This window comes from Pyrus communis, chromosome 15 (genome assembly GCF_963583255.1).
Source record: "Pyrus communis chromosome 15, drPyrComm1.1, whole genome shotgun sequence".
Taxonomy (NCBI): Eukaryota; Viridiplantae; Streptophyta; class Magnoliopsida; order Rosales; family Rosaceae; genus Pyrus; species Pyrus communis.
The window spans coordinates 20,997,743-21,141,921 of record NC_084817.1 but is presented as its reverse complement, the minus strand read 5'-3'; the positions used below and the strand labels follow the sequence as shown (position 1 = coordinate 21,141,921).

Below are 144,179 nucleotides of genomic sequence, written 5' to 3'. Positions count from 1 at the left end.
TGGATGCTCGTGGGCGATGTTCCTTGGGAGTAAGTTCTCATTCATCTGCACATTTGTTTTTCTACTAAGTTCATTTTGTTACGTACATAATTGACTTGCCAGTGATACAAAAAAGCTTAAATCTCAAAAACTGCCCCTTTACAACTTAACTTTTGCATAGGCTGGCAATGGAGTTCCATTTTGTATTAAGTAGCACGGATTTACATTACTTTTTTGGTAAGGGTTACGTTAGTTTGGCTATAATTTAAAGGGAGCTGTTATCTGCACTCCGCTCTAGTAAAAAATATAATAGCGGGAGGAGTGCAGGATGAGTATTTTTGAGTGCTAATAACATGCTCAATATAAAATCTGAATTGATTTTGAAATTTTGCAAGTCAATGAACTAGTGAAGGGTTTTTTTTACTTTTTTTTGTTTTTTGTTTTTTTTGAGCAAAATGGTGGACTTTCATGGATAGGTAGGTATCTTCGTCGATTGTTTATACGAGCTTCTATATGCTGCATACAGCATGCACGTAACTTCTATGCGCACATTAAACTTGTTTTATTGGAACCCTAGATTAGGACATCAGTTTGATATAACTTCGGATGGCTTGAACTTGAATAACATGTGCAAAACTTATAAACTATGACTGATGGAGGTGAAATGTGATATTGTAATGTGTAACCCATAGAACTTGATGTTAGTCGTTATTTATGGTCATTGAGGGGGACTCTTGTTAAGCAATGCAATTAAAGTATATCTGAAGAATCATAAAGACGTGAATGTAGATGTAGTTGCATTTACCTTGTCAACCATCAACTTATATAGATGTAGATGCAGTTTACTTCCTTTGTCCGCCATCTATTGAAGTGAATAAGGCAGCGTCACCAAGAATGGCATCGTTGTTATAACTATGAGTTATAAGCCAACATGTCAAGATGTTAGTTTAGATATTCATAGGCATAATTTTCCAAAAATTCAGACAGTCATAATAATTATTTTATTTCTGTAATATATGGAAACTCTTATTTGCATCGTAATGAGAGAGAAAATTAGCTTTATCAACTATTGAAAACAGGTTTTGCATTATAGCGCAAAAAGGAATACAAAGCTCTGCCATGCTATAGTTATCAAGGAACTTCTTAACCATTAATAAGATAGATTGTTTCTTATTCGAAGGAGGTGATCTGTTTTCTTTTGTAGTGCTGACCTCTCATGGTCATAACTAGGTGTGATTGCAATGTTTCAAAATGTGGGCATCATGGTGAGCTTTAATGTGTTGCCATGCATGGACGGTTTATGTTACGATGTGCCGCATCTATTTATTTACCATTTTGCTTTGATGAAGTTAAAATATGTTCAAGTGTAATGTTGATTTTGAATATGTACCAGGGCTTTTTAATATTTTATTGTCTTAAAGTCTGATTCAAAATATGGACTTTTGACAGCATGTTCATTGATACCTGCAAAAGGATGAGGATTATGAAGAGCTCAGATGCCATCGGCCTAGGTGCGCATATTATATTCTATTATATTCCATGGATTATCATTAATCAGGATCACAGAATTAAGACAGCCCTTCACTTTCCCCTACGATTGAGATTTGCACTCTACTGATTTTATTCCAGCTATAATCCCAAAGAAAACGTAGGTTATCCAGGGAGTTTAGTTTTGTCTGTAAATTCGGAACGTTTCCTTGTTAGGATTGCAATGGTCGAACTAATTGGGTGCTGATTTTGGTGTTAGTTTTCATTAGTACATAATTGAAAACAAATAATTAGGATTGAAGTTTCAAATACTACAGGGTAACAGGAAGGAGTACATCCAGTATGCTGTTTTATTTATTCAAGTTTTATTTAGCAGATAAGCACAACAAAGTTTGCTCTCATTTCACCTGTATGTTTCGTAACTTCAGCCTTCTAAGATTTTACACTATCGATCTTAACCACATTTAGATTACAAAAACTAAGTTTCTTTTATAAGAAATTGGGCCATGCTTATTGCTTAATTATGGTTTCTTGTGATATGCTCCGTATTCAACCTTATTCTAGTATGTAGAGGGGTGCAGGGTACATCGGTGAGTTTGAATATAGCATATGCATATTCCACAGTATCCTTGTCGTCTTTGTATTTATTTTTGTTCATTTTATGTACAGCACCAAGGGCCATGGAGAAGTGCAGGAACAGGAACTAGCCAGTAATATACATTGTGATGTCTTCCATCCAACAGTCTGGAATGAAGGCAATGCCTAAAACCACGGCAACCAGATAAATCGGAGTGCAAGGATTTGTAGATCTTTGGGCTGGACGGGACATCACAGGTGGCTGGTCTTACTATCTTAATACTACATCTGTGTTTTTTGTTTACCGTGGATTCATGTTTCCGAGCGTTCTGTTTCTAACTTATTTACGTTATCAAAGCTACCGAAACTCAATCTCTGCAGTTGTATGTGCACAGGTTCCTGTTCCCATACAGGATCCTTAAGTTTGTAAAGTGCCAATTGTTTGTGAACCTTTTGTGATGAATGCGTGTGAGCTAAAACTTCCAAGTTTCTGTCATTCTGCCTCCATGTATTCTATCCCCTCCTATCCCAGGGCATTTATCTGTTTGGCCCCACTCGAATTCCGAGACCGGACGAAGACCGGTGTTCGGCGGCTTTATTATTAAGAACTTTGTAGGGTTTATAGTTTGTGCTTGAATTATTCAGATATTGCCCATATTAGTAGGTAGTGTTTACCGGAAAGGTTGAGGGGGTCATGTTCATGTTGCGGTGTTTGGATTTATATGTGTAGTTTATGGTTGAGAAATTGCAAATGGGGCCAAACGGCCCAAACCCGAACAACTAACCATGAATGCTCCCGGGCAACTTATATCTGGTATTATTTTGGGGTCGTTGGAATTCTATTTTATTTTTTGGTACAACCGATATTGGGGGCATGCGGAATCGAACTCAGGACTTTGTAAAGCCTTGGTTGAAGGACTGATTTGGATAAGATAAGTCCAATTAATTTGATTATAAATCTTGTCTATGGTGGCGTTAAATGTATCATGGATCGTAGGGACGGGCATGGTCCGGTTTGATTTGGTTACTCCTCAAATCATGTATCGAATTGTATAGTATTTTTGGTTTGGTTTGGTTCTTAAAATATAAAAAAATTAAAAATCAAGAAAAACATTGAACTAAACCGGACCGACTCAATTGCGGTTCAGTTTGGTCAGCTTTCGGTCATGGGTTTGATGTGAGCTGAGCGGAGGCGAGGGAGGTGATGAGGGTTGGATCAGAGTCTTAGGAAGTCAACAACCTAACCTTAGACATGGGTTCGAAACCAATCCAATCTAATATCCAAAGCCTAATCCAATTCAATCCAAGCTAGTCCACCAAATACGTTGTGGGTGCAAAGAGTGAATGCTCTGAAGTCTTCAACTAAAGTGAACTAAGTCATGGTTTTGACTTCAAAAAGAGAACTCTAAGTTGTTCCTTTCCTCATGCACAAATATGCAATCATCTTGTAATAATATCGAACGTTTCGATATAATCTTGGCTTCTTAAAATTCGTTTCAGCTGAGTCGAGTGCGTATCTTTGTTTCTCTTTATCTTCTACACCAGTAGCTCATGTATTAATCAGTTTAATCAATTGGTACAACCACCAGAAGCCCACAAATATTCGTCTACGTCGTCATTGGTTTATATACGATTCAATTGATATAATTATATTATAAGTTAAAGTCGTGGATTGTTTTAATAGATTGTGTTGTCATACACATGATTGAACTAGGGACGGAGCTATGAAGGGACTAGAATGGTCCCGGGCTTATCCTAACATTTTTCTACATAGAAAAAACCTAGAGTATCCATATGATTTCTAAAGATTTTTCAGGGTATTAGGGCCTAACTAGATATCCTTCATTGGGTTCAATTTGAGGTTGGTGGCTATTATTTAGCTAACTAGCGTCCCTATGAGTTTTGAGACTCAGGTGATCAGAAGAGGGAGAGAGAGGGGAAGTAGGCGAGAAAACTGATTTTTAATTTGCTTTATTTTTTTATTTTATTTCTTGAAGTCTTTTAATATAATTACTTTTGCTATTTTTTTTCCCCCTTCTATTCCTCTCCTCCTTTCTTCCTTTGTTTAAGGGGTCTTTCATTTGAATCTGAGTCAGGGTACTTGGCGTGGAGGTTGATTGAGGAAGAGAATAACAAGAACGATGTCATACCAAATCCAAATGATGATGATCGGTAGCTTAGGACATATCTAATCTTTATTTTTCTTAAATCAGAAGAGCATTTTAGAGTGAGACTTTGGACTACTTCTGAGCCAAAATTCTAATTCCGTCACTAAATTGAACTGTTAATTAATTGCAGTAATTTATATATATATAAACACAGGATTTTGAATGGAATACTCAAATAAATATACATTAAAAATAAATAAATAAATAAACCTCAATTGTTCTGGTGATAGATATCATATTCATTCACGGCCTATACAATTGATCTAGCCTTATTCTGTCATATTATTACCTGCCTCCAAATCCATATATGCCCATTCCTCCAATTACTAATGCCAAAAAGGAAAACACCCTTTTGAATCTTTGATGCAGGTCCTTTGCCCTCAATTATTTCCATCACAAGCACAACTGATCATGTGCTCGTAATCGTTCAAATACTTTATTTTATTTTATTTGACTTTTATTATTTGTTTGGAAGATTTCCTTCACTTTCCCACACAAGGAATATTTGTTCATTATGCTAAAGTGATGGAGATACTTAACACCTTTTTATCATAGTTAGATGAGTTAGCATCTACAACTAAATAACGAATAGAGACAAATCATAAAATTTAAATTCATCTAAATGTGATAAATAAAATGATAAACATTACCAATACTTAAGGGTAACGAGCAAATACAGACCATACCCAGATTACCTTTCTTAGTGCCATATCTTGGATTAGTTAGCATCTACAAATAACCCAAAAAAATAGTTAAACCTTTTTGAGAAGGAAACGAATGTCAGTCAACAAAGCAAACCATGGAAATTTTGGTCGGTTTGACCACAATTAAACGCACAAAAAGGTTAATTAAAGATTTTAATTCAACTGATCTCATCTGATAAAATTGGCCACTGATTAATTAAACAAACAATTCTGAGATGTAAACATGTGAAGTAGATTAGAGACGATTGATTATCTGCATGCAACAATATTCTTTGGTACTTTCTGTTTATATATAATAATATTACTGGGGAGTTGGAGTGGTTAGCAAATGTTCGTTGGAATTAAATTCAACAAAGTAAGATTGCATTTGAAGATTTTCCGTCTTAATTATTATCATCAATTTTTAATTCCCACCATCAACTTTCATAATTGCTGCTTTAGACTCTCATGCATGATTCTCGTCATCTGATTTTTCCTGTACTTGTTATATGAAAAAAATTATATAACACTACATTCTACAAACAGCCTCTGTATAACACGTTGCATGACTGTATATACTGAATGTTCATTTGAAAAGCATTTTAGTTTTAATTTTTAAGTTTTACTTCTTGTAGTTGAGATATAAAGAACGTTTATAAACGGGAGGGGTGAAGAAGGTTGGTGAGAGGAAAGAAAATAAATGAAGATGAAAACATCTTAAAACGAAAATTAAAAATTGAAAACCAAATAGTTATTTAACAAACCATATATGTGTGTGTGCAATTAAGGTTAGGGAAACCAAATTTGTTAAATCATATAACGTGATTGTTGATGATGAATTATTACTTAAGTGTTGACTAATATGTTTATTATCTATTGGTGAAACATCACATGATTTACAAATTTAATTAGTCTAAAAATTAGGTCTACCTAACATTACCGTGTGTCTAAGTATGTATGGAAAAATGGCAGTGAGTGAGAACAATATTTCGTATGCAGAGAGACATGGTGGTTTTAATTTAGATAGAAAATTAAAGCAGCCTACTGCGTGCATGTTGCTCCTGCATCAATGCCATGATCTTCATAATAATTTATAACCAAATGGTCAGTTGGGTCAATTTTGTGACATGCCACCACAAGCAGCTAGACAAAATTAACAACTCAATTTTGTATTCGAGAATACTCCCGTATATTTCATTATTCTCTGTAGGCAAGTATTTTAATAATTAGAATTTTTATAAGAACGTACTTAAAGACTAACTTAACAAGGAACTCAATAATGGATGGGAAAGAAATTCCCCACAGGCCAGATAATTAGGCTTTCACCGACCCTCGTTCTCAAGTTGGTGCATAAGAGTATTTTTACTTATGTTAAATTGACATGACTAGATCCTAATTCCCCAATCCAACCCAAAACACACCTCCACCTATTTTTGGGTCGCCAAAGCTCATCAGTCATGACTGGTGCTGTGTCAATTTTGAGTAAAAGCCCAAATCCTTGGCGCTTACGTCAGGGAATCCACTTTCTTTTTTTTTCTTTTTTTTATGCACCAGGGGCGTGCGCCACACTCGTCCAACGGGAAGAGTGGCAAAAAAAAAAAATGACGCTTGGGGACCACCATAATAGTCAATTCTGCTTCGAACGGTAACTTGCCAAGTGGACATCTCAAACGTCCATTTCAAATTCTCACTTCAATTTAACGGTTCTTTTTCATTCCGTAGTACTATTTTTAAAGATTGACTCTGCAAAAATTAATTAAAACTAAGGTTGTTTAGTTATTGAACTGTATAAAAACAGATAATAAAATTGGTAAAACCTTACGAACGATCTATGTATTTGCTACAATAAATTAACTAAACGACCTTATTTTTAATTTATTTTTTTGCAAACATGCTATTTGCAAAGTGATTCATAATATGAACAATTCTGATCGTAAGCTCAAAGCTCTGGATTCGAACACGAGGAGTTTTAAGTTAGAGTTCCTACTCATCCTTTAGTAACCAATCATTTTTCTTTATAAAAGTCAAGTTGAGTATGCAAGGCAACTTGAAATTGATAGGAGAGGTCGCAAAACTATGTCCAAGAGGTAGACGAAAATGCATCCCCGGCTACTTAAAGCTTTTTCGAGGCACAAATCAAGAGAAGTGACAAGGAGAAGAAATCTTTTCCGTAATGACGGACCTAGCACCTTGAATCTTAGTGAAGACGAACCTAGCACCACAAAATTTGTTGAAGATTGGCCAAGCACCACAAATTGGTTTGGGAAAGAAAAAAAAAAAAAAAACCTTAAAAAAAAACTAAAAAACGTAACTCAACAAAGCATGAAAAAATAAACATAATCCAAAAAAGCATTAAAAACACGATCTCCGAACCATTTACCGCTTCGCTCTAGCCCTCTAATCTAGAAGAGAGAAACGTAAATCTAATGAGAAGTATGTATATATTTGATCACATAACAGAGATATACATAAATAAAAGAGATACATGCGGCGTTACAAATAACTTTTAACTCTAATCTACCAAAAGAACTTCATCAAAACGAGTTCATGCAAATCTTATTGTTGTCTCTCGTCACATGACAAGCTTCATGAACTCTTGATATTCAATTTTTTTTTTTATCGTAATTCATTTACATGGACGGGCCCCCGGAGTAGGGTCTTGTTGATCGTACGGACGCATGCTATATATGATTGGACGGTGCATGCAGAAAGACCACACACCTTGACATGAATCTTGTGATTAAGGTTGGAGATTCCTTAGCTTAGCTGTTGTAAATATGAGTGTTGCAACTAGTTTCCTCCATACCCCGCGGCAGTACCCAGATGGTCAGATATCAATGTGACCCCATGTTTATTGGAATCTCAATTGCTACATACGTACATTGCTAGGTTGAGGTTGATAAAAGAACACGTTCCTCCCTAAAAAACCACTTCTTTCATCATTTGTGATGATAACTGTGTTGTTAGATTTAGAGACTGAACCAAACAATTGTTCACTTGCATGGCTTCATTTGCGTAATTAACGGCTTCAGTGAGCCTGACAGACTTTAAACTACTACCTCATATGAATAGTTTAGAAAAAATGCTACTGAGATAGCATTTTTTATACATATTTTAGTGTACTATTTGAAGTGGCAAGTAATATATAAATTTTATGTCAATTAATAAGTTTATTTCATTTGAGGTTGGTTATAGATACACAAATGTGGTCGACAGTTATAATTTCTATAGTATTATTCATAATTTAGTATCGTTGGGTGTGTTCCATTAATTAATTTGAGATACTGAAATTTGACTACAACAAAGCATTTAAACTTGTGTGATTGAGTAATTTGGGTTGAGTTGGTGAAGTAAGATATCGAGTAATTTTTTTCCCAATTCAAGGAACGGGAACTGGAGACAATAGTTGATTCATTTTTTAGAAGAAGTGATAGTACATTCTTTAGATACCAATACATTGAACTAGGCAAGTGGCTTTATCACAGTGGTGAAAATGAATTGTGCCTTTACATGACAGTGTGAATTCGAACTTCAATGACCAATCTAACAAGACCTATCGTTTGACAAAAGAAAAATGCATTGATTTAGAGATGATCGCACAAATATGCATAAAAATGAACTCCTAACAGTTAACACAAGAAAGCACCCTTGTACTAGTACAAGCATTCCGGTATAAATCCACCACAAAGATGGCAGATGCAACAAAACCTATACCGAAGCATCCGAAATGTCATTCCCAACAAGCGAGACCATATCACTCACTAGGAGGAAAGATTGGCGCCGACCTCTTGCTCCGGCTTGGGGGAGAGAGAGGACACTACAATATATCCTTTATTGTACTTAATCACTCAACCTTCTGAAATTGAACGTTGAAACAACAATTAATGAACCGTCGACAAAAGTTGATCTTTCACTGTGCATAAATATGATGTAAATGTTTCTAACACAAGAACTGTTAAATCCTACCAAATATTTAATTCCCGCCATCAGTTTTCATAATTGCTGCTTTAGACTCTCATGCATGATTCTTGTCATTTTATTTTTCTTCTATTTTTTTAACAAACGATATTATCTACACTAAGGGGTAGAGAAATGAATCTAAGACCTCTTACTAACAAGTGAAGAGAAATATCATTATACCGTAGTACTAAGTGACTATTTTTCCTCTACTTATTATATGCAAGATTATAACACTACTTATTCTCTATCTATGTAAGGCACGTTGGATGCCTACGTATACTTAGGGCTCATTTGATAACAATTTTAGTTTTAACTCTTAATTTTTTTACTTCTTGTTCTCGAGATATAGAGAAAAGTATATAAATATGAAGGTTGCAGAAGGTTAATGTTAAGAAGACTCTTTCAAACTCACCTTACAATTCAATGTTAATTTTTATACCAACATCATAAAACATTTTGTCAAAAACATGAGACGACAAAGAGTCCATGAAGAATCCAACTTTTAACTCAATCTCCTTACCATTTCTCAAATGGAGAAGAAAACATGAAAGGGAAAACTTCATAAAACGAACTGAAAACAAAATAGTTATTTAACAAATCATATGCGTGTGCATATGTATATATGGAAAGATGGCAGCTGTGAGTGAGAACAATATTTCGTATGTAGAGAAACAAGGTGGTTTGGAATTTTGATGGAAAATTCAAAGAGCCCACTGCGGGCATGTTGCTCCTGCATCAATGTTATGACCTTCATAATAAATTGGGTAAATGACAAAAAATTACTTCAACTATTGATCTCACGACACTTTCATACCTCATTTTTTTAAATGATAATGTCATACCTTATCTTATAAATTTGTGCCAATGTCATACCTCCGTCAGTTATTCTGTTAATTTCTCTGTTAAGTGTTGACGTGGCTAGAGGTGGGGCCCACCCACTAATCCAATTGGATTAACAAATTATTAAATATATTTTTAATAATTAAAAATTAAAAAGAATTTTTTTTATATTAAATCTCTCTCTCTCTCTTTCTCTTGCCTATCTTTCTTCTCTGCATCCCCAAAACCCCTTCCCACCCGTCCCCCCCCCCCCCCAACCTTCCTCCACCACCCTTTCTATAACCTCTCTCTCTCTTTCTCTCTCGCCTCTCTCTCTTCTCTTTCTTTGGGCAAGTATGGGGGATCCACCCCTAACCCACCCCCCAACCCACCCGAAGTCTACTTCCTCCCCACTTCTCTCTCTCACCGTGCCCAGATCCCTCCAAACCCACCTGGATTTTTTTATCCGCCCTCCTTTCTAGGATCTACCTACAAGCTCCGACCCACTTCCCTCCCCCACTCCATTGCCCACCACCGATCCGTCATTGTTGCCGTCTCCGAAGCTATGAAGGAGAAAGGGAGAGAGGGAGAGCTATCAAGGTCGGGGGCGACGAGGCTGCTGTTGCAGCATGAATGGGAGAAAGGGAAAGAGAATACGGGAGGAAAGAGGATGGCGGATGAAAAAACCCAGGTGGGTTTAGGGGGTTTTGGGCACGGCGAGAGAGAGAAGTGGGGAGGAAGGAGACTACGGTGGAGAGTAGAGCGAGAGAGGCGAGAGAGACAGAGAGAGGGTGGTGGAGGAAGGTTGGGGGGACAGGTGGGAAGGGGTTGGGGGGACTGGTGGGAAGGGGTTTTGGGGATGCAGAGAAGAGAGAAGCGAGAGAGAAGGGGGTGGAGAGAGAGAGAGATTTAATATATAAAAAAAAATTTAATTTTTTAATTTTTAATTATTAAAAATATATTTAATAATTTTTTAATCCAGTTGGATTAGTGAGTGAGCCCCGACTCTAGCCACGTCAGCACTTAACAGAGAAATTAACAGAAAAATTGAAGGAGGTATGACATTAGCGCAAATTCATATGATGAGGTATGACATTGTCATTTTAAAAAAATGAGGTATGAAAGTGTCGTAAGATCAATAGTTGAAGTAGTTTTGTGTAATTTACCGTAATAATTTATAACCAAATACTCAGCTGAGTCATTTTGTGGCATGCCACCACAAGCAGCTAGACATAATTAACAACTCAATTTTGTATTCGAGAATACTTCCGTATTCTTCTCTATAGGCAAGTACTAACTTTACAAGGAACTCAATAATGGAATGGAAAGAAATTCCCGGCCGGCCAGATAATTAGGCTTCCACCGACCACCTTTCTCAAGTTGGTGCATAAGAGGCATTTCTACTTATGCTACTGAGATAATATTTTTTAAACATATTTTAGTATACTATTTGAAGTGGCAAATAATATATATTATTGACATAAGTTTATTTCATTTGATGCTGGTTATAGATACACAAATGTGGTTAATTAATTTGAGATACTAAAATTTGACTATTACAAAAGCATTTATACCTGTGTGATTGAGTAATTTGAGTTGAGTTGGTGGAGTATGATATTGAGTAATTATTTTCCCAACTCAAGGCAGGGGAGCTGATCAGGGAAGATGAGTTGATTCCTTTTTTATAAGAAGCGATAGCACATTCTTCAGTCACAAATATATTGTTTTAGAGACAATCGCACAAATATGCATAAAAGTAAACTTCTAACAATTGTCACAAGCAAGCGTCTCCGTACTAGCACAAGTACTCCGGTATAAATCCGCCACAAAGACGGTAGATGCAGCAAATCTATACCAAAGCACACTTAATGTCATCCCCGACAAGAAAGACTACAAAAATCATCGCTGACAAGCGATGCCCCATCACTCGCTAGGTGAGACATCACTGACTAGCTAGGGGGAGAGGCTGGTGCCGATCTCTTGCTCCGGATTGGGGGAGAGAGAGGACAATATATCCTTTATTGTACTTATCCACTCAAGCTTCTGAAATTGAAAGTTGAAACAAAACCATCGACAAGAGTTGATCTTTGACTGTGATATATGAGGTAAATGTTCTAACACAAGAACCGTTAAATCCTACCAAATTAATAATGGATGTTTGGAGGAAAAGAATGTCATTGGAAAATACTTTTTTGTATGTCCTTTGTTGTTCAATCTGAGAAAGGGTGTGCCCCTTCCCCCTGCCAAAGAGTATGTTTGATTTTTTTTTTTTTTTTAAGAAATTTATGCGTAGATGGTTTGGTTCAAGAAATCACCAGATTTTTGTTAATGATGATTAATTACTTGAGGATTGTAACCATTTGAATTAATATTAGGGTTTCTTTTGTTCAAGTTCTCGCAGTGAAACGTCCAAGCGGGGAAAAAGAGTAAGTTGCATAGTCAGTCGCAATTCCAATCCTGATGTATATTTTGTCTCACTTAATTTTCTATGGCTTGAATCAAGTTTTCTCCTGCTCGGTTATAATCATTTTGAAGCATCAATATATTATCAATTTCCACTAAAAAATTATATATAATGAATAGTAATATTGTTATATTTTGTTTATTACATCCGCAATGCTCAAAAACCTCGAGACCCAACCAGCAATAATGTATTCATGGAATTCGTTGGATTGGCTGCTAAACTGGATTAGAATACTAAATAATCATGGTAATGATGAGAGCGGCATGTTATATATAAATATAAGCTTAATTCTTTTTAAGATCAGCAGTCATGTTACTAATTAATTAAAAATATGAATGATACGATATTACATATGGTTGTTAGGGGATTATTGTAATTTTTTTTTTTAACAAATAATATTATCTATACTAAGAGAGGCAAGGTGGACTTAACCTCACAATAGGTTAGCAATTATGTTGTCCAAATTCGTTTTTGACGAAAATCGAACCTAAAACCTCATACTTATAAGTGAAAATAAATATCATTATACCGTAATACTAAGGGAGATTATTGCAATTATTTTATCACGTATGTGATCAGTTGGAACATGTGCCCCAATAATTAATTAATGGTAGCATCTCACAGGCCAATTAGAAGGAGATCCTCACCCAATTATTTATATATTTTTTATCAAATATTTCAGGTCTTCCTCTTAATTAATTGCTTATTGCTTAATTAAAATAGATCCATCACTTAATACATACATCACCCATGTGCCTCTGTAACCTTACCAACCAATTACTATCACTTTGAACTATATATTCCAAAACCAACTGCTAATATCTATTTTAAAAGTCCCTTCAATAAGACAATGCCAACCACCTCTTAATGGTAGTCGCCTATAACATCAAAGTTATGACTTATTCAATAAGGTAGTGCTATCCACATATCCATTTTTATCTTTCATATTTTCATAATTTTTAATCTTCGGATCGAATGAATTGAAGAAGATTTATTCACATACCTCTTTTTCTCTCTCACACGCTCTCGATTTTTGGCCGTCCGATCGAATGAATTGTAGAAGATCAAAGGGCAGTAATTAACAAATGGTGTGTGAGAGAAAAATAAGTGTGGAATAGCACCATCATTTAATATTATAGATAGAGAAATGCTAGCAACTTTCTTACTTCTCTTTATACCACTAGTATTCTAAATTTTTTCTTTCTTTATTAGCATAATTAAAATTTTAGTTTGTCAAGTAAAAATAATCATATTTTTAGTTTTGTGTGTTAATGAAAGATATGTGACCTGAGTAAAAGTGAGAAGGTTGAGTTAGTTGGCAAAATTAGGAATAACTCATCTAAAATGTCATTGTGAATTTATATTTTCACCTTTTATGTTCCTCTTCTTCATTTTGTTTTTTGATACACCTTTGAGTGCGTTACTCGATTCAATGACTAGAAACAAGAGAATTAAGTGTAGAAGGTAGAAATGGAGTGAAGAAATCATTTCTCAAACTCGACAACATAATAATTAATTTGGGATTAGAAGCTAAAATTAATTATTAAATAATCAGCAACCATGCTATATTAATTAGACAGGTTCAGTGGACTAATTCAACAGGTTATGGTGAATGCATTGTGATGGGATCTCTCGATTAACAAGTTGCTGGACAACAAATCCAGAGCTTGGAGTTTGCAAACTGATGGGATATTTTTCCGTATGGGTTGTCCAATATTATCTCATGTGCTATATGAGAGTTTTTCCTAAACTCCAAATTGTTCTTTGTAATATTCTCTTCTCTTGCTCAAGTTGTCTAGTAAATTTGCTACACAGTTTACTTTTATTCATCATCTACATTTTATTTTAAAGTTCTTCTATAAATATAGTAATTTTTACCATGCGGACTGCGAATATACAATTATTTTATTTGCATAATCCCTGATTTTATTGATTTAAATCCAGTGCGATGTTAGTTATGAAGTTAATTAAAATTGATGATTAGGAAACAAGGTCGTAAGACAATTGACTTTATTTTAGGGAACTGTTATTAGCACTCCAACAATCTCATTCTATGCTCCTCACAAGTGTATTTTTTCTTTCCATCTATAGAAAGTTTGGAGTGCCAATGAGATTTTTGGAATGCTAATAACAATTTTCTTATTGTAACGTGAAAAATTAGTAGTATATTAAGAAAATCACTATTTTCCCGTGTGGTAGTATGCATATATACACTCTTGTAGCTAAAATTATAAGTGTGTGATGAGATGCTAGCTAGAATAAATGAAGGTTTCATATTTGCGAACCAATAATCCTCGATTATAATGTAAGACTTGTAAATAACTCATGTAATCTAAGGTTTTGTGGTCATACAAAATCTAGCCATAGATCAATGAAAAGTTTACTAATTAGTTATATATCAATGACTTTTTTTATTTTAGACTTGGTTAATGTAGTATTGTTATTAATTAGGTTTAGATCAATTAAAAATGTCACAAGTATTGCATGCTTATATACATATTAAATTTACCTCTCTGCCCAAATAAAATCCGACAACCCTTTATTCAAAGTACACAAAACAAAACAAAACAAAAAAGAGAGAAAATTTACTGAAAATTGTGAGTTCAAAACCACAACTTGATTTGAACCAAACCACTCGGTCGAGTTCAAGCCACCACCACGCATTTACTGTAAATTTACTGAAAAATAGTGAAAAAAAAAATTCAATTTATCACTGAGACATTTCGTTTAACATTTGATAGGTTTGTTGTTGTTAGTGAAACATGTTGCGCACATCTTAATACATATTGTTATATGTCGAAGCAATCTTTATGAGCGATATCTTGTTGAGTGTTGTCGACGCAACCTATTAAGAATATATGTCTACTATTAGTAAGTACAAAAAAGATTCATATTTAAAAGATCCTTGAAAAATCCTTTCATATATGCTTTCAGAGCTCCGAATAATCTTAGGACCATCTTAATTCCAATGTGCATCAACCCCTTGCAATATTGGGCACCAAATATTATACTTGCTACCATTTTAGAGTAGTGAGCATCACTGCTATTTTAACTATTTTAAACTACTGAGGCAAAAATACACTGTGATTTCCTACTCATGAATATGCGGTCAACAGCTTTGACTGAACCCACTTAGGTTGTGCCATGTGGCGACGGCATAAACAAATTCCAAATGATGGGACAATGGTGACGTGGTATCCCACATAGTATACATGCTAGTGCCACTTGGCTAATATAAGTGGTCCACGCGGGAAGAACTTGGGATAAAGCCACAAAAACTTCGCTGCCTTGGTATTCACAATCATGACTGACATGCATGGATGCATTTACGTGTTGGACCGCAGCATCCGAGAATTTTTTTATTGTACTCGGCACACCGACGCTACATTAATTATCATAATATAGAAGAATTTTTTTTTAAAATTATTAAATTTTTAATACAAGTATCTCATTATTTATATACAAATATGTAATGTATTATTCCGTGTCTTAAAACACTGAAAAATCTCCCGCTACATACCTAGGAACAAAAGATCCCACTACCCGACACCTAGTTGCCTTTGATTTAATTAAGGAAGAAAAAATATATGGTCTAAGTCATCGGAAGAAAATCCTATCTGGATTCAATTTGTGAGAATTTTAGGGATCTTCTAACCGTTAATCAGGTATTATTTGTGTTTAATTTTAAATAGAAAAAGTGAGATAATTTCTGACATAAGATCCCCACAATTTGGATCGGATGGGATCCAAATCCTAATCCACCATGTTTAACTTTGAAGATAATTGGAGTTTGAACATAAAACTAATGCAACTATTATGCATGGTATTTTTATTCTCTCCCTTTATTACCCTTTATTACATAATAATTTTGTTTTGGAATATCATTAATTCTTTTTTTATTTATTCAATCCAATAGTTAGTAGAAAAAAGAAAGCTGGAAGGGACCAAACATTTTTGTTCTTTATTTTTCTGATGAGGAGCAGAAAGAAGTGATTTGAGTGGCAAGCGCCAAAGTTCCACGGTGAATAGTAATATTTAAGTTTTTAACATCCATTTTGGACGTAGAATACTTTTTTGGAAGGAGAACAGTGAGACAAGTTCAACTTGCACGTCTTTCAGAACGTACGATGGATTTTTTCCATTTTAAAACCATTAAAGAGTTAAAAATGGCTTTATGTTGTAAACATTCCTAGTTGAAGTGTGATTATGTAAATCCTATATTAGATTTGATTCTAGTTATCCTTTCCTATTACAACTTGTATTACTTGGGGAAGAAGGAATATATTCTCTCCTTTTACTACTATAAATAAAGGCACAATGTAGGAAGGATAATAACACACATTCCCCTACAATTCTACAAACACATCTCTCTCAATTTCTCTACCCTTGCCGCCAACCCCCTTTAACCTTGTCAGATAAAATAAACCACAACACATTATTAGCACGCTCCTACCACTGCGCTTAGAAATCTGACGTTGAAGAATTTTTCTACATCAAACCAGTTCATCCATATCATCACGCAATTAGGTTATTTCAAAACAACTGTTTTTATCTCGATATTTTTGCAGCCCTGATAGCATGAACATTCACCATAATGCATGACCAAACTTTACGTTTTCCAAATTTTAGATTCTACATAAATTGTGTATGCATCATATTCATAATTATTGAATTATGTGAATTTGATATTTGCCATGAATTGCATCAAATATATGTACATGCATTATATTATTGAATTGCATATGTTTTGAATTGAATTATATATGAATTAAATTGAAAAAAAAAAATTCGATTGGGAAAGCTAGGGTTCTTCGAACCCGTGCCCTGCACTATCCCATCCATGGCGATGGGCCACACCGTGCAAGCCCAGCCCAATATCGATCACTGGCCGCAAGCCTTGAACCGAAATGGTGCACTTGATGCACCACCGTCCCAACCCACAGCCTGAAGCCCAAGTCTCCCATGTCGGTTTTCCAATGAAACACGACCGGCAGTCGTGAAAATTGGACAACACCTATCGTTTTTCATAACGATTTCTCGAAATTCCAGAAGAATTTCGTATTTTTTTTTTCGAATTCAATTGACTTCATTTGGTTCTCTCTCCCTTGATGTTGAGATTTCATCTCCATCGACAAACACTTGGTTTTACGACTAACCATGGCTTGCCTCAACTTGGAAACGTTGTCTGACACGACACCGTCAACTAATTCCGGCGTTCTTCCCCGGCAAAGCACACCCAGCACGCGTTGGGTTGTTCTTTTGGTCCAACAACATAGCCCTTTGGGCTTTGGTTCTTCACAGACCAATCTAAAACCAAAACTTGGTTTTGGGTTTGTATGCCAAAGCCCGCTGCAAACCCTTCTCTCAGGCCCATTGGTTTCCTCTAACCCGAAAAAGAATTTTAAAAAAAAAAAAAATTTGGCCCGCCTGAAGCAGGCCGTGTGCATTTTTTTGAAGGCTTGCTTTCAACGGCCCAACCTCCTCGTGGGCTTGGCAGTCCCACCTGAGACAAAACCCAACCCACCCTAGGGCCTAGGATGCACAACACCATTTTTTAAGCCACCTGTGGGCTTAGTTTTTTCTTTTGGTCCTCGAGTTTTATTTGCCTAATTATTTTAGACCCAATGGGTTTTATATCTTTTTCACCCACACTTTAAATTGGCCCGAAGTCCAAATAATTAATTCAATTATAATTATAGACCTAAAATTATATTTTGCATATTCTTGTTGCAGATTTCTGTATATATATTTATGTTTGCTTGTAGGAATATATGAACTTGAAGTTCATAATTATTTTTGAAACCTGAAGTTTCTTATAAACATGCCTTGTTTGAAAACCTGAAGTTTTCATTTAAAAACATCACCCATGAAAACTCGAAGTTTTTTCATGCAAAATTAAACCAATACATGTCTATTAGATCCTGTATGTTCTACTCCTATGTGAATGGATTGATTTTTTCTCCATTACACTAACCACATCTTGTCCATCTATTTTGTGATAGGAGCATGTCGAATTTGAACAAACTCGACTTCACCGCTTTAGAGGTCTTTGGAAGAAACTACCTCAAGTGGGTCCAAGATGTGAAGCTCCACCTCACTGCAAAGAACTTGCATCCCGCTATTGAAGAAGAGATGAACAACCCTGTTGGCAAAGCTGAAAAAACCACCGCTATAATCTTCATCTGAAGACATATCCATGACGCTCTGCAAACTGAATATCTTGCTGAGGAGGATCCACGTGCACTATGGGTCATTTTGGCTGATCGTTTTGATCACTAAAATGACGTATTCTTGCCTAAAGCAAGACATGACTGGCAGTATTTGCACTTCCAAAACTTTAAGTCTGTGAATGAAAGATCTCCTGGAGAAGGCCTATTCGACCTTCTCTGCTTCTAATATTGTCCTGCAGCAACAATACAGAGCTCAGAAGTTCACTAAGTTCTTGGATTTGATCTCTGTTTTACTTCTTGCTGAAACCAGAACTAGTTGTTGATGAAGAATCATCAAGCTCGACCTACTGGGGCGACTGTTGTGCTTGAAGCACATTATAGCACAAACCAACGCCCAAAACGCCAAAAGAGATGTGGTACGGGTGGCCAGAAGCCATCCCACCAAGGTCAACAGAGTCAATGCCCATCCAAGGGAGGAAACAAAGCCCGGAAGCGCTCAAACCTCGCTTCCAATGCCCCGAACTTCAAGAATAAGGGCAAAGCACCTGAAACCATGGATGCGGATATGCGCTATCGTTGTGGTTCAAAGGATCATTGGTCTCGTGTTTGCTGAGCTTCCAAGAAGGTTGTAGATGATTATCATTCTCGTCATAAGAAGTTTAAATCAAACTTAGTGCAAGTGGACGAATCGGAGACTACAAAGATTGAGGTTTCTGACTTTCAAGAGGATACCATCCCTATGGAAGATTAGAATCTTAGACATAGACTTATTTCTTTAGTTGAAATAAGACAATGGAGCCGAATTCCACCTAGTGGCCGAACCCCTCCTTTGTTTTTGGTTGATTTTTGAACAATTTTCCTTTATGTTTGGATTATTTGTTGGTGATTTGTTTTATTTTTTTTTTGGATATTAAGTCTTAATTAATTACCATCCTTAAATAAATGAAATTATTTTGAATTCATATTTGTTTTTAGAAGTTTTATGCATGTGACCAATTCAAATTAAATTTTCATTCTAGGTAGTTGGAATAGACTTGTATCGATTATCTCTACAATATTATATAGATGATTTACATGTGACTTAAAAAACGTAATTTCAAAACATCGTCCCGAAATTAAAGAGAATATGCTTGAACCAAACGAAGTCCAAAAACCTCATCTTTCAAAAAATCCCAAGCTGTTTAGCCAAATATTACAGCAAAGAAATTCCCCAGGCCAGTGAAATTTGTTCTTCCAAGAGGCTGAGTGATGCCTCCCAAAACAAAAATAGGGTGAAGCAGCAGTATAAAAAATTACCTACATTTGTAGCCCGTCAATCCAGAACACTGCCAAACAAAATACGCAGAGAATCATTTCCCACAAGGAAGAGATCCGCAGAAAACTAGTAAACAAACGTTAAAGCCGCTTTACAGTTTTAATCTGCCAAACTCTGATTTGAAAAGATTAAAGTTGGTAATTTAAAAATCATTAGGTACTAATTAGATTAGGTTTTAACGCACTTTATTCCTTGAGGAGTTGACATTGACAAACCCATTCAGCATCTTGAAAAAAACGTCAGCAGTGAGAAACTCAGGGGAAACTTAGGGTTAGGGTTAACAGCATACGTAGTAGGACTAGTCGGAGTCCCACAGGGACCCCACGTGAGTGTCGAAATTATTGACCTTTGATGACTACTTCTGTCAAACTTTGCTGTCCAAATCAACCTGTGCCACTCTGTGATGCTTTTTTGGGAAGGTACGAATACTACAGTCATCCTGAGTCATGGCTCTCCCTGCCAACCCAGAAGTTTATCTAACCCGGAAAAAAGGTACAAAAGTAATTCAATTATTACAATTTAGTCGGAGAGCTTGGGTTTTTGGGAGTAGGCAGTAGGCCCGTCTATTTGAAAAAAATGACACAAAAATAAAAAGTTTTGAGTTAAAGTGTTAACAAATTTGATCGTCGTCGAATCTAGATATTTAGTGTCACAGTTTTTTCATGACTCACTAGCTCGACATGATTTGTTAATGAATCGGATCGTTATTTAGTTACTTTTTAAAAATCTATCAAGATGACGAGTTTGACATAGCATAACTCGTTAAGATAAAAAATATGACACGATAACAACAAAACATGACAAACAAGATCCGTTCACCGTGCCTAAATTGAGAGTACAGTAGATGATGATAACTTCAAAAAGTAGAAGGATATGAAGGTAAAGTTTATATGGAAGTAACTCGACTCTTTATAAGTATTTGTTAAGCACCTTGTATGGGACGCTCATGCCTTCTTACGTGCAAAAGTTTTCAAATTTAATAGGTAAACAAAATTAAGAATTCAAGACATAATTTGTCAAATCTAGACATTTAGTGTGACAATTTTTTCATGACTCACTAACTCGACATAACTCATTAATGAATTGGATCGTTATTTAGTTACTTTTTAAAAATCCATCAAGATGATGAGTTTGACACAACATAACTCTTTAAGATAATAAATATGACACGATAACAACAAAACATGACAAACAAGATTCGTTCGCCGTGCCTAAATCGGGAGTACATTAGATGATGGTAACTTCAAAAAAGTAGGATATGAAGGTAAAGTTTACGTGAAAGTAAATCGACTCTTTATAAGTATTTGTTAAGCACCTTGTGCGGGACTCTCACGCCTTCTTACATGCAAAAGTTTTCAAATTTAATAGGTAAACAAAATTAAGAATTCAAGACATAATTTGTCAAATCTAGACATTTAGCGTGACCGTTTTTTCATAACTCGCTAACTTGACATGACTCGTTAATGAATCGGATTGTTATGTAGTTACTTTTTAAGAATCCATCAAGATGATGAGTTTGACACAACATAACTCATTAAGATAATAAATATAACACGATAACAACAAAAACATGAAAAACAAGATTCGTTTGCCGTGCCTAAATTGGGAGTACATTAGATGATGGTAACTTCAAAAAAGTAGGATATGAAGGTAAAGTTTGTGTGGAAGTAACTCAACTCTTTATAAGTATTTGTTAAGCACCTTGTGTGGGACTCTCACGCCTTCTTACATGCAAAAGTTTTCAAATTTAATAGGTAAACAACACAGATAGGTGACAATGTTTACTTTGAACTCTTATACGATAAGTCACTCAGTACTACAGTTTGGTGATATTTTTCTTTACTGGCAAGTTAGATGTCATAAGATCGAATCTTGTAGGTGGCGAATTCTATATCAAATTATGTTACTTATTGTGTGGTTTAGCGGAACTCATCGTTGTACTTAAAAAAAAAAAAAAAAAAAGGATGAAGTTTTGTTGTTGCTTTCTCCTTAAATGCGAAACAAAAATATACTAGCATAGTAGCATTCCCCTCGATTCCCTTCTACAGTGACAGCTATTAAAAATTAAAAATTAAAAAAAAATTAAAAAAAGGAAAAAGAAGGGTTAATCTGGAAAGGGAAGAAGAATCATTCGACGACTGCAAAACAACTTTGGAACCCACGAGAAAGAATGATAGAGATGATGATGATACAAACCAAAGGTAAAAAGGTTGAAAACTTAACCTTATTGAGATAAATAATAAAGAGAGAAAGACTTACAAGCATGCGTATATGAATTGTTGGGATTCTTTTGGATAACGTTGTTTTTTCATTAGAGTCAAATGTTAGATTGAAATTTAATGCTAACCCTATGATTACCTTCATGCGTACAAAGTTAAAGGTGGAGATTATGTACCAATTTGTCCACGATTTTCTACCCATGTACACATTCACAATAATGTGAATTGATTTACTTTCTATACAATAAAAAATGAATGCACCGCCTTCACCAGCATTAGTTGAATTAAGGGCCCTCGAATGTCTAAGTTAGATTTAAAAATAAATGATAATTTAAGAGCCTAAGATTTCTCAGCAGATGAACTGCCTCTAGCTCATGATTGAAGGCTGTCTTTCTATACCAGTAGGGTTGAGCATGATGGTCGATTCGAGTGGTGCAAGTGGTGCTAAGAATGGTGTTTCGAGACAATAGCAGAATTGTTGGTTTGAGATCCGTTATTTATTTTTTTTAGCAAACGATATTATTTACGTTAAGGAAACATAATGAATTAATTTCACAATGAACAAATAATAATGTGATTTAAATTCATTTTTTACAAGAATCGAACCTCATATTTAAATGGGTAAAGTACAAAAACTACCTCAACTATTGGGGTCACGACATTTTCATACCTTATCTTTTAAAATTGACAATGTCATACAGCATCTTACGAATTTGTGACAATGTCATACCTCCGTCAAATTTTTTGTTAGTTTTTCTGTTAAATGCTGACGTGGCAAAAGACGGGGACCACTTTCTATTAAAAAATTAATAAAATATTATTCAAAACTAAAAAAAATATTTAATATTTTTTAAATATTAAAATAATAAATAAAACTAAAATTAAAAAAAAGGGTAAAGTACAAAAAACTACCTCAACTATTGGGATCACGACAGTTTCATACCTCATCTTTTAAAATTGACAATGTCATACCGCATCTTACGAATTTGTGACAATGTCATACCTCCGTCAATTTTTCTGTTAGTTTTTCTGTTAAGTGCTGACGTGGCTTGATTCGGGACCTACTTTCTATTAAAAAATTATTAAAAACTAAAAAACAATTATTTAATATTTTTAAAATATTAAAATAATAATAAAAAGCAGAAGAAAGAAAAAAAAAACCCTCATTTTGTCCCTCCCCTCCCCCCTCCTCCCTCCTCTCTCCTCTCTCCTTTCCCCATCTTCATCTTCTTCCCCCACCTGCAAATCCCAACAAAAAAAAATAAATCCAATTTGTCTTCCCCCCACACCCACACCCACACTCTTCTCCCTCCTGCAGAGAAGGTGGAGGATGGGTGAGGAAGAGGATATGGGGGAATGAGGGAGGAGAGAGGAGAGAGGAGGGAGGAGGGAGGAGGGGGGAGGGGAGAGATGAGGGTTTTTTTTTTCCTGCTTTTTATTATTATTTTAATATTTTAAAAATATTAAATAATTGTTTTTTAGTTTTTAATAATTTTTTTAATAGAAAGTAGGTCCCAAATCAAGCCACGTCAGCACTTAACAGAAAAATTGATGGAGGTATGACATTGTCACAAATTCGTAAGATACAGTATGACATTGTCAATTTTAAAAGATAAGGTATGAAACTATCGTGACCCCAATAGTTGAGGTAGTTTTTTGTACTTTACCTTTTTTTTTTTAAGTTTACTTTTATTTATTATTTTAATATTTAAAAAATATTAAAAAATATTAGTTTTTAATAATATTTTAATAATTTTTTAATAGAAAGTGGTCCCCGTCTCTTGCCATGTCAGCATTTAACAGAAAAATTAACGGATGTATGACATTGTCACAAATTCATAAGATACGGTATGACATTGTCAATTTTAAAAGATGAGGTATGAAACTGTCGTGACCCCAATAGTTAAGGTAGTTTTTTTATACTTTACCCTATTTAAATTCATGTTTGACTAGAGGAGCCATCACGAGTGACGTCATACTAGATATGCTTGGTAACATTGATGATTGTGCCACAATGATTCAGTTCGTTGTCCCATTCTATTGATCATGCGGAATTTGATTACAATTAACAAACAATGTAATTTCCTTATCAATAATGCTATTCTTACCATAATTTTATACCACATTTCTTTACCATCTTAGATGGCATATGAGTAAGACAGCCACATCATCTAAATTAATTAGCATTTAATCAGAATTTTAATCAATAATTAATAAAAAGATTGTTGATTAAATGATAATTGTGGTATACGAGGAGTCTCCATTTTCCACCTAAGATTATTTAAGTGTTTTAATTAATAAAAATATTGAAATTATGATGTAGCTTGTCCAATTCATCTGCCACTTAAAATGGTAAAAAAATGTGGTATAAAATTATGGTAAGAATAGCGTTACTCTTTCCTTATTAGGCATTGTTGTGCTTAAGAGTTGTTTAGGTTTGGAGCATGATTCTCTCCCCGCTTAATTTCTTTTTTCCTCTCTCACCTTTTATTTAAACGATTAGGTTTAAGTCATGTTAATATCTTATTTTAATTTTTTTTATAAAGAAAAAAAGACAAAAATAAAAGTGTGAGAGGAGAAGAGGCAATTAGGAAGGGAAAAATCCTACTTCTTTAGGCTTTACTAGGCCTTTTGGGTGCAATAACCCAAGGTCATAACACGTGAGCTGAGCAAAGGTAGCCACGCTTTGCAGCTCATACATCGAGGCACCAAATGCCGGATGGATCATTCGCGCACCATTGCATAGGGAGGAGATGTACAAACTCGACTACTTGTAAAATAACAAACAATCATAAAATAACCTCGGCACTAGTGGGGTGCCAACCAAAGGCTCTCCAATAGTCACGTTAGTGAGCAGTTTATGAGACTCAAGCAATAGGCAAGAAAATAGAGTTTGTGATAATTGCATTATTAGAGATAAATCCTAGAATGGTGTATGCATACCAGTCAAGAAAGATCTTTTAGGATATAGAATTTTAATTAAACCATGAGAATCTCAGAGGATATCTAGGACTAGATATTGTATCATCTTAGGAGTTTGATTACTTATAACCGACACCAGATCCTAAATTGTAGGAATCTCCAAGAATATAGAAAACATGATTGATTCTATACTGAGTCAGGTTTTCAAATCAATTCTCCGTGACTTCAAATCAATTAAAATATTAATAAAATAGATGAAAACAATAAAGGTATAAGACTTGTTTCTTTAAGCATCACATGTTTATTTTTCGTTATTCTAAATATAACGTGATATTATAGATATCTTTTCAATAATTCGAATTATCGAATACAGAAAAGGGAAAGCTAACTGGATGAGTATTTTTGTTTGGATACGTAATCCAAATTAGCAATTTATAACCATACCAGACTTCTTACTATATATATATATATATATATATATATATATTATCGGATTCCACAGCCCTACCTAATATCATTCCATGTACTACATTTTCCCCTCTTTTACCACACCACCAAGTCTCATTCCATGTACTCCATTTTTCCCATTTGCCACCGTCACATTTCTACTTATCCGACCAAGGGTCAAATTTGAAATGACATGTCATCTCCATAAGAATCACGTTGCCCAAAATTTACCATAATCTCTTCTCTTACAAAGAGGATGAAAAGGAAAAGTTTTTCAGTGTGTCGAATGAAGAAATAAATTATTTTTTTTTTATCAATGTGCCAAAAATGCAAATAAATAAAATGAAACGACCTAATTTCTCCTATTCCTAAATTACCTTCTCGAACGAATACAAATAATTAAATAAATATTGGATTTCAGAAAATCTCTGAATCTGATCACGTAAAGGAGACTTAGGAGAGAGAGACTGAGAGAGAGGAGAGAGAAGCAGTAGATCTATAGTCTTTTGGTTGCAGATATCTTTTTGGTGCTCTAAATACAGGAAAAATAAAACCAATAAAAAGCCAAAGCAGTAGGGAAGAGAGAGAGAAAAAAAGAAGTCTACAGATCAGACCCAGAGCAGAGAGGACCTCTCTCTCTCTCTCTCTATCTCTTTCTCTATCTCTATCTCTCTCCTCTCTCTCTCTCACTTTACCTTGTTATTAATCCCAGTACTAGTTTGTCTCATTGCTTTTTATTTCATTTGATCCCATGCTCTTTCTTCTCTTCTTCCTAAATCCCATCTTCCCCTTTTGTCTTCTGCCCTCCTCTCCGTATCTTCTTCTTCTTCCTCCTTCTCTGTTCTACAAAAGTTAAACAAAAGCTAGATTCATATTATATTTACATATCTTATATAATATTGTTTTGCTTCTTTTTATGATCTTTTATTTTTTCTGGTTTTGAATTGATAAATGGCAACGGGTTGGAGGCGAGCTTTTTGCACTACAATCCCTCGAGATCCAGCCGATGAATCCATACTCTCTGAAAAGATAAGCCCCAGCTCAAGTCCCACTCCCAGAAGCTGCACCAGGCTTGGCTTCTTCTCCGGTGGCAGTAACCCTTCTACCCCGAGATTGCAAACCCAGCAGCCCCAGCAGCAAACCCAGGTTGGCGACCATGAAAATCCCAGAAAACTTGAGTGCAAAACCACTACTCCAAAGAGTAGTAGAACGTCGTTTCTCTCGAGCTCCAACCCGACTTCTCCTCGATCCCCTCTCAAGCTCTCCCTCTTCCGTAACAGCTTCAAGTTTCGAGTAATTAACTCTCTTATTAATCATTAATCCACCCATTAATTTGTTAATCATTTTGTTGCCCAGTTGATTAGAATTTGTTTCATTTCGATGTGTTTTGAACTACTGCAGAGTAGCTGCGGGATATGCCTGAACAGCGTCAAGACTGGCCAAGGCACCGCCATTTACACGGCGGAGTGTGGCCACGCCTTTCACTTCCCTTGCATAGCTGCCCATGTCCGCAGCCATGGCATCCTTGTCTGCCCCGTCTGCAACTCCACCTGGAAAGACGTCCCTCTCCTCGCCATCCACCAGAACCTCAACAACAACAACAACAACAACAACGCCCAGAACGACGTTGTCCGAAGTCAAACCACCCCAAAGCAGAAACCCAAATCCAAGCCAGCCGAAGTCGAGAAGAAGATAATAATGGAGTCCACGCCACCACCCAGAGCCTCGTCCAAGCCATTGTACGACGACGACGAGTCTCTTCTCTCTACAACGTCTCGGATCATCCCCATCCCGGAAGCCGACGACGAGGAGGACGAAGATGACACCGTCGCATACCCCGAGACCGACGACGTCCAAGAGTTCCAGGGCTTTTTCGTCAATCCAAACTCTTCATCTTCCGATGCTCAGATCAACGGCAGAGATTTTAGAACCAATAATAATGTTCAGGTGCGGATTTTGCCCGAATCCGCTTTGCTCTCTTCGGGTCGGGGCTCCGACACTTATGCCGTGGCGTTGAGGGTGAAGGCTCCGCCTCCGTCGATTTTAAACCCGTCGCACCGTGCACCGGTCGATTTGGTGACAGTGCTCGACGTCAGCGGAAGCATGACCGGCGCCAAACTCCAGATGCTGAAACGCGCCATGCGTTTGGTCATTTTGTCGCTCGGCTCCAACGACAGACTTTCGATTGTTGCTTTCTCGGCTACGACGAAACGGTTGTTGCCGTTGAGGAGAATGACGGCTTACGGTCAACGTTTGGCTAGAAGAGTCGTTGACCGGCTTGCGTGCGGTCAGGGTTCGAGTGTGGGTGATGCCTTGAGGAAGGCGACAAAAGTGCTTGAAGATCGGAGGGAGAAGAATCCGGTTGCCAGTATCATGCTCTTATCGGACGGTCAGGATAGGGCAAAAAATTCGGGCAATCACCGTCAAGGTTCCGGCCACGTGTCGTCCACCCGCTTTGCTCACATTGAGATCCCGGTTCATGCCTTCGGGTTCGGCGAAACCGGCGGCTTTAACCAGGAGCCGGCTGAGGACGCGTTTGCCAAATGCGTTGGGGGATTGCTGAGTGTGGTTGTCCAGGACTTAAGAATTCAGCTGGCCTTCGATTCCGGCTCGGCTCCCGCTGAGATATCCGCCATCTATTCGTGCAATGGTGGGCCAGCAGTGCACGGCTCAGCTTCTGTTCGGCTCGGCGACTTGTACGCCGAGGAGGAGCGGGAGCTGCTGGTAGAGTTGCGGGTTCCTCGCTCACTAGGAGTTCGTGGATCCCGACACGTAATGTCCGTCCGGTGTCTCTACAAGGATCCTGCAACTCAAGAGATTGTGTATGGTAAAGAACAGGCACTTTTCGTGCCTCTCACGGATACCGTGAGATCGTCTACGGGCCCGAAGATCGAACGGCTGAGAGGGCTGTTTATTACAATACGCGCGGTAGCCGAGTCGCGGAGATTGGTTGAGCACAATGACTACACTAGTGCGCATCATTTGCTTTCATCGGCTCGGGCTCTGCTTATGAAATCCGGCTCAGTATCAGCTGACGAGTACGTGCGCGGCCTGGAAGCCGAGCTCTCAGAGCTGCATTGGAGAAGGCAGCACAAGATCATGGAGGAGCAGCAGCAGATGATGATGATGATCCAACGGCGGAGAGGCGGTGTGGAAATGGACGTTGCGGCGACCGCTGTAGTGGATGAAAACGGGGAGCCGCTTACACCGAGTTCGGCTTGGAGAGCGGCTGAGAAGCTGGCTAAGGTGGCAATCATGAAGAAGTCGCTGAATAGAGTGAGCGACTTGCACGGCTTTGAAAATGCTAGGTTTTAGTTCTTGTTTTTAGAGGGAAAATAAAAGCACTTTTTCTTTTCGTTTTTCAAACTTTTAGTTGATAGGGACAAGGCCGGTAAAAAATGTACCCCCACCAACACATGCACATTCATTTGGGTGGTCTTAGTTTGTTGCTTTTTTCAGTTATTTCGGTTGGATGGTGATTTTCGCACTTCTGTTTTCTCATTTTGCATTCTTCTCATTATTCCTATACATTAAGGGCGTGTTTACACACTCGTAATCAAAATGAAACTTCGGAATCCGATTCTGATTATAGATAATTTTTGTGTTTACCACGACTTGGAAGAATCAACCGCGTGTGGTATCCACGCGAAAAATGAAATTCAATTCCTGAAATTGGAGGAATTGGACTCCCTCCATGAGTGAGGTATTTGGATTCCTGAATGGTGAAGGAATCAGGAATGCACTCTAGTTTCCTATTATGCCCTCTTATTCACATATGCTTCAGCTTGGCGTTGGAGTTGGAGGAAGACAACTGGGAAGATGAATTTGGCTAGTCAGCTTGGCATTGGAGGAAGACAACAAGATGCCGATAGGAGTGAGCGGACGCCTAACAACTCGTTAAACAACACAAGAAGGTGCCAACTCTGTTGGCTAGGTTCTTAAAATGTTAATTTTTTTTTCCACAGGGAAGATGAATTTGGCTAGGTTAAAAGCAAGAAGTCGTGCTGAGGAGGTGGATGAGGACAACTATGGATAAAGACAACTGTGGGTTTTAAATGCCCTTTGGAAACTGTTCTTCTTGATCCTAGATGGGGTTGTTTATTTAGTATCCTTCAGGTCCCTACGATTGATGTATTGTATATAGGAATGCAATTCGGAACTTCGATAAGGAATTAAATGCATGGGAGTGGTTGTTGATCCTCCTGGAACGATTAAGATGTTTTCTGATCAGTTTAATTCCCTACTATCTTCTTCTAGCTTGGCTGCCGCTAATGTGATGTTGTTAGGTTGCATTAGAGAACTGAGGCAAAATATGTTGTTACAGTGCTTTGAACTGGAGTGGTTGTTGTGTGAGAAGTGGTTGAAAACACGGCATGGTTACAAGACTCCTGCTAAAACAAAAAAGGGCATTTTAGTAATCATATTAATTCTTATTCTGATTCAGCTGAATTAGTAAACAACTTTTACGAACTCAAGTTCATTTCTATTCCGATTCCTGAACATTTAAGTAAACAGCTTCAACAGGAATTCGATTCTGATTCCTCTTCATTTCAATTCCTCCTCAATTCAATTCCTCCACAACCCAATTCCTCCAATTTTGATTACAGCTACGTAAACGAGCCATAAAGGTAACCAACAAATGAGTAGCTTTTGATTTTTGAATGACAAAATAGATCCTTCTAGGAGTAAGGTTGTTGAAGTTGGCAATTCTTTTTTGCATTTTTTCTCTTCTTTTTGGCAAAATGAATGTTTGTTTGCAGTATTTCTTTCGTCGGTTATAGAGGAGGATTTAAATTCAAGATCTCGTTCAATATTATGAGAGGAAAATACCATTGGATTAAAAATTACACTACAACACAATTCTTCAGTCATAGCATTACATTATAGCACTTTTATACAAGTTCTATAAGTACATAATGGGCTTCACTATCTCTTAAAACCATATGAACAAATTGAAGAGATCGGCTTAAACTAATTAACTGACTAGGAATAGAATAAAAATACAAGGTACATTAGGATTAAATAACGAGTGGGATATAAAGTTTTAAGGAAAAAAAAACTAAATTTAATGAAAAGTATTTTGTTTACTTGGTGGGTCTAAATTTTGTTTATTTTGTTTACTTGGTGGGTCTAAATTTAATGAAAAGTATTTAGTTTTAAGGAAAAAAAAAAAATAAATAACGAGTGGGATATAGGTTTTTCTGATTTGGACTTCAATTTCTGTATTGAGCTCTGTCTTTTGTTTACTTGGTGGGTCTATTCCTTTGCTTTGTGCTTACTATTGTATTTGGATCACCTTTGTGTAATTTTTTCGATGGTAATGAATCTTATTTCCTTTGCCCCCAAAAAAGAAAAAAAAAAAAAACTAACAAATGCTAATTAATCATATTTCTCTAATCAATTTGTGAAATTAACAAATTCATTTAGCTACCAAATAATATAGGACCCTTTTCTAAAAATATACCAATGCAATTCATCTGAATTAATGCAAAATACCAATGCAATTCATCTGATTTAATGCAAATTACCAATGCAATTCATCTGAATTATTGCAAATTTAATGAGAATATTTGAATATTTGATTAATTAGTGTACCATTTTTGTGCATATATATATATATATATATATATGTATATATATATATATGTATATATATAATGGAAGAAGGTCATATGCATCAAACTACAACAAATCAAAGAAAATGGTGGGAGCTTCTTGGCCTCATTACCCTCCTTGTGTCAGCGAGGGCTGTACAAATGCTGCATGTTGTGGTCAAGGTTTGTTCTTTCTCTTTCTCCAACACTTTACGGTTTTAACTTTATATATATATCAAATACAAACTTACAAATTTGAACGTCGTCTTGACTGTTTCCAGAATTCAAATATGTTTGGCCTGAGCTAGTTGGAAAGCCTGCGTCGGAGGCGGCAGCGACAATCAACAAGAACAACCCAGCTGTTACAGTTCTCATCTTAAAACCTGGATTCATTAGATTGGAAAACTTTTGTTGCAACCGTGTTTATGTTTTCACTGATGAAAAAGGCATTGTCTCGGAAGTACCTACTGTCGGATAGAGACTCGAGAATTATCCCGTCATCTAGTCCTTCAAAATAATGTCCATCTTCTTATCACATTTATAATAATTGTGGAAAATTCTATTACGTCCATTTACGTTTATTCGATTCCTTTTCAAGTTTTAATTCAGGATGAGACCTTTTTTTCTTTTTCTTTTTTTTGTTTGATAAACGATATTATCTACGTTAAGGAGGATGGGTGACTTTAGTCTCACAATGGACTAGCAATAATGTGGTTCAAATACATTGTTCTAAAAATCTTCGCATAGCACCAATTAAGCCCTGCTTAGGCTCTAGATTGCTGGCCACCATCCCGATTAAACCTTAGGTGTACCTACCCAGACACCCGCCTAACGAGCCTAGGTTACGACTCACTTAGACAAAAAATAAATAACTTTCATTTTGTATTTTGTTTTTTCATTAACGCTTTTTAGAACCTTGTATCCAGGTGATCACCTAAGGCTCCTCATCGGAACCTTCAGTGTTTCCCTAATGAGAGACAACAGGACAATAATTTCGCCAAATTATGATTACAATACACATTACTCACAAATGACTTTTAATTACAACAATTGACAGTATTACACATATCTCAAAATTTCGATACAAAGCCAAACAGCCACTTATGAACATGTGGTGGTAGACATATAAACAATTCCCAGAGAAAAATCATGCTACGGTGTATTGCACCAGTGAATGAATTGGAAGATCCCCCGGCCGGGACCAACACAATTTGTCTATCGAGTTGCGGGTTCCACGCTCTCTAGGAGTTCGTGGATCCCGACACGAAATGTCCGTCCGGTGTCTCTACAAGGATCCTGCAACTCAAGAGATTCTGCATGGTAAAGAACAGGCACTTTCCGTGCCTCTCACGGATACCGTGAGATCGTCTTCGGGTCCAAAGATCGAACGGCTGAGAGGGCTGTTTATTACAACTCGCGCGGTAGCCGAGTCGCGGAGATTGGTTGAGCACAATGACTAATCTAGTGCGCATCTTTTGCTTTCATCGGCTCGGGCTCTGCTCATGAAATCCGGCTCAGTATCAGCTGACGAGTACGTGCGCGGCCTGGAAGCCGAGCTCTCAGAGCTGCATTGGAGAAGGCAGCACAAGATCATGGAGAAGCAGCAGCAGATGATCCAACGGCAGAGAGGCGGCGTGGAAAGGGATGTGGCGGCGACCGCTGTAGTGGATGAAAACGGGGAGCCGCTTACACCGAGTTCGGCTTGGAGAGCGGCTGAGAAGCTGGCTAGGGTGGCGATCATGAAGAAGTCGCTGAATAGAGTGAGCGACTTGCACGGCTTTGAAAATGCTAGGTTTTAGTTCTTGTTTTTAAAGGGAAAATAAAAGCACTTTTTCTTTTCATTTTATCAACTTTTAGTTGATAGGGACAAGGCCGGTGAAAAATGTACCCCCACCAGGCACCAATACATGCACATTCAATTGGGTGGATTTAGTTGGTTGCTTTTTTTGTTATTTCGGTTGGAGGGTGATTTTCGCACTTATGTTTTCTCATTTTGCATTGAGTAGCTTTTGATTTTTGAATGATAGAATAGATCCTTTTAAGAGATATTATGATTGTTGAGATCGGCAATTCTTTTTAGCATTTTCTCTTCTTTTTGGCAAAATGAATGATTGTTTGTAGTATTTCTTTTGTCGGTTATAGAGGAGGATTCAAATTCAAGATCTCGTTCAATATTATGAGAGGAAAATACCATTGTATTAAAAATTACACTACAACACAATTCTTCAGTCATAGCATTACATTATAGCACATTTATATAAGTTCTATAAGTACATAATGGGCTTCACTATCTCTTAAAACCATATGAACAAATTGAAGAGATCGGCTTAAACTAATTAACTGACTAGGAATAGAATAAAAATACAAGGTAAATTAGGATTAAATACCGAGTGGGATATGAGTTTTAAGAAAATCATTGAACCGTCGGATAATGTTCTTGCCAACGGCTCCTTTGCTACCTCTTGTGTGGTTTTTCCGCCATCTTAATTTTTTTTTTTTTTTTTGGTCATGTTCTCTCACCATTCCTTTCATTCACTTTCTTTATCCGTAACTCTCTTTTCTCATCTCCTTATGTATTGAGCTGTCTTTTGTTTACTTGGTGGGTCTCTTTCCTCATCTCCTTATGTATTCGGGTCACCTTTGTGTAATTTTTTCGATGGTAATCAATCTGATTTCCTTTGACAAAAAAAAACTAACAAATGCATGCATTCGTTCCTTAAAACGGTAAGCTAATTGATCTTATTTCTCTAATCAATTTATGAAATTAACAAATTCATATAGCTACCAAATAATATAGGACCCTTTACTAAAAATATACCAATGCAATTCATCTGAATTAATGCAAAATACCAATGCAATTCATCTGAATTATTGCAAATTTAATGAGAATATTTTATTAATTAGCGTACCATTTTTGTGCATACATACACATATATATATACACACACACATTGGAAGAAGATCAAATGCATCAAACTATAACAAATCAAAGAAAATGGTAGGAGCTTCTTGGCCTCATTACCCTCCTTGTGTCAGCGAAGGATGTACAAATGCTGCATGTTGTGGTCAAGGTTTGTTCTTTCTCTTTCTCCAACACTTTACGGTTCTAACTTTTTATACATATATATCAAACACAAACTTACAAATTTGAACATCGTTTTTACTGTTTCCAGAATTCAAATATGTTTGGCCTGAGCTAGTTGGAAAGCCTGCGTCGGAGGCCGCAGCGACAATCAACAAGAACAACCCAGCTGTTACAGTTCTCATCTTAAAACCTGGATTCATTAGATTGGACAACTTTTGCTGCAACCGTGTTTATGTTTTCACTGATGAAAAAGGCATTGTCTCGGAAGTACCTACAGTCGGATAGAGACTAGAGAATTATCCCGTCATCTAGCCCTTCAAAATAATGTCTATCGCATTTATAATAATAGTGGAAAATTCTACTACGTTCACTTACGTTTATTCCATTCATTTTCAAGTTTTAATTCAAGATGAGACATTTTTTTTTTTTAAAACGATATTATCTACGTTAAGGATAATAGGTGAGCTTAGCCTCATAATGGACTGACAATAATATGGTTCAAATACGCTTTTGGCGAGAATCTAACCTAAATTTTTTTTTTACAAATGTAAAGAAATACTACCAGACTGTAGTATTAAATGACAATTCAAGATGAGACTTATGGTGTACTTTTTCTCATATTTTTATTTGTTGAATAAATCCTAAAACATGTAAAATATTAATGGTGTGATATACCATTCGTTTAAAAGAAGATATGTTTTTTCATTTAGGTACCAAATAATAATGTGGTCATGCTGATAATTCTACGACTATTAGAGTTGAAGTCAAAGGATTAGGATTCCTGAAGATTATGGACCTGATTTCTAAGCCTTCTTAACTGAGGCAGGGCAATAAACCTTTGAAGAGGCTATCCAAGCACTGTTTTAAAAATCTTTGCATCTGCTTAGGCGCTAGATTGCTGGCCACCATCCCGATTAAACCTTAGATGTATGAGAATTAAGAAAGGACGCCTAAACCTACCCAGACATCTGTCTAACGAGCTTAGGTCACAACTCTCACTTAAACAAAAAATAGATGACTTTTATTTTGCATTTTATTTTTTCATTAACGCTTTTTAGAACCTTGTATCCAGGTGATCACCTAAGGATCCTCATCGGAACCTTCGGCGTTTCACTAATGAGAGACAACAGGACAATAATTTCGCCAAAGTATGAATTACAATACACATTCATCACAAATGACTTTTAATTACAGGAATTGACAGTAATACAGATATCTCATAATTTCGATACAAAGCCGAACAGCCACTTACGAACATGTGGTGGTAGACATATAAACAACTCCCAGAGAAAAATCATGTTACGGTGTCTTACACCAGTGAATGAATTGGAAGATCCCCCAGCCAGGACCAACACAATTTGTCTATCGAGTTGAAGATTACACAAGAAGGAACACGAAAATGACAATGTGAGGATGTTTTCCCCTTATTCGAGTTTGAGGAAGTCGATGTGTCGTGAAAGAAATTTGACATTGTAGCTTTACTTCTGGGTTTGTTCCACCTTAGCTCGAATTTTCTGTTCCAATACAGATATTTCTGTCTCGAGGCTGAACATTCTGTTAAGAGCGTGCATGTTCTCAAGTGTCTCACTCAGAGTTCGACTATCACTCCCATCGCATCTTAAGTGCTGCATCGGACCATGAAGGAGCTTGTTCACAATTCCTCGGCTAAGATCATCTACGGCTCTTCTTGTTTTCTTTGATATGTCGTCGCCCATTTTTGATAAACATTTGTCGAGCTCTGCAGCTCTGATTCTTTCAGCATAAGCTCTTAATTTCTTGATCGTAGGTACTGTCTCCAAAGAATCCCTCCAAGCTTCAAATTGTTTTGATTCTTCAGTGATAATTTCCTGAGCTTCCATTGCTTTCCGCAGACGATCCTCTTTGTTAGCAGCCACAACCTCCTTAAGGTCATCAACATTGTAAAGTCGAGCACCATCAACATCTGCAACACATGAACTCACGTTCCGGGGGACGGAAATATCAACAAAAAGCCTCAAACCGCCAGTGTCTAGACCTACAGCAGGAAGGTCCTTCACATTGTCTTGGAAAAATAATGGGGTTTCTGATGCGGTGCTAGTAAAAACCACATCTGCCTCTGCTGCACAGGTAAGCATATCTGTAAGAGGCTTGTAAATGATCTCAATACCATGCAGCTCCTCGCGGATAGATGCCACTCTCTCCTCAGTCCTATTCACAACAACCATCTTTGTGCAGCCTTTTGCTACCAAGTGTTTGATCACAAGCTTTCCCATTTTGCCCGCACCAATCACCAACATTCTTGCCGTAGCATGTGACGATGCAGGAAGCTTCATCAAGGCAAGTTCAACAGCAGCAGAGCTTACAGAAACTGCCCCAGCAGCAATGTTAGTTTCAGTTCTAACCCGCTTTCCCACAGTGATTGCGTGCTTGAAGAGCCCACTGATGTTTCTACCAAAGCCAACAACTCCTTGACCGACTTTAACAACTTGTTTCACCTGGGCAAGAATTTGACCTTCTCCGAGGACAAGAGAGTCAAGACCTGCTGATACTTCAAAGAGGTGCTGAGTGGCATCGTTATTATAGAGTAAAAACCGGTGCTGGCATAGCTCAGAAACAGGGACTCCACTCGTCTGCAAACAAAAGCAAAAAGTGTCATGTAATGTTTTAGAGAAAGAAATAAGCAGGAGAAAAGAAACACCGTACAAGCTCAAACTATAACCCACAAGGAATTGAGTGTAATTTTTCGTTTCAAAGAAATAAATTAAAAATAAACAAACCAAACATTTTCTCAAACGTCAAATAAGATGATTGATTAATCCATGCCACAAAACATAAGCCAAAAGCAACATATAAAGAAAGGAAAAGTACCTTTGACATCCACTCGGTAACTTCTTTGACACCACGATGCTGAGATAGAGCTACAACATATATCTCCATTCGGTTGCAGGTGCTAAGAACAGCAGCTTCTTCTATGTGATTTAAACCACACAGCTCCCCTATGGCTCGAGGCCATTCTGCTTCTGGAATGGCTAGTTTTTCACGCACTTCAACCGGTGTTGTGTGAATACTAAGTCCGATGACCACAATGCTGCTTCTTTCCTTTGTGTACCCTGAGAAGAACAATTGTGGAACTTTAGTCAGACAACATTACAAAAACAAAAATCAGTACGCAAAATACGTTCTTATATAAAGTATGCAAATAACCCTGAATCATGAACACAATCAAACCGAACATTATCCGAATAAACACAATCAAACAACGGTCATCAAAAGCATCTGAATCATAGAACCGCGACGATTAAAAACAAAGAACATCCAGAACCGCAACGATTACGGAAACATTGTATGGCTGTGATTTCTCTTGTACTCAAAATTCATACCGAAAAGATGCTTGGGAAAGTGAGAAACTTTCTATGACGCAATTCTAAACCCAAACAATCTCCAAATTTAAGCACATATATATGGGGAAAAAACCCCATAAAAAATACACCAAAACCCATCATGAATTAACTTATTTAGAACAAATACATTCACAAAACCAACAATTGCAAGCAGAAAATTCAATTCCAATACAAACCCATTAGAGAATTCACACAATAAAGTTCATAACGGGAAAAAGGACACGTACTGTCAGAAGCAGAGGTCTTGAGCTGCTCAAGAGCGGAGACATTGGAAGCGACAGACTGAACCACCGCCGCAGAAGCATCAGAAGAAGCGGCCACTTCGCACCGCACTCCTCTCTGAATTTGGAGCCTTCTAGTCCTAATGGGCCTCACAGAACCCACCAAAGAAGAACCGGTAGAGGCTCTGGACGACGTCGTGGCAGCCGCCGACGAAGACAATGACAGCAAAGCCTCCAACTTTGCTCCGGCGAAACTGGTCGACACCGCCATTGACTCAAACCAGACGGCGTTTCCAAACGCTCAAAAAAATACGAGAAGAGTGAAAGATTGGAAAAGTGTGTATTGGAATTGGGATTGGAGCAGTGGAAGGAAGGAATGCCGGGCGTTTGATTTGGATTTTGGGTTTCGAGGGGGGAGGAGGGAGAGGAGTGGGGGTGGGTTTAGACTTTGGTGGTGGGTATACAAAAGAATTGACCCTCTCACACACTCTCTCTCTCTCTCTCTCTCTCTCCCCTTCTGTGTGTGGGAGTTCGGACTTTTGGTATGTTTGGGATTGCTTTACATTCTGATTGGTGGAATGGAACGCACGTTTTATCCACACTCCCCTTCAACCTTGTGTGGACCCCATTTATTCATCCATTCCGCTTTTTGTTGATAAGATTTCGGCCAAAAATGAAAGATAATACTTGCATTTTGCAGATAAATTCTTGTTATTTAGTATTCTTATAAGTTAGAGATCTTAAGTTTGATTATCATCGAAGGTGAATTTAAATCACATTATTACTAGTTCATTGTTAGGTTTAGCTCACTTCCTCACCCCCTTAATAAATAATATCGTTTGTTATATAGAAAAAAATTACATACAACTCTTCGTTTCATAAAAACAAAAACACAGACAACTCCAACAAAATGAAGACCTAGTGCCATTTCCTATATTTGAACTCATTAACCACCTAGCTTTAATTCAAAGTTATAATATAATTTTTACTAGTATTATGATTTAATAGTATTTAATACATTATTATCTGAAAATATATAATTTATGTGATTATATATGTTTAGTGCAATTAGCATATGACCGTCGAGATAATATTTATGTAGGTATGTACTTATTATTCCAAAGGGTACAAATGGAAACAAGTTCACTACTGACAACAATTAAAACCAAAGTGGGGATCAAACTAAAGATGTTATATTGATTCTTTCGAACTGACTTGATGCCTTTTTCCGAAAACATTATGTGGAAATAATTTTACCACTTATATTAATCTTACTTGGCTCCGTGCCATCCGTTGGATTACACGTTACACTCATCAGCACAATGGAATCCATCGGCCAGGAACTCAGAAAGAAGCTAGATAGGACCCACAGCAGCGGGCCGAAACTGAGAGGGATAAGATTGGAGGAGTTGGGGTGTGAAGATATGTGAAAGAGATTGCTTTCTGAGATTTCAGGCCTCTGTTTGCCACAACTTTGGTTTCAAATTAAGTCCTACGTGGAGAATAAACATGCTCACACTTCTGGATATCCAACTTTGTGGTTTTCATAATTTAACCACCATCTATGTATAGTGTGACTCTATACAGTTACTACATAATTATTGTGAAGAAACGACAGAAATTTATCACAATGACGATAAACATAACAGATCATTCACCAAATGCACACGTAGAATCACGACTAAAATAACGAGGCTACATCACACCATCATCCAAACAACAAAGCCACAACAACTCGTCGAAGCGACATGACACATTTATTACTTGATGTAGTAGTCGAGCTTTTTATTACTAAACCACATCATCCTCTAAGCAAGACACATTATGAGCTATTTTTGATAAGGATAAATGAAAGACATTGGAATATTGTCCTCTAATTTTTCACATTAACTAAGAAATAAGTATATGCATAAAGAGAGAAAAAAGGCATACTAAGAAATTAGTATAAAATTTGACCTTATGTTAGAAAGTACACCAGATAATAAAAGAAAAACAAAAAGCATCGATCGTCTGTTTTTGCGTGAACAATAATTCAGAATGAATACTTTAAATGCGTACAAATTACTTCACATCGATAGTCACGAATGATCGAACGTACCATTCTATCATAGAATATTAATCAACATGCTAGAAATCAAAGGACAAATCTAATGAAAATTCAGCAGTGCAGTTTTTTTTTTGTAAACCAAGCATATACCATGTTTAGAAGTACTTCGGAGCAATATAATTTGAAGTATATTATTCCAAAGCATCACTCAAACACATCAAATATCCGACAGTCTTGCCGTAATGTTTGTGTCAGACTAATGTAGAATTAATTTGTGCTTGAATTCATCTTCATTCTAGTTTTGTACTTGATATTGGGTGCATTCCAAGATAACCCTACATCTTGGTGCCAGCAATTTGGGTTTTGTATTCATTTTTTAACTTCAACTGGTTTAAAGAAACAAGTTCAAGAATCAATTCATCTTCATTCTAGTTTTGTACTTGATATTGGGTGCATTCCAAGATAACCCTACATCTTGGTGCCAGCAATTTGGGTTTTGTATTCATTTTTTAACTTCAACTGGTTTAAAGAAACAAGTTCAAGAATCAAGATCCTCTTCGGATCTTGCAGTCTAGAGCGACAGACCAAGTAATCTGAATTATTCATTTCAAATCATATAAGAGTAGGATTCTCTCTCCTTCTATTTCCATTCCCTTTCCTTCCGTCTCCTCACACATTGCTCTTTGTCTTATTGTCTCTATAAAAAAATCAAATATAAGATGTTGACGTGGCTTAACCGTGACCGTTCAAATAAGAGAGGAGGGAATGGGAGAGAGATTGGGAGAGAGATTAGGAGAAGAGAGAATCCTCCTTCAATCATACGACTTCCATTAGTTCATTTCATTGGTCATCTTACAAAAACCTAGACAGTGGATCTCTCTCCTTCTCTTGAATGGTTTGAATTACGCAATTTGTCGCTCCAAATTGCGAGATCCGGTGGGTTTAAGTGCAAAATGCTACTTCAACCCCCACCCCTCCCCCCCCCCCCCCAACAATAAGGACATTGTTTTTGGTGTAAAGTTAACTTGAAAAACTTTGCATTATCTTCACAGTGAATACAAAGATTGCTGGAAAACAATAACCTACAACTTTTATAGCATGTTTACTAACCTGTAATCGGAATAAGAATAAGGAATCTGATTTCGATTACAGATTATATATGTGTTTCCTAAAATTGGGAGGAATCAAAAGTGTGTGGGGCCCACACAAAAAATGGAATCCAATTCCTGAAATTGGAATGTTTGGATTCCCAACTATTTGGATTCCGGATTGCCCAAGATATCGGAATGATAATTTTTTTTCCCTTTATGCCCTCACTTACTTTCATTATTTCCAAGATTATCCTTTTAACCCTAGACTTATTTTTCTGAAAATGCTCCTAACAATTTATTTCCATGTCCTTCTAGCTCATTAAGCATAATTCTATGCTCATTCACATTATGCACAACTCCATACATATGCCGAAGAGAAAAAACTACAACTTGAGCAAGAAAATTTAGATATTAAAGTCAATACTTAAATTTATAAAAAAAAAATTAAACTAAATCATTTTAGTATGTCTATGAAATAAAAAAGCAATTTAATTTTTTCTTACTATTATATACTATATCAAATTTTATTAAAAAAAAGTACATAAAATATTTGATTTGAAACAAGGACATTTTAGTAATCATACTGCTTTATATTCCGATTCTGCTGAATTAGTAAACAGCTTTATAGAATTGTATTCCGATTCCGAACAGTTTTAGTAAACAATTTCAACAGGAATCTGATTATGATTCCACCTCATTTCAATTCCTCCTCAATCCAATTCCTTCTCAATTCAATTCCTCTCAATTTGATTACGAATTAGTAAACGCGCTATTAGAGCTGTAAATTATATATTTTAATGGAAATGATATGGCATAAGTACTAATCAAGTATTTCAGACCAAGTAATGTTTATTCATACCATGTTTTTATACCACATTTTCATACCATCTTAGGTAGCATTTGATGTGAACAGCCACATCATTTGAATTAATAAATTTTTTTAATTTAGTTCATTATTTAATAAACTAATAATTAAGAAAAATTAGTTAATTCAATGATGATTGTGGTATATGAGGAGTCTTTCTCCTTCATTTCCTTGGGTTTTGCAAATTTTTTAAATGATGTGGCTGTCTACATCAGATGCCACTTAAGATGGTATAGAAATATGGTAAAAAAAACATGATATAAATAACATTACTCTTTCAGACCACTTCTATTTAAAATGTGACCAAGACAAAGAAAAATTGGAAGATTTTTCTATCACTTTATATGTTGAGTGATATGTATTGTCTAATTAAATATAATATAAATGAAAAAATTTCCACACAATAGAATTTTCGTTGTACAATAAATTAAAACACTCGTCGCAGAAGTTTACCATCGTCTACAGTATTGTGTTTGATTATTGATGTGTCTGAATTAATCAAATGTACTGTCCAGAGATGCAAATTGGTGCAAAACAAATTTTCCCAAGGCAATATTGGGTTAGAATGAATAGAAACGGGCCAAGTAAATTAGAATACAGGTGTCTAGAGAATTCTATTGGGTTGTAAGCAAAATTTGTTTAATTTCTATCATTAAGGTATTTCCATAATGGTTCGCGTGAGTGTGATACCTATACTAAGAATCAGGCATTTTGATTTTAATTTTTAACACTACTGCTACATTAATATGAGTTTGATATATTAATACCATACTCATGAGTTCAACAAATTAATATCCCACTTAAATTTTTCAGCACACTGTAGAAGTTTGATTTCTACATAGCTCAATATACGGTACCACGCTCACTTTTTTCGCCTAGGCCTAAGACCGTTTTAACTACAGTGGACTCCACACTTATGCATACACAACATAAGAATAGATAGCTAGACCCTCAGGCTGGCCCAACTGACAATGGGCTCATGCAAGGCTGCCCATCACTCATGTACGATACTACTAATATCAAATTAAAAGTGTGCGTCTTGCTTGACTTGACCCACCAAAGATTATGTTGTTCGAATCCAGATTCTTTTTGGATCTTAAAAAAAAAAAAAAAAAAAAACCTAAGGATCAAATGATCTAAACCTTTGAAATTTGATCCAACGGCTACAAACAAAGGACCCTCTAAAAGTTATAATAATTGTAATTGTTGGATCAAATTTCAACGGTCCGGATATTTGATCCTTAGGCTCGGTTTTTTGGGATTCGGAGAGGATCTGGGTTCATGTTGTTCTACGCCAACTTTGAAATAAATGAACATGGACATGCTCGTGTTGTACTTTTAAGGTGTATTTTTTTGGATTCACTAACCTTCACTGGATTGGACCGTGTTTGGTAATCACAAGGGCTAGCTTAAGTGGGACTAAATGGGATTCGCCCAGACATATATACAACCAAATATATATATACACACACACACACATCCACACATATATGTATGTATATGTTTTTGCTATGATAACTTGACAACTGTGCCCTATTTCTGATGGGTGAGTGGGTCGACGCACGGGAGGGCTGAAAAAACACTGCCCAGATGAAGATTGAAGACGATAGAACAAATTGTCAAATTCCAGTTTCGTCAATTTTGGAGGAGAGAGAGGATAAAATGGTGGTGTTCTACTGGATTTGATCTTTTTTATTATTATTTTTTAGTTTTTAGTTATTCTTTTTTAAAGCAAGTGTGGAATAAAAAGTGAATTAAAAATGGAAAAAAAAAAAAAAACAGCTTGAGTCCCAAAATATTTTAGTCAATAGTTTTGTCAGGTACTGCAACAAATACTTCACTATTCTTATTCTTCTTATGTTTAGTCCAACCAAGTCAGTCCAACTTAGTCTTTTACACCAGTCCAAGATAGCCTGGTGTAACAAACACACCCTTATGCTCTGTTTGGTGGGCTAGATCGGATAAGTTGTGATCAATTAAAATAGATTTAAGTTCAATCTGTTATTTGTTGTGTCTAAATATGATATAGATAGGACTGTATAAGATGTGTTATAAATCAACTACAAAATGAATTCTCTAACATATCCAGATATCCTTATACATGTTACAAGTTATATCTTACAAGTTCTTGTCAATCCAACCTTATTCCTATAGCACAATCTCTTCCAACCCACCGAGCCCTTAGTGTACACAAAATGGTGTTGATCAAAATAAAAACCGACTATGTATCAATCAAAAATCAACAACATCATCGCTCAATTTATGATGACAAATCAATAAAATTTTAACAAGTGATAATTTAACAATTGAGATTTAAAATTTCACTATGTTAACACTACCTTAAAAATTAAGCAACTAAATAATTCAATAGAAGAAGACATTGGAAAGCACCCAAAACTAAAGCAGTCTTGTGATATATATCACGGGGTAGTTCTTTTTCATCAGAAAACATGTGAAATTTGACTCGACACGATGTTAGCATGTGACTTGTATTGGTTTTCTTCTCCATTTGGAAATAAATTATTCTCTTGTATTTTATTTTTATTTGAAAACCTTTTAAAGGCCGAACTAATTAGCCCAACATAGATTTTTTTTATTCATATCTGTCAACAAAACCTTCAGCATCTTGTATTTCGCCATGCCTCATTTGGTATGGAGGATTGAATTGAAATAGATAAACATCTATTTCAAGGTATCTTGAAACAAGAAACGAAAAATTTGGAGTCAACTTGGAGTTAAAAGATGGATTACTCAAGAAGGAACATTGTTCATTTCAATCCTCCCAAAAATGAGAGTTTTAGAAGAGAGAAGTTTTTTTTCATGTCGAATCTTCTTCTAATTTCCTTAAAGTGATAAATAATTTTCTTCTACTTTGTTTACTTCATGTCGAATCTTCTTCTAATCTCCTTAAAATAATAAATAATTCTCGTCCACTTTTGAAATGCATTAGAGAGTTATCTATTTCAATTCAATTCTTCACACCAAACAAGCTACTAATGTTATAAAATCCATATTTATTTGACATTGTACCAAACTATAAGAAGAATTGCAAACCAACTCATCAATGATCAATGGTCAATATCAACTCATCAACTCATCAATGAGATGTCATTTGATTCATTTCTTTTATAAGTCTTTGATAAAAAAGGATGATTTAAATTAGAAAATAAAGATATTTAAGGCATGCTAACGAGAGATTGTTTTCTTACAATATTATTGGAAGGAATCGAATAATATGCGTTATATTTAAGATTCTATTTAGGAGATATACAAGTTTTTTTTTTAAAATTATTTTTTTACAAGCGACATTAAGGAAGAAGGGCTTTCGAATTAGAAATTTCAATTGCAATCATAAATGTTTCTAACCAACTGAATTACGAACAATTTGCATCTTGAATACAAGTTGAATTGAATCCAAAACATATTCGCGTCTCAACCCATTTTACGGGTAAGATTGTAAACTGCTCATCGGCATGTACATCATAAGTTTTGAGCAAAACCTAATTTGGATGAACAGAACAGAACGAACGAGTACAGGTGTAACAGACATGACGTTATTATCCAACTGCAACACAAAACGCGTCTTCGCTTTGGGTCAACTTGACATGATCACCCATATTGAAAAGCGTTTCACAGTTATTTTCAACTTGGAAATTTCTTCTTCCCATTATATATATTATCTGCAACTGTGACTTTTCTTATTTTAATTTCCTTATATATAACAATTAAGGATCATATAATAAATATCAACCATGGTTACTTAAACTAACTCTAGTTACTCTATAAAGCTTGAATCCCGGGACTAAAAGCCTTTTTATGCGGATCGTTTTCAAGTGATCTCTCATATCAAAATCTGCAACTCTCTCTTTCATCCTCCCGTAATTTGAAACTTGCAGGCTTTCTTGGTGACTGGTCTCACTCTCAGTTTCTGGTTCGAATTTCTCTTTGTTTGTTACCATCCTTTACATGCAAAAGAAAGGGTAAATAATGTTTAGTATCCGGTACTAATTTACAATATTATTTGCTCGATTTTCATTTGGATGGCTTAATTATTTAGCCAAATATTTTGCATGTTCTGCAGGGATAAAATATAAACAAACATGGCTCAGAATAATAGGGCAGAAATTGGAGGGTTTAACTATTCAAGGACTGGAAGTATGGGACGCCATGGACTGCCGAAAATCCAAACCCAGCTTGAGAAGTCCTCGGCCGAGGTTTGCCACGATGACAGCACAACGCCGGTGAAGGCCAAGACGATCGACGAGCTCCACTCACTTCAGAAGAAGAAGTCGCAACCCACCACCCCCATCACCGGATCGCAGGGGGCTTTTGCCGCCACCATGTCTGAAGAGGATCGCCACAGGCAGCAGCTCCAGTCCATCAGGTACGTATTTGTTTAGATTAATCATGCAGTTCTGAGTTCTGACCGAAACGCTGCGTTTTTATGTTACTCAAATGGTGGTGCACTATGCAACGTGGGTGTCTGTGACAGTGCCTCATTGGCGTCGCTGACGAGGGAGACGGGGCCGAAGGTGGTGAAGGGGGACCCGAAGTCAGATGGGCAGAAGGCGACGCATGTTGAACATCATCTTTACGACGCTTCTCTCTTTGGCGTCAGTGATAGTGCCCTCAAGTTTACCCATATCCTTTACAATCTCTCTCCTGCTGGTAATTCAATTTACAATCCCCTTATTGACATTAGTCTTTATAAAGTTGATATAGGAATAATCATAGATTGGTAAGGATCATATTAGGTGATAATATCTGATATATTTAGTGGGTATCAGGAACATAAGTCACATGAAGTATCATTTCACGTGTTATAATTAGGGTCGGTTTAGAGATTTTTGAGGCCTGGGGTGACGTAAAAAAATGTGCCCTCATTTCATATAAAAAAATATTTGTTTTCACACGTTAGACATTGATAAAATTATATTTAGAAAAACACTTTAAACTCAATAATTTAGAAAACACGGAATAATTAATTTATTTTGTATCAAGAGAAGGAAACTAAAAAAACTTCGGGCTTACAAGTAGATAGATTATGAGTTTTGTTTTTCATCTGAACTTTTAAAGTGTTTTTGTATAAATCGTGAGTTATTTTTTGTTATTTACTAACCTCGTCAAGATAAGACTAAAAAAATATTAATGTTTTTCAGTCTTTAAGGATATGTATAAGTAATGAATGAACACTAAATTAAACCTTTTGATGATAGGTAATATTATTTGCAAATTTGGTCTAAAAATTTAGTCTACGCATTACTCTTTGTTGAAGATTAGACTTGAATTGGAACGGATATTTAAAAATAGCAAGCCACTTAGCTACTAGCTAGTAAATAAATTAACAGCCAAACAAAAATTTGTAAAAATTGAAAAAAATAAACATGCACATAACATTTCGAACTTAGGATCTCTCGTTAATTTTAAACAACAAAGCCACCTGTTCTAATTAAATTTCTTTGTCACTAAACCAAATTTTATAAATTTATACTCTTATAAAAATATATATAAATATACTACCCTAATAATTTTAGTACCCCCAATTTTTTTGGGCCTCGGACGGTCACCCTGCTCGCACTAGGCCTGGTTATAATGTATGTACCATTCAATGTGCTAAAATAAGGGTGGATAACTGTGTTAGTATGTCCTATTTATAGTCTATATATGTTGATAAAAAAAGAATAATACTTAGTTACTCACTTGTGAGTACTACATATTCTCATTTTTAAGATTTTGTCCAATAATATTTTAACACATTTTTATTATTTTGAAAAAAAGGTGCATTAGTTATTTAATTTTTCTTGAACTTTTAAAAACAAGCATCAAGTATCATCTTTTGTTTGAACTCAATTATAAAGTCATGTGTTATAATAATAATATGAGTAAAATAATAACTACCGGATACGAGACCATGATTTTAGTCCAACAAAAAATATCTTAACATCTATTTGAAATAACAATTCATCATAGACTCATAGTAATCGATGTTACAGGTCGAAAGCACACATTATATGTGCGTGCGTGTACGAATCAACTCGTCAAAATAATCATGATTAGCCTCCAAGGAGACGCTGGAGCATATAGTATTAGTGGGATAAGATAAAAAGAAAAAAAAAATTAGTAGGATAAGGACAGGTTATTTAGTATTTGAGTATTAGTTAGTGATTATTATGTGTAGTATGGTTTGTATGACAATCCCAAGTGTCATTTTAAATTTTCACATTTTTGAACAAGTTTCCTTCAAAGTAATCGAAACTGATATTTTTAGAAATTTGTATATTACTATTTTCACCGATATCAGTATTTTAAACATGAATTATAAACTAACTTATTCTTCATATGTACGTACAGAACTATATGAGCAAGCTATAAAGTACGAGAAAGGTTCGTTTATAACGGCATCGGGTGCGTTGGCCACTTTATCTGGGGCAAAAACTGGGCGTTCTCCAAGAGACAAACGAGTTGTCAAAGATGAAGAAACTGAAAAGGAGCTTTGGTGGGGAAAGTAAGTGCCTGCTTGCTTCTTCTAAGTACCGCAATTAACATATTTGATTAACCTTAATTACCCAATTGAGTGATAATTTGTTTTGCTTAATGAATTAGGGGCTCACCCAACATTGAAATGGACGAGCATACTTTCTTAGTGAACAGAGAAAGAGCTGTAGATTACTTGAATTCCTTGGACAAGGTATTACTCAATGACATGTTGATCATTATTCTTCCTCATTTGTTTTTCTATTATTGGTTCAATCGTCCATATTCATGTTCTGACTAATTCTACAACTCAATTGTTTATCTTCAAGTTTTGGTAACAAGACGAGTAAAGAGCTTGTTTTGAAATATGCTCTTATGAAAAAACGCTATTAAAAGCACTTTTGGTAATAGAACAATGAAAAAATCACTATAAAAGATTTTGTCTATCATGTACGACAAAAAATGCTTCTAATTATCTGAAAACACTTTTAACGCTTATAAAATCGATGTAAATCAGCCCTAAATATCTTAAACATTTTGTGCTTAAACATGGGGTCCTAAAACCATGGATCAAACATGTTAATCAGCTGGCAATGACTGTTTGCAGATTAGATTGCGTGTAAGCTATCTTCTTGTTGTCCATTTCCTCAATTCAAGGGATGTGCAAATATTATATTTGTAACCCATTAGCAATATGCCTAGTATCATATGTAGGTGTATATGATGATGCATTGGCTGCTAAAAAAAATGATATCCCCTCTCAGTCGCTTTTGTTTCTTTTCGTCAACTTAACTTTGTGCTACATGATATATATATATATATATATATATATATATATTTTTTTTTTTAAACAAACGATATTATTTATACTAAGAAAAAGAGGGTGGGCTTAACCTCATAATCAACTAGTAATAAAGTGGTTCAAATTCGCCTTTGACGAAAATCGAACATAAAACCTCTCAGTTACAAGTGAAGAGGAATACCACTTGACTATAGTACTAAATGACTGTGCTACATGATATTTAAAACAAACAGTTGACTAAACTATTTTAGTTGGTTTGGTCTGACCAGTCTTTAATTTTCGACCTTTTCTTTTCCCTTACGAAAGTCTTGCTGTTTGCTGCTGTCATGTAAAGATTCAATAAGCTAATCATAGATATAACACATATCCTCGTGAGTCATGTACATACATATTGACCCCGTCATAATAATGTACTAACAGCTCACTGTCCAACAAAGTCTCTTTCGAACCTAAAATCTTTCACTTGCAAGTAGAGGTGCAACTTGGGTTGGGTCAACCCAAATCCGTCCATGCCCAATCCGATTTCAAATTCCATCAGGCAAGTTAGAAGAAAGAAAAAACTCGCCCTAAGCCAATCGGACCTCAGCCTGATCACAGATTTACTTGCAAGCCAGAGAGAAACAAATTAAACATACGAATCCATTTTGATAATTTTCCTAATCTCTTTGGTTCTTCCAATTTGTACACTCTGCAATACTTAATAGTGTCTGGTGTCATGGTAAATCTGTATTTCAGGTTTTTGTGAATGATCAGTTTCTTAACTGGGATCCACAACACCGAATCAAAGTTAGGATTGTATCTGCGAGAGCTTACCACTCCCTCTTTATGCATAACATGTAAGTAATGAATCTGATATGCCAAGATTATTAAGTGCATAATGCTGAATGCATGCAACAACATATTACACTCTTAGCATAGTGTTGAAACGATAACTGGCTGGATGACAGGTGCATCCGCCCAACTCCTGAAGAGCTGGAGGATTTCGGTACTCCAGACTTCACAATATACAACGCCGGGCAGTTTCCATGTAACCGTTACACTCACCACATGACGTCCTCTACAAGCGTAGACCTCAATCTTTCTAGGAGGGAAATGGTCATCCTTGGCACCCAGTATGCTGGAGAAATGAAGAAAGGCCTGTTCAGTGTCATGCACTATCTCATGCCTAAGCGTCAAATCCTCTCCCTCCACTCTGGATGCAATATGGGGAAAGGCGGTGATGTTGCCCTTTTCTTTGGCTTATCTGGTAACAGTTTTATTGCACTGCCACAACCGTGTGTGCAAGGATCAATTGGCGACGGATGCATAAATCTTTCGTGTTTCATTTTCTTTCGTGTTTGTGTAACTGATCCTGGAATATATCATCTGCATTATGTTTGTCATAGGCACTGGGAAGACGACTCTGTCTACAGACCATAATCGGTATCTAATTGGAGATGATGAGCACTGCTGGAGCAACAATGGTGTGTCAAACATTGAAGGTGGTTGCTATGCCAAGTGCATTGATTTATCAAAGGACAAGGAACCAGATATTTGGAACGCTATCAAATTCGGGACTGGTAATTAGCATCATGATATAATTTGAACTTTCTACTTTAAAAAAGACAGTTAGCGCGAAATGTTTCGGTTCTGTGTCATGATTGGAGTGATGTTTCAAATTCTTATCAAATATGGTTGCATATGTGTTTGGCAGTTTTGGAGAATGTTGTGTTCGATGAGTATAATCGAGAAGTTGATTACTCAGAGAAATCTGTTACTGGTAAGTAGTAACAAGTAGTAGCAAGTGAATAAGATGTTACAGAGAATGATATGAATCACAGTCCTTATAAAGAACGTTCTCTTGATCTGTACAACTATTTACCATGTCCTGCCGATTTTTGGTTTGACCTTGGCAAACATTGTAACAGAAAACACCCGGGCAGCATATCCGATAGAGTATATACCGAATGCTAAAATACCGTGTGTTGGCCCCCATCCGAAAAATGTCATCCTCCTGGCATGTGATGCATTTGGTGTGCTTCCACCAGTGAGCAAGCTGAGCTTGGCTCAAACTATGTACCATTTCATCAGCGGTTACACTGCTTTGGTATTCATTTGACCTTCTGTCCGGTTTGTAGTAGTTGCATGCATTTGATTTTATTGATGGAACTTTGAATGCAAAAATAGGTAGCTGGAACAGAAGATGGTATTAAGGAGCCACAAGCTACATTCTCAGCATGTTTCGGTGCAGCGTTTATCATGATGCATCCGACAAGGTATGCAGCAATGTTGGCTGAAAAGATGCAGAAGCACGGAGCCACAGGGTGGCTTGTTAACACAGGCTGGTCTGCAGGAAGGTATAAAATCTATCGAAACAGAAATCCGCTGATGCCTTTGATGATGCTCGTCCAGCATTGGAAAGAGAAATACAACAAGACCAAGAGTTAGTCAGTGCACTTCGATTACATAACATTTAGTTCTTTTGCAGGTATGGAACAGGTAACCGTATCAAATTAGCCTACACCAGGAAGATTATCGATGCGATCCACTCGGGGGACCTTCTGAATGCAACCTACACAAAGACTGAAGTTTTCGGTCTTGAGATTCCTACAGAGATTGAGGGTGTACCTTCAGAAATTCTGGATCCAATAAACACCGTAAGTTGCTCATTTCTTTTTCCGTCTACGTATTTTATTGCTGCTTTAAATTTTGGTATGCATTTTTTCATTTGTATTAACTAGGTCTCTGTGAATATTTTCAACGGCAGTGGTCAGACAAGAAATCCTACAAAGACACACTACTTCATCTGGGTGGTCTGTTCAAGAAGAACTTCGAGGTGTTCACGAATCACAAGATCGGAAAGGACAACAAGCTGACCGGGGAAATTCTTGCAGCGGGTCCAAATTTTTGATCCGGAAGCTGTGTGATTTGATGAAATGAAATGAAATAATGAACATTTATATGTATATCTATCCGTGTCATGTGAACCGATCGATAAACTCACTACCTTGTGTAAAGAAAGTGTCATTCAATTTTCATTTTTCTTGGTTATGTTCCCCGATTACTCTATGCAACCTTCTAAACCTTGTGTAAAGAAAGCATGTAATTGTCAACTTTATGGATTGTGGAAGATGAGTTTGGTTTAAGAAGCTTCCTGCGGACGGTCACCTCCGCATGGCTAATTAGCAGGTTGATATTTGAAAGCATGACATAATTTGCAGGGTTTTTTGGTTCGAGTTCAATGAATGAGCCTTTCAATAGCCCACTCCGCCATGTAGACGTTCTTGAATACCCGACACGCCCCGAGTAAGGCAGCCCAAATAACAGCATCTGCTACCATTGTATTTTCCTCACAGAGTTCATAGCCTGGTCCAAAAGACCAGAGCGTCCAAGCAGATCAACCAACAACCATAGTGCTCAATCTTAGGCACAATGAAATAGTCATCAAGCACTGACTTTAAGTACAAAAAGCCATCTTCGACTAATCCAAGATGCGTACAAGAGCATAAAATGCCTATGAAGGTGATCCCATATGTTTTTTTTTCTCCACAATTCTTCATTACAAACCCCAAAGTGTGTGAGTGTTCGACACTCCGGCACGCCTCGGACACAGGTTGGACATGGTCAACAGTTTGAACACTGACACGTCTAGGACATAGTCAAGACATGATAGGGGTATTTTTGTAAATATAAAAATTGGGGCATTTTTGTAAATATCAAAGCTTCTAAAACCACTAAAACCTAAAACCTAAAACTTGAAGATCATTGAGACTCGAATAGTATGTTGTTTTAGTTATTATGCTTGTGTTTTTAATTATTATATATAGTGAATGAATTTGATGAATACGAGTACCTTGTAATATTATGAATTTCAAGTATTGTTTTAATATATGTAATACTTATTATATTTTAATCGCCGTATTCTAGCTGTGTTCGTGTCTCATTTTTAAACTTTAACATGTTGATGTATCCGTATTTGTGTCCATGTCCATGCAACCTAGTGGATATGTATAACATCACTCTTATGGTATTTGGGTTTAGTAGCCCTTTTACAAACCACCAACCAAAAATAGTCATGTTCTAAAAATGCATTCTCTACTCGCATTTTTAACGAATACTAATTCATTCTCGACATAATTATGATAAATTATTGACAGAAAGTTGAGGATATTTTCGTAAGAAAAAACCAATGAAGTTTGTATTTTGAGAGCATGATTAATTTTAGTTAGTGCAGTAAAGCCCAATTTCCCTTTACATGAACAATTTTATTATTTTTATAAAAAGTAATATTAAGAAGATTAATTTTTTTAAATCAAATTTACAAACTAAATAGAATGATGATAGATAATTGAATTATTAATTAAATAAAATAACAATTAACGTGTTTATTTTTTTTTCTGAAAACACATCTGTTTACAAATTTAGTTTTTTCCTGAAACACTCCAAATCTTTGGAATAATTAAAGCCCGAAATCCAGGCCAGGGAATAATGGTCGATGTCATGAGCAGGATAAAGGTGTCAGCGAGAGAGAGACTGAGAGAGACAGTGATCGTCAGCACCGAAGACTCACCTCCTATTGTCTTTCTTGGCTTCGATTACCCTCATCGTTTTCATCGGGATTTAAACGCACTTTGGGCTGCTATTTCGTGCTGTCTAATCAGAAATTCATACCCATTTAAATATTCGGCACAAAGTTGTTAGCTTTTGATTGCTTCCTTTGTTGAAATTTGAAGCTGTCAGCTGCTACTTTTCTCTTTCTTTTCTTTTCTTTTCTCATTATTTTATCACAGAGAGAGAGAGAGAGAGAGAGAGAGAGAGAGAGCAATTAATGTTCTCAAGCTGAGATTTTGAGCTCAGAGAGAGATAGAGGAGAGAGAGATGGTGGTGAGGAAAGTGGGAAAGTATGAGGTTGGGAGGACGATCGGCGAAGGGACCTTCGCCAAGGTGAAGTTTGCTCAGAACACTGAGACGGGTGAGAGTGTCGCCATGAAAGTGCTGGATCGCACTACCATCATTAAACACAAGATGGTCGACCAGGTATCCTCCAATTTCCCAGAAACTTACCCAATTTACCTGTTTTGCATATTTTAATTTTGAATTCAAAAAGTTTTCTAATTTACCCAACCTTTTTTTGGTTTATGGTAATTTACCCACTTTCTGATTTAGCTTGGTTTCTATTTTTACTGCCCCATCTATGTAGTATCTAGGATTACAGAGTGACCCAGTTTCCAAATTGAGGTTTTTTCTTATAAGAAATTTGATATGTGTGTTGCAGATCAAGAGGGAAATATCTATCATGAAGCTTGTCAGGCATCCCTACGTTGTTCGTCTGCACGAGGCATGTCATATCTTTATTTTTAGCTGCAAGAACTTTCTGTTTCTGTAAATTGTTTGATTTGTGATTGTGCAGTTGGTCACTGAGGATGAAAGTTGTTTTCCGTAGGTTCTAGCGAGCCGTACTAAGATTTATATAATCTTGGAGTTCATTACTGGTGGTGAATTGTTTGATAAAATCGTGAGTACTCCTAAATTTTCAAATACCACAACTCAATTTCGAATTGTGGACCATTAGTTCTTTCAGAAAATGGTGATGGTAACGTTGAAGTCGCCTGTTTTTAGGTTCGTCATGGGCGACTAAGTGAAGGTGAAGCCAGGAGGTACTTCCAACAGCTTATTGATGGGGTGGATTATTGCCACAGCAAGGGAGTATATCATAGAGACTTAAAGGTCTTCCTTTTATAGCACTTAGCTAGCTATTGTGATTCTTATCAGTTTTCTTTTGCATGAGATTCTTATCGTTGTTCTTTGCAGCCGGAGAATCTGTTGCTTGATTCTCTTGGAAATTTAAAAATTTCCGATTTTGGTCTGAGTGCATTGCCTGAACAAGTAAGATTCTTATCCGAATCATTCTTGTCCATTGTTTGACACTTTAATGGTTGAGAGATTTGATATTTGTCGGGATTGTTGACATTATAATGGTTGTGAGATTTATTATTTATCGGGACTCATTTTGTGATGTCTCGTTGTCTGACATTTTAACGGTTGAGAGATTTGATATTTGTCGGGATTGTTGACATTATAATGGTTATGAGATTTGATATTTGTCGGGACTCATTTTTGTGATGTCTCATTGTTTGACATTTTAACAGTTGAGAGATTTGATATTCATTGGTATTGTTGACATTATATTGGTTGTTAGACTTAATTTTGACGGGACGGGACTCATTTTTTTGGTGTCTGCACATAGGGAGTCAGCCTCCTTCGGACAACCTGTGGCACCCCTAACTATGTAGCACCTGAGGTAACGACAAATTTATCTAGCTTCAGCGTTAAATGTTGACTAGATCTCAACTGCTGATTCTTTTAGTTTCAATCATTGTCGTGTAATATGCTGATTCTTTCTTCTTATATTTTATTTTGCGCTCTAGGTACTCAGTCACAAGGGTTATGATGGTGCCGTGGCAGATGTTTGGTCCTGTGGGGTCATCCTTTATGTTCTGTTGGCAGGTTATCTTCCGTTTGATGAGCTTGACCTAACCACACTATATAGTAAGGCATGAACTTCTTTCGTGTGTATTCATTTCTGCTTATTGTGCCTTTGAGCGTTAAGTTTCTTGATTGATATTTTGGATCAATAAATGCACACTCTGAAAAATATTATGTTTGGTTAATGGGTAGCTCAGTTACTACCGCAATATGATAACATTGAAGGGGTGATTAAGTGTATTTCGTTGTGAAGGAAAGTAGAAATTCTGTCTCTGTTCTTTCACATGCTAGATACCCCTTTGACATTATTTTTGGGTGCAGTTTCTAGTGGATGCTAGGTTTGAGTCTTTAATCATCTAGTTTCTGTTGCAACTCAATACTTTGCCTCGTCTGTTGACTAGTTTTCCACAAGGATGTCGAAGTAGGATGTTAATACTAGTCACTATCGTTTAATTTCTGCAGATTGAGAAAGCAGACTTCACATGCCCGTCTTGGTTTCCAGTGGGAGCAAAATCCTTGATCCACAGAATTTTAGAAACAAACCCTGAAAATGTAAGTATTGGCTAAGCTATAAGATGTTGCTCAGTTTTTGTATGCGTAAAGTGCACATTTTCTGGCTTCATTACTATTTTCATATCTATCAAAAACAACATCACAAAGTGTTCGTGTCAGTTTTTTATCATATTACTTTACAGTGGACATCTTAAAATCTTGGAATGAAATAGCACATGTAACTAACCAAGATAAGTGTGAGGTGTGTAATAAAACAAGTGTTAGAAGAGAAGTATTTAATTAGAAGTACTAAGGCCTATGCTTCATTTAATCGGAAACCAGAATGAGTCTGTTTAGTGTTTGACCCAACATTAAGCCTTTGCTGAGAATTTTGACTTTCCTTGAGTTCGTCACCTTTTTTTATCTCTGTATTATTGTTTTCCTTCCCTTATTAGGTGTTTTCGTCATGCCAAGGGATATATACTGGGGAGACCGTCATGTTTGAAATTTCAGATACAAATCACCTTTGCTCTATGTTCATTTTAAAATTGTTTAACCCTTAGTAATTAAAGAAAAGCTGGTGTTGCGTTAGTAAAGTTTCATGTGATATTCTACAGTTCAAGTTTTATAGTTTTCCTCGAGCACCAACGTTACTATGTCCTCAGATTTCTTTCACCATTAAATGATTTATTTCCAATGCATGTTAAATTGACAGTAAAGCTTAGTTTTTCAGAACTTGGTGTGTTAAAGATTTCTAAAGACCTAATGTTTTATGTGCTTTCTAAACATTTTCCTCTGGCTGTCACCAACCTTGGATTGGGCCATGACAATCTTCTTTCAGTCACCAATCCCAGTTACGGGTGTGACTGTTAAGGGTATCATAAATTGGTCCGAAGAAAAACGCTCCTCACTGGAATATGATTGAAATAAAGTCAGTGCTTTTAAGCGTGTCATATTTGCATATGTAATGCAAGAGAAATCTAACTGTAGATTAGCTGGAATATTGTTGAGAGTTGTCCCACATTGGTGAGGGACAAGGTTTGCTATGTGCTTATATGGTCCCCATATTGCCAATTGGTTTTATGGTGGAACCCCAATTTCATCAAATATGACTGAAATAAAGTCAGTACTTCTAAGTTTTTTATTTTTATTTTTTAATAAATTAACAAGAAAAAAAGTCCACCTTGGATTTTTTTTTTTTTTTTTTTTTGGAGAGCAGTTAAAAATTCTAAGTTGGAATAGTTCATATTAAAAGTAGAAGTCTAGTTGTTATGAACAGTAAATATTTTTTTCTTTATTGAGAATTATGAGCGCTGGCTTGTGCCATTTACAGTGGGATATATCCCCTAATTATTCTTCAACCCACATGGCCTCTCTTTTTTTTCCTTTTAACATCGATAGTGTTCAGGACCCGCTCATGACATACATTTGCGTTCTTGGTTATGTTTTTTTGCTATTTTTGAAAGTTTATTTCCTACTGCATCACATTATTCATCCCCCCTGAGTGATTTAATTCAAAAGTGTGGACAAACATCAAGTACCGTATTTGAATAAAGTTGAATGAACTCTATGTAATTATGTAACAAGTGTTCTGGGATTTACGTATCTTGAATTTCTAATTCACTGAGTTATTTTGGTTTTTGTTTTTCTGAAACATTTGTGTGTGTGATTGTGTAAATGCAGCGTATTAAAATTGAACAGATCAGAAATGATGAGTGGTTTCAGAAGAATTATGTTCCTGCCCGATTACTTGAATATGAAGATGTAAATCTGGATGATGTGAATGCTGTTTTTGATGATGCCGACTCTGAGGTTGTCAAGACTTAGAAGCTACATTTTGTTTTGTTGAGATTGACAACACAAGTAACTCTCTTGTTATATATGGTTTATAGCAGGAACAAAGGGCTATCGAGCACCACGGAAATGAAGACATGGGTCCTTTAGTTCTTAATGCATTTGACTTAATAATTTTATCTCAAGGCTTAAACCTCGCAACAATGTTTGACCGTGGAAAGGTAAGACACTAGCTTATTGGTTAATTTCCTTTTATCTTTCCTTTAGCTACTCAGTAAACCATACTTCCAGTTTTACAATTTGGTGTAAAGTTCTGTGTGTTTCATATGAAAGGTACCCTCTCACCCTTAAAGCTGCTAATCTTATACCGTTCTATCTTGTTCCTTCAACCTGTCAAAATCTGCACAAAGCAACTGTCAATTGAGATTCAGTATTTAACCATCATGACCTTTGCTTATGGATACAAGTTTTCACAAGATAGTTACTTTATGCCGGTTGCCTACTTATCTGGCATGTGAATTGCTTCCCCAATTGTAGGATTCTATGAAATATCAGACGCGCTTTGTTTCACAAAAGCCAGCAAAGGTTGTATTATCCAGTATGGAAGTTGTTGCCCAGTCAATGGGATTCAAGACACACATTCGCAACTATAAGGTAAATCAGCCCAGATCTATACTGATCTATATTTTTGGTGCTTCATTTTACTTCTTCCCCTTTATTTGTTTACCAATATCGTGATATATACAAGTCCCTTTACTTCTATTTTGTTTGCTAAATGTGTGTGTGTATGTGTGCAAGCATGTCTGTTCATAATTCTGGGAGGAAGATCCTGGATAGAAGTACTTGAAAACTCATATTTCTTTTTTTTCCAGATGAGAGTGGAGGGTCTTTCAGCAAATAAAACTTCTCATTTCTCCATTATTCTTGAAGTAAGCTTTTACTCCTCCGACACTGAATTGAAGCCACCCCTACCAGTTTAGTAGACTGATTATTTTTAATATTTTTTATTGCCTGCAGATTTTTGAAGTTGCTCCGACCTATTACATGGTAGACATTCAGAAAGCCGCCGGAGATGCTAGTGAATTCCTCAAGGTTAGTTTTCAGTTTGCTTCTAACTATTTTTGTTTGGTATCGATAACATGGTAGCTTGGATCACCTGCGTGTGCATACATGTTGGTTGCGTCTGTTTGCATGTAAAGGTGTGCATGCATGTTGGTTGCGTCTGTTTGCATCGATAACATGGTAGACATTCAGAAACCCTAAACCCTTCTGAATTGAAAAGATGTGCTTCTGTTATACAGTTTTACAAGAACTTCTGTAGCAATCTTGAGGATATCATCTGGAAACCTCCTACTGAAACTAGCAAGTCGAGGATCAGCAAGAGTAGAAGTAAGAAGCGCTGATTTCTGACATGCGCATCATCTGCTTTCGGTTATCAGTGCTTGACATGTAGTTTGCGATGGTTTTGGCCTTTGGGGGCGCGGGGTGTTGAAGTTGTAATCGCAGTTTACCAAACCCCGTCTGGAATCTCCTTCGCCGTGACACTACAGCCCCTGAAGAAGAGGGAAGATAAAGAAGAATCCAGAAGGAAAGAGATGTATTTCGTTTTTGTTTTTCAGCGTAAATGTTTGTATAAATCGAGTTGTTCTAGTGTAAAAGTTTGTATAAACGGAGTCTTAATCAGGATGTGAGGAATGTGCGTACGTAGCTAACCAGGAGACTCCCTTTAAAGCTATGAACATATCCTCTTATGTATCTGCAGTTCTCTCTCTCTCACACAGATACAAACACACATTATAAACTCGTAGCATAAACTCTTAGATACAACAGTTGTACCACGTCATAGTGTTACATGAATCCCAGAATAAATGATATGAAATATGAGATTTTGTTCCGTTCTAACATTTTGTTGTTCATGAAATTTGAACTCTAGGATTTCTTCTCTCTAATAAAGTAGAGAAAAAGTGCTACTAGGCTCCTACAGCATGTCATATCACTCGCCATACGAACCAAGTTTGTATCAATTTCGACGTGTTTTTTCTAGCTGAAGTAAATAGCACCTTTCGAAATCCTCACACGATCATGTTGTATAATTATTAGAGAGATGGGCCGAGGGTTTGCTTTCAACAACATTGATATTGTCTCTAACTTGGTAACTACCACCTGCACAATTTGTTAGGTATGGGGTTTTATCACAAAAGACATCCGTATTAGTTGGAGTGAGGTTATAATATTTAAACTCTTCTGTTTTTAGAGATACGGTCGATGTGGAATATTTCAACACGCCCCCCTCACTTGGGATCTAATTAGTGAGTCACACATGGGAGATCCACACATCAACAACCACATGCAACCAAGTGAAGAGGTTCATCCAAATTTGGGGTTTCCTTGATAGCATGCACTATAAACACTCTCGACCTTCACTTTTCCATTTTCTTGTTGTTTGTCTCCTATTTATACTATGTCTTAAAAAATAATACAAATAGATAGTAAATGTAACACCATCCATCCAACACAACCTTACTTTGGTGCAAGGTTGATCCGTATGCGCGTGTGAGTCGGATCCATGATGTGGCATGGAATTCCTTGCCAGATGTATAATTTATTACCGAAAATCAGAGTCCAACACAAGTGACACTGACACACATCCCTCTTCCCTTCCGCGGGACCCACATTCTGACAGTTGTCCTCGCCACCAACCCCAACCTTAACCCGGACCCCACCAACACCTACCGCACTCCAAACCAACACAAATCTTCAAATTAGAACAACAAAAAACACAGAGCGACAGAGAAGAAACTCCCTCCCGTTTCAATGGCGCTTCGCAGGCTCTCCAGCTCCATCAACAACAAGCTTCCCTTTCAACCTTTCGCCCATGGCGGCTCCATATACCACATGGTACGTAAACTTCTCCAATCAGTCAAATCCAAAATTGTGTAGTTCCAATTTCCACCCGCCATAGTTTTGAACTCCGTCGTCGTTTTGATTTCAGTCCTCTCTGGCCAGCCAAGCTGCTCAAGATAAAGAGAAAGCTCGCGCCACTGTATGTCCTTGTTCTCTTCAAGATTTTGTGATTGATTGGTTTATTTGGATCTGGATTTGTGTTGGGTTTGGTTGTGTTGATGGTGTGGAATTGTTTGGATTCAGTGGATTAAGCAGCTGAATGAACCGCTTGAGGTTGTCGATCCCGAGATTGCCGATATTATCGAGCTCGAAAAGGCTCGGCAATGGAAGGTATATTTGATTTGATTTTGCATTTAAGTTTGGAATATAATTGTACTTGTCATATACATCAATAGAATGGAAAATGTTCTCTTGCGAGACGATGAATGTGATACACTGATACGCCTTTAATCTGTTGAGAATGAATCCCACATTGATGAGATTAGAGATCTTGAATGTGTTTATAAGACTCCTTCTCATATTGCCAATTGGTTTCATGGTGGAACCCAAGTTCTTCATGGTATCAAAGCAGGTTATCCTACGTGTGAAGCCCAATGGCCACATGTGCTCCACGTCACCTGAGTGGGTGAATCCCGGTTAAGCCTGGCAAGAAATCATTACTCTCAATGCAATGTGGAGCATTAAAGTTTTGTTGATGATCAGGGTGTTCATATTTCTTTACCTTCTGTTTATATTTTCTTCTAGAATTTCTTAGTAATTTTTAGTTTATGATAGGGGCTAGAGCTTATACCCTCAGAAAATTTCACGTCACTTTCCGTGATGCAAGCTGTTGGGTCTGTCATGACCAACAAGTACAGTGAAGGGTATCCTGGTGCTAGATACTATGGAGGAAATGAGTAAGTAGATCCCCGGTGAATATCTTATGAGTGTTTGTGCTTTCCTGTATGTAACTGTTATGCGAAAATGTATCTATTCGTCAGTTTTATCTTTCCTAAACTGTTTTTTTTTTTTGGGGAAAGTGGTATCTATCACTGAAAGGAGAAAGTAGATGATGGCGTGATTAACCTCGTTTGACATTCTTCTTGTACTTTTGTTTTAATTAATTACACTTGACTGATATTTATTTATATTTATAATTGTAGATATATCGACATGGCTGAGTCCCTGTGTCAGAAACGAGCATTAGAAGCCTTCCAGTTAGATCCTGCAAAATGGGGAGGTAATAGAACTAGATATAGGGTTATACATGTGGCATTGCCAACACTTTTCTTCCATCAGTCCAACATAAATTTTCACATTTTGTGTTTGTCTACATTTACATTGTACAAGTTATGAATGATGTCTTGCGCCCAACGAGTTCAGACTTTCAAATTATTTGGTAGGGAGGGCTTTACTGTTAAGTATTTGCTTTAAAGAAAAATAATTGGGCACACTTTGATCTGATTCTATCCAGTGAGTGATTTTCATTGTATACAATACTCTGTCAACAAATAAAACTGTTTGGGCTTGTCTTGCTATCTGTTTCTTAATGCTAGTGCATGCAAGATGAGTGGTAAATTTTGATTTGTGTTTGGCTGTTATTTTCTTTGCCGATCCTAAACTTTTATCTATTGACCTCTTCAGTGTGGTTTGTGTTTCTATCATTGGCTAATCACTTTGTTCCCCCCTCCCTTTTCCGACCTTTTCCCGGAAGAATATCAAGATTGCATCTTATGGTTATATACCGTTATAGTTATGATTTATTTGGTAGGCTATCAGGATTTATCCGATACAGTTTTAGTACTGTTTAATTGATTTTTATTCCTGGTGTTTTGCGCGTAAAGAATAGAATTTATCGACCAAAGAGTATAGTTTTCCACACATTATTGAGTCCCATCTCCTCTTCCCACAGGAAGGAAAAAAAAAACATAAGGCACAATATATTCCAGTGTTGAAGTATAATGGTTCTTCTTTTGTGAATTGCAATGGCATGGTCTAGTGAATATGCTTAGTAGGGATTCCAGTAAAAGCTATTTCGGTAACTTATTTCTTCATGATTTTGAACTTGGAATGTAATACTTTGTAAAGTTTGGCTTTGGGATTAGACGGCATTAGAATAGCATTGTTTTACTTAATTAGATTGTTGAAAATGGGACTACAGGAATTAAAATCTGTTATGTTGCGTAAACATGTCAACCATTGATTTATAAATGCGTGGCTCACATAATAGCTGTGTTATAATAAAGTTTTATTCTGGGCTTTATCTCTTGCTTTTGTAACTCATGTTCATTCTATTATTGGACTGTTGATGTATTTAGTAAAATATTTCGTATATACTTATTTTGGGGGTCCTGCCACAATGGTACGTACGTACAAGTTTTATGCAAGATCTAACCGTTGCAAAGATCCATTAGATCCCTATATGGAAGATCTGACTGTTGATTTAAATGATACGTACCATGGAAGAAAAATTGCTTATTTTGTTAAAGATACTTTACTTTATTCTTTCAGTGAATGTGCAGCCACTATCTGGATCCCCTGCAAACTTCCAAGCTTACACTGCATTGTTGAAACCTCATGAAAGAATCATGGCACTTGATTTACCTCATGGCGGCCATCTTTCTCATGGTTATCAGGTGTCTACGTCTCTGATGATTGTTTTTCCAGATTATACTTGGCTATAATTTTGTGCTTTTTGTGGTTAACAGTGACAGCCTGTGTAGCTATTAGTTAGTCTGGTGCGTCTGGGTTGTTTTGTTTATATTCCCCTTCATTTTTCCTGGAAAGAATAAATTAAACCTAGTACTGTCTTTACAGAACAATTTCTCTGAATATCCAATGAGTACATAAACTGGAATCCCTTTCTAAGTATATTTATGAAATATTAATTATTTTGAGAATGAAATTGTGTTTGGTATTCCAAGCAATCTGGATATTCAAAACTACACAGAACAAGTAAAACTAAATTTTGTTCTGGTGATTTTACATGCTTCTGATGTCTGGATGTCACATATCATTTTTGTTTGTAAATACGTAAATGTAATGCTGCCTGTCTATATACTAATTGACACAAACATTTCACCATTGTGCAGACTGACACCAAAAAGATATCTGCTGTGTCAATATTTTTTGAGACAATGCCATACAGATTGAATGAGAGCACTGGCTACATTGATTATGATCAGGTGCCTTGCTCGTCCCCATCTTCATTGTTCTAAATTCTCATACTTTTAAGCATACTTAAGAGTTCGTCTTACATGTGTCCTGCAAATATTATTATCAAAACATGATTTTTTTGGTCCAGCCTCAGACATAGGATGAAATGGGGTGTAATGGGGTTCTGGTCCGTCTTACTTGTTTCCTTCAGATATTAGTAGCAAAACTGCACAAAAAATGTTTCAAGCGAATCATTCTGGTTATTGTAAAATGAAAATTGAAAGATAACCATGTGAAGAAATTGCTCACAGGACCACAGTTTAGTTATCATCAAATGGATAATAGTGGACATTATTTGAAATTAGAGTGTGTATCCTACTATCCTTGACTAGTCCTGGGAAATACAGAACTTTGTTAGCCTAAAGATGTCTTGAACTGGGAAATTTGTTGGCATGTCTCCTTCGTTGTTTTGGAGTTTGAGTGCCTATAGTGCTAAGCATTCGCCATGTGTTATGTACCATTTATCTTTCAAATATTACATTTACTCTATACGTTTTTTTCCAACTTTTTATCTTTGAATTAAAGGCTGACCTACGTGAATAAATATGTCCACAGATGGAGAAAAGTGCCACACTTTTCAGGCCAAAGCTAATAGTTGCTGGTGCTAGTGCTTATGCACGCCTGTATGATTATGAACGTATCCGCAAGGTAAATTTTGAGTTTTGTGATTATCATAATCAGTGTTATGCATGTCTGAAATTCTTATGGTACTCAATCTTTAAGTGAGATGTTATTCTTGTGGTGTTGTCAGGTCTGTGATAAGCAGAAAGCAATTCTGTTGGCCGATATGGCACACATCAGTGGATTGGTTGCTGCTGATGTTATACCATCTCCTTTTGAGTATGCAGATATTGTTACAACCACAACTCACAAGTCACTTCGTGGACCCCGTGGGGCTATGATCTTCTTCAGGAAGGGTGTCAAGCATATAAACAAGCAAGGGCAAGAAGTAAGTTCGGATAATTAATTTTAGAATATATATAAATGAAGGAAATTGAATGAATATTAGAACTCCCATTATTTAATGCTTGAGTTTCCTTCTTCAGGTTATGTATGATTATGAAGACAAAATCAATCAGGCTGTCTTTCCTGGGCTCCAGGGTGGTCCGCACAACCACACCATAGCTGGGCTAGCAGTTGCACTGAAGCAGGTTCCTTTGGTGTTTTTGTTCTTTCCTTTTGTTACATGTTGAATGTTGATCAGATTTATGCATCTTCTTGTTACTTGACCGCTGACTATATTATGATTCTAGGTCAAAACTCCGGAGTACAAAGCTTATCAGGAGCAAGTTCTCAGTAATTGCTCAAAATTTGCAAAGGTTTGATGAACGTCACTTTCTAAAATATTAATGCAAAATCTGAAAGTTGTTCTCTTTTTTAAATGGGTTCTCGTTATATAGCAATTTGGAGTCAATTTTTTATATGACTAAGGCACACGATGTTTTATTTCCTTTATTGTGTTGTTTCATCTGTCTCACTATTTCCTCTTATAGTTTTTGTCCTTTGAACATGCAGAGCTTGCTAGAGAAGGGCTATGATCTTGTTTCCGGTGGAACAGAGAACCATTTAGTGTTGGTGAATTTAAGAGACAAGGTAACAGCAGATTGATTCTTCCACTGACGGGAAGATTGCAAATAGGAGATTGATTCTCCCTCTGATTGGAAGATTTATTCACACTTAAGTTTTGAGCATGTTTGACCGGGGGTTTAAGAAAAATGATGTCATATGATTACTGAAAGATATGTTACTAGATGAACAACTAGGCCTGGTAATCAAAAAGTGTGATAACATCTCGTTATTCCATGATTAAACCCTCTGAAATAGATTTGAAAAGTGAATTATGTTATAGACGAATGAATGAAAAGGGAAACTTTAAAACCTTTAGTCAAGTTCTGAAAGTTGGGTTATTACAAATCCATGGATTTCTAATGCTTTAGAAAACTCTAGTGGGAAAATCATAGAATTTCCCTCATTTCTTGTATACTAGAGGGCTTGATGTTTGATTCATTGATGTATGCTTCTGTGCTGTGAATGGGTTATAGGCTTATAGCAGGAGAAAACTAATGAATATGGAATCTGTGGCAGGGCATTGATGGCTCAAGAGTTGAAAAGGTTTTGGAATCAGTACATATTGCGGCTAATAAAAATACTGTTCCTGGGGACGTGTCTGCTATGGTCCCTGGTGGCATACGCATGGGTAAGGCCATCCATCTCCATTTAATCATTTTGCAGCTACTGGCGATTAGCCAAGTACTTTTTCTGACGAACGCCGTGTTTTCTGGTTCCTCAGGTACCCCAGCTCTTACATCTAGGGGGTTTTTGGAGGAGGATTTTGTGAAAGTAGCTGAGTATTTTGATGCAGCTGTGAAGCTGGCCTTGAAGATCAAGGCTAATGCCAAAGGTTTACTCTACGACCATCTTTGTTGATATAAATTATTTTAGGGTTTGTAATGTCACATGTTTCACTACCATAGTTACATGCTCATGCACGTCTGGGTTGCAGGTACAAAGTTGAAGGATTTCGTGGCAGTTCTCCAATCAGACAGTCAAGTTCAATCTGAGATTACAAAGCTTCGCCACGATGTTGAGCAGTACGCGAAACAATTTCCAACAGTTGGATTCGAGAAAGAAACAATGAGATACGGACAATAAAGTCATAATCTCACAGATCATCACAGGTCAACTCCTTATCTCCACCTCCGATGTGTGCTTAACCACAATGCTTAATATTTTTGTAGGGAAGTGCAATTTTATTCAATTTTCGTATGAACTATTTTGCAGATAAGTCAAAAGATTTCCAATAAGAAGACCATGTCGGACTTTCATCAACACAACACAATAGTAATGGAATTTTGTTATAAACTACAAACTTTTCTATTATTGTTCACTGAATTTTGGTGTCAACATTGCAACTGTTGAATGAGACGTCGTTGTAGATGTCTCATTATTACGTACTCAATAATCGATGCTATTTTTCTATTGAATGAGATGTCGTTGTAGATCGAATTCTTCTACACATCGTTTACCAGCTTTGATGTAGTTGATGGACAGCATCGTAGCAATTATAGAAAGATAAAGAAAAATAGTGGAATGTAGGGTGTGAACGGAGCATGATCCTCTTGTTTTTATGTGGATTTATGCTTGGTGTAGTTTAACATGAATACAACGTTATGAGGGGGACAGGCGATCTTTCTGAGAAACATTCAACAGGATGACCTTGTGATTGAACAAGTTTTGGATTTTTGGTACAAAAATCCGAAAAATCCTTCGGAGGGTACAGGATTGTGTTCTCGGGCACGTAAAGTTGTTTATTTTTCTAATGATAGTTTTGGATTTTTGGTACAAAAATCCGAAAGATCCTTCGGAGGGTACAGGATTGTGTTCTCGGGCACGTAAAGTTGTTTATTTTTCTAATCATATTGTTTTTGCTCCAAAAAGATTCATAATTTGGTTGATAATTAGTGTAGCTTTGTTTAAGAATCGTTGCTTATTGTCAAGGATTTTGATGGGACGAAAGGTATCCATTTTGTTTGTTTTCTAAAGGATGATAGAGGTCCCAATTTTAATTCTTTCTCGCCAATGGAGGGCTGGGAATAAGGAGAGATGATGGTTTTAATACTAATAAAAATAAGGTTTTTTAGCAAAAATGGTCTCTGAGACTGTCACAACTTTTTATTTTGGTCCCTGAGATTTAAAATTGATAGACGTAGTTCTTGAGATTATCCGTAGTCAATCATTTTGGTTTTTCTATGAAAAGTCTTTGTTAAATTGAAGAAACCATCGATTCAAGGGGGGTTTATTTGACAAAAATACTCTTTATATATTACAGATTTCTCACAGAAGGGTAAGATGATTGACGGTGGACAATCTCAAAAATTATTTCTATCGATTTTAAATTTCAGATATCAAAATAAAGAGTTATCTAAAAATAATTGTGGTCCTTGATCTTCTATGACTATTTTTTGCTCAAAGGACACTGATCGTGAGGCTACAACCGCCCACTGATGGGCCACAGGCTCCATCCAGCTCAGTGAGGGTACAAGAGTGCAGCTACTCACTTGATTTATGGGTCCTAACCATGGGTACAAATTGTTAAACGAAAGTATAATTAATGAGAATTCTTGATCACAAAAGATAAACAGCCAGCGCCACCCTCACTCGCTTGGACTCGAATTCAAGGAATGTTTTGGTAGAGAAATTTTTTAAAGTGTTTTGTATTTAAGCAGATATTTTACGTGTCATTTTTTGTAAGCATAAATTTTCTACAGTTATTGTGGACATTTCAATATAAAGAATATCATCCAACTTTACTATAGATCGGAGGGTCCCCAACCAAATCCTTTTCCTAGGGATCCGGGAGATCCCGTGATCATGACCGTTCATTGTACATCGTGTGGTTAGTTTTCGTTAGGTAATATTTATATTTAATTTTAAAGTTTTAAATTTAAAATGATTTATAACTGTACGATGTATGATGAACGGTCATGATCATGGGATCCCCCAAATCCCCAGGAAAAGGATCCGGCGAGGATCCTTTTTCGTCCCCAATGACTATTTTGAGTCATCTTCAATGCAAAACACAGAGAAGTAAGTACAAGTCGTTCCTTTTTTTTTGAGAAACCTTAGAAGTATTTTTGGCGAACATATTAGAAGGAGAGTGAGTTGTTGAAATAACCAAAATAATCCTGAACACAAATCATGTGCAACTTATTTTGGATGAAAAACTTAACTGAGTTATGGTGAGACGACAAATTAATAATTTCCAAAAGTTGGTATGACAAATTGCTTAAAATATAACAAATTAAAAAAGAGTGGATAAGTGTATAAGGTCATTTGCTATTTGAGTTATACTCTATATTTTTGTATCACATAACTGATATTGTGGCAATGATATTCTTCACAAATGGTTATTATCAAAGAATATTGGTGGAACTAGTATTTTCTTTTTCTTGAAGCGTAACTTCTAAAAGAATGACTGAAGAAATTAAGATGAGCTTATAAATTTTTATTAGTAAACGATTGGGCTAAGTTCAATTTCAATTTAATTAAGAGAACTAACAGTAAGTAATTACTGGATTACAAAATTCATTGCTTGGAATTCGAATTTTGATCTCCTTCCATACTTCACAAGCAACAGCTAGTTCAGGACTCCATTACTAGCTTCACGAATAAATTTCATTACGCTCCCGAGCAAGATCACTTCCCTCATTATGAGCTTGTACACATACTTCTAGAGCCACTTGATTAAGTACGGCACCGGTGCATTTCCCCAAGGGTGTCCTAAAGTTCCGTCACCAAATTGTAGTAAAGAATCATCTCCAATGATTTCGGTCAGAGCAGGTATATTCATTAATTTAGTTTGCTTCATTTTTCTTCTAAAAAGGAACCATGCATAAAGAAATATATAATAAATAACTCAATAATAATATCTTTGTTAGCTTCCTTAGTATACCTTAATCATAGATTAATAAAGCATCGATATTGTCCACATCAAACCAATTTAATTAATTTTGCAATCAGCACAACACGCTTCTATGCATTTCTTGTCAATACCTCCAATTCCACCTGACGTACCCGGCCGGCAACGAAATGTCGATGACAAAAAATCCAAAATCATAAAATTGTAAACAAACTGTAAAAACACTTATAAAAATCCTTCATTTCAATTCATACGTTCAACATCCAAACCCTTGACACACATACATTCACCATTCAAAAAAACCTCTCTACTCTCCCTCCCTCTCTCTCTTCCCCATGGACACCCCAGCCACCGCCTTAGAAGTGGAGGCCGATGCTATAACCGAGATCGAGGAGGAGGACAAGAACGGTGATGACGTGTCATCGGTCGAGCAGGTCCGTCTAACGGTCTCCAACCAAGACGACAGTTCCCTCCCTGTATGGACGTTCCGTATGTGGACTATAGGCATATTCTCGTGCTTCCTCCTCTCATTCCTCAACACCTTCTTCTCGTACCGCACGGAGCCGCTCGTGATATCAATGATTTCCGTGCAGGTGGCAAGTCTGCCGATCGGGAGGTTCATGGCTAGGACGCTACCGAGGAGAAAGTTTTGGATTGGTGGGAAGTCATTCTCGTTGAACCCGGGAGAATTTAACATAAAAGAGCACGTGCTAATTTCGATATTTGCAAACGCCGGATCTGGGTTTGGGAACGGACCGGCGTATGCGGTTGGTATTGTGAATATAATCAAAGCGTTTTACGGTAGGAAGATATCCTTCTTTGCAAGTTGGGCACTTGTGATTACAACACAGGTACGTACGTAATGCATGCATGCATGCAGAAATTACTCGTAATGAACTACAATATTAAGCATACTTGTGGGAGAGAGAGAGAGTGTTAAATGCTAAATTTATGGTAAATAAGTACTGCAGGTATTGGGGTATGGGTGGGCTGGTATTATCAGAAAGTACGTGGTGGATCCGGCGGGGATGTGGTGGCCTAGTAGTCTCGTTCAGGTTTCTTTGTTCAGGTAATTTACCATAAAACGAACAATAATGTTATTCTTACCATATTGTTATACCATAATCTTATACCACCTTATGTGGCGGCTGAGTTAGACATGTCACCTCACTTAATTACAGCATACTTGGATTTCCATATAAATTTTATTAATTTTAATTAGTTTTTGTTCGGAAACATATATTAGATTGAATTAAAACACTTCAATTTTCATATTCTTGCATCCCTCATCCAGTCGTCCTCAAATACTCTTTTCGTCATCCCAATCTCCTCTATCCCTCCTTAAAGTTCCTCTAATTGTCTTGTGCTTCTTCATCCTCCTTCCTCCTCTTTTCCAGAACAAATAGAAAGAACATTAAAAAAACAAAAAACAAAAACAAAAGGCCAATTGCGAAAGGAAAAAAAAAAAAGCATAATTAATTTCAATAATTGGCGAGCAACTGCAGCATAAATCTAAGGATTTTTCAAGAACAGTGACCCCATAACCTTCAATCTGATAGAATTAATAAAAGATATTAAAGAGTAATGCTATTCATACCATGTTTTTGTACCACATTTCTATACCACCTTAGATGGCATTTGATGTGGACAACCACATCATTTGAATTAATCAGATTTTTAAATTTAGTTCATTATTTAATAAACTAATAATTAAGAAAAACTAGTTAATTAAATGATCATTGTGGTATACGAGGAGTTTTTTTCCTTCATTTCCTTGGCTTTTTCAAAATTTTCAAATGATGTGGCAGTCCACATTAGATGCCACCTAAGGTGGTATGAAAATGTGGTATAAAATTATGGTATAAATAGCATTACTCTAATAATAAAACTAAAACTAAAGATGTGGCATGTCCAAGTAAGCTGCCACATAAGGTGGTATAGAAATTATGATATAATAATATGGTAAGAACAACATTACTCTAAAACGAAATTGTAATTTCAATTCTCTGTGAGACAGATTCACAAATTGGTATTCCATCTCCACACACACACACACACACACACACATATATATATGTGTGTATATATGTGTGTGTGTGTGTCTATATATATATATATATATATATATATATATATATATCTCCATACTTTTTATTCCTGCAGAATCATGTTTAATTCTTGCATTCGTTAAATCAAACGCAAAAAATGCACCAAGAATGTGAAAGAGAAAATAATTGTGCACAACTCATTTCCTTAGAAAAATATACTCAAGGAAAATGCTTTGCAAGGTTATAACATATGTGTATACAATTTGCTATATTTTCATAATAATTCTATGAAAATAAAGAGTTTACAAATTAATTTGGTACATACATTCATACTGGATTGACATGTAATGGAAACCAAAGATATTAAAGAGACTATATTTTTGCACCACAACTACATATTATATGATGAAACAACTAGTTGTATGCATTATTTGTCACAAGAATATAATTTATCTAAATTAATGGGATAAAGTCGTACTACAAATCTACAAAGATCCCTAGAATATGTATTTTTATTTTTATTTTTTGGTGTTGTGTGTGGTTAATAAAAATGATAGCTGTGTCATATAAAAAATGAAGTTGTGACTTCAACTTTGAAAATCAGTGATTCAAGTCATTCAATACGAGTCTAGCAAGAAAAGGAATTTTGTATTTTTAAATTTTTTTTATATGTACTCCATTATTGATTAACAATTTATAGGATAAAAAAAATTATATGTTTGTAATGTTTAAATATACTGGTAATGTAATAGTATATTAATTAGTGGTAGTACCTAAAGTTAACAATATATATATATATAGCTTTTAAGGTAAGAGATCTCCATTTTTTTAAATGGGGATTAGTTGTGGGGCACAAAGGATACCAAATTTCAATGATTTAAACCGTCTATTTTTTAAGTAGCACCTCATAGATCATCCTTGCAAAATATTAGCCAAATCGGAAATATTTGAGGCATCTAATTGAGTTAAAAAAATAGACAAACATTGTGGTCTAAGAAACATTGAAATTTCATCGTGACAATTGAATGGGCAAAAGTTTGGATTGAATTGAATTTTTACAAGAATGATCTATGAATCGAGATTTACAACATGTGGCTCCCTAGTTTATTTTCTGTTTGTGGTATTCCTGTCAATTTGTACTTAAGTTGTATTCTTCTCAACTTGTACTTTAAGTAGGTTTTAGGTTTAACTTTCATGAACGACAATTTTTTACACTAATTTACTATGCTTGACCCACTATGGTTTAACCCAAATCATCTATTCTTTAGTATAAATACATTGTTATATCTTACTAAAAAAATTGTATATAAATTTGTAGCCAGCTAGTTTATGCATATATATATTTACTTCAGCTCCTAATTGATGTTCATATTCCTTTAAAACAATTAACCTAATTAAGGAAGCGAAATATTAATCTTGCAATATCAATGTATTTTATTTCAGTTTTAAGACAATACATATTTATGAATGGATATTTGACTTTGATTTGCGTACAATATGCATGAACATGAAGGGCTCTGCATGAGAAAGACAAAAATCGAATGTCCAGAGGGAAATTCTTTTTGATAGCACTGGTATGCAGCTTCTCTTGGTACGCAGTGCCGGGCTACCTCTTCACAACTCTCTCAATAATTTCATGGATTTGTTGGATTTACCCTAAGTCCATAAGAGCTCAGCAAATCGGCTCAGGCTACCGTGGACTTGGCCTTGGGTCATTTACCCTAGATTGGTCGGTCATATCCTCTTACTTGGGGAGCCCATTGATCAGCCCCTTCTTCGCCATTGCCAACGTCACCGTCGGATACATCGTCGTCATGTATGTCATCATTCCGATTGCCTACTGGAGGCTCAACTTGTACAACGCAAAGAATTTTGCAATCTTCTCTTCGCACTTGTTTGATTCCGACGGCCAAATATATAATGTCAAAGGAATTGTGAATGACCAGTTTCAGATTGACATGCCTGCCTATGAAAAACAAGGATACATAAACTTGAGTGTATTCTTTGCCATAACATATGGTCTTGGTTTTGCTGCTGTTATATCAACCCTCACACATGTGGCTCTATTCAATGGAAGGTGCGTGATAGTGAATACTTTGCATGACTTCAAGTTTACTCTGTGTGTGTGTTTTATTTATTTATTTTTTAAATACTATTACACACAAATAGACACACACAAACTAACACGCTGAAACAATTTCTAATAAAAATGTACCTTGTCATTGTACGTGGAACCCATCCCTTGTTCTATTTTTGTTTTCTATATGTAGGCATGATTTTGATTTTCATCTTGAGATATGATTGTCTAATTACTTGAGCCCAAGTATGAGATTGAATTTTGATTTTGGAACTTGAATTAGGCATATTATTTTGAGTATATTCATATATAGGTGCATTTGTAAGTTCATATTTATTTGTAGGTACACTAAGGATAGGTAAAATGTACCAACGAATGTACATACGTCTCCTTTTGTACCTGCATAACATGTTCATATATATAACGTACCTAAGTAAAAGATCAAAATCCAAATTCAATTTTAATGCTTAATTATAATTAATAATTTATTTATAAAAATGTTAATCTAATTTTTTTTAAAAGTTGATGTTTCACCATAAGATGAATTAGTACAATGAGGAGTAATTTAGCTTCTTATACGGACATACAAGGTTCCCTATGCTTCTGTTGAATTCAAACTTTCAACAATTTTTTATTTATTTTGTTAAAAAAATAAAAAATTTATTTATTTCTGGGTAATAAAATGTTACTAGTTATTATTGTGGCAGTAATATGAATGATATTCTTCTAACAGGGACATATATGAACGATACCAATCGTCATATAGTGGAAAGATAGATATACACACCAAATTAATGAGGAAATACAGGGACATACCCAGCTGGTGGTTTCATGTTTTGCTTGTGGTGTCGTTCGTATTCTCTCTAGCATTGTGCATTTTCATGAAGGATGAGGTGCAAATGCCATGGTGGGGACTCGTTTTTGCAGCAGGAATTGCATTGATTTTCACACTTCCAATCAGCATAATAACTGCCACAACAAATGTGGTAAGTTTGCAACTCTTGAACCTCCTCCTTTCGGTCACACTTGGTTGAGACCCATATACATTAGAGATTGCGGCAACCTGGTCTATTTATTAGTGTGTCTATAAATAGCATTACTTGAAAAATAATGTTAAGCTATTCGATTTGGAGTGCAGATGTTTAAATGGTGAGTGTCACACACCCCATATCTATAATTGATAGTTTAAGATCATGAATCTCTAAGAATCTTATCTCTTTTCTAATTTTTTTAGACACCAGGACTAAACATCATCACGGAGTACGTCATGGGTTTGATACTACCTGGATATCCGATAGCCAATGTATGCTTCAAAACTTATGGATACATAAGTATGTCACAGGCAATTTCATTTTTGAGTGATTTTAAGTTAGGTCATTACATGAAGATTCCTCCCATCTCCATGTTCGTAGTTCAGGTATGTTTATATTCTTCTCCCTTTACATTTTAGTTATTGGATACGATCACACTATAAATTAATTAAAAATGTAACTCATATCTTATTCTTTGAATTATAGTTAGTACCAAACTTAATATTAATGTATTCCAGTTATTCAAACTAAATGACCTCAATTAGCTTGTAATATTATAATATATATGGGTAAATTACACAAAACTACTTTAACTATGGGTCGAACGACACTATCATACCTCATCTTTTAAAAATGACAATTTCATATCTCATCTTATGAATTTGTGCCAATGTCAGACCTCCGTCAGTTTTTCTGTTAATTTCTCTGTTAAGTGCTGACGTGAGTAGAGACAAAACCCACTCATTAATCTAATTGGATTTAAAAATAATTAAATATATTTTTAATAAATAAATATTAAAAAATATTTTTTTATATAAACTTGAGGGATCCACATCTACAAATCCTTCCTCACCCGTCCCCCCTTAACCTACCTCCACCACCCTCTCTCTCTCTCTCTCTCTCTCTCTCTCTCGCCTCTCTCTCTTCTCTCACCCTGCAACCTGCATCCCTAAAATCCCAAAACCCAGAAACCCTTCCCACTCATCCCCCCCCCCCCCAACCTGCCTCCACCACCCACCCTCTTCGATGCCAAGGAGGCCGACGATGGCTTCACCCGCGGCTCCTCGAGCTGGTCCTTGTTCATGTACCCAAAAAAAAAAAAAAAAAACCAATTCATCTTCCCCACCCAAGCCCACTCCCAAATCAGACACACCTCTTCTCCCCACCCGAACCCACCACTAAATCAGAGAAACTCCTTCTCTCTCTCTAATCCCTGCACCATCTGGATAGGAAAGGTGAGGTCGAAGTCGAACACGGCCGCCTTTTCGAATTTGAGAGGTTTGATGAGATTTTGGGTTTTGAGATTTGTAATGGGTTTTGGGATTTTGGGGGTGCATGTTGCCCAGAGAGAGAGAAGAGAGAGATGTGTGAGAGAGAGAGAGAGAGAGAGAGAGAGAGAAAGAGAGAGAGAGACAAAGAGGGAGAGAGAGAAAGAGGGTGGATGGTGGAGGAAGGTTGGGGGGGGGGAACAGATGGGAAGGGTTTCTGGTGGGGAGAAGGGGATCTAGGTTTTGGGGAGGGGGGACACAGGTTGATGGGTGTTTTTTTGTTTTTAATTTTTGTTTTTGTTTTTAATTTTTTAATATTTGGTTAATATTTAATTAATTTTTTAATAGAAAGTGGACTCTGAATCAAGCCACATCAGCATTTAACTGAGAAATTCACGGCCAAGCTAACAGAAGGTATAACATTTGACCAAATTCTAAAGATGAGGTATGACATTCTCAATTTTAAAAGATGAGGTATGATAGTGTCGTGAAACCCATAGTTGAGGTAGTTTTTTGTCATTTACCCTGTATATATAGGGAAGTGCTATTGGCACTCCAAAAATCTTATTCTACACTCCTCACAAGTGTATTTTTCTTTCCCAATATAGAAAGTTTGGAGTATAGAATGTGATTTTTTAGAGTGCTAATAACAATTCCATATATATATATATATATATATAATATGAACAACCAATTTGTACCATCTAATCAGAAAACAACTCTCCACAACATGCACATACAATATATTATAACATGAATTAGATGCGTGTGTTTAAAGTGGTATTAAATTTGCCAATAAAAAAAAGTGGTATTGAATTCTGAATGAAAGTGATTAACTATAGTATCATATACAAATCTAGTAAGAATGTGGATATTGATTTTTTGTTTTTCTTTCTAAATTTTATTATTAAATTTAGGGTTAAAAAATATTACAATAATTTAGTGGAGGGAAAGTTTCTAACCCGGGATGCATGAGAAGCTGCTATCTTTTTACTATGAATTTATAATTTTCTTTTTCCTGCCATTATAAAGTGCATAGGAACTATAGTAGCCGGAACAGTCAATATTGGGACAGCATGGTGGCTGCTAACTACAGTGGAAAACATATGCAATACTGACTTACTCCCTGACACTAGTCCTTGGACTTGTCCTAATGATAGTGTCTTCTTCACTGCATCTGTGATTTGGGGTCTGGTTGGACCAAGACGAATCTTCGGCTCTCTCGGACTCTACGGAGGACTCAACTGGTTCTTCCTGGTAGGTGCACTCGGACCTGTCTTGGTATGGTTGTTGCACAAAGCTTTCCCTAGTCAGAAATGGATCGCCTACATCAACCTTCCAGTGCTTTTCGGAGCAACAGCTGTGATGCCACCAGCTACAACTGTGAACTTCAACAGCTGGATTGTGGTCGGAATCGTTTTCAATTACTTTGTTTTCAGATACAGAAAGAAGTGGTGGCAGAGGTACAATTATGTTCTTTCTGCTGCCCTAGATGCTGGAGTGGCTTTCATGGGGGTGCTTATATATATATGTTTAACCATAAACAATGTAAGCATTTCCTGGTGGGGTACAGCAGACCATGACCACTGTATATTGTCTACTTGTCCAACATCCAAGGGCATAGAACCCGGTCATGCTTGTGTATTCCCTTAAGCTACTAGCCTACTACATCGTATGCTGCTTTTGGATTTTGAAGTTGATTTTATGCAAAAAGGTTCATTTGAAGGAAACGACGTTGTAAATAACAAAAAATGAATGAATGAATGAACCCTTTCTTCTATTTAAGTGTTGTCTTATAAGAATCTTATACACATATAAGATAGGTGAATAGTCAAACCCTAATTTGCCCATTTGGTTACACTGCTAGATAGCCATTGCTAAAAGGTGGTGTGCTAAATTTAGGGTAGTGCTATTCACACATCCCATTTTACCTCTCACTCACCCTTGTTGAATTTTTGTCCATTGATCTTCTTCAATTCATTCGATCCGATAACTAGAAATTGAGAAGGGTGTGTGAGCGGTAAAAATTGGTGTGTAGATAGCACCACCCTAATTTTATTTATATGAAACTAGATAATAGTCTCTAAATAAGATCTATTTTTCAATAAAATTGGGTGTAAGATTAAATACCGATTTTGGTTCTTTAACTTCATATTTAAAGCCCCGACAAGGTTTTTACCGAGGTCCATGTATGCATCGCTATCCTCTTATTTGTACGCTTCATTTCATTTTAATGAATATCGTACTTTTTTCCTCAAAAAAAATCTAGCTAACAATTATTAACTTTTGTTTTGTTTTATTTTGAGTATTATAAATAGATGAATTTTACTTAATGGTTTTTATCACAAATGATCATTGAGATTAACCAAACTCATCGTTTTGGTCCTTAATTAAGTTTCAAAATCAATCAATCTGATCCTTGACATTCAATGCCGCACATCAATGTGACCCTTCCGTTAGAACTCTATCAATAATTCTGTTAGTTTGCTTATGTGGCATATATATAGGACCCACAAGTCCAACAATATAGTGCCACGTGGATTTTACAAAAACAAAAATTTAACTATTGCAAAATTCTAAAATCTGCAAAAGCAAAATAACAAAGAAGAAAAGAAATTAGAACCCACTCTCCAACCCATTTTCCTCATCTTCTTCCACCTGCCTATCTCTCCCAATAGCTACCATCACATCTTTTTTCCTCCACTGCGCGCCTCCTCCACAATCCGACGGCCAGTTTCTTTTTCCATTCAATCCATTCATTCTTAATGGACGAAAAAATAATTTATTCTTAACATTTTTCGGTCGAATTCGAATTCAAACTCAAACCCTAGCGTCGCAAACCCTAAAGAGAACAGACTTCAAGTTTACCAGTAATCTTTTATCTGGGTAGATGGCGGATCTCGAAAATAGGCTCGACTTGGTAGGTAAGCCCAAAGCCACCTTCTTCTTTAATCCGAGAAACCGGTGCTCGAAACTTCGATAAATCCCAATCATTGTCGACGGTCAAGCAAAGACTGTGGAAATCAACGGCCCTGTCAAAATCCCTGGCAGTTGCTGGGTATCGATGATATTCTGGTGATATTAGAATCGTAAAAAATAATTCTTTCTTTTCTCCCTTTTTGTTTTTTTTTTTTGTTTTTTTTTTTTTTTATAGATTTTTAGAATTTTGCAATGGTTTTTTTTTTTTTTAATCCACATGGCATATATTATGGGACTTGTGGGTCCTATATGTGTGCCTCATCAGCAAACTAACAGACTTATTAACGGAGTTTTAACGGAATGACAACATTGGTGTACGACAGTGAATGACAAGGACTAGATTGATAGATTTTGAAACTCATAGATCAAAATGATGAGTTTGATCAATCTACCATTTGTGATAAAAACCCTTTACTTAATGTGTATTCAATATAGGTAAAAAAAATTGCAATGTGCTATTAAATATCATGCATTTTTTTTCATAAAAAACAAATTTTATCAACGTGGAGAGACCTAAAAAAAAAAAAAAAGGAGAAAAAGACTACCATAATGATAATGCTATATATACATATATTGCTTAAGTGGTAACAATATTGTTATAAACATTGTATTAAAGTGTGATTGTGTAAATTCTAGATTAGATTTGGTACTAGTTATTCTTTCCTATTAGGACTTGTATTCCTTGGAGGAGAATGATTCTTGCCTCCCTTATTACTATAAATAAAGACACTGTGAAAGGGGAATAACACATCCTCTACACAACCCTACAAACATATCCCTCTCTACTCTCTTTCTGTTGCGCTTCCTCTTTCTTGTGGTCAGATAAAATAAGCCACAAATATGTGTCCACATATATATGTACATATAATTTGTGTGCCTATGCATATGTACATAGATATATATATATATATATATATATATACACACACACACACTACATTAATAAAACTTTCTTTGTCAAACAAAAGAGAGTAAAAGATAATTTTGTCTTCTACAACAAAACAAAATCATGGGCAGTAATGTAAATTCACACAAACTAAATTTTACATTTTTTTTTGTTTAAAGGCTCACCCAAGAGTGATCCTAACATCTTCTAATTTTGAAAAATAAAATATAGGAAAAAACTTCTCTCTCTAATCCACATTCTTTTTTCTTCCCTTTCTCCTTTCCAGTTTAAAATAAAAATAAAAATTATTTTCATACACAAAGTGTGGGGCATATGCTAGTATATATATAAAAGGAGAGGGATTACCATTTTTTGAAATTTATTTTTGAAAAAAATGGGAATTTGTGGAAATCATTCTACATCAAACTTCAACGATCCAAACCTCTATTTTGTGAGTCTCAATTTATAGATCATCCTTGCAAAAATTCAATTCAATCAAAAACTATTTGTCTATTTATATATCAAGATAAAATTTTAATGTTTTCTTAAAACAAAGTGTTCGTTAATTTCTTTGAACTCAATTAAATGCATCAAATATTTCAAATTTGGGTAATATTTTGAAGGATGATCTATGAAGTGCAACTTGAAAATAGATGGTTCAGATTATTAAAGTTTTGATGAGATGGAGTGCCACAACTAATCCCCATTTTTGTAAAAAAAAAAAAAAAAAAACAAAAAAAAAAACAAAAAAATGGGAATCCCTTATCTTAAAGACTTCCTATATCTATAATACTCTTGTTAGAAACCTAGTTGGACTTGACTAACATTATAAGTGTGAATCTTCTATTGCGTATATATTATAAATTGATTAAGGAGTTGTAAGCGTGGATGACTACTTCCTATAAACAAGGATACGTGGATGATATGCAGCAAACGATAACTGTTATCCACTACTTGGTAAAACTACAGGTAACTGATTTCCACGATAGATGGAAGTTAGACAAGCATGTGTCTATATAATCTAATTCCCTGTTCGTGAAGAATACGTTCTGAATATTATGGGGTTCTATTGCCTTTGGAACATAAGGTCTTAAATGAGTAGAAGAATTGCATTTCTTTTTTAAGATGGCTGCTTCAGGTATCACACATAGTCACACAAATGTAATTAATCTGAGATACTTGTTATACAATAGGTTTTTGCATTGGCAGTGTGCATGAACATTTGTTACATACTACAATATTGATGACAACATTTACATCTCTAAAGTTCAATGAAGGGAAAGGTGTTAGAGAGTGTATTATGAAGTTGGTGAACACTGCAGCCAAACTAAAGGGTTTGAATGTTCCAGTTGATGAGGCTTTTGTGGTCCATATGGCATTGACTTCCCTGCCTTCATGTTATAACCAGCTGAAGGTTACTTGCAGTACACAGAATGAGAAATGGTCCATGGATGAACTAATTTCAATTGCTGCTCAAGAGGAATGCAGGCTTAAGCGCAATGCTGTAGCGAACTTTGTGCACATTGACAAAGGGAAAAAACCATTCTTCCATACTAGTAAGGCCCTTAAACTGATCTCCAATAGTAGTTCTACCATGACTCTATCTTTCTCCAAAGGGCTTCAAAATTATAAGGATATAATGGACAATATAAGGGGTTTTTTTTTTTTTTTTTTGCAAAAGACTTGGTCACATGAAAAGGGACAAAGAGAAACTCAAAGATCTGAAAACTAAGAAAGGTATTTTGGTCAAAATTTTTGTGTGTTTTGAATCTAATCTTGTTGAAGTCCCTCCAAATTCTTGGTAGTTTGATACTGGTTATTCGATTCACATCACCAATTCATTGCAGGGTTTCACAAGAAGAGGTACAACAACAAGAAATGAAGTGTTTGCAGTCTATGTTGGCAATGTGAATAAAGTGGTTGTGGAAGCAATAGGCGACTTCAAGCTCATGTTATCCAGTGGCTTTGTTTTAGATTTAGTTGATTTTTTATATGTACATTCATTTAGAAGGAATTTACTTTCATTTTTAAACTTGTAAAAACTGGCTTTGCTTTCGATGGAGACAACGAAGGTGTCAAGATTTACATGAAAAATAATCCAAAAGTTGTACTTGGAGTTCGCTTTTTATTTAATGAATTGTGGCAAGTACTTTGCTCGATTTGCAATGAAAGTGTTTGTTTTAATACTGAATCATCTACATCAACTAAAAGACTTGCTTTAAATGAAAAATCTTCCATGCTTTGGCATAGGAGATTAGGGCACATATCTAAAACAAGAATGGATTGCATGATTAAGGATAAAATTTTGCCTGCTTTGGATTTCTCAAATTTCAAAAGTTTCATTGAGTGTTTTAAAGGGAAGATGATTAAAACTAAGAAAAAGACTTTAGTTAGAAGTCAAAAACTATTGGAGATTATCCTTTTTGATATTTGTGGACCCTTCCCAACTAAAACAATCTGTGGAAATATTTATTTCATAACTTTTATTGAAGATTATTCTAGATTTTCATACCTTTATTTAATTTCAGAAAAATTTTGAGTGTTAAATTGTTTCAGAGTATTTAAAACTGAAGTAAAGAAACAATTGGAATTGTCCATTAAAATTCTAAAGTCCGACAGGGGAGGCGAATGCTATGGGAAGTACATTGAGGCAGGTCAATCTAAAGGGCCTTTGGCTCTATATTTAGAGGGGTGTGGTATTTAAGCACAGTATACTACTCTAGGCACACCACAACAAAATGACATTGCTAAGAGGAGAAATAAAACACTGATTGAAATGGTTAGAAACATGATGAGTTGTTCAACACTTCGACAGTTCTTATGGGGTGAAGCCGTGAAAATGTCGAACTACATACTGAACTGAGTTCCTAGCAAGTCAGTTTGTAAAAACTCATTTTGAATTATGGACAGGGAGAAAGCCAAGTTTAAATCACATGCATGTTTGGGGTTGTAGTGTAGAAGCCAAGATAAGATGTATAATCCTGCTAAAAAGAAATTGGATGTGAGGACAGTTTCTTATCGTTTTGTAGGATTTCCTGATAAATCAAAGGGATACAGATTTTATGCATCAAATCTCTCAAATAGAATTTTTGAGTCCAACGATGCCAAGTTTATTGAAGATAAAGAAGCATCGAGTAATTTTCAAGCAGCATCAGTCTTGGAATTTGAAGATCAAGGTGAAATAAGTGAGGGTAAAAGTCACGGGGAAACTTTTGATTCTCAACAACCTATGGTTGAATTTCAGATTGAAGATTTTGATTTGCAAAGTAGCACACCTATTACAAATGTCAACACACCTATTAGCATTGTTAATGCAGCTTCTACTTCATCACATGCTTCAACTAGTCAACCATTACAAGCATATGTAAATGAAAGAAGGGTGATGCCACAAAGAGTTAGGAGGTCAACAATTCCAAATGATTATTTTATGTATTTTCAAGAAGTTGATATGAATGAAGGCATATCGGATGATCCTGTCACTTATCAAGAAGCTATGAGTAGTTCTCAATCTAAATTATGGCAGGAAGCAATGAATGATGAGCTGAAATCCATGCAAACAAATAATGTTTGAAGTTTAGTTCAAGCACCAAATGATATCAAGGTAGTGGGTTGTAAATGAGTGTTTAAAACCAAGATGGATTCGACTGGAAAAACTGAGAGGCACAAAGCCAGGCTAGTGGCTAAGGGTTATACTCAAACTGAGGGAGTGGATTATTTAGAAACTTTCTCTTCTGTATCAACTAAAGATTCATTTCGAATTGTATTGGCTTTCGTGGCTCTTTACAACCTTGAATTGCACCAGATGGATGTAAAGCAGCTTTCTTGAATGGTGATTTAGAGGAAGATATTTATATGGAATAGCCTATTGGTTTCATTAAAGAAAGTGAGGAGAACATGGTTTGTAAGTTGAACAAATCGTTGTACGACTTGAAACAAGCCTCGAGACAATGATTCTTGAAATTTGATGAAAAGGTAACTTCTTTTGGTTTTTGTGAAAATAAGATTGATGATTGTATTTATCTCTAGGTCAATGGATCAAGATTTATTTTGCTCATGCTTTATGTGGATGATATTCTCTTGGCAAGCAATGATCTTAATCTTGTGCTTGAAACTAAGAGATTATTGTCTAAGACCTTTGAGATGAAGGATATGGGAAATGCATCATATGTCCCTGGAATATAGATTAAAAAAGATAGAGCTCGAGGGTTGTTGGGGCTCTCACAGAAGTCGTACATTGAAAATGTGCTGCACAGATTCAATATGCAAACTTGTGCCAATGGAGAAGTACCAATGGGAAAGGGAGACAGGTTGAATAAGTCTTAGTGTCCGAGGAATGAAATTGAGAAACAAAGCATGTTCAATAAACTTTATGCATCCTTAGTAGGCAGCTTGATGTATGCACAAGTCTGCACTAGACCTGATTTGGTATTTGCCATTAGTGTGTTGGGAAGATATCAATCAAATCCAGGTAAACAACATTGGGTTGCAACAAAGAAAGTGTTAAGATACTTGAAAAGGACAAAATCTTTTATGTTGGTTTACAAGAAAGTAGAGAACTTGGAACTAGTTGGCTACACTGATGCTGACTTTGCAGGTTGCGTGGATGACAGGAGATCCATAAGTGGTTACTTGTTCTTCTTAGCAGGAGCAACTATATCATGGAAGAGTGCTAAACAAAAGGGACTGGCCACATCAACCATGGAAGCTGAGTTTATAGCGTGTTTTGAAGCTACTAAGAGAGGCTTGTGGTTAAGAAATTTAACAGCTGCATGGCTATTATAGATTCAATTTCAAGACCATTAATCATATACTGCGATAACAAAGATGCAGTGTTTTTCTCTAAGAAAAACAAGAAGTTCGAGGCAACAAGGTTAATGGACATCAAATACCTATCGGTGAAGGAACATATGAGACAAGGCAAAATCGTGATTGAGCACATTGAAAATTTTTTGATGATAGTTGATCATCTGATTAAGTCGTTGGCAGTAGTAGCATTTAAGGACCATGTCACTAAGATGGGAATGCTTGAATTATTATAATTTGCTAAAGTGTGGAAGTGAGAAAAACTTACTGCAAGTCACATGTTTATTTCAATATGAATTTGAATGTCACTATGTTGTTTAACATCAAGACCTACTGAATTATACCTATTGACCCTAGTGGTTGTCTGAGTTGCTGATTGTATACATGTATATGTGTATTATGGTGTTTTGATGATTGGACATGAATAATTCGAGAGTTGCAGTTCAGTGAATGTTTCAGGATCTTCCAAAAATGATCCATGAAATGAATGTTTTGAATGAATGAATGAATATAAATTCATTGATAAGTCTAAAGTTTCTTTCTACATATTGGTTTTAAGTATTTGTGGTTTCAGGGTGCTTGTGTTGTCTATAAAACATGTTTTTTTCTGGATTTCAATACTTGAATTAATTATAGTAGTTGAAAGGAAGTTAGTAAGCGTGAAACTTGATGTGATCACATAAGGTATCAGTATTAAAAAAGGGCATGACTTTGATTATAATGTTTAGTCTATGTCCATGTGGGAGAATGTTAGAAACCTAGTCGGACTTGACTAACATTATAAGTATGAATCTTCTGTTGCCTATATATTATAAACTAATTAAAAAGTTGTAAGCATGGATGAATATTTCCTATAAACAAGGATACGTGGATAATATGCAACAAATGGTAACTGTTATCCACTACTAGGTAAAACTGCAGGTAACTGATTTCTATGATAGATGGAAGTTGGACAAACGTACGTCTATATAATCTAATTCCCTGCTCGTGAAGAATCTGTTCTGAATATTAAGGGGTTATATCACCTTTGGAACATAAGGTCTTAAACTATAACGACCCGTCCTTAAATATTACGGTTTTTATAATTTTAAAGCATGAATTTACGAAATGCCCTTCGAGGCAAAAACATTGACTTTTGTTGACCGCCTTGTCGTGTCACGTGAAATTCATTTCCATGGTGTATCCTTGTATTACTCATCGCCATAAACGCGTAGGCACAAGCGTAATCGAATTTGGAGCTAAAACGAAGATTTTACGGAATTCGAAACATAGGGGCATTTTGGTAATTTTCCAAGTAGGGATATTTTGCACTTTGGACCACTCCCGGGCTGACATGTGGCAATTTTTCCCCTATTTTCTAGGGTGCTCTTTTCTGGCCCGTGTATCTCTTTCCCTTTTTCTTCTTCTCTTACCTCTTTCATGTGCCTTACCTCTGCAACAACAATGGCAACACCACACCTACACGCACGCAAGACCACAAACTCAGCCACCTCTGGCCCTTCATCTCTCCTTGATCTCCCTTCTCTCTTCTTCCATGTCTGTGCATGCTGCACAAGAAAGCAGAAACCACAACTTGCCACTCCGGCGAACTCAACCCCACCAAGCATCCATGAGCCTTGCAACCATAACCTCCCTCTTTATCTCTTCTTTATAGTCAAGCCACCACCACCACCATCGAACCAAGATCAAGACTAGTGGCCATTGCCATTGTTCATTGTCTTCTTCGGCGAGCTTCTCGATTTTCCGACTTGGGGAACAAAGAAAGTAAGAAACCCAGTTTACCGACGAAGGTCCGATGACTTTAGAGCGATTTTCTGGCCAACTCAGGCCACGGCCAAGAACACCAATGGTGTGTCAATGGGAAGTGATCCCATCATCTCTAGTTCGAGTGGCTCCCAGGTAGCGGAATATCAGCTAGTGGACTTCTTCTTAAATTGCATGTTTTTTATAAAATATTAGGCTTGCATTCACAAAAAGCATGATTTTATGATTTTACGTTTTATGCATTATCTTTGATTTATCAAATTATGTTTTACAAAAGGTTATGAATTATTAGATTTATGCATATTATATTATGGATTTATGAATATGAATTATTATGGTTTATGAATTGATGCTTTGAGCTTTTGAGCCCCGGTGATTTGATATGAGGTTTTGAGATACGTTTTCGGTGCTTATCTAGCAGGTTATCATACAGCAAATACACATAACACGAGTATGTAGACATTTATGGCCATAGTGTCACATCCCGACCCGAGCTTCACCACATCCCGGGCTCAACTCTACCGTAGCACGATATTGTCCGCTTTGGGCCCCAACCACGCCCTCACGGTTTTATTTCTAGGAACTCACATGAAAACTTCCCAGTGGGCCACCCATCTTAGGAATGCTCTCGCCTGAACTGGCTTAACTTCGGAGTTCCGATGGAATCTGAAGCAGTGAGTTCCTAAAAGGCCTCGTGTTATATGGAGGTGGTCATGTACATATAAGGCATAGAGGATCATCTCCCCTGAGTGATGTGGGATCTAACAATCCACTCTCCTTAGGGGCCCAACGTCCTCGTCGGCACACTTTCGACCAGGGACTAGCTCTGATACCAAATTGTCACATCCCGGGCTCGACTCTACCATAGCACGATATTGTTCGCTTTAGGCCCCAACCATACCCTCACGGTTTTATTTCTGGGAACTCACACGATAACTTCCCAGTGGGCCACCCATCCTAAGAATGCTCTCACATAAACTCGCTTAACTTCGTAGTTCGGATGAAATTTGAAGCCAGTGAGTTCCCAAAAGACTTCATGCTATGTGGAAGTAGGCATGTATAAATAAGGCATAGAGGATCATCTCCCCTGGGCAATGTAGGATCTAACACATAGGACATAGATAAGGATATTTATGACATACTCCTAGCTTCACTGGCAAAACCAGTGTCAGATAGCTTCACTAGCCACGGCTAGTGTCGGTTTGTTATGTTATATTTTCTTCTCTGGCGTAACCCAGAATTGTACAGCTTCACATTCGAGTGATGGGGTCTACCATGTTTCTTCACTGGCGTAACCGAGTGTCGTATAGCTTCACATTCGAGTAATGGTTATGCCTTCAGGTGACTATGATACCCCTATTTGAGTACATCATTGATGTGATCTACAGAGGTTTTACGGATTTGCCTTCGGGCGACTATATTGCCATTACTGAGCATTGGTTTATATGTACATGTTTTATGAACGTTTTCACGGCATGCTAGAGTTTTCAGAAAACCTACTATGTAATACTATATATGTGTTTGGAAAACAGAGGGTTAATATGTTCAGAAAGAAAATGGTTTTCTTATTATTATTAGTATTATTATTATAAACTTGGGTCCACTCACCCTTTGTTTTGCGCCCCCTTCAAGAGTTAGAGTTGAGGCACACAATCCCGGCGTCAGACCTAGACGTGGGCACGGGTTGGGCCGAGCCCAAATTTGGAGAGATCAGACCGGACCTGACCCGCTTAAAAAGAAAACGGGACGGGCTGGGCTGGATATTGCAAATCTGATCACTCAAACCGGACCTAACCAGGCCCGTTTCAAATGGGTCGATTCGGGACTGGTCCATGGGTCATCTTATTTTATTTTATTTTTTTCCCAGTTTTGATTACCTCTCGGACTCACTCATTCTCCAGTCTAGTCACCACAAGGACATTCTAGTCACCACAAGAAAACCAATTTCCATCTGCTCATCACAAATTTCCCTCGAATAGCTTCTCTTGTGAGATCAGCCAATTATGATTCCAATCACCAGACCAAACCACTAACAAGATCGCGAGATTTTATCGCACTCATAAGTCACGAACAAAGGCAAAGATGTCGAAGATGGATGAACCGGTGATGATAGTTCCAGTTTACACGGTACAGAATACGTACCAGGCCGGAATGATCCCACTAAACGCCGTCTACGGCGACCCCAAAGGTGTCCCTCTCTACTAGACCTTTTATATAGACACTTCTGCTCCCTTCAACTGCGCTTATTGTGGCTATACCGGACTCACCCAAGTCAGGTAAATAACAAAATTTGATCATTTTGGGCAATTGGGATTTTGGGTTTGATTTTGTTGTTCTTGTTGAGATATGTTTTATTGATGTTTATTGGTGTTGAATGAATCGACAGATAAAAGCCGAGTATGACATATGTGGTAGCTTGTATGAGCAGATCGGAGACAAAGGCGTCCGAAGAGAGAGAGAGAGACTGTGGAGAGAGAGATCGAGAAGGAGGAGATTGAGAATTGACAAATCCGAAAGGGAGAACTAAGGAGATGAAACTCAGGAAAGTCTTCGAGAAAGTGTGAGAAAATAGAAGAGGAATGGGAAAATGTTACAAACGGGACGGTCTGGGTACCCATTTTTTATACTTCTGGAACCGACCAGCCCCGCCCCGCCCCGTTTCTCTTATTAAAAATTTGGAACCGGCCCGTACCAGCCTCAACCTGCGGTTGTTGTGACAGCCCGTCTCGAATTATTCGTACCGTAGGTGTGAAATGATGATTTTGCCCTTGGAGGTTATTTGTCATTTTAGGTTGTTGTTTTGTTATGTTGAGGGTTGAATCTCCATGACACACACACACATTTACACCCACATCGTCTTCTCCAGTGCTCTCTCTCCCTATTACAGATTATCTCTCTCCCCTTCTCACTTGTACGGATGATACTCAAAACCCTTGCAAACGTGACGGATCGAGGTGGACAATGGTACCTTTGTGTTCGTGAAGACCATACAAGTTCAACTATACCAAATTCAAGGAATTTAAAGCTTATACGAAATTTAATGAGGTCCTTAGGAAGCTTGAGGTGGTTCGTTGGGTGGAATTGGACGTCGGGAAAGCTAGTTTTGAAGTTGGCCGGTTTTCTCGAATTTCTCCGGCGAGATCCTGTGATCTTTAAGGTTTCAAACAGGTGAGACCTATCCCGAGGACGAGCGCAGTCACTCAAGGCTTGGGGGTTACGACCCTTCCAGATATCAGTGAGTGGGCTTTTGGTTTTCCGTATATACCTTTATACTTGTGGTTTTTCCCAGAACATGAAATTGAATGTTTTATGTTTTAAAATGCCATGCATAGTGGTTACATAATTATTTATGCATGAGTAGTGGTGTGTGTGTGTGTGTGTGTGTGTGTGTGTGTGTTTGGTGTTGTGGACGCCTAAGTAAGTGCCAGTTAAGTTATAGTTTATGGTTGTGACGTAGTAGTTATGTGAGATGCATAGAAAGCTCATAGCCTGCACCCCCGGTGTTAGTGCTCCTGCCCAGAGTTAGGGCATAGTCCTTCACATAATGTTCATCTCCCGCACCATACACTCACCTTAGATCCAAATTAGGTGCATTGTCATGTCGTACATACCACTTTAGGTGGTTCTGACTCGTAGGTGACCTGTGATTATTCGCCCAGTCTTCACGTGATCGTAGCACTTGAGCGTATTTAATTACACCCAGTCATGTCGTACAGACCATTTTAGGTGGTTCCGACTTGTGTGCAGGTAGAGTTAGTGAGATGTGGATTTGAGCTCTAGACTCAGCCGTACATGTCATATTAGGTGACTCCAACTGACATGTTATTGGCATTGATTGATATTACCCTGGTTACTTACATTTTTATGTTGAGACATTCGACATAGCATATTTCTGAACATGTGTCGATATATGTATATGTTATACTTTCTGGGAAATTATACAGGTTTTACGGAAAGGGGTTAGAACTTTTGAGAAGTGTAATGTTTTTGTAAAGCTTTGTTTTTGCCTACTCACACTTTCTGTTTTGCGCCCCTCTAGGTTCTAGTTTGGATAGCTCTTTTGGTGGCTTACAAGGAATCCACGGCATCCCTGATAGATTATCACCAGTGTAGGACCACCTTTGGGTGTGTTTAGTTAGTTTTCGTTCTTCTGGACTGCACTTAGGTTATTTGGCTCTGATTATGTTATCACACTCAAACTTGCATTTGTACTTTAACTAGATTGTTTAATAGTTTGGTTTTTATTTATTCGTAATTTTATTATTATTTTTGTTTCCGCACTGTGCACATGGCTATGTCACCTTCACGTGACGGCCAGCACGCCTTGATTTCGGTCGGGGTGTGTCAGTTCCTATACCCCGTTTGCCCACCCCTAGTTAGGGCACTTCCGCATAGGTATTTCGAGTCTTCTCAATGTCGGACCCATTCCTTTATTCGTATCTTTTCATAGTAGTTCTTTCACATTATTCTTGATTAGTTATATACTCTGAACACGTTTTCGCATTTGCGTATTTCTTTATATTTACATATTTTATTTGAATGCATGTTTAAAATGGCTTCATAGTCTTCAGGTGTCGGTCAACACGTGTCTACCCTGGTATATGGGGATATCGGGGTCGAGGCATGTCATAAACGAGTAGAAGAATTACATTTCATTTTGAACATGGTTGCTTCAAGTATCACACATAGTCACACAAATGTAATCTGAGATACTTGTTATACAATAGGTTTCTGCATTGACAATATGCATGAGCATTTATTATGTACTACAAACTTGTAAAATTCAACAACTCCATATACATTAAAAAAATATTATACTAGAAATTTATCTATATGCAAATATCAGTGTTCTAAAAATCGGGTTAGGCGGCCGCCTAGGCGCTAGGCGATAGAGTGCTGCTGCGACTTAGGCCAAATCGGCTAGGAGTTAGGCGCCCGCCTAGACCTAGACACTTTTTAGGCAGTCTAGGCGGCCTGAGCGGTGGCCTAGGCGCTGACCATGGCGGTAGTTTTTTTTTTTCGGCTTCGGTTGTTGTAGGCGCGTTACATCTTTCCATTTCACTCGCCGTCATATTTTTAGCAGAACATGGATGATCTATAGAGAAGAGGAATGATGGGAGAGAGAACAATTCAAATTGAAAATTTGTACTCCATCAAAGAAGGAGGAAAGTTACATAGCAAAATAGAAGAAGAAACTAAAGTAGACGAAGAAGAAGTGAGAGAGGAGGAAGAGGATACAAAAAAGAAACCCCAAATAAAAGCTTCCCGCTTTCCAATGCGTCAAATGTGTTGGTGTGTGTTGATTTTGAAATTTTTACACTATTTTATATCTGATATGGGATTGGGAATCTCAATTTAGGACCTTGGGTTACGTGAGAGACATGGGATGAATCTTTGACGTGGCTCCACGGTTTGGAACCTTGGATGATGTGAGGGAGTGAGGTGGAGAGGCCACCATGTGGTTTAAAGAAAATGTTAAACACTAATTTTATTCAAAATATCTTTTATTTTTTTATTTTTTTTAAATTAAATTGTTTTATTTGGGAAATCCATCTTTTAGACCTTGAAAGTCTCTTTGAAGATCAGATCATGCTATATACTTGAAACTCTAACGTCACATATACTATTTTTTTGTAAGAAAAAAATATATATATTTTTCATGTCTTTCTTATATATTACATTGTAAATTTAATTAACTTATATAATATATAATAAAATTTCTTAAATCTGTCTAGTCCGCCTAGGCTCTAGGCTCCAGTCCACCGCCCAACTAGCACCTAGCATTTTTTAGAACCTTGTTTTTTTACATTTTATCATTATTTTATTATCTTACTCATGGATTTTATACAAATATAATTTTTTTGTAAATATCAATATGCACTTATTTACAAGATATATAGGCAATTTACCTAAATCTACCTAGGCGCCCGTCTAGACCCGCCTAGCCGCCAACATAGACGTTAGGCGCCAGCTCACCGCCCGACTAGCGCCTAGCATTTTTTAGAAATAACATATATTTTGTAAGTAACTTAATTTGAATAAAAAAACATTTCTTTATTTTGTAAGTAATTTATTTTCTATTTTGATAAAAAAAATGTAATTTATTTTCTCTGTATGATTACATATATATTGGGCACATTTTATTATTATGAGATATATTTACAAATAATAGGTAAATTAAGTTTGAAGCAAACAACATTGCTTATGAATCAGCTATTGCCTCTACTTTTGTGTAGTATAACAAAAAGTTTGTTCCTTATGATCTTCATGGGAGTTTGAATCAAATAACATTGCTTATGAATCAGCTATTGCCTCTACTTTTGTATAGTGTAACACAAAGTTTGTTCCTGATGATCTCCATGTGATTTGAATGAAGGGGCAGCATGTCTGTCTGAGAAACCGCGTTTAGCAGAGTCCTCATCATTAATTTGATCCCAACCATCGTCGAAGTTCTGTGCATAGCTCAAAGGATCGGACCGGAAACGGCCACGGGGATTTCCAACACTTCTCTGCCTTGCGGTTGTATATCGTCTTAATCCTCTTATCCATGGAAGCTTCAACTTTATACGTCCCCAGCAAGAAAAAACACCTTCGTTTTTTCCTCTGGGAGATGGAATATTCTCCATGACTTGGTGCTTTTACCAATAACGGTTTCAATTTTCAAGTATTGGTCTCATAGACGTCCGTGCTGGCATGCACAAGCATTGATGACATTAGCGCACGTCATGCATATGTGATGTTGCACGGGAAGATCAGGATTCAGAACCCTGGTAATGATCGTGCATTATCCTCTGTGATGACATGGCCTAGTGCAGACATAAACCATGTAGTTCAGGCAGATGTGAGTGAAGATGCATACCGACTCCCTATGAGAACACGGCGTAGTGCAGATGGAAGCCACCAAGTTCAGGTGGATGTCAATGAAGAAGCATGCATATATGATTCCCTAAGATAAGTGCAGGGAGGAACCACACCAACTCGGGTGAATGTCAATGACAAGATAACCGCAGCCTAATTTACAGACCCTTAGGGCCCGTTTGGTGGGCATAATGGGATGGGTTCTAGTCAATTAAAATGGAGTCGGAGTCTGTTGTTTGTGGTGCTAAATGGAATTTTGACAGGATAGGTTACGAATTCAAAATAGCTAGATTATGTAACCAAACCCCACACACGGGTTACAAGTCTAATCGTCGCAGATGAGGCGAGGTGCCGCCTCCTTTATGTCAACATCTTCCTTTGCTCTTTGTCATCGTATCTTTCCTTCATCGCATGGCTGTTGGAGCAGCGCTGCTGCGTCATCCCAAGCATCGTCGCGGGGTCATCGCAAGCATTGTTGTGGAGGAAAACTAATGAAAAAGGCTTAAAAACTTTGAGTTTTAACGATAAAGTCAAAATAAAGGGTAAAGTGAATGATACCAGAATTGACTTTTTAGTGTAAAAATATGATTTTTCGTTAAAATAAACAGTACCAGAAGCTTTTCGTTAAAGTTCCCTCGTCGTTGTAGCACCGTCGTGCTTCTTTTCTCAGAATCTCATTTCTGATTGCATGTGGAAATCGTACACTTCCTTTCTAGAAGTGTGACCAGCATTGTGGATGATGTTGGGTTGGCGGGTTGTGATTTGTGAGTGTCGATCTGAATGCAGGAGGAGGTCGTAGGTCGCAAACCTCGGGGTTGATCATCGTGGGTTGGTGATCGGGGGGTCGCAAACAACCGTCTGTCGTCGTTGTGGTCTCGACTTCTCTGTTTAAGCTAAGCTATTTCACATTTCAATCCAATCCAAATCCAGTGGAGTTAAACTACACCAAACAATAGACAAAAAGCCAACCTATCAAATCCAATCCTAGCCTAACCGCTCCGAAATACGAAATCCTATATTGTCCGGTCCACCCAATGTGCCCTTAACTACTACGTTTAAACTTAGTCCGTATGAGCTACTCAGACGCCTTTCAACTTTGATGTGTGAAGTAAATCGGACACGGTACAAGCTACTCAGAATCAGTCTTCAATACAGAATATCTCAAGCCAAAACAATCGCAAACAATAATTTTAACAACGGAAAGAGAATATAACAAAAAAAATCACAAAATTAAAGAGCAATGATACAATTTTTAACAGCAACTCTTTAGTTAATCTTTTGCAGCATTAAAGGTAACTATCACATTGATTACAGGTTGGCATAATGTGGAAAACTTGAGCAAGTATAAATATTTTAGATATTGGAAACTACTCGACAGACAACCATGGATTCATCAAAGCACAAGAATCAGATCAAATAAAATGACGAGAAGAGTACATGGATATCTAACAAAATCGATTTTGGATTTTGCTCCTCGAGACAAAGAAAATGAGTGAATTAAGGAAAACATATTTTGGACACCATGGAAATCATTATCATGAAAATAAGGCCGACGAAATTCAAAGCCAATACTTAAACAATGACCTACCAACTGCGTGCATCTACATCTTGACTGCCACTTGTTCAGCAGAGCTTTTCTTCATAACCCCTCTGTAGCACAATTCATTCAATAACTCCAGAGCCTCTTTTGCTAACCCTTCATAAGCTACGCCTTCAATGAGAATTGTGTATGTTGCTTCAGTAGGTTTGCATCCTCTAGATACCATATAAGCGAGGAAATCAATTGCACGACAAGTTTGCTTAGCCTTGCAAAGCCCCAACATGATGGAGTTAAAAGTGATAGCATTCGGCTTGACGCCCGCATCTTCCAAATCATGGACAAACTTAATTGCCTCATCAACCTTTCCTTCTCTGCTAAGCCCTCCCACAAGAGAAGAATAAGTAATTACATCGGGCTTTAAACCCTTTTTGCGCATCTCATGCAAAAGTTCTAAGGCACGTTCTGTTTTCCCCACCTTTGAGAGCCCATCAATTACTGTGTTGTATGTGATTAGAACAGGAGAGCAACCCTTGCTACTTAGTTGATTAAGTATCTCAACTGCGATATCAACCTTTCCATCTTTGCACAAAGCTGTGAGCAAAGTATTGTAGGTTACAATGTCAGGATAACAGCCACGAGAAACCATTATATCCAAATACTCAATCGCCCTATCCATCTTCTTTTCCTTGCAAAAGCCATGAAGCAATGGGTTGTAACTCAAGGAGTTTGGTGTACAACCGTGCTTAGGCATCTTCTCCAAAATGTCAATTGCTCTACCCAATAAACCCTTCCGGCACAAGAAGTTAATCAAAATATTGAAAGTAACAACACTGGGAGAACAGCCTCTGTAAACCATTTCAGCTAAAAGTTTCTCAGCATCCATCCACCTCCCGGTGCTGCACATGCTACGCAAAATAATATTGTGGGTAATGACATTTGGTTGGCAATCAGATGATGGCATGCCGTTCAAGAATTTGATTGCTTCATCCAACCGTCCTTCCTTGCAAATTCCATTTATAAGAACATTATAAGTGACCACATCAGGCTTGCATCCTTTGCTCCTCATCTCATCCAAAAGCTTCATCGCCTGCTCAACCCCACTTTCCTTACAAGTTGCTTCGATCAGTATGGTATATGTAATCACATCTGGATAACATTGCCTTTGCATCTGTCGATCAAGAACTTCCATTGCTTGCTTCAATTTCCCACTATCACACAAAGTACGCAAAATTGTATTATACGTAACAACATCTGGAGAAACACTCATCCGGTCCAAAACCCTCAAAGCATTATCAATCTCACCAGCCTTGCAGTAGCCACTGATCAAGACATTGTAAGTTATAACATCAAGGACAGCCCCGGAGTCTTCTAGAATGTTCATAATCCGAGTCGCCTTCTTTGTCTTTCCACTCTTACAAAACCCCCGGATTAAACTCGTACACGCAATAATATCCGGCATATCACCGCGATAAAGCATGTTCTCTAGAAACTTAAATCCCTCTTCTAATTCCCCATTTCTAACCAACCTGCGGAGATGATTGTTACTCTCAAATTCTTCGAAACCATTGGAAGAGTCCATTCCATTCAAACCCCCATGTGGGGCATACTCAACATTCTGCAGCCTACCATTGGAACTAAACGTTTCAACTTTCGACACAGCAAGTACACGCTTTCGCCTATGTTTCTGGTAACCGTCCTGTATTCTACACTGAATGCTATCAGAGAGAACAAGAAACCGAGCTCTGCAGCCCACAAAGAGCCTCCCAGAACTGGGTTTGATGGGACCAACCTTACCACAAACCGTAGCTCCAAATTTACCAGTCTTTCTTGTCCCCTGCGTACCAACTCTGTGAAATGAGCAAAACCCATCAGGGGTTTGCTTCACAGGTACCATCAAATCCATAACTTCACCTACTTATGTATAAAACCACAACCCACTACTCAAAACACCATGCTTAAACGGAAATACAGCAAAGAAAATAGATAGAAAAACAAATTTGCAGAGTTGGGTTGGGTTTTTTGTGACAAACAGAAATGAATTTAGAGAAGAAAAGATGAAGCTAGAGAGAGAGCTTACCCAAAGCAGAGCGAGCTTCTTTCGTTTTCAAATGGAAGGAGAAGTATTACATAAGAGAGGGGCAGAAGGTTGAAAGAAGAAAGAGTGAAGAAGTGGTGGTGGGTGACAATGTGCCGCCGTGCTTATCCGTTTTATGTCGTTTTCTTCTGTGTGTCTGCAAAACGCGAGGTACGCTAGAGCTGAACGAGGAAGGCCTCGGCGTCGTAGATGGCACTTGAAACTGGGAGGCAATGAGGGGGTGGGTTGATTGCAGCGCAGGCCTGTGCGGCCTTGCTGATAATTTTTTTCAATGGGCCAAATTTATTTGGACCAAACTTAAGGTTGTGATCTTTCTATTCCCTTTGTACATTTTTGTCACTTATGTTTGAAAATAACGTCCCTACAAAACTAGATAAGACGATTATGGTAAAAAAAAAAAAACGGAACTGTTATTCTCAATTTAAAAATCTAATTATGCATTTTTTATGAAAGTATTTTTTTCTTATAGAAAGCTTGAAGTGCATAATTAAATTTTTGAAGTGCTAATAAAAATTATCTAAAATAATAGTAATTCACGTTAGACTCAATCTTGTGTTCTAAAACTAGATTAGGGTACGAAGTATGATTCTCTCCCTTTTCCTCCTCTTCTCTCCTCTTCTATTTGAACGCTCAAAATCTCATCTTGTTTTTTTTTTTTTTTTTTTTATACTTTGTAGAGAGAGAGAAAGGAGAAAATAAAACAATGAGAGGAGGGGGAGGAGGGGGTGCGGAATAGGGAGTGGAAAGAATCCCCGTCCTTAGGGTACTAGTTGTGTGGCGGCTAAATCTCATGGTCAGAAGAAATTATTTGGTGCGACTGTGAGAAAGTGGTGTGATGTAGTAGTTCATTAAGTTATAACGCGTATTTTATTATTATTATTATTATTATTATTATTATTATTATTAGTATTATCCCTAAATATAAACATTGTATTACGATAAAACTATTAATTTGCCTCACAATCTACAGTAGTTGGGCTCTAATATTGTATGTAGGTTTCTCATGTATTGCAGAATGTGGAAGCAAATGTGTTGTTTGTGTGTTTCTAGTTCATTAAGTTATAACGCGTATTTTATTATTATTATTATTATCCCTAAATATAAACATTGTATTACGATAAAACTATTAATTTGCCTCACAATCTACAGTAGTTGGGCTCTAATATTGTATGTAGGTTTCTCATGTATTGCAGAATGTGGAAGCAAATGTGTTGTTTGTGTGTTTCTAAACAACAACGCCCCCGTATTATTGCACGTGAAACACAGTGGGTGTAGAAAGTTTCAAATTCAAGATCTTCCACCGTACGAATTTTTTAAAGAAAATAATAGCTAGAAATGGTTGTTAATACCCCCATAGACTAAGGACCAAAGAAGCTCAATTAACACTAGTTAGCGAGACAATAACTTACCAAGACAATGATGAATAACACCAATTGGAGCATTGTCATCGGGGGCGTATCTATTAAGGGACCCGAGTGGTCCCAGGACCACCCGGAAGTCCAAATAAGTGGTTGTGAGGGACTCTAAGGACCACCCAAGTCTAGGCATGTAGTGTAGGAGGAGAAGCGTGGCTGCACATCGTTTTGGTATTCTGCATTCTGGAAACCAGGAGGAAGAAGAAGACTCATTCTATTTCTAATGACTTGGCCAAAATGACTGCACATTGTTCTGGTATTTTGCATTCTGGAAACCAGGAGGAAGAAGAATACTAATTCTATTTCAAATGACTTGGCCAAGACGACGTCGTTTTGAGTCAAGTCATTTAAGTAAAACGGTGCGTTCAGTTAAATGGTTTGAAAAGACATCCACCTTTGAGCCTGTACTAAATCCCATTCTTTGATATATAGTTTTTGCCATTTTTTATTAAAAAAAAACAAAAAAAATTCAAACTGTCAAAGATATCTGACTTTTCAATTCCAATACCAACAAGCCTAATTGGTTATCCCATTCCCCAATTCCACTCCCTTCCTCCAAAAACCGAGTCCACGGACAACCAGTCAGGTGTTTTTTCTCCACTACCATTTAATCTCTTCAATTTTTAATTTAAGTAAAATTTTCATTTTAATCTAAATTAATATTGTAGAATGTTAAATTATAGTTATTGTTAATTTGTTGTGATTTTTTGATATTGTTTGGATCATGTGTTGGTTAGTTCATTTATATTTTTTACTTCATCAATTGATATGGTTTTTTATTTTGCTTAATTGATATGTGTAGAAATTAGGAGTATGAAACGATATTACAAGCGAAAATCATTAGAGTATGAAAACCTCGTCATAGACAAATATAGTCTTTATAGCTTGTAATGTTGTTTGTACACATATTATGAATGAAAAATTGTAATTTATCATTTAAATTTTCAAAGTTATATTTCATCTAATATTTTTTGGAGCATTTATATGGAAAATGATCTTTGCTGGATCATTTTCCTGGGGATCCTAAGGATTCCGTGATTGTGATTATTCATCATATATCATGCGATCATAAATCATTTCAAAATTTAAAATTTAAAATTAAACATAAATAGTACTTAATAAACTGACCGCACGATGTACGATGAACGGTCACGATTATGAAATCCCTAGGAAAATGACCTAGCGAAGATCCTTTTTCCCTTTATATTGGGATCATTCAATATTAAAATCTTGAATCCACCACTTATTGTTATGGTACAAAAGATATTTTAGAGGCTCATGAGAGCCCATTTACTGGCCAGCAATGATTTGTAAGTTTTGAAAGTGGTGTGATATAAGATCTCAAGTAACATAAATAAATGAGCAAAGAGTTCATGCACTAAGCATTGTTAATTTCCAGCTATCGGTCTTCCGTTGTGGGCATCCAAATGGGAGTCCTCAAAATTAGAGTTAGAAAGCATTATTGTTGCTTATAGTTGGTTTTATATTAACATTTAACACTGATAAGTACATTTTGCATGAGCATGCATTTCAAGATGTACTTATTTCTTTATTTTCTTAATCAAGTTCGAATTAGACCGTTTAGATTTTTCTTTTGTTATTACTCTTAAGCTTTATGTGGTGGATTAACTTCTTGTAACATTTCGATTCACAGTTCAAAGCTATGTATGTACAGAAAATTTTATACATGATTTTCTATGAAGTCAAAATGTTACGATATAAATTTATACTATGTAAGTTGTTCTCAAAATTTTACACAATTTTTAGTTAAGAGTGAAAAATCAAAGTACGCATAATGAAAGAACAAACAAGCAGAGTTCAAAACAAATATATCACTCAATTAACCAAACAAAAGAGAACACTACATATTATCTGAGACGGCTACAAAACTCGAAAGGGCCACATTGTTACTAACTTGTTTATCACACTAAACTACAAGCTACATTTATAAAGAACAAAACCTAAAAAACCTAAACTCAGATGGGTTAGGCATAAATCTTATACTAACAAGCGAAATCCAAATAATTAAATAAACACTAATATTTTTCAACACTATCTACATACTCAATTTTTACTCCCATACACTCCTTGTTAATTTATATTATTTTATTTTCTTTAATCCATTTGATACGAGGGTCGAAAAGTGAGACCATTGTGTATTAATTTCAGAAGGAAGCTATCTACATACTTATTTATACCTTCACAAATTCCTTATTAATTTCTATCTTGATATTTTTTAATTCTTGATCCCACTGCAAAAATGTGAAAAAGTATGTAATAGATAAAAAGAGGCATGGATATCACCATTCTTATTTAATTATGTTTTGCTCATGTGCAAACAAGATTAAGACACTAAATTTTGGAAAAGGATCATGTAACATCCCACATCGCCCAGGGGAGTGATCCTTATATGTATATTTCAATCCCTACCTAGCACGAGGTCTTTTGGGAGCTCACTGGCTTCGGGTTCCGTAGGAACTCCGAAGTTAAGCGAGAAGGAGGCTTAAGCAATCCCATGATGGGTGACCCACTGGGAAGTTGCTCGTGAGTTCCCAAAAACAAAACCGTGAGGGAATGGTAAGCCCAAAGCGGACAATATCGTGCTACGGTGGTGGAGCGGGCTCGGGAAGTGATCCGTCCCGGGCCGGGATGTGACAATTTAGTATCAGAGCTTAACCCTGGCCGCGTGTGTGCCGACGAGGACGTCGGGCCCTTAAGGGGGGTGGATTGTAACATCCCACATCGCCCAGGGGAGTGATCCTTATATGTATATTCTAATCCCTACCTAGCACGAGGCCTTTTGGGAGCTCACTGGCTTCGGGTTCCGTAGGAACTCCGAAGTTAAGCGAGAAGGAGGCTTGAGCAATCCCATGATGGGTGACCCACTGGGAAGTTGCTCGTGAGTTCCCAAAAACAAAACCGTGAGGGATTGGTAAGCCTAAAGCGGACAATATCGTGCTATGGTGGTGGAGCGGGCCCAGGAAGTGATCTGTCCCGGGCCGGGATGTGACAGATCATCTCGGATTTTCTTTGTGAGGATTTGATGATCAATCAATCAAGGTCGTTCATCGTATATTATACGGTCAGAAATTATTTAAAATTTAAAATTGAATATAAATAGGGGTGTAATATTCACACACATCTTTTTACTCCTCATACATCCTTTTAATTTTCGATCGTCGGATCAGATGAATTGAAGAAGATCAAAGGAAAGAACTCAACAAGAGGTGTGTGTGAATTAAAAATGAGTGTGTGGATAATACATCCCTATAAATATTATCTAATGAAAATTGATCTCATAATATATGATGAACGGTCGTGATTGATGGATCTTCTAGATCCCTACAAAAAGGATCGGAGATGATCATTTTTCCAAAATTTTGAATATGTGGTCAGCTTTCTTCCAACGTGTAGGTACTTCGAATTCAACCAACAAACAAGAACAGTAAAAACACATGATAAGCCCAACAGTACAGCTCAGATGCCTTTGTCCTTTTCACAACGTTTTACTAGGAGAATTAGAGACATAGGACTAGACGAAATTCTAGTAGACTGACACGTGTCCACAATAAGTGGGTGGGGCCGCTCTCGTTTGCAACTTTGATACGTATTATTTACAATTTTCGCTTCCGGATGCTTCGAAACACGAATATAATAATGCAAAACCATGGTTAGATTTTGAAACATACCAATCGCGCTTTCTAGAGCGCGGGTCATGTTCCTAAATCCGAATTCTCGAGCGTGGGTACGTGTCTGGTTGCGATATGCCCACGCAGGCATGTCCTTAAATCTTGGTTTGGTCTTAGGTGGAGAAATTTTTAATCGGAAATACAAATAGTATATCACGTGTTTTAATAGAAATAATGAGAAATTTTATTTTTTAAGTTATCAACTTCTTAACACATATATCTTAATATTTATATACTAACACGTAATATATTATCCTGAATATCAATCAAAAATCTCTCTGATCGTAGGTAATCTGGTAGATGCTATTTGCTGTCCCAACAACATCGACCCAGCTGTTTCTTACTTCTGTGCTTTTTCTTCTCTCGTTTTATTGGAAAACCAAGCGGTTTGATTGTTCCCAGAACAACGAGTTTCCTACTCAAAGTTTTTTGTTGTCGGCTAGCCTTCTACAGTAACTTGTGTTAGTGTAACATCTATATAAAAATCAAGCAGTTTAAGTTTGATATCTACAACATTTATGTTGTATTAGCGTGCGTTCAATGTATTTATATCACATTTATGAGTTTAATATAGGAGAGTGTTATTGGCACTTCAAAAATTTTATTATAAACTCTTCACAAGTGTATTTTTCTTTCCAAATATATAAAGTTTGGAGTGTAGAATGAGATTTTTGAAGTGTTAATAACAACTTCCTTAATATATTGAATTCAAGACAAAAATACATTGAACCTTAAACCGTAATGGGTATTATACTGTAATGTTTTAGCTAATTGTAGAAGTGTGATTCCTACATGAGTTCAATAAAGTGGTATCACACTCACTTTTTCCTACCTAATGTAGAAAACTTTAATAGAACTCGAGTTTATGATCAGAATCAGTCATATTATAAATCATTATGTTAAGATCATCTTTGCAAAACGTCAATTAAAATTAATGTTTAATCAATTAACAATAACAAATAGATAAACGATTCATAAAACTTTACTAAATCCTTCCACTTGTTTTTATACATGTCAATTGTTAACGCTTAAAATTGGAAGGTCAACAAAAACCAGCATGACCAACCCTTGGTGGCCTCGAGATATCGAGCTAGACTACAAACAAAAACATTTGAGTGGTTCATCGTTAAAAATGGGCTACGACCACTGTAATGGTCTAATATACATTTGACGTGGATTACAAGAGAGCTCAACAATTGAATAATGTAGTTTACTTCTCGTGGTCCGACTGCTTATAAGGGTTCCTTGACCTTTTTAGGCCTTGAGTGACCCCCAAAAGTTCTAGCTCTCAATTCTCTCATTGTCCTATCATTTTATGAGCCAAGCAATAGACATGACCTATAAGCTATTCCTCCATTATTCACTCAACATGTGGAGAGGAAGTGACATTCTCTCGAAGCTACTTGCACAATTTCTCAGATGCCACATATTAAGCACACTACTCATTCAAAAGTGGTTGGAAAGCACTTTATTGAGCGCTAGGCCTGACATCCTTTAAATCTCTACATATACTTCTTTACCCGTCGATGGCAAACAAGTAGTTGGGAGTTCACGTTCGGCAGACTTGTCCTTGGAGCTCCATGCCACAAAATTGGTTAGGTTTTCCAACTGGCTCAAGCGGTCGGAAAATACTTTTAACTTTTGCACCTCGTAGAGTCCTTATCCACAATACGCTTCTCTTCTCATAATGAAAATACCATGCGGCTATTAATTCCGTTTTATATAAATTGTCTCCAAATACTACACTTGATAACCACCACGGGTGGTCCAGTGGTTGAGAACGAATTTTAGATTCCTATTCAACACGGCACATTCTTGGTTATTGTCCTGATGCTGATGAATCACACCATGGTGGCTAGGAGGAGATTGAAATGCTTGTTCACGACCTCCAAAAAGGAGGTGGACTACCGTGGCGAAACTATTAGCTGATATATATTTTTTGAATAAATGATATTATCTATACTAATGGATGGTGGCTAAGCTTCACAATGAACTAACAATAATAATGTGATTCAAATTCATCTTTAACGATAATCAAACCTAAAATCTTTTATCTACAAATAAAAGAGAATATCTTTAAACAGTAATACTAAATGGCACCATCAAGTCCTTTTTTAACCAAAAAAGAAAAAAAAAAGAAAAAAAGAAAAGAAATACAACACATGATGAGCCGATGGAATATCTCCTTGTTCTGGTGAGAAAGCTATTGGGAGAATCCGAAAGCCTAGATCTATCTAATAATATTTTATTAGAGAATCAGCAAATGAAAGAGAGGAACAAAAGTAGATTACGTGTAAGATCGAGTGGGGGCATCATAGACCTCCATAGCCCCCACCAGCTCTCTCTGTCCTTCAGAGTCTCCCCCACCATCATTTCCCCTCTCTTTTTTAATTCGTCTGTTTCGCAGATATTTTTCATCTCTCTTAACCCCCTCCTCTCGCACCTTCTTTTTCCTCGTTAGGCATCCGCTCACTACTGTCTCCTCCATTGAAGCAGAGATCTCCTTCTCCTCATCCTCTGTTTGTCCCCTTCTCTCCGTCCGATTCTCCTGATTCCACCGACCTCGCGATCTTCCTTAATCACCGCGTTTCTCTGCCTGCATTCTCCTTCTTCTGCTTTATTCCATTTCCTACACCTCTTCCGACCTGTAATTTCGCTGTTTCTTGACTAATATCCGTCCGCCTTCGACCGCCAACCGTCTGTTTGGCTGCCAAGAAAACTACGAGAAAATTCCAGAAAATTACAAGCTTAAATGAAACTGAGAAAGAATCGCGTAATAGTAGATTCCTTATCGTAAGCCCTACGTCGTAAGTGTCATACTTATCTTTCACTTTCAGATGATTTTTATCTTACTGTGAATTGAGCATTGAGCTGAGCTTCTTTTATTTATTTATTTATAAATATAATTATATATTGCAAAATTTGAGAAAAATATATGTTCACTGCCACTTGTTTGTGATCTCTACTTATATTTTTGTTCTTTGGAATTTTCAGAAAATAATATTATTGTAGAGGAAATTTATTTTGTTTTGGAGACAGACGCCTTCACTTCGCAATTCAGGTACAAGATTACTACTTTTTCTTTTTCCTGTTGCTTGTAAATTGTGCTCTGTTCGCCACAAATTGCTTTTAACTTGGTTGGTGTCACCGCCTTGATCACCTTTAACTTTAGTTTAAATTTTACCTTGTTCGATGCACCTGTTTTTTTATATTATTTTCATGATCTCTCTGTCCCCTTTCCCCTTACGGTGTAACGTTAATTCTGTGACAACATTAAAAAAATAAGGTGATGGAGAGTTCCACTTTTGAGGAGTCTTCTTAGCATTTATCTATGATTTATAGGGTAAATAGTAGACAAATCGAGGTGGTATTTGCTATGGATATTGTCAATTTGATTTGAGGATTCATTTATTGGACCATATCGGCTCCACAATATCTTTTTATTTCATGATATGCCGCTAAGTAGGTCTTAGTGTGTGCAATCTTGTACAAGTACCAAAGTAGCTTGTAGTATATTAGTACCGATGCTTTATGGGTTAACCCTCGAACCAATTGTATACCCGCTTCTTTTTATGACAAAGATTCAAGATTTGCTCGGTTATGTTATTGTTTTATCTTCCAATTGTTAAGTGTGTCTGATGCAGTTCATCAAGTTTCTGGTCTGCGTAAGGAATGTATGATGTTCAATCATAGCTTTAAAATACATTATGTAATGTACATCCGTTATTAACAGTTGTCGATGTGTTATGAACTTACATTCTTGATCTATATTATATGATAACTTTAGAACATTATGAATGTACATACTAAATGTGCATCCATTAATGGAAGTTATTAGAATACGTCTAAAAATAAGCCCTTTTTAGCCTCGAGGAGGCATCTAGGTTTTCATATTTGCTTAATAACGTTTTTCAGATAGTTATTTCAACGTTCAGATAAACTAGCTAGGTACCTGTGTATGGCCTGGCAGGTCGTAGTAGTAGTGCTTGTGGCATTGATTATGGCATGTTGGATTAATGCTTGTTTCATGGCGGATTGTATAACCAAGAGGTGGTGGCATGATGATTTGTAGTAGTACATTTGTTCATTGGTGGAACTTAGTCTTGTAGTTGCAGTGGTTATGTTAGCGTCCTTAGAGTTAAGGTGGTGATAAAAATGTTGATTTAATAGTTAACTGTTCATGGTGCTAATGCCCAAAATGATGGCGTTTTTTAGGGTGATTGAATATTGTGAGTTGATACTGTGAGTAATTCGAAACTTTGCCTTACTTAGCAGTGGTTGATCTCAATCTCATATTTGTAAAAAGTCCTGGAGAATAAAAATATAGAATATTTATATCTTGCGAAGGAACAATTACAGAGTATATATGATAACTTTCACTGTTTCACATGAGAGAAGACTGATCATTATCAGTGATTTGAAATTTTTTTATTTATGTTTTGATTTGCTGTTTTTTCTCGTGATGTGTTTTCATTGTAAAAATTGTGGATTCACAAAGTTTTCTTAAGTTCAATTAGACTTTGTCTGGTGGGTGGTTATCACAACCATACGTAGAGGAGCATGATAGACTGATAGTTTGTGCAGATGAACCTATAAAATTGATTGGAATTGAGCATGATAGACTCAAACTATTCTCATAAGTTATAAAATAGTTAGTAGTATGGCTTAATATACATTGTTGGCTCATCCTTCAAGTGTTTGTTGGGAAATGATAACCAATGTATGGGTTGTGCAATAGTAAGATTATTAATTTGTTAGTTGAGCATTCATGTTCTGGTTAGCCTGTGTTTGTGTAGATCAACTCTGATCTTTCGTTTCCAATAGTTAACCACAACTTGACATTTGGATTTATAGATCTTTGCGTAAGTATCATATACTTTCCCATGTCATCCATGATGTAGGATTCAAGGTATTCCCTTGCCCCCCTGCCGTCTTTCCCTCTCAGTTTAGGGCTGTTTTTTCCTCACTGAGATGGGAAGCATACCCATAACAAATATACATGGACGAACCTAACTGATTTGCTTACTTGTTAGAGTAAGGGAATAAGGGGGAGCACTTCTACTACGGGATAGAGAATAGGTCCGGAAGGAACAATCTTTGAAAGAACTTAAAATAAGAGTGTTTCCCCCTCGGCAAGCAGAGTGACCTCTTCTAGTTACCGGTAACTTTGTCCTTTCTTCTGTTAGTTATCTCAATTCTTCAAGTCGAGTTCTAATTGCTATAAAAAAAAATTATCTCATTGAGTTGTTAGTTCGTTCCGGTGGACTATATAAACATGCATGCTTTGCTTTATAAAGGACTTTATTATGGGCTTCTTAGTTGCTTTGTTTATGCCGCCTAGCATAGTAAATTAATGCAATGGCTTACCTGCTTATGAATTATGTCACCTTTGGTAGAAGGTACTTTCCTCATAATTGTATGGCCCACGATCTAAGGCCTTCTAAAAAAGCGATTGCTCAAGCTGCTCTTCTTGAGTAACTTAGACCTCCTCAACGCATGCATGGCTGCCGTAGGATTCAGAGTATCTCAATACAAGCTTTTCTCTATGAATAATTTGTAGTAGTTCGAGTTGATATTTGAATTTCTATGCCTTATTTACGTTTCCCAAGTCTCCTCATTGTCATAATTCCTACTCCTTCTGGATCTTGCTCTTTGATGTATCCGGCAATAGATTAAACTTAGCAAATTAGAGAATAACTAGAAACACACAAGATTATATACTAGTTCGGCTGGACTATTGCCTACTTTCAGTTGTGATTTTCCTAGGTAGAGAAACAACTTATTTGATTAATAAAAGAGTTATAGTACTTTTGCAAAGCCCTAGAACTAATCGCCCTTTATCCCTCTCGACTGCCTTTGGCATTTCTCTCCTTTTCCTAGCCATGCCGCCCCCTATTTATATGTATAGGTATGATTTAAATGCCTATTTTCTGATTAAGTTTCCTATTCTATATGGAATAGGAAAGTACACTTTCTACCTATTCCAATTAGACTTCTAAGATTTCTTATCTAATTGTACAAGGAAACTTTGATTCTTTCCTAGTCCCTTTAGGAGAAGAACCGATGCACCCTTACGTTCCCCAATACAATCCTAAACAAAATAGGACACTAACTTTGACGAGCCAAAATCCTAACAATCTCAGGCCACACCTTTTCTACACTCTGTTAATTGGCTTCTCAGACCACACCTCTTTTGCACTTTGCCAAGAAATGATCAGGTAATCCTGTATGAAATCGCATACTTCTCTCTTTCCATGAAAGTTTTGTTCATCCCCTCAAGAACTCCGTCTTGTTGGAATTTTTTTTTTTACTGTGAAGTACCTTGTGATGCCTTCCTGCTTATAGTAATCGGCAAACTCCTTGCTTGTATGCTCACCTATGTTGTCAATTATGAGATACTGAGATACTTGATCTTTCTTCCAGTTTGATTCTCGATTTTTGTCTTTCATGCCTTGAACTTTGCAAAAACCTCGGATTTTTGCTTCATGAAATAAACCCAAACTTTCTAGAAAAACCATCCATGAAAGTAAGCAAATATTGGCTCTACCTTTGAATTTAGGTGGTGTAAGGCTTCAAACATTTGAGTGAATATGGTTGAGTTGCTCCTCACTTTGATTATTTGCACTGCTGCTTGCGAATGAGCCTTTGTTTGCCTTTCGAGAACGCAGAATTTACAAAAGTCTAGCTTGCGATGTGACACGCCTTCTAGCAAGACTTTTGTGCAATTCTTGCAACCCATTCTGACTTATGCGCCCTAGCCTGTATGTTAGAGTCCAAACTTGTCTTCTGTACTCTACTTTGTGGAAACAACTGCTCCTCCAGCTATCATTGTCCCAATTAGATTGTACAACATTTTATAATGCTACCTTGTATTACCGCCAATGATCCAAATTGGGCTTGGGACGAGACAAGCTTCTCTATCAATTGGCAACTCTGAGCCATAATCTTTCTATTCAAATTAGAGTTATAAAATATGAATATTTAGTAGGAAGTCATCCATGCTGAGGTTAACAAAGAATTGGATTCCTTATGAATTTTAAAATTAATTAAAAGCCAAAACATCCTTTACTCACCTTGACTCTTCTTGCTTCATAACGGTACCCATAACCGGCCTTGTCTAAAGTACTCAAGGAAATCAATTTTTTTTTTCTTTTCAGTCTAGTGATATATCTAACATTCCCCAAAGCCTGCACACCATCAAACATCCTGATTCTAACAGGCCGATTCCCTTTATAGGACATGGTGAATCGTTCCCATTAAAACTTCTCAGCTGCTGACCTCCTTGTAGGTATGAAGCCATTCTCTTACCGCACACAAATGGAATGTGCATCCGATATCCAAAATTCAACTTGTGAAAGCTTTGGAGCCTGATGTTACCGAAAGAACCTCCCCATTTCTCACTTCCTCGGTAACTGTACTAGCTGAACTTGAACTTCTTTCCATCTTGATTTTCTTCTCTTTCCAAATTTTGCCGTTCTTTTTCCATTGATCGGCATAACCACATATGTAGCAACCTTCCTTCTTTTCCTTTTTCTTCTTGGATTTTGACATACCCTTTTTGTTGCTTTCTCTTTCTTTGTCTTTTCCTGCCCTTTCTCCTTGACTTTGACATAAAGGCCTTGAGAGCTTGAAGTTATATCATCTAGTTTAGCGTATGACTAAAGGGCTTGTCTTCAAGCTTCAAGGACTCCTTTCCAAATATTAGTGTTGTTCGAGAGTGCTTGAGAGACGAAGGTAGAGACCTCAACTAGATGATAGCCATATCGTCATCTTTGCAAGTTTCTTCAACCTTCTAAAGATTGGCTATGCAATTCTGGAACCTGCATAAGTCAATATCACCTCCTCCTTCCAATCAAAGCTTAAATAGCTCATCTTTGAGAAATAGTTTGTTGGACATGGTTTTGCCCATATAAACGTTCTCCAACTAGTCCCATGCTTCCCTAATAATCATTTTTTCTGTGATCTGGGACCTGACTGATCTCGTGCGATGGATCTTAATGGAGCTCTTGCCTTCTTAAGAATCTTGGTCTATGCTTGTGTTGTGATGGTCGTGGGCCTCTCACCAATGAATGCATCATCCAATTCCTACTATATCAATACATTCTTTATCGTCTTTTGCCAGTCCGTGAAGTCATCCTTGCCATCAAAAGGTTTTAGTGCAGGCCTTAGGTTCGTGGTTGCCTTGCCTTTTGACATCACAGAACACCTTGAACCAATCTCTCGACACCAATTGGTATAATTGTGAGACTGTGACTCACTTTGGATATTTTTTTTATTGATGTACCTGGCAATAGATTAAACTTAGCAAATTAGAGAATAACTAGAAACGCAAGATTTATACTGATTTAGCAAAAGTTTTGCCTAGGTCAGAGTTACAGTACTTTTGCAAAACCCTAGAATTAATCACCCTTTATCTCCCTCTGCTATCTCTGGCTTTTCTCTCTTTTTCCTAGCCTCACCACACCCTATTTTGGTTTACATGCCTATTTTCTGATTAAGTTTCCTATTCTATATGGAATAGGAAAGTACGCTTTCCTTCTAAAATTCCTAATCTAATTGTACAAGGAAACTTTGATTCTTTCCTAAACAACAATATTCTCCACTGTTTGTAGAGCTATAATTGATATTTCCTCTGTTAAAAAAAAAATAGTTTTCATAATAACAGAAAATAAAAAATAGGGTGTTATCCGCACACTTATTTTTACTTCTCATACACCCCTGTCAATTTTTGGCCGTCATATCAAATGAATTAAAGAAGATCAATGACAAAAAATTAACAAGGAGGTGTAAAAGGTAAAAATGGGTATGTGATGCAGAATGCATCTCCTAATTCTACTTGGATTAGCTTTCCTTTTATTAGTTTTCCTATTTTAGTTAAGAATTCTCCGTTGTTAAAGGATTTCTTATTAGTTAAATTGCTTTCCTAATTTTTCAAAGTTTGTCTCTATAAATAGAGCAGATTGTAATCTTTTACTTTAACTTTTGATGAATGAAAATCTCCTTACTAGAACTCCCTGTTTTCCTCCCCTTTCCTTTCGTCTCCTCGACCCCTAATTCGTCTCCTCGATCTTTTACTTCTTCTCGGTCCCGTCACACCCTTGTTCACCCTAATACTACCGCAGTTCTACATCAATTTGGTAATCAGAGCCTACAATTCCTTTCGTTGGCGTTTGATCCCTGCCATGGCACCCCAAACCGTGGCCAACCTTGCAGAACAATGTCATACGTTCCAAAACAAAGTCACGGACGATATCGCGGGCATAGAAACCCAACTCGCTAAACTCAGCACTGACCTCAAAGAAGAGTTGGTACAGGCTCACGCCCATCGTTCAACGACGGACCTTGCCATCACTAAACTTCAAAACTCCGTTCAGTTACTTATCAACCACTTTCGGGTTGAAAACGCTGCAACTTCGTCTTCCTCCACAGTGATCCCAAGCTCGTCTACGCCACCACCAACAAGTGGCCTTTTGCCCACTCCACCGGTGGATCCTAAATTAAAGGCAGTGTCCTACGGAAGGCCGCTTAGCTCCACTGGGTCTTTGCCGCCACTCCATTATACTCAACACACAATAGGTCCTCCTCTAGTGACTCCTCAGGCTCTAAACCTCCCACCCGCTCCACATGATCAGTACCCTCCTCCCCCTCGCCAGTTTGACAACGAGATCATCCGCCACATCAAACCTATCGCTCCTACTTTTGATGGTCGTGGGGATCCTACGATGTTTCTTGATTGGATCCAAGCCCTGGAAGATTATTTTGCTTGGTATGATTTGACGGATGCTTATAAACTACGCATTGGAAAGATGACATTACAGGGAGCCGCTAGACAATATTGGAATTCCGTGGAGGAGCAACTATACCAACTGGGACAACAGCCTGTGACTCTTTGGGACGAGATGAAATTGAAGCTTCGCGAACAATATCTTCCTACATTTTATCGCCATCAATTGTATGATCAGTTATGGACCCTTTCACAAGGAAGTTATACCGTTACAGAATTCCACGCTCGTTTTATTGAACACAAAATACGTGCGGGGCTTCGTGAAGAACCCGACATCACCATGTCTCGTTTTATTCATGGTATTCGTGACGATATCAAGCGTGAAGTCCGTCGGTTCCGTCCGTATACTTTGGAAGATGCATATTGCCATGCATTGGAAGCTGAAACCTTTTTGCGGCCACAACGTAGGTACACCGGGACTCCCGGGTATCCTTCCACTTCTGCTCCAAACCGCAGTAATCCAAGCTCCAAATATGGCATCACTGGTCCACCTGCTCCCACGGTACCTGCCACAGAGAAGGGACCAGCCCTATCCACGGCTACTCACCTTGAATGCTATCGTTGCCATGCTAAGGGCCACATCGCCTCCCGTTGCCCCCACAGAACTTTAAATATTGGCTCCAACACTGAGGACCCTCGTGTGGACGAATATGTGGAGCCCCTTGAACCTATTTATGATCCCGACCTTGATAATTGTTGTGAGGAAGAAGCATTGCAACAACTGAGTGTTATGCGTTGTATTTATTCAGCATCTACACCTCCACCTCCTGATTCATGGAAACGCACAAGTATCTTCCAGACTTATGTCCCTTGCGGTACCACTCGATGCCAGCTAGTTATTGATGGGGGAAGTACGCTGAATGTTATTTCTAAAGCTGCCGTCGATCGTCTTCACCTTCAGGCCGAACCACATCCCCATCCTTTTCAAGTCGGCTGGGTAGATAAAACTAGGTTACCTGTTACTGAAAGATGTCTTGTTCCTCTTCAATTGGGTCCCTGTCACGAGAAACTTTATTGTGATATCCTACCTATGAGTGTTGCACATGTGCTACTAGGCCGGCCTTGGCTTTATGATCGTAACGTCAAAAGTTGCGGCCGAGAGAACACCTATACTTTCCAACATGAAGGGAAAAACATAACACTCAAGCCTTCCAACCCAGCCATCAAACCAATTAAGGAGGTTCAACCGACACTGCCCTTAAACGGGAAGGCTTCGGAGCATCGTTTAAGTATCTTATCACCTGTAGATTTTACACATGAACTACAAGACACGGGTGTGGTCTTTGCTCTCTTGCTTAAACCGGTCTCTAAATGTACCCCCACTCCAGTTGCCGAACCCATACGGCAGCTACTCACGGAATTCTCTGATGTTATACCTGAGGACTTACCAGATGAACTACCTCCAGCACGCGAGATTCAGCATGCCATCGACCTTGTTCCTGGTTCACAACTTCCTAACCTTCCCCATTATCGTATGAACCCACCTGAGCGAGCGGAATTAAATCGACAAATCCAGGGGTTGCTGGCTAAGGGTTTTATTCGTCATAGTTTAAGTCCTTGTGCTGTTCCAGTTCTCCTTACACCAAAAAAAGATGGCTCCTGGCGAATGTGTGTGGATAGTCGCGCCATAAATAAAATTACAGTTAAGTATCGTTTCCCAATACCGCGACTTGAGGATATGTTGGATGATTTGGCTGGTTCCCAATGGTTTTCTAAGATAGATCTTCGCAGTGGTTACCATCAAATCCGAATTCGTGAAGGAGATGAGTGGAAAACCGCGTTTAAAACCCCTGATGGTTTATATGAGTGGCTTGTTATGCCCTTTGGCATGTCCAATGCACCTAGCACGTTTATGAGGGTGATGACTCATGTGTTACGGCCCTATATTGGCAAATTTCTGGTGGTTTATTTTGATGACATCCTTGTATACAGCCACTCTCGAGAAGAACATCTCACACATCTTCACTCGCTATTCTTTACATTACGAGCGGAAAAACTGTATGCTAACTTACCCAAATGTTCGTTTCTTCAACCGCAAGTTCTATTTTTGGGGTTCAATATTTCTGCAGCTGGGGTTAGCACCGATCCCACTAAAGTGGAGGCTATTACTCGTTGGCCAACACCTACGACATTAACAGAGGCACGCAGCTTTCATGGTCTCGCCTCTTTTTATCGCCGCTTTATTCCCGGGTTCAGTACTATTATGGCACCAATAACTAATTGCATGAAACAAGGAGCGTTTCTTTGGACCCCTGCAGCTGCCACGGCCTTTACAATTTTGAAGCAAAAGATGAGTCAAGCACCTGTTCTTCGACATCCTGATTTGACTAAAGTCTTTGAAGTGGCATGCGACGCTTCCGGAGTCGGAATTGGTGGCGTGCTTAGCCAAGAAGGACATCCAGTAGCCTACTTTAGTGAGAAACTTAATGCAGCAAAGCAACGTTATTCTACTTATGACAAGGAGTTTTATGCTGTGGTACAGGCCCTTCGGTATTGGCAATATTACCTATTGCCAAACGAATTTGTGCTATATTCCGATCATCAAGCTTTGAAATATCTCCACTCTCAACGCACCATCAGCAGTCGACATGTCAAGTGGTCCGAATATCTACAGATCTTTACGTTTGTTTTACGACACCGTCCCGGCATTGACAATAAGGCAGCTGATGCCCTTAGTCGCGTGGCTACTATTTTGCACACAATGACAGTTGAGGTCACTGGGTTTGATCGTATTAAGACCGAGTATTCGTCGTGTCCAGATTTTGGAATTATTTTCCATGAAGTTTCCAACGGTAACCGTCGTGAGTATGTGGACTTTATTACAAGGGATGGGTTCTTGTTTCGGAAAACCCAATTATGCATTCCTCGTACTTCTCTTCGTGAATTCCTTATTTGGGAACTACATGGTGGTGGTTTGGCTGGCCATTTTGGTAAAGATAAAACCATTGCCTTGATGGAAGATCGTTTCTATTGGCCGTCGTTAAAACGTGATGTTGCTCGGCTCCTCTCCCAATGCCGCACATGCCAGCTAGCTAAAGCTCGCAAACGTAACACAGGTCTGTATACTCCTCTACCAATCCCTCATGCTCCTTGGAAGGATATTAGTATGGATTTTGTGCTTGGTTTACCTAAGACTAGTCGCGGCCATGACTCTATCTTTGTCGTAGTTGATCGCTTTTCTAAAATGGCGCATTTTCTACCTTGTGCCAAAAATACCGATGCTTCTCATGTGGCCAAAATATTTTTTAAGGAAGTAGTTCGTTTGCATGGCCTCCCTGTCACTATTGTTTCTGATCGTGATGTCAAATTTGTTAGTTATTTTTGGAAAACCTTGTGGAAGCTTTTCGGGACTACTTTGAAGTTTTCCTCCGCTTTCCATCCCCAAACGGATGGACAAACGGAGGTGGTTAATCGCAGTCTTGGAAATTTACTTCGCTGTTTAGTTGGGGATAAGCCTGGTAATTGGGATCTCTTGTTGCCTGTGGCTGAGTTTGCTTATAACAACTCAGTTAATCGAAGCACCGGTAAAAGTCCTTTTGAGGTTGTTCACGGGTTTTCTCCCCGATCACCTGTGGATTTAGTTGCTCTTCCTATGGCTGCCCGCGCCTCCGACTCTGCTACGTCGTTTGCTGAACATATTAGTCAACTGCATGATGACGTCCGTCGGCAAATAGCCATGCACACCGACAATTATCAACTGGCCGCCAATGCTCATCGTCGTCACCAGGAGTTTCAGCACGGGGATTTTGTTATGGTGCGGATCTGTCCTAAGCGTTTTCCTAAGCAATCTTTTAAAAAGCTTCATGCTCGTTCGATGGGTCCTTATCGTGTCCTTAGGAAGCTTGGGTCCAATGCTTATTTGATTGAGTTACCTGCCACGATGCAGATCAGTCCCATTTTTAATGTCTCTGATTTATCTCCTTATCGGGGAACCTTTTCTCCACCTCTGTCGATGGATGGTGCTCAGAGTTCCATTCCTCCTATGGCACCACGACTTCCGTCCACTATTTCTGCCCCTACAGAGCAGATTGCTGACGTTTTGGATCATGAAGTTGTGACTTCGTCTACTGGAGGATCGACCCGTTATCTGGTTCGTTGGGTGGGAAAGCCTGCTACTGAGGATACTTGGATTACAGAAGCTGAATTTCGCGAGTTGGATTCCAGTCTTTTGCACCATTATCAGGATGCTCTTCAGGATCTTGATTTGGCAGCATCCCGTCCTCCTATCATCCATACTTACAAACGTCGTCGTTGTCCTTAATGTTGGCTTACTCGCCTGTGTCGAGTTCTTTTCAGTAGGGGAGAATGATGCAGAATGCATCTCCTAATTCTACTTGGATTAGCTTTCCTTTTATTAGTTTTCCTATTTTAGTTAAGAATTCTCCGTTGTTAAAGGATTTCTTATTAGTTAAATTGCTTTCCTAATTTTTCAAAGTTTGTCTCTATAAATAGAGCAGATTGTAATCTTTTACTTTAACTTTTGATGAATGAAAATCTCCTTACTAGAACTCCCTGTTTTCCTCCCCTTTCCTTTCGTCTCCTCGACCCCTAATTCGTCTCCTCGATCTTTTACTTCTTCTCGGTCCCGTCACACCCTTGTTCACCCTAATACTACCGCAGTTCTACATCAGTATGTGAATAATCTTGAAAAATACATTATAAAATATAGTTGGAATTGTAAATAAAAATAAAATCATGTATACCACCATTATAGTCGCCATTGCCATTACCACCACCACAACATTCATCATCGTCTCACCATTATCACCATTATCTTTGACACCACAACCTCCCATCACCATTGCTGCTACCACCATATCCTCCTCCACCGTCACGCTCAACACCACCACCGTCACCTCCCATAACCATTGCCATCATCATTATCATTACCCTCACCATGGTCACCACCACCCACCCCATTACCCTCACTACTACCACCACTGCAACCACCATTGCTACCAACACCACTCTCATCTCAACCACCATCTCTACAATCACAGCCACCGTTACAATCAAACATGAATGTGTGTGTCGGTGTTTTAAAAAACTCGCCTCGGGGCGCGCCTAGGCGGCCTTGAAGGTTGGGCGGCCGAATTTTCGCCTCCGTTTTGTGGGGGTGGGTGTAGGGCGGCGTCGGGTCATGCCTAGGTGGCTGACTTGGGCGTTTTTTCCCTTCAAAATTCATGTCTGTTTCTAAAATGCAGGAGACTGTTCTAATTTAAACGAAGAAGAAAGAGAGTTTTTCTGTCCAAATGGCGAAGTCTAACTCCAACTCTAGCTCTTCCTTTATTTTCCTTTAAATTTCCTATAATAATTGCCCCACTAAGCCTTTATTTCCTTTTAAATTCTCTATAATTTCTCCACTCAGCCTTTATTTCATTTAAATTCCCTATAATTTCTCCACTCAACCTTTATTTCCTTTTGAATTTCCATATAATTGTGACATTCAACCTTTATTTTCCTTGAAATTCCCTATAATTGTGGTCACTCACCCTTATTTCTCTTAAAGTTCTATATAATTACTTACAATAAAATAAATAATTACAACATTTTAAGAATTATGACATAGTTTCTAAGTACAACTAAACTTAGTAATGAAGAAGATGATATTATTTTTGACTTAGTTATAATTATATTTGTTTTACAAAGTATTATATCTATAAAATATAATTATATATGAAATATATATTAAAATTTTAGGTACCTTGAGGGTTTGCCTCACGCCTCACACCTAGGCGAGGCTATCCATGGAACGCCTCGCCTACGCCTTCGCCTTTTAATACAATGGTGTGTGTGTGTGTGTGTGTATGTTTTTTGGTGACATTATAGATATTGGTACCATACCCATTTTCAATGTTTTCATTATCAGATTAAACTACTACACACATTTTCAAATCGTAAAAATGCATAATTCTATTTGTTGTTTTCGTTTTACAAATAGTTCTTCAAAAGTCATTTTACAAAACGTTACCGGACGGGCCCTTATCTTTCAAAGTCCTATTGACTCTTGCCAAATACAACATATGCTTCAATTTTGTTGAATGCATTGACTTTTTCCGGCTAATGTATGTCTAATCGTAGAAAGTCTTTTGTTCTTTAAAGTACTATATTGTTTCAGGAAGCGGCATGAAATTATACTAGTTGTATTCTTAGACGTCCGTTTTTGCTTCTCTTGAAATAACCATTAAAATATACGGTAAATAAAACATATTGCCAGCTATTGTTGGCTCCAGTATACGTTATTTATTTACTTTTGTTGTATTATGAAATAGCCAATTAGCCATTAAGATTGAGTTGAAAATGCTCAAACAGCTATCATACGTTTTCCTTCTCTTTATAAAACCATTGGTCTGACAAGATTTGGTGATTCATAATTTTATTTGAAGACTCAGATTTTTATTTGAACATGTTTCTTACCCTTTCCTCGCAAGCTATGTTACGTAGGCCTTAGTTGCTGATGTATCTAATCCCACGAATAATTATTTGTCCCTGTTTTCCAAAAGAATCTCAATGTGGCATGATTATGTGATCTTCCCTGTCGAAAAGGAAACCTCTCATCTTTTAGAATTCCAATATGGGATATGCATCGCAGTCCATAGGTCTCTTGGAACTTTATTCATTTCTGTTGTTTGTGTATTTGGTGTATCAATCTGTGAACTTGGAAACAAGGGATCTGGTTATGGTAATCTTAATTAGAATTATGTTGTTTAACAAATACCATAGAGTGGCATGGGACTCAAAGCTAAGCATGCATAGTCTACTAGTGCTAACTTGATACAAGATTTACTGTTTAATAGTCCCGGAGCCTTATTATTTGTGGATTGCTCTGAATTGCACTTGTATCTGATAAATGAAACATTGTATTCACATGTTTTATGTTTGTTTCAACCAAAGTTGGTCCAAGATCTACATTTGATCATAAGATTCATAACCAGCATTAAAGAGTTTTACCTTGATTCGACCATGCATGTTTTTTTTTTATCCCGCTGATAACTTAAATTTTGAATTTATTTTATTATAGTGTCCTAGAGGTGGATTTATTATTATATCAGAGAATTCTGCGTATTGTCATACTTACATGTAATGGTTGTTTCATTGAATTTATATATGGTTTACCATAAACAAAACTATCAATGGCTTGATTTCGCTTACTGTGCTTAACTACCTATTACTTCCATGGTGAACATTGTATTGCAGTCAGGACGTCAAATCATTGCAGATGCTGTCAGTGAAATATCAAACTGCATGAACATGAAGGTAAACACCTCATACACCATTTTGTGAAATACAATACTTCAGTGGACCAAACCTGAATGCAGTAAGTTGAAAAGTTTTGCTTCTTTCTCTTTATATTTTCATCTTTTGTCAAAGCAAGTGCTTTTGTTCACATGTTTTGTTGTACAAAAATTGGCGACATGCATATAAACATTGCAATATGTTTCAGAGCATGTTTGTTCCACAGCTGCATAGAGACTTAAGAGATTTCTAAACGCTGCGGTGCACGTGAAGTGCAAGTCAATTATTCTTTATTATATATGAATCTCATCTTTACATATGTAGGTGGTTTCTTTGATTGTCACACACATCAAAACATTGTTTTCAAATAAAGGTCCTTTTGCTGATTGTTTTGCAGCTCTTTTACCACATTGTGATAGAACATAAATTTTATCCAACAGCCTTGTTCTTGAGAAATCAAGTAACATCATCCTAGTCTGATGCATCTTCTTTGCTAGCGTAGTTGTAGTCTGCCGTAGTCGTCACGGAAATAGTTTGATCAAAAAATGAAAACTTATAAGTGATTATCATAATAGACACTATAGTTTTAGGAAGGAGGTATACCCCAGATCTGTAGCCCTTGCTGCTGGCTCGTAGTTTTGCTGCTGTGGCTGGCTAAGCTGGAGACGGACAGGTCCATGTGAGTCCTCTTCGATACCTCGACCATTTGTCAGAATGGGACTTTGGTTGGCTTCATTTACATCCATTGTTCCATAAACCTGGGATGTGAAACTTTTCTGTTGAGGCGTTGTGAAAAATGTTGCAATTTGTTGTAGCTTGGATTGTAGATTTTATTACTCTTTCGTGGATAGTTAAAGTTTATTACGCTATCAAAACCATTACCTTCTTAGATAACTCCACATTTTCTTCACGAAGTAGGTTTACCTTCTTAAACAGATGGACATTTTCTTGGTGAATGACGTTCCCCTGCATAGACGTTAAATTAGCTACTTGAATAATAAAGAGGAAAAGGCTGAAAAGTGGTACCAAAGTTTTGCAAGGTTTTAACCTTTCGGTTTAGTTCTTCTATTTCATCCATTAAAAGTTGGTCCTACAAAAGTAAAAATTGTGATTTAGCCCCCTATGGGAAACATTATGTAAATAGATGATTTTCAGAAATTGAGTGACTGATCGTACCTTTTTCATTCGGACGGCCTGAAGACTTGTTTCCAATTGGTTCTCCAGATTGTGTAAATCTTTCACACTCAGACCAGAAAGCTCTTCTCCCATCATTTGCCTGTAGTCATTGAGAGAGAAGCATTGTTTAGGCCCTAAAATGGACTTTGGGCATCTTAAACCCAGTAGTGAGGCGGATTTATGAGATGCATAACAATTCTGTTTGATGCCAAACATCTTTATCCTAGATTATGTCTTCATTTTCAACTGTACCTAATCCCATTATTTAAGCACTGTATTGTCCTCTACCTGTGTTGTCCTCTATCTTGTACGAGTATAAACAATGTCACTCCTTAGGGAAAATTCAATAACTTGTTATGAAGAGTTGTCACGCCCTCATTGTATAACATCTGGTATAACATCATGGAACATGCCAATCGGTTAAATGCAGTGCATTCACCGATAAGAAAAGACTTCACTAGAGTGCTTTATTAAGTTGGAATTAGCATTATGAACATTTTTAGGATCTTTTAATTTATTTTTGACATTATATATAAAGCTAAAAATTGTATATGCAATATCTCTGGCTTTATGCGTGAAATGATTTTGTATTTCAAGGAAAGCACTTGGTTGTGATACAATTGGAATAGCAGAAATATGTCATACAAAAATAATTTGGGAAGGCAAAAATTTATTTCGCCAACAATTCTCAATTTAGCATAATCAAGCATGCAGCATAAGATGTCCTTCAATATCATAAACTTAACAACAATTGGCTAAAGAAAAACTGAAAAAAAACTTCAATAATCAAAATAAGCACTGATAGTTATTATAAATTTTTGTTTGTAATCTTGTCATTTTCTTTTATCATTCTGCATCCTATATAAACAACTAGACATAGTTTTAAAAAGTAGCTTCCATAGTTGTTTGTTTTAGCTAGCAATCAACTTGTTCATCCTTTGCTGTTTAATGTTTTAATTTAATTAGCATGAGAAGTGTGCATATCAAAGTACACCATGTGAACAGTTCCTGTAAAATTTTTTATTAACCACTGCAGGAAAGGTTGAGAGCTAGATCCAAACCTTTATAAAAACCATTAGAAATTAAGAACTTGACCAAGAATTTTCTCCTTTACAAGTCTTGTCATATATTCTATATCTATAACGACATAAGATCATTCTTTTTCTCTTTGAGCTCGTTCACTAGTCCCTTAAGTAACAAAATAGCTTCTATAATTGTTTGTTCTACAAATCATATGCAGGGCCGGGCCTGAGGGTGTCCAGGCAGTGCCACTGCACAGGCCCTGGTCTTGGAGGGCCCATGATTTTATTTTTCTCATATACTTGTATAATATATATCATAGCTTGCAGTAGAATAACAAATTATGGACAAAGCACCAGGGTTTAGAGATTTTTCTTGTTTTCCTGTAGGGAGTAGGTTCATGCCCTCACCCTAACACTTTTACTTTCTGCATGTTTTCTTAAATAAGACTTAAATAGCAAAAGAATCCAAAACTAAAATTCGAACCTAAGATCACTTAGGCAAGAGTACAAACCCTAGCTGCTGTTTATTCTTTGGTGTTTGTAAGAAATGAAGACTTTGTTTAAAATAAAGGCAGTAAGGCACCGTTACAGTCTTATTAAGAAAATCAGGCTGTACTCATATTGTCGAAGAATTTGAAACCTTCAGTAGGGCTTCCATTGAGTTCAGTTTGTTTCTCATACATTCATGTTCTTCATTACCAATTTGACCCAGCTACCCTGAGTCTCTGTTTGGTGTAGCTCTTCAGACCACTAAACCACACTTATGCACCATAGAAGTGCATTATCTGCTAATATGTTTTTCTTCTCTTGAATTTTAGTTGAAATTGAAAAGAGTTTCTGGTGAAGCTAAAGTTCGAGCTTCTCCCAGAAGATGCAAAACAAAGAAATCTTTATGTAGGAAAATTTTGCCTTATGATTTTGATTAAAGTGCACTCAGGCTCTTTGAATTATTCAAACAGCAAGTAATTTCCTGGTATAGCACCTTCCGAAGCCTCTCTGAACATTAATGTCTTAATTTTATACATGCAATTGGTGATAGACGTAGTAAGATAGTTCACCTTTATGAATGGATAATGCTACTATGCACTTTAAACCTCAAAATGGACATTTGTAAATTTTCGTGTTTCCTGTACACAAAAAGTTGGAGTGCACTAGTGCCAATTGTGCTGCCTTTACAAGTATTGAATTCTCTTTTTATACAACTTTAGTAAAATGTATTTTTTTTGGTGAAAATGGTCTGTAGACACTTGCGTGTTAACTTCTTGTGTTTAAGGGGCAAGGCCTTGTAGTCTAGTCTAAATGACACGAAATACCCCAATTGTATTGTGAAATTTTAACTTTTTATTTCTCATCGTCTTTTGCTAATGATAGTGTTTATTGGTTATGATATGCAACAAAGTATTCATGATAGAAAAGGAAAATCATTATACCTATGGTTTTCTTGCAAGTTTTGAAGTTGTTGCCTCAACATTGCTGCTTCCCTTTGCCATAACTAGGAAGTAAAAAAGTACCATCTTTAGACATAACTATAGAATGAACAAATTTAAAGTAGAAAATGGAAATTTCAATACAATTAAAGCACTATACGTGAGAGCAATACTCTCATTTTTATAACATTTAAACGTGCAAGGAAAAGTATGAGCTTATATTAACCTATGATAATCTCCTTACTCAACATCTTTTGAATGCAACAAATAGCTAAAGCTACTTAAAATGTAACTCCTATTTGGACCTTATATTGTGCAGTTAGGTGAAGTAACCATTTCAGATTTGCACTATCATTTTTCTTGTACGAGACTATTGGATGGATAATTGTGTCCATCCATTGACTTATAACATTTTTCTTTTATTTTCTGAGTCAGTTTTATCTTCTTTTTCCCCCCTTCTCTTTTCACTCTTTGCATGATATAGAGATAAAGACCCATTGTAATGTTTACATGTATTAAGTGGCACCGGACAATGATATTGAGAAATGAAGGCATGTGGACTTTCACACCTTAAATATTTTTTCCCTTGGGTGTTGGAGTAATATTTATGAGGTTTTAGGTATTTAGTGGGTATGCTTTGAGTTGGGTGGGTTAGTGGCAATGTTTTAAAAGACGCACCCCGAGGCGCGCCTAGACGGCTTTGGAGGCAGGGTGGGAGTGATAACGCCTCTGCCCAGTGGGAGTGGGCGAAAACTCACCGAGGCGAGACTAGGTTGCTAAGGCGTGCCTAAAGGCGGTTGGCGGGCGTTCCTAAATCCATCCACGACCCAAAATCGAAGTCAACTGCTGTGTTTTCAAGCTCTGCCATCTAGGTTTAGGGTTGCAGGCTGTGCGGCATCTTCACGAGGAAGACGACCGCGAAGAAGAAGAGGGATTTTTTGTTTTTTTTAAGACTTGGTCCAAAACGACGTCGTTTTGGCCAAGTCTTTAATTTTTTTTAAATGACTTGGCCCAAAACGACGTGTTTTGGCCAAGTCTGTTTTTCCTTTATTTTAAAAACCCCAAGAGTCTCTGTTTCCTCTGTTTTTCTCACCTGTTTCCTCTGTTTTTTTCAGCAATCCTCTATTATTTAAGGTCCCGTAAGGCTTCGCCTCACGCCTAGGCTGGGCTATCCCTCGGACGCCTTGCCCACGCCTCACGCTTTTAATACAGTGGTTAGTGGAGAGACGAGAGAGACGAGAGAGCCAAGGTGCTGCATTTGGTAAGGGTCTTCCTTTGAAGGTAAGGCTGTGGTTTCTTTAGGGTTGCAAAAATGACCAAAAAGTTGAAGAAATACTTTGTGGTAATGTTTGGTAGAAGGGAAGAATAAACTGTAGTATAGGTTTGAACCAAAGTCAGTAATTCCTTTCACATAAAATTAGTTTGAGCAGACCTCCAGAGTTCTAGCATATACTGATGGCCTTACTCTTTGTGGTGCCTATTCTAATACAAAACTAGGAGCCAATTTGGCAAGTTGGGAACATTAATGCAAAGGAGGAAACTTGGCCGATTCAGTAAAGGAGACAGTCTGACGAGCCAAATGCCAAGCTCAATGAATTGGTAGAAAGAAAAGATGAACTAAAATTTTGCAAAAGAGAGCTTGGTGATGGTTTTCCACCTAAGGAAAGGTTTCCATGGTGGATTGTTATGAATGTTTATGATGCGGACTTCCCTCAACATTTAAGTGTACATCATGAAAGTAATGTTTTAAGAGTTGTACCGATTCGTAGATACAAGGCAGAGAGGCTATAGCCAAGACTTAAACTTGAGGTTGGAGTTCACATTGAAGACATTTTGAGGGGGTTTCATCTATAAAAATAAAAACATCAAACTTTTATCAAAGTTTTGCAGCGTTATTCAATATTCAGATTTGACGGTATGTACAGTATCAGCAAACCTTTTGTTACCGAGAAATGGACTATCTTTTTCTTCATTCAAGTTGTTTTGGGCTCATGGCACAATTTTTTACGAAAAAGGTTGAATTTCAATGTTCCATCATGTGTTGCATTGTTCATCGAGTTACAGTGTACTTTTAGATGAGAGAAAAAAGGCGTCTGATATGTAGACTCTGACAAAGCTTATTTTCGTTATATGGATGGCTTATTTGTGGGTAGGTTGCATTGAAATTCATATGTGCTATGCATAGAAATGATTGGTTTGTTCTTGAACTGAGTTTTAATAACAATGTAGTTTTTATAATTAGTAGAATGGAAGTTTTTATTTCACGGATGTTTCTGTTGACAAGAACAATCCATGAATATGAGTTATTGATGGATTAGAATTTTTGGCACGTGCATGCACATACAATGCCTTTGTATGGATGTCGAACTCGATTTCTAATCAAGGGAAAAAGGGGAGCTAGCATGACCTTAATGTTTTTTGCCTTAATTTATTTCATTGATTTCACTAACCCTATGTGCACTGATTTAAAGAGAAATTTTTGTAGGGAAGAAAAGTGGAACTGGAAAAATTCTCAGAGCGAGGTTATTACTGCCTCTGGGATGAGCCTTACCAATAATTGCATTTGGACTCTCATTCAGATCTCCATTCTTGAATTGAAACACCTCAAAGTAAGAAGAGATGCCCTGGAGATTGTGAACGGACTTCTTATTACTGAGCAACTTCACACATATGGGAGCATTGGGTGCTTTGTCATAGCAATAACCTCATGCCCCATTGTTACTGAACTTGAGAGGTTAGCTATTCAGTCTTTGCTCCTTGGTTCCAAGATTCTGTTTGGAATTAATGCCTGAGCTTCCACCAAATCGCAACTTTGTTGCTATGATCTGTCAAGAAGAACGAACTGTCTATAATCTGTCAAGAAGAACGAACTATCTTTTAATGGAATTATTTCAAAAGCTGTGTAGCTGTTGGAACTCCGTCCTTATGATGCATTACTTGGTTTCTTGACTGCCCATTTTCCTCTGCAATTGCAAATGAAGAGCATCACGGCTTTGGCTGATGAAACAACATTGAATTCTGAATTGATTTTGGCATTCTGTTTCATTCATAGTCTTCCTGCCACCTCAAATATTTCTTTGAAAAGAGTGAAGAAAACCATTCCTGTTCTTGATTGATCTCTATATATAGATGAAGACCCATGTCATTGGAGTTCTTCAAATCCATGATTTTGACTTATGGGCTCACGAAACAGACATGCGCGTTGAATTGGCAACTAGTTATGCTAGGAAGTCCTCTGTTATCACAGTTGTCCTTCTGTGACCAACTCTTAATCACGACTTCTTATGCAAATGAAGAAGGTGAAATTGGATCAACAATTTGGAAGGAGTAAGTAGCTTGAGGCTGTATGCTCCCTGTATGTTATTTCTTGTGATAGCAAAGAAGTAGAATCTGGGTATTTGTTTCAAAGGATCCAGAAACAGTGTTTATACTCATCTGGCTCCCAATCAATTTACATTTCCGTTTTCTCATCTTTTTTACCATGTTATTAATCTAGTATTCAATGCATTGCAGCACTTTCATTGTGTTTGGGACTTCTGATTGGAAATTTACTTCTGGGAGATTGACATTTTGGATGATATGCTGTTATATATCAAGGAATAATATGCAACGAAGCCTTCTGTAGTGTCCTAACAAATAAAAGGAATGGTGTTACCAATACTTTAACTAGTCGACTCTGGACATCTTGGTAGGCTTCAGTTTCCTCGGATGGTAAGGATTGGTCCTCTCATGCTATCTATTCTGATTGGAAAGCTTCTATAAATTAGTCGTTTCTCTTCTTTTGTTCTCATTGGTTTCTATTTTGTTGTTCTTTAGATCGGTGTAACTCAGCGAACACCTTGTCCCCTGTTTTGTAGTTTCTTTGTCTTTGCTGCGAAAATATTTGTTTTCCATAAAATAAAAATTAAGTATGCCAACCATATGCTTTTAGAGCGTTTATAATTTCTTAGGATGGGTGAGGGTGCAAATCTCTTTCAACCGCATATACAATTTATGAGCAGATGTTTGTATCCCTAGGTTGGAGAGCTGATCTGAAGATTTGACAAGAATTATGTTGATGGTGAAACTTACTAAATTGGTGCATTCAATGCCACCAATGGGATTACTTGAACCATTATATGAAGATTTTATTTTGGAGTATTTTTTCGAACTTCTATCTTCCAAACATACATCCATGAATTCAGGTTGTATATGGAGCATAGTTGTATTGTTGTCTGCTTTCATTTGTGTTTTTTTCGATTGTAGAAAAGTCTATTATAAGTTACAGGTGTGAGTCATTTTTAAATGCGTTTTCCTGAAAAGCAGCTGTCAGTGAGCAACCATCATTGCCGGTAACCTTTGGCTGTCCTACAAATCATTGGGGTGGCTACTGTACTTCATTAAATTACTTAGCAATGACAATCTAATGCATTCTGCGTATGTTCTGTTATGATGAATCAAACAGCAGTCTTTAACTTTCTAGTTTCTCCTAACACCCTTTTCTTCATAAAGTTTTGAGATTTCTTACTGTATAGAGTTTAATTTTTTACTTTATTCGCACATATTTTTAAAATTTAGTCATTAGATTTATTATAAAAGATATGTGTGAGTACATACATACCTTGCTGTACGATTGGATGAATGATCTGTTTGTTATTTCAGAGTCGTATGTTAAAAGAAACTCACATGTTAAATTTTTTTTTTAGGTATATTCTCAAGGAAAAGCTTGCAGGATAGGGAACTGAAGGATACCTTAATCTCAGAAGCTGGATTCCCAAATTGACGGTGCTCCTCTTTTGCTTTGTTGTATCGTTCAATTGCTGATTTCATGCTGGTAAGAAGATACATTTATATCAGATATACTCTTCGCTTTTTGTGAGCTTAGCACAAAAAGAATTTGGAATATGATTTCAAGAATCTGTATATGGACATGGAACGAAAGAAAATTGACATATCATGGTAACATTTTAGACTATAACTTTTTAATAGACTTCCATGCAAGCTTCTTTTTTCTTTTAAGCTGCTGTTACTGATAAAGATGTGGTTTTCAGATCTGCTACCAGACATTGTTGAAGCAGGGAACTAGAGATAAGTTTCTGTATCTTTTCCTAACTTGTTTTTCAGACCTCTAAACTCTAAATCTAGTTTATTCTATAGTTGGGACAGTTGACGACACAAGTCATTTCATGGCGACTGAAGCTGTAACACGAGAACTAGTTTTAGCAAATTTTAAACAACGCTTCATTCTCATTTCTTGTAAGCGTGCTGCTAGACTAGCACGTTACAGTCATTTGCATATCAAGAATTACTCGTACGTGCAGACAAGATTAAATTGAACTGCATATTTTATAGATATACAAGAGCTTTCCTTAGTTTCTGAACTATGTTCTACAAGAGCTTATGGTTCGTCAATGTCAGTTAAGTTAATAATCTGCACTGGGAACAGGAATGTGTCCTCACTTTGTACTGTTGCAGTGCAAGGGTGGTTGCTTGTGAGAAGTACCTTCTGTAGGATTGAACAATATATCTACGGAATACTTCCGCTATTTATAAAATCCTAGGACCAGATTTAGTGGCAACTGGTAATTATTGTTTATACTAACACTCTTGTTGGAGTTCATATTCTGCAGTTTCTAGTTTGATTCCATGGGAGCTCATCGGTTTTCAACTACGTCGCTTTTCTATGTGCTGCAGTTTCTACAAAATGGTAGTCAAGTTTAAAGCAGGTTAAAGTGTTTTGCTTCTAATGTGTCAACGACATGTAGTGTTCTTCCAGATAGTCATGTATTTTGGCATGAATTAACCTAATACATATCATGTATTTTGGCATGAATTAACCAATACATATGTAACATGTTGCTAGTGGCAGTCGTCCATGTGAACACACACATAAACACACATATACCAACAGACAAGAAGCTTCAGTTTTAATGTTATTTTGGAGAATTGTTCATGCTAGGGATCAACCAAATAAAAAAATTAAAGCCATTTGACTGCAACGTGCATTCTTTCTTTTCTTTAACTGAACAATTGTGCATCTAATAGTCTGATGGATGAGTAGATTATAGATAGCTTGATCCTGACCAGGCTACATGATGAGTTCCAGATTTTAGGCCACATTGTGATCCATATAGACAATAAAGATGCATCGATTACGTGAATTACAAATTCAGTGGAGAGTTTAGAACACACCAAGGCTAAGAAGATTTTAAGGACAAACAAAACCAAACGGAAAACAAAAAAATACCGTACTAACATTTTGGATATAAGGCTTCGTTTGGCTTAGAGGATTGGATTGGGATGGTAAACTCACCGAACTCAACGTATATTGAAGTGAAAAATTAACAAATTGTGTTCGACGTGAAGATAAAAGATATATTATGCATTAAGTGAACTTATCCATTCGCATACCCTTCAAAATGGCAGGATTAGAATAGACAAACCTAGATGGCCTCATTTCCTGTGCCGTATTCACTCTCTTCCTTTTCATTCATTGATCTAAGCCGACTCTTGCTTGAAAGGACAGTTTAATTAAGATTAATAAGGTGTTCTATGAGTCCTCAGACCCCTGCTGACTAAATTCTTGTCTCCTACACAGGCGAGCTTTGTTTTTGGCTGCTATATCGCTGATAATATAATTGTGGCTCGAGATTCTAAAATAATGTAGGGTTTCTAAAGCTTTACTTTCAGAATCTTTAGGATTAAAAAAAGGCTTCAAGCTTAAGTGCAAGTGGAGTAAACTTGTTCGTTCCACATGTCCAATCCTCGTCTAGTTCTTTAATAAATCGGTCACACTTACCTTAAATATACCGTGAAGATTTATAAATTAATCTTAAAGACCAAATGAGGCTTAGTTTATTATTTCTTGTCAAAGCACTAGAAGTACTCTGTCACAATTTGGTGGTAACTTGTCACATCGCTCAAGATTTATTCAAAGTATTCCTTGTCAAAGCACCCAATGTACACCATGACACAATTTATTACTCCTTGTCAAAGCACTCAAAGTACTCTCAAAGCGTAATTTGTTAACTCTCCCTGTGTAAGTTTATCTTACGTTGCAGGTCCCAAACCCGGATAAAGAGGAGGGGGAAGGTGTCAAGTAGTAAACAGTCAACATACTATTTTCACCTATCATCCCTGTGATAATAAATCATAAATGAAATTACGTTAAAGCTAGCTCATCATCGGGAAGTGACGCAGTTGTGGCCTAGGCACATTGATAAGTGAGCAAGGGTTATATCTTTGTCGCTAGTTGGATGCAATGTTAAACGAGCAAGGGTGCGGTAAAAACTTCTTTTTGAATGATTTTACTCGAAGTTGTTTGGAAGTATCCGTTTACAGCAACTTTACTTGGGACACGTAGAAGAAGAATTTTGACCTTACTCCACAAGTGATGTCAAAGAAGGTATGACATGAAGGTAGGGTTCAAGAGAGTATATTGTGTTTAGGAATGTAGAATAGTGCAAGTTATATCGAGTAAAATGATAAGTATTATGTGCCTCCAAGGAACTAAGGGGGTTAGTCTTAAGGAGGATTGAAAACTCAGGTTTTAAGCTTTGGTATTCGAGCACAAATAAATTGAGAAACTGTGTTGGCATCATCATGGATAATACTTTGACAAAAGATGTTGTAGATGTCAAGAAGGTTGATGATAAAATTATAGCAATAAAGTTTGTGATAGTACAAACTCACCATTGTGATTAGTGCGTATGCACCTCAAGTAGGGTTAGATAGGAATCTGAAGGAGAAATTTTGGGAAAATCTTGGAGAATTGGTTCAAGGAGTATCTCAGATGAAGAAGTTACTCATAGGAGGAGATTTAAATGGACATATGGGCAAGGACACATGCAACCATAGAGGTTTGCATGGTGGCCATGGTTGTAGGAAGAGAAACGAGGAGGATGAAACCATTTTCGATTTTGCAATGACATACGATCTCTTTATAGCCAATATCTTCTTTAAGAAGTGAGAAGCATGTGATCAGCTACAAATGTGGGTCAGAAAAAACACAAATAAATTTATTTTTAATGAGAAAAAAGGATTGTATAACTTGTAAGGATTGCAAAGTTATATAGGGAGAAAGCCTGACTAGCCAACATCACATATTGGTGATGGATGTACGTATCAAAAGAGATAAAAGAAAGAACAAGACCTTGAAGTGTCAAAGAACTGGATGAGGGAATCTAAAGGGAGAAAAACAAGTCACTTTCAAAGAGAAAATACTTGCCCAATATGTGTGTGATACAGAGGGGAATGCTAGCCAAATGTGGGATTCCATGGCTAGGTATATCCGAAAAGTTGCAAAAGAGGTATTAAGAGAGTCAAAAGGGTTTTGCTCCACATTAAAAGAAATCTTGATGGAGGAAGAAGAAGGTACATGAAAAGGTAAGGGCTAAGAAGGAATGTTGTAAAACTTTATACAAGGATAAAACAGATGAAAATGTGAGGTATAAAATAGCGAAAAAGGAGGCAAAGAAAGTCGTGAGAGAAGCGAAGCTGGTGGCTTTAGATGATATGTATAAGGGATTAGATACCAAAAAATGAGAGTTGGACATCTATAAACTAACTAGAGCAAGGGAAAGGAACACAAGAGACTTAAACCGAGTAAGGTGCATCAAGAATGAGAATGGAAATGTTTTAGCTGTGGAGAACGCAGTTAAAAGCAAATAAAGAGCTTATTTTCATAATCTTTTCAATGCAATGAGTACTTCTTGGGTGAGTTGAGTATCTTGGAAGAGTGTAGAAAGAGGAAGTGGTTGTAGCTTTAAGAAAGAAGAAGCATATAAATGTAGTGGGTCCCAATGGTATATCGATTGAAGTGTGAAAGGTCTCGAGAGAGACAGGTATAGCATGACTCACAAACTTTTTTAATAAGATTTTGAAAAGGAAAAATGTCGTATAAGTGGCAAAAAGCACTTTGTTGCCTATTTACAAGATAAGGGCGATATATAAAATTACACGTACTATAAAGATATTAAGTTGATGAGTCATACAATTAAGCTTTGGGAGAGAGTGACTATAAACTGAGGCAAGAGACATGAGTCCCAAACAATCAATTCAGATTTATGCCGGGGCGCTCGACTATAGAGGCAATCTATCTTTGATGGAGATCAATGGAATGATATAGAGATATGAAAAAGGATTTGGTCTTTATAGATTTGAAAAAAGTCGTATGATAAGGTCCCAAGAGAAATTCTTTGGAGGATTCTAGAGAAGAAAGGGGTACGAGTAGCATATACCCAAGCAATAAATGATATTATGATGGAGTAAAGACTGCAATAAGAACTTATGAAGGACAAAATGAAAATTTTCCCATAATCATAGGGTTACACCACGGTTCAGCTTTAAGTCCTTACCATTTTGCATTGGTAATGGATGAGTTAACTGGACATATTCAATATGATATCCCTTGGTATATGCTTTTCACAGATGATATAGTGTTGATAAATGAAACGTGGGGACGGGGAGAGAGGGATGGGGAGTACATGCGAAGCTTAACCTTTGGTGGGAAATGTTGGAATTTAGAGATATTCGCCTGAGCATGTCAAAAACAGAGTATATGGAGTGAAGTTAAGTGAGAATAGAGATCCAAATAAGATATAGTAGAGATTGGAGATCAGGAAGTGCCAAAGAGTGAACGCTTTCATTATCTTTGATCTATTACGCAAAAGAACAGAGAACTGGATGATTATCTCAACCATAGAATACAAGTTGGATGTATGCAGTGGAAAAGGATATCAGATATGTTGTGCAACCGTCGTATGTCAAGTTCAAGGAAAATTTTATAGGATGACAATAAGGCGAACAATGCTTTCTGGTATGGAATGTTGGGCGGTCAAGCATCAACACGTGCAAAAAATGAGTGTAGCGGAAATGAGAATGCATCGTTAGATGTGTGGGCACACAAGAAATGATAAGATTAAGAACAAGGATATCCGAGGTAAAGTAGGGGTAGTCGTAATTGAAGATAATATGAAAGAAAATTAGTTAAGGTGGTTTGGACATGTGAAAGGAAAACCTACAGATACTCCAATTAGAAAATGCAATTATGAGATTGAGGCTCAGGGCAAAAAGGGGTAGAGGAAGACCTAAGAAGACTTGTGAAAAGACATTAAGAAAAAACATGAAATACTAGGAGCTAATGAAAGACTTGGTGCAAAACTGAGCGTAGTGGCGCTCTAGGATTATACAGCGAATCCACTGAGAGAGATAAAGTTTTGTTGTTGTCCAAGCATTCAAACAAAAATGCATACACCTATAATGGATCCTTCCCGCTAATGTAGATGCGCAATACATATGGATCGAAGTAATGTGATAAGAGCATCTCCAATAGGCTCCTTAAATGAGCTCCTAACTAGAATTTAAGAAGGATTTTTAAAAATCAATTCCAATCATGCTCCACATCACCTTCTAAGATAGAAATTCAGTCTACAATTTTTGTCTTAAAATATGTATGAACTGAATCGAACGATAGGAGTTTTATAGTCTTTATTTTGTACATGTAGTTGGTTCTAACTGGAGGTTGAATACACTTATCGTTTCGAGAACCCAAAGAAATCAAAATCCTCATCCTCATTCTATTAGAAAACTATCAATCGCCATTTTCTCTTCTCGTCTTTTCTCTCCTCTCCTCTTTTCTCTTTCTTATCACTCCTCAACCTCCTCTCTTGTTGCACTCTTCTTATCCTCATCTTTCTTCTCATATGTCTTTCTTTATCTTCCCTTAATGCCATTGTTTGATGCTCAATTCAGTGTAGCCTCATTGTCACACCCTTGGCGAAGCCTTTCTGCACATCAACGTCCTTCACGAAGCCTCGCTACCTTAATCTCGACAAAACCTCATTGCTTCAGGCCACTCAAGGTCTGAGTCAAATATGCTAATATCGAAGATATGTGGTATGTTTGGATCCTGACGACCACCTGTATGTATGCAGTTTCGTAATGGCTGAGCCATGAAGAGACCAGAATGGGCCGGGCCTACCTTAACATTTTTTCACATAAAAAATGGAGTTATTCGTCTAATTTCCAAAGATTTTCAGGGTATTAGAGCCCCAATCACAATTTTTTCCTTATTCCTTCATTGGGTTTGATTTAAGGCCAGTGGTTCTTATGCAGTTAACCATCATCACTATGAGTTTTGAAGGACTCAGGTGATCAAAAAAGGGAGAGAGAGAAAGTTGGCAAGAGGCTGGTTTTTTTTTAAAATTTTTAAATTTTATTCCTTGAAGTCTTTTAATACTATTATTTTTGTTTTTTGGTTTTTATTTTTATTCTCACCCCCATCCCTTCATTCTTTTGCTTAAAGGGACTTTTAATCTGAGTCTGGGCATGGGGGTTGAGTTGAGGAAGAGGATGGCAAGAATAACATCATACCAAACCCAAATGACGGTGGTTAGTAGTTAGGACACGACATATCCTTATTTTTCTTAGATCAAAAAAGCGTTTTAGGGAGACTTTTGGCTCCTCCTGAGTCATAATTCTAGCTCCACAACCTAAAGTTTTGCTACCTCTCATCTTCCAAACTTGATGGGTTGACCAACTAAATTGACTTTGGAACACTGTGATTTGGTTTAGTTGTTGCCACCATTTTAAGTGAAAACTGAACCAAACTGAACTATTAGGGTTACTATGGTTGATTAGTGGTTTAGGTGTGGAACCAAGCTCAAATAATGGCCTCACTTACATTTGATGACATGTTTATTTACCATGAATAAGTTTGAATCATTCCGATTTTGCTGAAACATGAGTGTTCAAATCATTCTAATTTTTAACTTCGCTTGTGTTTACTAACGTATATGGAATGTGAATAAAGGGTGGGTTTTACTTTAATATATGTAATTTTAGTACCTCAAAATCAGGAAATCATATCAAATATTGATCCCATACATATTTGGCTTTTAAACCAAAATGTTCTCTAAGATTGGTACAACTTCTCGCTTTGGTATTTGACAATGAAAATCAATATAAGTGATCCCTAAGTTTATTCAGCATAAATCATTTTGGTATTTTTGTAATTTGTCAATATCCTCGTTAAAGTGTCACGTGAACAACCATGTGACCGCATTTTAAAAGGTATTTTTGTCAAACCAACCCCTTCACTTAATGGGATATTGACAGATTTTTTACGAAATAACTAAAACAATTTATTGTGGACAAACTCAGTGATCACTTATAACGATTTTCATTGTCAAGGATCAAAATAAAAAGTTATACAAATCTCAATAACCATTTTGGCTAAAAAATCTTCATATTTCTTTCTCTTACCGGATTCATAACTTCATTAAAGTAAGCAAAGATGCGATGAGTAGAAAACATGCCATGAGTTTGTTATTATCACAAATTTGTTTCACTCAAGGTACTCCTACGGATATATACGGATCAAATATGTCGAGAACTCTACATATTTTTATAAATAACGTACTTCTCGACCGTTTTGTCCAAACTTCGTCATGATTTGTAGGTCTCTGTTTTCCCTTCACTCCTAGGAAATTCTAACCCAAAATCCAAGAACACATTATGTCATGGTGTTGTATGAATAATAACAGAAGATAATGTGCATGACTTTGATGATCTTCTTTAGATTCTTTGTCACCTCATTTCATAAACAACATATACATGCAATAGTGCTGGAGCCAGTATGGGGTACTTAGTTGTCCTTGACCTCGAAAACTTCAAAAACCCATGTATATTTATTTGTGTATTGTATTTGACTCCTATAAACAGCTCAGGCAGATTAAATTACAACATTCTTCTCCTACTTCTCTATTTTCTTCTGTCATATTTGTCTTCCTTTTCTCTCTTATTGTGTGCGACTATATTGTGAGTACCATGTGCTTAATGAAATACCTTAGTTGACAAGTCTTGACAGTCTTCAACGTTACTCCACAATATCCTGCATCCACCATCGACAAACCTCTACGAATAATAGTAGTTGTCGACTTATGTTGGTCTAAGCTTTTGGCATACATTGGCAAGAATTGACAGGTGCCTACTAGGTGCTCAACAAAATGGTCACGAAGCATTTTTTGGTGGATATTATGACACCATTATCTGAAAATCCTGACTTCGCCACATGCAATTGCATTAGCTTAAACTTATTTATGGATCTTAGCACTCAAGTATTTTGTCCCCGCTGGTTTGTAGGGTTCGAGGGTAAGAACGGCCTTTGCACTAGTACTTCATTAAAGACAATCTCATGAACCACAAATGACAAACTTCTATTTCCGCAGGGTCAATAGACTCAATCTAATAACACTTACCACTGAACTAGCTCTTTATCTTAACAGTATATATACTTCTCTTTGAAATATTGAAAGAGATTTTAAGCTCTCATCCTCCCCTTCCCCGATGATATATATAAGTGATAAAACATAAAAAGTCCTACCAAGGGAAAAAGAAACAAGTGAAAGTGCGTCCGATTTAATCCGTCCAACCAATTGCATGCAGCACCATGCATAGCGTAATGGTGATATAACTGGAGAAACTAAAATTTTTGCGAAAAGGTCACTAGACTATTGCAAGTCGCGAGTCTGAAACAAAACAAGCATGGCAAATTACTCTACCAGAGTTAATTAATCATGTCAATTCAATTTTAAAATAAGGATGAATTAGCCTCGATCGATTGGCTTAGTTCTCCTGGAGAATTCCTCCAGAAGAAAGGATTTGATATAAATTAAATATTAAACCACGTCAGATTCAATAATATCAATTTCTCATCCTACAAAAACATGAAATTGTTTGGTCATTCATAAAGAAATCGATGATTGTTTGATCATTTTAAAGAGAAACATTACGTATTATTGAAATATGAAGTAAACATACAAGGGAGGATCCTCTACCAATCCTATCACAAAAGGACTCAAATTAATTATGAAATGTGTGTTGAAACAATAAAAGTATTAATTACCCCATATAATTTGAAATGGCATAAATAGTTAATTGGTGTTATTTTTAGGAAGAAAACAAATTCTATACATCATACCGTAACACACTTTTGCAAACCAGCAAAGAATTGTTCAATCTATATTCTAGTGATAGATCATGCACTTTCATCTAAGCCTTTGGTCGTTTTAAACTTTCCAAAAAAAGGAGACCGGAGCTATTATCGTGTGGTTTTTTAAGTTTGTGATTAGAACTAATTTATCTTTTTTTATTTTTTATTTTTTAAAGAATGTATTAGCTCACATTCATTCAAAAGAGAACATCTCTCTCTGATATAAGGTAGCTTCGCCCGTCGAACAGGGTGTAATCTTCGTTTGCTCTAAGACTAAGCGGTGTCTTGGATTAACTATGTACTCCCTTAGTTAGAACTCATATCTAATTTTTGTTAGTAAATGAGAAGAGATATACAAAAGCAGGAAGTGATTATACGATATACGTTAATTCTAATGAGATCTTGTTGTATGGGTTTGAAATTTTAAAAGGAATTTAAAATTAAAAAGACACTACTCAATTTACGAACAAGGAATTATTAGTTCTAATATACTAATGTGTAGTCCTTGCATGTTATAATTTATGTGATTCCGAATCAAAATCTATCGGACATTTGTGAACAATGAAGCACCACAAGACATGCATGTTTTCAGGCTAATTTATCAACCATATTAACTTCAATTCCACATGGATCTCAAGCTACGAATAAATGCCATTTCATCAGATAAAATGAATAACAGATGCAATTAAGCTTAAATATTGTTAAACTAAAGTTGATAGAATTAGGAAGACCTGGTGCTTGCAAAATCATAGAGCTTGCCGGTGCTGGAGAAGATCATGACTCCGACCTCAGCATCGCACAAGATCGCCAGCTCCTTCGCCTTCTTCAACAGCCCGTTCCTCCGCTTTGAAAACGTCACTTGCCTGCTGGTCGAATTGTCGATCCTCCTTATCACAATCTTACCCCTTCCCATCGATCACCTACCAAATCTGGGTTAGTTAATTAATTCACTACTTCAAAATTAATCATCTGCCCCAATAAATTACATGTATATGCACGAAAGATTAATGAGACCAATTTGTATTAGCTTAAAGTTATATGAGGAAGTTCATTCATTTTTCAATTAGTTCAAGATCGGACAGGTTTGAAATCAAAATGGTGGATTTATGAAACGATATTGAAATAGAAGAAAGGAAGGAACTGAGGAATTAAAATTTAGGGAAAAAAGAAAGAAAATTAATGGAAATAAAAGAGAAAAAAAATGGACTTAAAACTTACTCGGTTCTCAAAGAAGCTATAGCTTTTAAGGAATGGAGACAAATCGAGGTTTCTCCCAAAATAGCTCTGGCTGTACTGATGATTAACATCAGCAGAAGGCTATATAAGGAAAGTGCGCCTGAGGACAACGAAACCACTATCTTTTCGGCTATAAAACCACTAGTGGTTTTCATGTTCTTGACACGTGGAGCAATCAGCTGCAAGGACACCTTAAAGCCACCCATCGTATAGATCTTTGACGCGTGTGTCTAGGAATACGCATACCCTTTTTTGGGAATTTTTTCTTTTTTTTTTTCAAAATACTCGGGAGACGTTGGACGAATAGAAAAATGCAGCAGACAAAGTTGCCCTAGCAGAGTTTTGGAATGGCCGTTGTGTCCCCTTTGGGAGTGCCCGCTAAACTTACATGGGTGATGTCATGCATGTCAATGTCATATTCTGCAGGCTTTTCCAAACCTATGTAAATATGTTTTGGATAATGCTAGGAAAATTAAATTTATAAATAAAATTGTGTAAACTAAATGACATGTAAGTTGATGATTGAATTACTACTTAAAAGTTGATAAATGTGCTCATTCCTATTGATGACACCTCATTTAGTTTGCAAATTTTATCCACAAATTTAGTTTTCCTAGCATTACCCATAGACTTTTATCAATTCTTAAGTGGCGGTTATCACCAACTGATTGATTATCGTTAAATAAGTTTGAGTTTTGAGATTTGTATAGTAATAAATTTGATCAAACTCATGACAAACTTCACCATCTCTCACTACGTTTGGATAAAAGAAATAAACTTGAAATTTGGACAAAAGTTGGAATTTATAAATTAACATTCACCAATTTCTTTATTTGAATTCATAAACATACAAATTTAAAATTTTCGCAAGAATTTTTAATTTGGGAATTTGGAACCATCCCTCTATCTTTCCCTTAGCTAGATATGATAAGGACAACCTTGAATCGGAGTTTTCATGCTCACACCACCCAAAATTCACTACGGGTAGGGTGAGAATAAGAAGGGTGGATAACCCCTAAGATAAAGTAATCAACATCCACCTTCTTCTGAGCAGTGCCGGTCTTGGGAGTAGCCCAAGTAGGCGGGCGCCTAAGGCCCCCACTTTGGGGGGGGGGGTGGCCCAATTTTTATTCTTATTTTTTATATATATAAAGAAGTGTTATTGACACTTTAAAAATCTCGTCCTACACTTTTTACAAGTTTTTTTTTTTCCAAATATAGAAAGTTTGGAATGTACTCCACTAGAATTTTGGAATACCAATAACAATTTTATATATATATATATATATAATTTTGTAGTTTGAGTAAAATATCTCAATATGAAATTATAAAAAAAAAATTTGGAACTTGCTGTGCAGCTTTTGGCCTCGGGAAGGGCCGGAAAGCCCAAAATATTTCTTAAGTATGTGTATAATATATATATATATATATATATATATGGTTTTTGTAGTAGTTAATTAATTTGAAGAAGTTAAAAGATGTAGACAATGATAGCTTGAAGAGTTTTTGTATCAATCTTGAAGGATTTCTGAAACATGGTGAGCATTCTGATATTGATAGAAATGACTTATTTATAGAGCTAATAATCTTGAGAGAAACTTTGTCGAAGGAAATAAATCGGGCAATGGAAGTGCTGAAATATATAAGACAAATGGATGGTTGTTTCCTGAATGCATGGGTTGCTTATCGTATTTTGTTAACCATACTAGTTACAGTTGCCTCTACTGAAAGAAGTTTCTCAAAATTAAAGTTGATCAAATCGTATATTCGATCAACTATGTCACAAGAAAGATTAAATAGGTTAGCTATTTTGTTAATTGAAAAAGAATTGGTTGAAAAGTTAGATTATGTAAACTTAATTAATACATTTGCGTCTAAAAACGCGAGACGTGTAATATTTAAGTAATATTTGCATATCTTTCTTCTTTGGATATGAATTCTAATGATTTTTGATGTAGAAATGAACTTTTTCATGTATTTAGCGAAACATTTTCTTATACATATAAATGTACGACGAGTCGGGTGTTAAAGAACTTTAGGACCCCCATTTGAAGGCTCGCCTAGGGCCCCCAATTTCTCAGGGCCGGCCTTGCTTCTGAGTGGGATAAAAGAGAAGTTTTCCATCAATCCATTGACATATTTAATTAGTACAAGGATTGCTCTCTTCCTTCGGGAACTTTCGAAGAAGCAAGAGGAGACCTCTCAAGAGAAGGAGTAGCCGCACATTTCCTTCAACAAATAGAAGTGCATTTTCACCTCGCCAAATTCTAAGTTTAAATTACATGTAAATATGAGTAATTTTCAAATTTCTATGAGTGAGCATAAAAATAAAATGTATAAAAAAGAAACTCAACCATGAGTGTGGCCACCACCACCACATGTCACTACCACCTACCACCACCACCGCCATCACCATCACGGTTACCGCCACCACCAAATACCATTATGGTTGCCGCCATCACCCACCGCCGTCAGAACCCACCATCATTAATGTCATCACCATCACATCTACTAGCACATTTTGTAACTATTATCTCTGATTTATATATTAATGGTTGTATATGCACATTAAATTCTGTATTCAAATTCCATTGTTCCTTTAAGTTAACCAAACAAATTCTAGAAAATAAAATTCCGTCCTTTTTGCATTCCTTAGTAATCTTAAATTTTCTCATCCAAAGACAATGTAAGGAGCAAGAATTCACTCCCAAATAAAATATAGGGTTGTTTTATTCACACCCTACATTTTATTGATTGCACCCACATACTTAATAAACCCCACATTTACTTTTGAAATTAAAATTTATCTTAATATAACCCACATACTTTTTAGTACTACGCTCACACCCCATACTCTTTACATACACCCCACTCTCCAGTTAAACCCTACTTTAAATTTAAGGTTATGTCAATTAGGAATTTTGGGGTTTCTCCTGTAATATGTAGGTGTGTTCACTAATATGTGAAGTGGTAATAAAAAAGCCCTGGAGTATAATGTTTTTTTATACTTTCGCTGTCCGTGAACAGGAAATGAGGATTTGTATCATATATATATATGCCTCTAAATTATGAGATATTTGGTTACATGGGAGCTTTCCATAAAGAGGTATAGTGGGTAAAGTGACGTCTAAACCATTTTGGCATTTTTAATAAATAAACTAACACAAGTGGTTCTTTAGCACATAATAAATATTGGCATACTTTGCCTAATTGGGTCCAGAATAAAGTTAAAAAATAAGGCAAGTTTGCTAGAGGACAATGCTAATGTTGCGTAGGCAAATGCTTGATCTGTTACTCATCGTTAATATATACAATTATACAACCATGACTAACAATAGTTTAAGCATATACTAAATTACACTCACATTTATGTCGTGCTTCCACAATATTCTCAACCTCGTTTCTTTTAATTTATATTAACAAATCGAAGAACGAGAAAACAATGAGAATTTTATTAGAAACTCTAATTCTTATATATTTCAGTGACTAAAACAAACAATGTAAAAAAGAATTGACAGAAATAAAGAGGTGTATTTTAGAGACATAATTTTGAAACTACTTAGCAAAAGAATTACATCTTGCCAAAAACTTATTTCTTATATTTGATCATATATTTAATCATAAGAGGGTATTTTAAAGACCTAATTTTGAAACAAGCATGAAATTAATAAACAAACATGAAAGTAATTTTTTTTTTCTTTTATAAGGTAAGAAATATTCATTAATCAATTATAGAAAGGAGTATCGTTGGTACGAAATACAATTTCACGATTTCAAACACAACGTAAATCAATACAAAACATAACCACATATCACATCCAACCAATTGAAAAGATAATACTTGTGAGACAAAACCTTGCATTACTTCTTGATGAACTTGCAAAAGATGACCCTCCTTCGAACATGAAAGTAAGCTTGAGTCTTAGTAAAAAAATAGGAAATGAATCATAATCCTTCTTTCACTAAAAAACACTAACACGTAAAATACCAAAAATATTAAATGCAACATAAAAACAAACCAAATTTCTAACTCGATAACTTTCGAGCAACTAATATGTCTTTTAACTTCCGAAATTATTTTTAATTTGGTGGAACATATATAAATATATAGTTTACTGAGTAGTTAATTATATGTATAAGGGACTGTTGACACTATAAAAAGATAAGTATGTACTCGTCCATGTTTATTTTGCATTTGTAATTTTTTACAAAGGACTGCGAGATAACATGTTTTGAGTGCTAATAATAGTTGCATGTACATATTGATTTTTTATCATAAACAATCCTTGTTGTTTTCTTCCAAGTGTAAATATGTGGGTAGTATAATAATACAAGCAAGGGTGTCAAACCATAGGAACTAATGAGACCTTTACAAATCACTAGTTTTATGGTAATCCTAACTGACAATGAAAAAAAAAAAAATTGAATTTGACTTTTGTGTTGTACATGAAAGTATCTTAAAAATGCAAGGAGAATGTAACGGTGAATGATATACTGATTTAGAGGAAATGGGGATGGACGAGGGATCTCGAGTTTGCTGTTACAAAGCTAATTTCATGTTTATTAAATTAAGCTATATTCAACTACCAATCTGCCTCTAGAGTTCGTTTTAAATATGTATGACTAGTTATATGATATGTGGTGTGATTAAATTCTCCTAATCTGAAACCTAATTGGGATGTACAACTTCAATATAAATTAAGAGTCTATAATATACAAAAAAAAAAAATCATTAACCAAAGAAAATATATAGCTGGATGTTTGCATAGCATTCTCTTCATTTATTCACATGTCAACAAAGATTAAGCACGATGTGTACTACAAGCTTGGTCATACAATTTGTATGCAGCTCTAATGGTGATACAAAATTTAAACAAACAAATTAAACATTATCACTGAATAAGACAAGAAGCATATTGGAGAATTGAATACTTTATCTTAACGACATGGATTAGTTTTGCAAAGCTAAATCAAAATCCCTAGATATGAATCTACTTACACATCATGATCATAAAGATTATAACAAGGATACACAACATGAGTGAAATAAAATTCAAGAGAGGAAACCTTGAAGCAATTTTTGTGTACTTCTCCAAGAGAGGAATCTTTGGTAGATGGTAGAAGTGTATAGAATGGCTACGGTTTTTTGTATAAATGAAAGGTGAGAGATGAATGGCCTAGAGTTATGAATTTCATCCGAATAAAAGGGGTGTATAAAGTGGGCTAAAAGGTAAGTATTTATGTGCTAAAAGTGGCTACGACATGCAGATTGTAAATAGATCTCATCAATTAAGCTAAGATTTTGAACAAGTTTTACTTATTTGACATCTCCGAATTAGGCTAGAATTCCTCTTACATCCTACTCTGATCTTCTGACAGGGAAGATTCGTGTTGTTGGATCCTTTATAAACCTTATTTGGACTTCAAAACAACATGAAGTTTCATCTTTCCATGCTCAGTAGGGAAAACTCCAAAAGTGTTATATTTTGCTTCTTTTGCCTTCAAATGGATCATAGAATACATGCAACTACACACTAACATAAAATAGAGTAAAACGCAACCAGTTTAACTCAAAAGCATCTCAAAGAGACTATAAATGAATGGTATAAATGTATGCAATATATGACTAATTAGTCCCTGCGATTGACCCAAATCATCGTCGTCATTCCTGAATTTAACTACCGGACATCAATATGGTCTCTGCCGTCCAAATCTATCAAATTTTCTCTTAGTTTATTGACATGGTACATAATGACTCCACACAACTAATGGTACGTAGATGACACAAATTTTTTTTTTCAAATTTAAAAAAAGGGTGAATCTCAGTTTACTACCCTGAAGTTTTTTGGTTTTCAACATTTGGTACATCATGTTTTTTTCGTCCCAGAGTTGTACCTAAAGTCATAATTCTGGGACACTTTCATACATCCGTTAAATTTTCTGTTAAAATCTCTGTTAACTGATGACGTGGTGCCCACATGGACAATGACTAGGCGCCACGTGGATATTAAAAAAAAAAATCAAAATTTAAAAATTAAGAATTAAAAATTAAAAAAAAAAAAAAAATCTAGGGCCTATTCTACCCAACCCTGCTCTCACCCACCCAGCCCTCCTTCCCTTCTCTCTTCTCTTCTCTGCGCCCAACCCAAACTCAGCCATGTCGAATAAGAGATTCCTTCTTGGCTCTCCCTCCCCTCATAACTCCTAAATCTGCAACTCCCTCTTAAAACCACCAGCCTTCATCGAAGGCAACCATACATTCGTCCAATTATGCTCCCACTAAACCAAAATCCCAACATGATTTCTTCAATTTTATACAAATTCAATTTGTTTTTTCAATTTCGATTCCTAAAACAGATGGACAAAGATTTGCTTCTTCCCCAATTTTTTTTGTAGAGAACAAGGTATATACTTTGCAGAGATGAAACCCAGGGTTTGTGGTGGGTCACGGGTATGGGATAACCGAGATAGATCGTGACGTCGTGCGCATGGAAGCCGTAATGGAACAAACTACCGGAAATGGGGCAAGCGAGGCTGAAAGCGAGGCAGGGAGTGCTGACGATGGCGGAGTTGGATGTGGTGAATTCGGATATGGGTTTGGGTGTGAATCAGGTCGGTTGGAAATCAAGGAGACATTTTTGAGAAGCGGGTGGGTGATGCTCGGATGGAGTGGGCAGCGGTCATGGAAAGAGAAAGGAGGAAGGGTTAGGTGGGTGGGCGCAGATGAGAGAACAGAAAAGGAAGGGATGGCTGGCTGGGTGCGGGGGTAGGTAGGAATAGGCCCAGAATTTTTTTTTTTCATTTTTTCATTTTTATTATTATTTTAAAAATTTTA

General features: G+C 36.7%; 10 protein-coding genes and 1 long non-coding RNA gene across 21 annotated transcripts in view; 8 read left to right on the top strand and 3 right to left on the bottom strand.

Moving 5' to 3' along the window:
• Positions 1–2,539, top strand: part of LOC137716712 (auxin-responsive protein IAA8-like) — a 4,901-nt gene extending 2,362 nt beyond the window's left edge. For all 7 annotated transcript variants that reach the window (XM_068456086.1, XM_068456090.1, XM_068456088.1 and 4 more), the window contains 3 exons: positions 1–29; positions 1,429–1,490; positions 2,137–2,539. The exon at positions 1–29 is cut by the window's left edge and continues 110 nt beyond it. In XM_068456086.1, the coding sequence (XP_068312187.1) occupies positions 1–29; positions 1,429–1,490; positions 2,137–2,174 (129 nt within the window). In that variant the 3' untranslated portion in view covers positions 2,175–2,539. The remainder of the gene's footprint in view (positions 30–1,428; positions 1,491–2,136) is intronic.
• Positions 2,540–25,860: 23,321 nt separating this feature from the next.
• Positions 25,861–28,683, top strand: LOC137717951 (E3 ubiquitin-protein ligase WAV3-like). 2 transcript variants are annotated; one of them, XM_068457462.1, is made up of 2 exons: positions 25,861–26,503; positions 26,612–28,683. In XM_068457462.1, exons 1-2 carry the CDS (start codon positions 26,162–26,164, stop codon positions 28,523–28,525), a joined length of 2,256 nt encoding a protein of 751 aa, XP_068313563.1. In that variant the 5' UTR covers positions 25,861–26,161; the 3' UTR covers positions 28,526–28,683. The 2 variants fall into 2 exon arrangements, with proteins under 2 accessions (XP_068313563.1, XP_068313564.1); XM_068457463.1 differs by having other exon boundaries at positions 26,218–26,503; positions 26,617–28,683.
• A 6,376-nt stretch (positions 28,684–35,059) lies between these two features.
• On the bottom strand, positions 35,060–37,986 carry LOC137718000 (glutamyl-tRNA reductase 1, chloroplastic-like). The gene is made up of 3 exons (XM_068457526.1): positions 37,497–37,986; positions 36,737–36,978; positions 35,060–36,498 (listed from the first exon to the last, which is right to left on the bottom strand). The coding sequence occupies exons 1-3, from the start codon at positions 37,759–37,761 to the stop codon at positions 35,368–35,370; spliced, it is 1,638 nt and encodes a 545-aa protein (XP_068313627.1). The 5' UTR covers positions 37,762–37,986; the 3' UTR covers positions 35,060–35,367.
• A 7,289-nt stretch (positions 37,987–45,275) lies between these two features.
• On the top strand, positions 45,276–52,008 carry LOC137717337 (phosphoenolpyruvate carboxykinase (ATP) 1-like). The gene is made up of 13 exons (XM_068456658.1): positions 45,276–45,473; positions 45,575–45,877; positions 45,986–46,161; positions 47,845–47,998; positions 48,097–48,181; positions 49,505–49,605; positions 49,717–50,015; positions 50,155–50,328; positions 50,463–50,528; positions 50,677–50,855; positions 50,936–51,105; positions 51,237–51,405; positions 51,516–52,008. Exons 2-13 carry the CDS (start codon positions 45,594–45,596, stop codon positions 51,657–51,659), a joined length of 2,001 nt encoding a protein of 666 aa, XP_068312759.1. The 5' UTR covers positions 45,276–45,473; positions 45,575–45,593; the 3' UTR covers positions 51,660–52,008.
• A 1,287-nt stretch (positions 52,009–53,295) lies between these two features.
• Positions 53,296–59,410, top strand: LOC137717338 (CBL-interacting serine/threonine-protein kinase 8-like). 2 transcript variants are annotated; one of them, XM_068456660.1, is made up of 14 exons: positions 53,296–53,785; positions 54,024–54,086; positions 54,192–54,263; positions 54,368–54,475; positions 54,560–54,634; positions 54,996–55,049; positions 55,177–55,302; positions 55,697–55,786; positions 57,410–57,538; positions 57,622–57,741; positions 58,058–58,174; positions 58,393–58,449; positions 58,538–58,612; positions 58,822–59,410. In XM_068456660.1, exons 1-14 carry the CDS (start codon positions 53,627–53,629, stop codon positions 58,921–58,923), a joined length of 1,347 nt encoding a protein of 448 aa, XP_068312761.1. In that variant the 5' UTR covers positions 53,296–53,626; the 3' UTR covers positions 58,924–59,410. The 2 variants fall into 2 exon arrangements, with proteins under 2 accessions (XP_068312761.1, XP_068312760.1); XM_068456659.1 differs by having other exon boundaries at positions 53,298–53,785; positions 57,619–57,741.
• An 864-nt stretch (positions 59,411–60,274) lies between these two features.
• Positions 60,275–66,631, top strand: LOC137717782 (serine hydroxymethyltransferase, mitochondrial-like). Its single transcript, XM_068457270.1, has 16 exons — positions 60,275–60,418; positions 60,513–60,563; positions 60,668–60,754; positions 61,199–61,320; positions 61,567–61,643; positions 62,915–63,039; positions 63,496–63,588; positions 64,175–64,267; positions 64,371–64,568; positions 64,666–64,770; positions 64,873–64,938; positions 65,135–65,212; positions 65,705–65,816; positions 65,910–66,020; positions 66,123–66,297; positions 66,401–66,631. The coding sequence occupies exons 1-15, from the start codon at positions 60,335–60,337 to the stop codon at positions 66,269–66,271; spliced, it is 1,551 nt and encodes a 516-aa protein (XP_068313371.1). The 5' UTR covers positions 60,275–60,334; the 3' UTR covers positions 66,272–66,297; positions 66,401–66,631.
• A 2,742-nt stretch (positions 66,632–69,373) lies between these two features.
• On the top strand, positions 69,374–77,115 carry LOC137717176 (oligopeptide transporter 2-like). The gene is made up of 6 exons (XM_068456478.1): positions 69,374–69,889; positions 70,010–70,107; positions 72,600–73,163; positions 73,897–74,149; positions 74,398–74,580; positions 76,495–77,115. Exons 1-6 carry the CDS (start codon positions 69,374–69,376, stop codon positions 77,113–77,115), a joined length of 2,235 nt encoding a protein of 744 aa, XP_068312579.1.
• A 5,183-nt stretch (positions 77,116–82,298) lies between these two features.
• Positions 82,299–82,898, top strand: LOC137717175 (uncharacterized). The gene has a single exon (XM_068456477.1). The coding sequence runs from the start codon at positions 82,299–82,301 to the stop codon at positions 82,896–82,898; it is 600 nt and encodes a 199-aa protein (XP_068312578.1).
• An 11,247-nt stretch (positions 82,899–94,145) lies between these two features.
• On the bottom strand, positions 94,146–96,566 carry LOC137718230 (pentatricopeptide repeat-containing protein At1g09900-like). The gene has a single exon (XM_068457740.1). It carries the CDS (start codon positions 96,193–96,195, stop codon positions 94,354–94,356), a length of 1,842 nt encoding a protein of 613 aa, XP_068313841.1. The 5' UTR covers positions 96,196–96,566; the 3' UTR covers positions 94,146–94,353.
• A 7,311-nt stretch (positions 96,567–103,877) lies between these two features.
• LOC137718425 (uncharacterized) lies at positions 103,878–128,046 on the top strand. Of its 2 annotated transcripts, XR_011065876.1 has the most exons (8): positions 103,878–104,298; positions 104,486–104,552; positions 118,473–118,532; positions 123,252–123,417; positions 124,622–125,463; positions 125,650–125,847; positions 126,822–126,949; positions 127,167–128,046. It is a non-coding gene; the product is annotated as an uncharacterized lncRNA (long non-coding RNA). The 2 variants fall into 2 exon arrangements; XR_011065875.1 differs by lacking the exon at positions 123,252–123,417 and having other exon boundaries at positions 103,879–104,298; positions 125,650–128,046.
• LOC137718424 (MADS-box transcription factor 23-like) lies at positions 118,476–137,021 on the bottom strand. 2 transcript variants are annotated; one of them, XM_068457972.1, is made up of 7 exons: positions 136,840–137,021; positions 126,868–126,946; positions 122,140–122,201; positions 119,688–119,787; positions 119,560–119,601; positions 119,394–119,477; positions 118,476–119,269 (listed from the first exon to the last, which is right to left on the bottom strand). In XM_068457972.1, exons 1-7 carry the CDS (start codon positions 137,019–137,021, stop codon positions 119,090–119,092), a joined length of 729 nt encoding a protein of 242 aa, XP_068314073.1. In that variant the 3' UTR covers positions 118,476–119,089. The 2 variants fall into 2 exon arrangements, with proteins under 2 accessions (XP_068314073.1, XP_068314074.1); XM_068457973.1 differs by lacking the exon at positions 119,560–119,601.
• Positions 137,022–144,179: the final 7,158 nt, after the last annotated feature.

Coding starts and splice junctions, on each gene's coding strand:
- LOC137717951 (XM_068457462.1), top strand. CDS start 26,162: ATGGCAACGGGTTGGAGGCGAGCTTTTTGCACTACAATCCCTCGAGAT. Junction 26,504..26,611: donor GTAACAGCTTCAAGTTTCGA/GTAATTAACTCT, acceptor GAACTACTGCAG/AGTAGCTGCGGGATATGCCT.
- LOC137718000 (XM_068457526.1), bottom strand. CDS start 37,761: ATGGCGGTGTCGACCAGTTTCGCCGGAGCAAAGTTGGAGGCTTTGCTG. Junction 36,979..37,496: donor CAAGACCTCTGCTTCTGACA/GTACGTGTCCTT, acceptor TGTTCTTCTCAG/GGTACACAAAGGAAAGAAGC. Junction 36,499..36,736: donor TTACCGAGTGGATGTCAAAG/GTACTTTTCCTT, acceptor TTTTGTTTGCAG/ACGAGTGGAGTCCCTGTTTC.
- LOC137717337 (XM_068456658.1), top strand. CDS start 45,594: ATGGCTCAGAATAATAGGGCAGAAATTGGAGGGTTTAACTATTCAAGG. Junction 50,329..50,462: donor CGCTATCAAATTCGGGACTG/GTAATTAGCATC, acceptor TGTGTTTGGCAG/TTTTGGAGAATGTTGTGTTC. Junction 51,406..51,515: donor TTCTGGATCCAATAAACACC/GTAAGTTGCTCA, acceptor TTTCAACGGCAG/TGGTCAGACAAGAAATCCTA.
- LOC137717338 (XM_068456659.1), top strand. CDS start 53,627: ATGGTGGTGAGGAAAGTGGGAAAGTATGAGGTTGGGAGGACGATCGGC. Junction 54,087..54,191: donor ACGTTGTTCGTCTGCACGAG/GCATGTCATATC, acceptor TGTTTTCCGTAG/GTTCTAGCGAGCCGTACTAA. Junction 58,175..58,392: donor CACACATTCGCAACTATAAG/GTAAATCAGCCC, acceptor TTTTTTTTCCAG/ATGAGAGTGGAGGGTCTTTC.
- LOC137717782 (XM_068457270.1), top strand. CDS start 60,335: ATGGCGCTTCGCAGGCTCTCCAGCTCCATCAACAACAAGCTTCCCTTT. Junction 64,771..64,872: donor TAGCAGTTGCACTGAAGCAG/GTTCCTTTGGTG, acceptor TTATGATTCTAG/GTCAAAACTCCGGAGTACAA. Junction 65,817..65,909: donor CCCTGGTGGCATACGCATGG/GTAAGGCCATCC, acceptor CTGGTTCCTCAG/GTACCCCAGCTCTTACATCT.
- LOC137717176 (XM_068456478.1), top strand. CDS start 69,374: ATGGACACCCCAGCCACCGCCTTAGAAGTGGAGGCCGATGCTATAACC. Junction 70,108..72,599: donor GTTCAGGTTTCTTTGTTCAG/GTAATTTACCAT, acceptor ATGAACATGAAG/GGCTCTGCATGAGAAAGACA. Junction 74,581..76,494: donor TCTCCATGTTCGTAGTTCAG/GTATGTTTATAT, acceptor GCCATTATAAAG/TGCATAGGAACTATAGTAGC.
- LOC137717175 (XM_068456477.1), top strand. CDS start 82,299: ATGTATAATCCTGCTAAAAAGAAATTGGATGTGAGGACAGTTTCTTAT.
- LOC137718230 (XM_068457740.1), bottom strand. CDS start 96,195: ATGGATTTGATGGTACCTGTGAAGCAAACCCCTGATGGGTTTTGCTCA.
- LOC137718424 (XM_068457972.1), bottom strand. CDS start 137,021: ATGGGAAGGGGTAAGATTGTGATAAGGAGGATCGACAATTCGACCAGC. Junction 126,947..136,839: donor TATGATTTTGCAAGCACCAG/GTCTTCCTAATT, acceptor TCTTCTTACCAG/CATGAAATCAGCAATTGAAC. Junction 122,202..126,867: donor ATCCAGCTTCTGAGATTAAG/GTATCCTTCAGT, acceptor TTTACTTCCTAG/TTATGGCAAAGGGAAGCAGC.